The 144179-nt window shown below is 33.9% G+C and overlaps 7 protein-coding genes and 1 long non-coding RNA gene across 21 annotated transcripts in view; 3 read left to right on the top strand and 5 right to left on the bottom strand.

Annotated features, from left to right (window-relative positions):
- LOC148937977 (uncharacterized) overlaps positions 1–2759 on the bottom strand; it is a 4518-nt gene extending 1759 nt beyond the window's left edge. The window contains exon 1 of the long non-coding RNA XR_016139142.1: positions 1–2759. This exon is cut by the window's left edge and continues 785 nt beyond it. This is a non-coding gene — a long non-coding RNA (uncharacterized LOC148937977).
- Positions 2760–64047: 61288 nt separating this feature from the next.
- Positions 64048–86904, bottom strand: kl-3 (dynein heavy chain 8, axonemal kl-3). The gene is given in 66 exon segments (XM_089081012.1): positions 64048–64963; positions 65082–65243; positions 65322–65440; positions 65526–65715; positions 65789–65930; positions 66064–66231; positions 66318–66557; positions 66640–66901; positions 66991–67177; positions 67242–67518; positions 67782–68210; positions 68334–68587; positions 68721–68872; positions 68970–69105; positions 69248–69403; positions 69463–69618; positions 69706–70002; positions 70070–70207; positions 70423–70638; positions 70746–70913; positions 70996–71172; positions 71272–71491; positions 71567–71793; positions 71883–72201; positions 72410–72655; positions 72723–72932; positions 72934–73270; positions 73347–73683; positions 73778–73896; positions 74044–74238; positions 74326–74475; positions 74766–74955; positions 75042–75389; positions 75487–75627; positions 75981–76164; positions 76291–76511; positions 76649–76787; positions 77065–77664; positions 77780–77985; positions 78088–78318; positions 78476–78614; positions 78694–78839; positions 78916–79087; positions 79171–79370; positions 79512–79752; positions 79834–80088; positions 80295–80458; positions 80570–80907; positions 81088–81268; positions 81495–81619; positions 81850–82053; positions 82166–82354; positions 82434–82755; positions 82973–83245; positions 83299–83309; positions 83557–83900; positions 83964–84238; positions 84328–84474; positions 84557–84658; positions 84840–85073; positions 85149–85325; positions 85387–85550; positions 85629–85827; positions 86009–86160; positions 86283–86505; positions 86776–86904. Coding segments are annotated over 66 exon segments (13878 nt in total). The 3' UTR covers positions 64048–64837.
- A 1393-nt stretch (positions 86905–88297) lies between these two features.
- On the top strand, positions 88298–105206 carry Vps13B (vacuolar protein sorting 13B). Of its 5 annotated transcripts, none has more exons than XM_089083383.1 (39): positions 88298–88586; positions 89146–89437; positions 89867–90044; positions 90140–90218; positions 90390–90565; positions 90670–90773; positions 90875–91121; positions 91197–91378; positions 91455–91664; positions 91737–91875; positions 91967–92084; positions 92155–92297; positions 92396–92568; positions 92634–92810; positions 92884–93172; positions 93259–93418; positions 93485–93869; positions 94011–94137; positions 94279–94446; positions 94568–94785; positions 94861–95071; positions 95130–95334; positions 95455–95632; positions 95777–96103; positions 96182–96385; positions 96516–96631; positions 96700–97051; positions 97132–97254; positions 97327–97446; positions 97567–97830; positions 97898–98527; positions 98601–98696; positions 98825–102398; positions 102549–102953; positions 103037–103213; positions 103297–103467; positions 103543–103736; positions 103816–104157; positions 104238–105206. In XM_089083383.1, exons 2-39 carry the CDS (start codon positions 89351–89353, stop codon positions 104466–104468), a joined length of 11280 nt encoding a protein of 3759 aa, XP_088939509.1. In that variant the 5' UTR covers positions 88298–88586; positions 89146–89350; the 3' UTR covers positions 104469–105206. The 5 variants fall into 5 exon arrangements, with proteins under 5 accessions (XP_088939509.1, XP_088939513.1, XP_088939522.1 ...); XM_089083387.1 differs by having other exon boundaries at positions 88298–88712; XM_089083392.1 differs by having other exon boundaries at positions 88313–88392.
- On the bottom strand, positions 104916–107206 carry LOC105432426 (RING finger protein 37). 2 transcript variants are annotated; one of them, XM_011647226.3, is made up of 3 exons: positions 107049–107206; positions 106314–106964; positions 104916–106102 (listed from the first exon to the last, which is right to left on the bottom strand). In XM_011647226.3, exons 2-3 carry the CDS (start codon positions 106931–106933, stop codon positions 105238–105240), a joined length of 1485 nt encoding a protein of 494 aa, XP_011645528.2. In that variant the 5' UTR covers positions 106934–106964; positions 107049–107206; the 3' UTR covers positions 104916–105237. The 2 variants fall into 2 exon arrangements, with proteins under 2 accessions (XP_011645528.2, XP_088939574.1); XM_089083448.1 differs by having other exon boundaries at positions 106314–107202.
- Positions 107207–107728: 522 nt separating this feature from the next.
- On the top strand, positions 107729–110704 carry NHP2 (NHP2 ribonucleoprotein). The gene is made up of 4 exons (XM_011647224.3): positions 107729–107889; positions 108128–108309; positions 108466–108538; positions 108689–110704. Exons 2-4 carry the CDS (start codon positions 108165–108167, stop codon positions 108918–108920), a joined length of 450 nt encoding a protein of 149 aa, XP_011645526.2. The 5' UTR covers positions 107729–107889; positions 108128–108164; the 3' UTR covers positions 108921–110704.
- Positions 110705–111684: 980 nt separating this feature from the next.
- On the bottom strand, positions 111685–133147 carry RhoBTB (Rho-related BTB domain containing). Of its 8 annotated transcripts, none has more exons than XM_011647231.3 (15): positions 133006–133147; positions 122323–122691; positions 121840–121943; positions 121580–121777; positions 120489–120696; positions 120051–120293; positions 119886–119971; positions 119340–119466; positions 119119–119253; positions 118632–118655; positions 117765–117918; positions 117539–117669; positions 117078–117320; positions 116815–116963; positions 111685–116292 (listed from the first exon to the last, which is right to left on the bottom strand). In XM_011647231.3, exons 2-15 carry the CDS (start codon positions 122500–122502, stop codon positions 116052–116054), a joined length of 2223 nt encoding a protein of 740 aa, XP_011645533.1. In that variant the 5' UTR covers positions 122503–122691; positions 133006–133147; the 3' UTR covers positions 111685–116051. The 8 variants fall into 8 exon arrangements, with proteins under 8 accessions (XP_011645533.1, XP_011645531.1, XP_011645534.1 ...); XM_011647229.3 differs by having other exon boundaries at positions 132913–133052; XM_011647232.2 differs by lacking the exon at positions 133006–133147 and adding an exon at positions 130319–130464.
- A 22-nt stretch (positions 133148–133169) lies between these two features.
- On the top strand, positions 133170–143665 carry LOC112552989 (uncharacterized). Of its 2 annotated transcripts, none has more exons than XM_025219694.2 (3): positions 133170–134805; positions 142462–142588; positions 142680–143665. In XM_025219694.2, the coding sequence occupies exons 1-3, from the start codon at positions 134781–134783 to the stop codon at positions 143086–143088; spliced, it is 561 nt and encodes a 186-aa protein (XP_025075479.2). In that variant the 5' UTR covers positions 133170–134780; the 3' UTR covers positions 143089–143665. The 2 variants fall into 2 exon arrangements, with proteins under 2 accessions (XP_025075479.2, XP_088939599.1); XM_089083473.1 differs by having other exon boundaries at positions 142462–142583; positions 142680–142810.
- Positions 136465–141144, bottom strand: LOC105432523 (alpha-tocopherol transfer protein-like). Its single transcript, XM_025219695.2, has 7 exons — positions 140911–141144; positions 138955–139198; positions 138421–138580; positions 138108–138288; positions 137358–137543; positions 137172–137277; positions 136465–136940 (listed from the first exon to the last, which is right to left on the bottom strand). Exons 2-7 carry the CDS (start codon positions 139091–139093, stop codon positions 136777–136779), a joined length of 936 nt encoding a protein of 311 aa, XP_025075480.2. The 5' UTR covers positions 139094–139198; positions 140911–141144; the 3' UTR covers positions 136465–136776.
- Positions 143666–144179: the final 514 nt, after the last annotated feature.

Below are 144179 nucleotides of genomic sequence, written 5' to 3'. Positions count from 1 at the left end.
GTCTCATAGTTTTCGCCACGAAAAGCCTCCACGTGTGAAACACTCATAGTTAAATAGCACTTTGACGTAATTGCTTATTGCGAAAGTGTTGTAAGCAGGTAGGTTAACCTGATCGTTATCGTACTTGAGTAAGCCGACTATGTCGATGAGGCTTACTGCCTTCAAAGACATAAAGGTAAAAGCTGATTACGTCGGTTAATTGGTTTAACTCGGTAAATCGACACGTGCTCGCTTATCTCGACCTTTAAACCGCAAATAGTACGATAGACTTTCCATGACGAAAACTGTATTGCAGTCAAACTTTCTGTTTAAACTACGACTAGGTCTTCTCTCGAGGTAATAAAAATAAAAATTATAATTATATGTTTCGTGCACGAACAAAATGGATAATAAAATTTTAATAATTAAAGAATATATCAATACTTTTATTAATCCTAAATTTTTTGCGAAAGAAAATTAAAATTATTTCAATTCTGAAACGATTACTGAAACGATATACAATCAAACATATACTTGAAACATATGTAATTGAAACATAAACATAAATTTAGCTTTTGCGCGACATTTCCCTCATCTCGTTACTTCAATATTCGCATTGCCACATTTAGTGCCAATTGCAGCTGCTTAAATATGAGTTTTACTATTTGTCGAATACATATACGGGGGGTTGACGAAAATCAGACTGTCACGCTTAGCGCTAAATGTTGAATGCGAATAAGCGTCTGAACTTGGGCAAATCGCACAAGAGGCACTGAGAATTGCCACACAGGCACGATCCCCGAGTGTTAAGCTCAGGTACGTGGAAGTATATAACGCACGGTACGTGAAGAAAATTCCCATTGGTCCCGGCAAATCGATTCGGAGTACAATTTGGCAAGGAAATCGGATTTCCAATAACGATGCGACGCTGATTATCATGCGATTGCCACCTTGCCGATCGACGCCGAGACGGAACGAAGGAGGCGGATACCGGTGAGAACGCTCGAGAGTATTTCTAGTCGATCGAAATTGCTGCCGTTGCTCGCGATTCTTCGCGGAAACTCGTAAAATATTTTTAAGAAGCTTTCCTCCCGATTGCTGTCGTCTCCATAATCAGTCGAATGAATTATCACCTCGCGGTATCAAATATGAGATGAGTTTCGCAAACGCACGACCGATTACGAATTACTTCGACGTTTATCCCTATTTCTTGCCGTCCACGTGTTGATCCTATAACTATATTAGTATTAGGAAACACCGTTACTATCACGTTTCCCATGGAATACCGCAAAACATAAATTTATCGTCGATTTAATGCTCGATTTAAACGTATTCTCGTGATTATTGTAATAATTATTATTATGATCAGCAAATATCTAGCATCTTTCTCGGATTTAAAGTCTTCGATATTATTCGTTTCTATACCGAGTTGCTTACTTCCGGTGGATGACTGTCATCCGAATTAAGAACGTGTATCACCGAACGGATGGAGCGATCGCGCGAGGAAAGATTGTTCAAAGGGTTGCAGGAAGCTTCGATCGATGCGCTCGGATAGGTAAAAATACACGTCAAAGTCTACGCGCGGAAGGAACTGATCGAGAACGTCTGGGACGAGGGATCGATTTTTAAGGACGGCATACGGAAATATTGGTTCGGGTAACGACTTCCATTCCCCATGTTTACGCCTCGGTAGTCAAGGGTTAAGGCGCCTCGAGAGACAGGTTTCTTCCGTAGATACGCATGAGAAGGAAGAAATATAAAACGAAGAAAGCGGCGAAGGCGGAAGAGAGCAAGGGATGTTGGTACCGAACGTACGCGAATGCGCGAAAAAAATATTTTTTTTTCTGTTCTCTCTCTTTTTTTCTGGCCCCACGGCTGAGTAATATTTCACTCGTAACATATGTACAGGATGTTGCAAAAACCATTTGATTTCATTGTTCTCTTCGCTATCATGGCCCATCGTAATCTATGCTGAAAAAAGCGCTCGAAACAAAAGCCCCTTTTCTTAATTCCAGAATTTTACTTGTAGATTGATTAAAATATATAATCTCGTAAAGATTATTAAACAAATTGTAGAGGAGAGTTGCGCTTGAGCGACAGGTGATCAATTCAAATTTTTAAAAAAGAACTGCGGTCGAGATTTAATGCGCGAATTCTGGGTCATCCTGCATGGAAATGCAGACTGAAAACCACGAAGTATTCCCTAATTGATTCGGTACGGTGCAATGATTCCCATGACTGTTCCAATAGCATTCCTCTGTGGAAATCTCTCTTCGAGATACGCCGCGCGATAATAACGACGAAACTTCGTTTCCTCTACTCCTCATTAACATCGAACAGTGAAACTGTTAAACCAAAAAGTTATCCCATTTTTCGTGAATTTAACACGTCCTTCTTTCTCTATTCATGATCAAACTAATACTCAAATATTCCCTTTCCGTTAACATTATTATATTACACAATTTTCAGCACGTACCTCGGGATTTAACTTGTAAATCACAGATAATCACAATGCGCAAACATTAGTTCCGAGAGTATAATAATTAACTAGAGTAGGTCAGCGCGCTTATTATCTATTTGCAAAATGTAAATTGTAAATATAATTAGATGGGAACTACGATGACTACCGTGACTCGGTTAACTCAAAGTAACTCCTTCCGATAGTGGATCAGAAACCAATTAATTTCATTGGATATGATTCGAATTCATATCGACATATCGGATATGAGAAAATATCTTTCTATTAATATGATTAATCGACCGGTAAGAGTCGCTCCATTACTGTAATATATTTAGACGTGATTAGTTTCCGGATCAGCAAACTATTTAAACCGATATAAGGTTCTTTTAATTGACATCCGTTTAATCGACTACTTAGTCAACTATTTGATATATTCGTGAAGAAATTTATAGATTCCACTAGTGATCATTGCGCACTCACATAACGCATCGAGAGTAATAATGGTGCGACTTTACGGGTTGCTTACGACACGGAGAAATCACATGCCCACCGCAATAAATAGATTTTACATGCCGGGTGGCAACAAAACTGGCTTCGGCGGGATAAGCCATTACACTCTTTTCGATACTTCCTATACATGCGCCGCTGCATTCTACAACTTTACTGCGCCGCGCAGCACCGTGACGTGGCCATAAATAACGCCGAAATAGCGTGTCCAACGTCCGACCAATAAATCTACATATAACCCCGGGAGGATAAAATAAAGTTATGGGCCCGCTTCATGCACTGATACAGACCGATAGTTTATCCTGCTTTGACTGTTGCAAGTAGTCACTTCGTCCCCTCCGGCATCCTCTTTAGTTCTGCCTTTCGGCGTTACCGGAAACTCGGCACCCCTTTCATGCTCTTTTCACTCGTCGCACCTCCCCTCCGATCCCTCCCCTCCTGTTTCTCCCTGTCGCATGGATTCACGCATGCATCCCCTCGGTTTGTTACTCCCCGAGCCAGCCCTTCTCGCGGCGCGTCATGCATCCGCTATACGAAAATGCATTATTACGTTGACACGTACACAAACTCGATTCCGCGAAAGCCCAGACACGTAACTTCGTGATACATGATCCGCGAAGCTCGAGGTAGGTGTGCACGTGTAACGCATATACAGGTTACACCAAGAAACGTATCTAACAGGAGAGCAAGACTTCATTCTCGTGAGAATTTCAGAATCTATTTAGGAAACATTTAATCCCAGAATTCTGTCTTTGAGAAATTTCTAATTTTCAACATTAAGTATCTTAATTCGTAAATCAAGATATTTGAAATTTATAATCGCGAAATAATTCTCTCAGCGTACAAATAATTGATAATTTTGCTTTTAACGATAACGTTCCAACGAGGGATTTATGTAAAATTGAAAAAAAAAAAAATAATAAAATACGATCTTCCGATAAAATATCGTGCGTTACGAAAATATTAGAGAGGAATACAAAATATAGAGTTAAAAAATTTATAAACATTTATATGTCATATTTATATGTCAATTTATGAAATTAAATCAATTGTTTTCGGCAAAAGATATATGTACTTTTAGCATTTCTATCATTAGTAAAAATTCTTTCCAATTTTCTTTTTTAAAAATTACCATACTTAACAGAGAGTGGATGTTTCATTTTTCATGTTTAAACCGCAAAAATAATTTTATTTCTCCAAGAAAAATATGTACGCTTGGAAAGAATAAGAACGACACTACCAGCGACAACGTTTCAGTTTCCTACCCGATGCTCAAGCTCGCCGGCGTTCTCCCGACGGTCGCGAGCACTAAACAAGGTCGCCGTAATTAAATTTTTGTCCACCTCGTTTTTTTCCTCCCTTTATTTGTACTGGCGAGCGCTAGGCGGTGCAATTAGTGTCGTTATAAAGCTACGGGGCGTCCCTATTCCCGAGAACTGGTGCCGCTACTTACACGAGCCGTTGAAATAAATGTGTTCCTTGCAAATTTAACGTTGATTTCCATAGCGCATTCCAAAAATCTCCCAACTTCGAGATCATGTTCCCAGAGAAATATGTTTCTACCGAGCGAGAGATGAAGAGAGACGCGCAAGAAACGAATAAATAATAAAAGTGAAGGATGCGCCTAGCAAAGAGCTGAATAAATTGTTGAATAAAGTGCGAAACGCGTCTCCCACTTTTCAATGATTCAAATAAAACCGAAGCGTCGGAATAATACGAATTACAGAAAAGCGCTAATTTAAATAGTAAAATTTTTATCATAAAAATTTATATTGTTTTCCATCCAAAAAAAGCTGAAATATTAAGACGAAATATTATTTTCACGCATTCTTGACAAGTTTATAGTAAATTTAACATTAATATTTCTTTTTCTGTGTTAATGCATTTTAAAAGCATTGTATATTGAGACGTATCTGAGCACAAAATAAAAATGAAAGATATGACTAAAATAAAAATATGAAGCAAACGTAACGTAATCCATTCTAAAAAAAGCATGTTAAGTCGATAATCAAATGTATCGAAGTTTACTATTGCCTCTTTTTCGCAATGCTGGTTGGGCTTTTCGTTGCGCTTATTTTATGAGCGACTTTCATCGTGGAAATAACACATTTTAACAATTTGTATTTTATATATCTGTCATATATGCTGTAAATTATCGTTGTGAATAAGAAAGTCACAAGTTATGTGTAAATATATATTTTATTTTGTATTTTCTTTGAAATATTTTATGATCGATTAAATATTGAAGATGTATGATTATGTAAATAATTGTTTTCCTGTCACACGACAGTTGCTTATAATTTGAAGTAATCATGTACATTATATAAATAATTGCAATTTAAATTAATAGTATTTATTTTAATTTTATATTTAATTGAAAAATATATTGTGCTAAAAAATAAATAGAGCGAATACAGTGCGCGTCTGTAGTATATATAAATAAGGAACAAAATATACTGTAGCATTATAAAAATAGTTTCGTTTTTCTTTATTTTCTTGTTTGTTGACGGAATGATAATAGCATTTATCTGCATATTAATGTGAGTGCAATAAATACGTTATTTCTAAAAAACAGAATTTACGTGAAAAAATAAAAGAATGTTTTCATTTCGAGAAGTTAATATCAGATAGATAATAAAAAATTTCTTATATCTATATAGATCTATATACATCTTATTTAAATAAACATGTTTTTCCTTTTCTAAATTTTAAATTGATTTTTTTCTCTTCACGGAAGAATCTTTTATTCTCACGAGTTACCTTTGAACGTAAATACTCAAGAAGAAAATGAATAATAGATATGAGCATCGTGAAAAAAATTGTCGTTACGTAATAAACTGTAGCTTTTTATTAGTATATAAAAGAAGATATCCAGCGAGTGACGGTTTTTTTCTCTTCATCGCAAAATAATAACAATATTAATAAAACATATATAGCATTTATATAGTATGCTACTGTTGATGTTTATTATTACATATGCCGAGTATTTAAAAATTTCTGACCTAATTTTCATATCAGATATTTTTAACAATTTGATATCAAACATAAAGATATAAATATAGTTTGTAAATAAAATGCAATGGTTTATAAAATTTCTATTTATTTTCCTCAGTGTTTTCAAAAGATATAGTTACATTTGTATGCAAAACTGCCAAAAAAAATTCTGTCATTGTTTATTGAATTTATTTACGACTAGAGTAGATGACTAAAGTGCACGTTTTCACATTTTTATTGTAGTACCGGATATATAAAGTTTATCTAAAAAACGCCCGCTGCCTACGTACGTTGTCTGAATAAACGTGTTTCTTATAAATTTAATACTGACTTCTCCCTTCGTAACATAGTCCAAAAACTTCCCAGCTCCAGGCTACGCTTCTGAGTCGCCTCTGGATACGCGATAAAAGAGGCAAAGTTGCGCAGGAAGCGCGTGCGAATAAATAATAAACGTGAATAATTACTGGAATAAATTGCGCCAATGTAAAACGCGATCGATGAACCCTTCTTCGGCTCTTATCAGGAAGCAACATTTCGTTTACCGAAACATCTACATGTTATCGATTACGAGGTACATTGACAGCAAGGCACGAACGCGTCGTTACAATAGCGACGTGTTATACTTTCGCGTTTACCTCGAAGACAAAAGGTGCCTGGAGCTTCCATCGTCGTCGAGAAAACGGAATTTCTCCTTAGATTCTCGTCGGCGCCTACAACGTTATTGTTCGAGGTGCGGCTTCGCCGAGCGAATGCGCGTGTTACGTTATCGGTTATTGATGAAAGTTTTCGCGACTGTGACGCGTAACGTTATTAGCGCGATTTGTGTATGCCGCGTATAAGTTCGTACTCCGCGACGGCGGCACTGTGTGAAACGCATATCGATCGCCGTTGCATCTAGAGGCAATCGCCGATCTTCCACGAATGGAGCACACGAATTCGGTCACAATCGCTAAAGTCAAACGATAAACGATAAAGCATCGGGACCAATCGCAGACAATCTGCGAATAATTATGCACGCCCGCCGGCAGAGCCGAGATATTCCGTTACCGGTCGTAATTAACCCAACAGATCCCTTGTATTTCGATTCAGGTTTTACGCTAAATAAATACGTTATTGCGTATAAGCGCAACAGAGGAAACTGGCTTTTGCGAGAGACAGCGAGACAACCGAATCAAACGTGTAATTGAAAAACTGTTAATAAATAGCGCAATTGCGCACATTTCATATATACGTTATTACATGTGTGAAAAACAGCGAAACCTTTTAGAATAAATCGCATTAAAAACATTCAATTTCCTCCCGAGCTACTTTTTTCTATTTCCATCCCAAAAATACATATCTCGCTCCACTTTCATAACCTACCCTGCACCCGAATAATATAACACGCATTTTTCTCTCGGTTTATTGCTGCATAACCTCGGAATGAAGTAAATAAATGAATGCTGAAATGATAAATAATACAGAAAATCGGAATGGCCTATAGTTTAAAAACTTCCTCCGTTGAAGAGAGAGAATAAAATTATCATTACTGAATCTGTCAAACGTACATTTATAATGAGATTTCAGATACTCTTAACGAGCTGCAAGACTGTGAGAAAAAAAATAACTTTCTTGTAATAAAGGGATAAAAGCAGATTATTTATTTATAACTGCCTGCGTTTCTTGAAAATCAACTCTCGCTTATTATAATACAATTATGTTGAACGCGAACAATCAAAGGCTAATGCTGCGATCTCTCGCATCGTTAAGTTTCAATATGCCGTAGTTTCAGAATAATTTTAGTAACTGCTTTTTAAAGAGAAATTTAATCTTTATTCCTCTGAAATATATCTAAAGATCTCATAAAAATATATGAATATACGCATATAACATTATTACTACATTTTCATTACCAAACGTTAATTTGAGAGATTTGTATTGTAATCACATATCATGTTTTATTTAATGAAACTTGTTTAAAAAATTCTCATCTCATTAACCATTCAAATGGAAATATATCAATAACATAACAATGCAAAAACGGCAGTTAATCGATTTTACTATGACTTCCTTTACCAGTCCACGTAAATCCAACACGTTACAGTTAATAATAAAGTCCCTGGCACAACGCCAAATCTGATATTCCATGCACCGTCGACATAATTATCGTGAATCCAGCAAATGGATTATTAAATCCAACTGCACAATTTATATTACGTAAAATTCATATTACATGACGTGACATTTCCAATACCTACGGAATAACATCGAAGGAGGGAATGAATAAAAGTATAACATTTTCTGAAAATTTTGAATATTCAGGAGATAAAGTTATTAATTTACAATTAAAAAAATATAACTATGCTTTAGGAAAACGTTTTGCTCGCATATTTCTATAAATTCACATGAAGAGAATGAAGTGTTAGATAAATTATTAGACCACAAACTTAATAAGAATCAAATTTCATGTCACATTATGATTCACAGTTAGTGGCAAATTATAAATTTATCGACGCATTCTCATCAATTGTCAAATCAGTCTCATTAATTGTCAGTTTCTATTTCACACTCAAGGAAAATAGAAAAAAAGGCATTTATCCACACTTATTATTAATTTATATATACAGAATCGAAATGAAAAAAATATCACCATTACAAATACAATGTCTTTAAATTCTTTTATCAACAATTAAGTTTTGCCACCAGTAACGCGGATATTGCAAAATTAATTTAAGAAATTAATTTAAATTCCGAAACGAGGATGCTCCTCATTATTCTCGATATTGCTGGTTATAATAGCGACGATTCGCAAAATTTCGTTAGATATTCGAAAAGCGTTGCATCGACAAATTTGCTCGCCACACTGAGCAAGCCGCCGTTTCTCGTACGATTTTCACGGCTCTTTTCCGCTCGCGCCAGGTAATTAACACCATCTTCGTTGCAGCAAGCTGCTGAAACGCTTGAATGGTCCCGATGCGCTTTTGAAATTGAAGCAGCTGCGCGATGGCAAACGTTCTCGTTTACCGCTTAAGATGTGTATTAAAGCGACGTGTGTGCCATCTTTCAACTCTTTCCTTCCCTTCTTTGCCCTCCTTATATATTCGCTTCTTTTTTCTCTAACATTTAAATACCGATGCAGCCGCATGTGCAAATAACATAATGCGCCATGACGAGCAGCAATATTGCAAGTATTGCAATACGAAATTTTCGCGTACAAATAAAAAAATAGAAAAATAATAATTAATTAAATATTTTTCGGATATTATTAATAATGTTTTCCGACAATATTTTTCTGCTTTTTACATTAAACTCTCTCTGTAATTATCGGATGAGAAGTCGGTTGAGATTTTGTGAATATCTTACTGACGAGGATTTTTATATAGCACAGATTTTAATAAGCACGCGATATACACAACGGAAGCATTCATCCGATAAGCATTGTTTGAATAATAAAGCGCTACGTGTTGAACTACGCCAAATATTTACCGTAAAATTCATGCATTTTTAACAACAAGTTGTTTTATTAATCGTGACTCTCCACTTTAAATATCTATCTCGAATTAATCATTGAAGGAAATCGCGTGCCATAAATTCGCCAAAATCACGGTTAATGCTTGATAAAATTCATAAATGCTTTGTTACAGAATTATAGACGTTGGAATTCACATAATGCTTTCAAATATGTAATGCGTTTCGTACAACCAATAATGTTCAATATAGTGTATCCGAGATATTTTTGCACTTCTCGATGACAAGTACATTGGCAAAATTGAAATTAATTTTTATTCATTGAAATTTGAGATAATAACAATCAATCCCCTAGAGCTTGCTTAATGTTCATTCTCACTTATTCAATTCTCTAATATCATAAATATCACCAAATCAGTCATTTTCAATGCATAATTTATTTGAAATTAATTGGATTTTATTACGTATTTATCTCACTGAAATTAAATTTCCAAATTTCATTATTTGCCAAACACGTGCAGTTTAAAAAAATATTCAACTCTATTACATCCCTTGTATCATATTCCGAGCGGCGCGCTAAATCGCACGCTTCAAAGGTCCCCGAAGCCGATAAGCGACTGTTTCGGATGTAACAGCGAGCGAATATGTGTAACAAAGCGCGCATGCACGTTAAACGCGTAGTACGATGCGCGTACAATCTATTCGGGTTTCGCCTTTCAACTAGCGTCGATATGAAGGAGAGATTATCCTGTATCCTCAACAGCAACGCAGCAAAGAGAGAGAAAGAGAGAGAGAGAGAGAGAGAGAGAGAGAGAGAGAGAGAGAGGAGGGGGAGGACAGGAAGGGTGGTGAAAGAGGAGAGCTAGGCCTTTATACACGTAGGAATAGAAAACAGAACGGTAGCTCATTAGCGGTAACTGGCAGACGAGGAAGAGAGGAAGCTCGTTATCCGTAGGTACACACAGCCTAGTACATATCTACCTCGTAATCCGTACTTGTACAGCTCGAACTCGTTGGGCCGCCCCCGCTGCCGTTGCTCCACCAACGCGTTTCGTCAGTCTCCCGTCGGTGTTCGCCATCAGCCAACCGCGTCTCTCTTTCTCTTTCGAAAACGTATAGAAAGCCGTGCACCCGGCGTGTACAAGTATATACATATATAGCTAAATATACCTATTAAACGGTAACGCATCCGCATCCGGATGAAACTGCCTGCAGTTGCATCGCGCGGCCTTGGGTGCGTCGGCCCGAGTGGAATTACGTGTGTACGAAGAATAAACGATAATGGGTGATGTCTACTTGTTTAACGGCGTCCTCGCGCGCTTTTCACGGCGTATATACGCCCGCGTGTACGGCTGCGAGCTCGCAATCCTATTACGTCGCGTGGTTACTGGCAGAGGTGCAAATGCAATCGCGGTATAATTTAAGCGGATCAAGAACTTGGATTAGCACGGACATAATGGACGATTCAATGACCAGGAAGCTATTAAGTCTCTGCTATCTCCCACGGTGTACTGTCAATGATTGATCAAGATTTGGTCAAGACTTGTTTCAAATTAAAGTTCAAAGTTTGACGATGTCTCGTTAATAATTGTAATGATCTCATCAATTTTATGTGACAATTTCTATTTCTTTTTTTATATAGATATTTCGTTTTCGTTTTTATTATAATTATTGGCATACCTTCGAATGCTACGCACACACGTAATATGCATAAATATTATCTTTAATAATTATTCACGCGGTTCTTATTAACAACGGTTTGACAACGTGCGCGCGATTTGATAAAACACCAATATCAATATTGGTGTTTTTTTTTCCTCGTGGAAGCGCGATAACGAGATAGATTGCTTACACCTCATTTACCGAAGTTAATACCGACGTACGAAATGAAGTTGCCGATGGGAAAGAGACGTCTCCGCAAACTATGTATTAACTATGTATTAACAAGGGAAATTATCGGGTTTCGGGAAGAGGGAAAGGGGCGGATGGACTACCGCTACCATGACGTGGTGCGAGGCAACGTATCCGGAATGCTCGTTCCCAGTAATGCAATAACTGTGGCATCATAAGGGCAGGATACCACGAACGGCTAGCATTCAGATTGGTTGGTCCAGCGAAATCGACGGTGCACGCGCGACAGTACGTAGAATCGCTACAGTGCGGAAAAAAAAACGTATATAAAATTCTTCAATTAATATGCAATAACATACACGGAGACTTTTCCGGTGCAATATAGCTAAAAGAGAAAAATCCATATAGCGAAACGCAATATTTTCACCGTAATAGAACAATTTTCTCTCTTTTTTTTTTTTCAAATATAAGTCCATTTAGATTTTTTTTAGATTTGTTCAATTTTTGGACAACTACGTCTGCACTTCCGTAATGTAAAGCATTTAGAAATTTGAATTCGCCGAATATTGCCCTATTACACTATAAACCCGCGTTTCGACATTTTCATTTAGATATAACATATACGGGAACATTTTACAGCTCAAATCAAAATGTTAAAAAAGATTGTATATAAGAATATTTTTTTCTATCAAATTTGTGAGAAAGAGCTTTTTAATTTTCTATCAATTCTGGAAGCAAATTTTTAGCTTAATTTTCAAAATAGGAGTAAATAGCTGCTACTGTAGATAGAGCTTATTTGCTATTCTTACAATGTTCCTGCTATGTTAGAATGAATTAGTATTGGTGTTAATCTGGTATTAGTAGGGATGTGCCTGTTTTTTATGAAACATTATACTAAAACGGAGAAGAGATACATTCACGTAATCACGAAATCTCTCGGCCGTGCTCATGGCAATATCGTGTTTTCTTGCTCTAGAGAATTTCACCAAACGTTATCTCTGCTAAAAAAATTTGTCGAATGAAACGAACCTGAAGTAATTTCGCCAGACTCTCGCAGATTTTATTGCAATGCTCTTGTTTACGGGGAATTCTCGCGGACATACGTTGCTTTAGATACTATTGGCGGTGAGATATGCGCTTGGTTGGTTGCGCTTTAAGAAATGCCAGACGTAAGACGGCATAAACCGTTCATCTAGCTTTTATCGCACCATTCTTATCCGATAAACTTGAATGGCGTTTAGCAAAAACTTGAACTCTCCGAACTCCCTTCGCATAATTATTCTCCATAAAAATAAGTACGTCGATTGGTCGGTCCAGTCGATCGATATTAAACACGAGAAAGTTCTCTCATATTTTCCGGCAGTTTCTTTTTCTCATAAAAAAGTTTTTATAAAAATTATATTTATTTATCATGTGGAAAACACACTGAATGGAATATGCATTGAAAGATAATCATCTTGAAAAACATTTTTACCTCATCACATTGACGCAATTAAAATGTCATCGATTTTAAAATGATATTGTTTAAAAGGAATCACGTGCGATTGTACAGTTGGCTGTAATTTCAAAAAATAAATGAAATAGAGCGACTAGTGGCAAACGGATGTCTTAAGTTTATGTACCCTTTTATATATTGTCTGCAGGCGGAATTTAACTTGTCCGAAATACAATGCGAAGGGCGTCAGCTCGAGCGTGCAATGATCGCTGATGCAAAGTCTCTCCGGCTCACAGGATATTTTATTTCAATGTTCAAATGGAAAAAGGAGATAAGAATACAAAGTGTGTATTCGCTGGAGAAGTAGCCGTTGAGTATATACATTGAACTAAATTGGATTTCAAATCGGTGATCCATTTTTCAAAAAATAGCAACCAACAAAATAACGCAGACGGCTTATTATAATATTATTGTCAGGAAATGTAAAACAGTTTATTATATTCTATTTATATTAACATAATATAACGCAGAATATGGAATCGCATCTTTTCTTAAATTTTCGATTTAGACAATGACTAATTCAGAGAAAAGCACTCGGACGTGCTCGTAACGCTTTAAACTAATGAGATACATTTAATAGGTATCGAGAAATCGATTTTACAAAGTGCACTGAAAACTAAGCTATGATAAATCTCCTTTGTAAGAGTAAAGATTAATTTGTTATCAGACCAATTAGGGAATGGTAGTCCTAAAGGGCACAATTTGGGAATTGTTGAAATACGATTATTATCCACATAATCGTACTGTCGAATAGCACAATGGTACTAGACCACTTTGATTAACCGCATGTCAATACGTGCACGATGGAAGGTTAGCAAGCGACGTTAAGTGGTATTCTCATGTACAGCAAGTGTGCCCAATTGAATCTGTCGAGTAAGCTCGATCTAATACCTTGAGACGTGTTACTGTCCCAAGTTTCCTACAAGACCGGTTTGATGAGAACTTAACATTTGCATATTGTTGACAATGCATACGCTTAATGCACATTTAGGATCAATATTATGACATTTGGAAATTGTACATCAATTATCTCGAAAGTTATAAATACATTTTAGAAACGTGTCTATAAACTATTTCTTAAAAAAAATTAATCGACATAATTTGACTGAAAATTATTTCTGCAAAATTAAAGATCACATATTTATAAAATCTAAGAGTAATTGCAAATTTTTTTTAAATTGGAAGGAAGAAGAAAATAATAAAGTATTTATAGTATTAGATTACAAAAATCACACTAATTATGTTTAATTATGTTTATTCTTATAGCATAATGAATACTATTTATTCTTTATGAAATTTCGCTTTAGTTAAATTTTTTTAATTTTATTGTGAAAAATACTAGTATTCAAATAAAGAGAGATATTTTATACTCTAAAATAATTATTACTATATTATATATAACTATTATTACATATCTATATACTTTATTTTCAATGTTAAATATAAATGATCAATGATATTAAATTTGTTCAATATTATCGCTAAACGGCACTCTTACACTAAAAGCTTGCCTATATTTTGTATCTTGTAAAAAAAAAGTTAAATTACATAACCGAGCTGTTTTTCCAAACGCGTGGATAGCCTTCGTTCACACACCGTCGTACGTGTGTGAATATTATATGGATGCGAGTGTCTTTTACGTGTTCACAGTGATATATTGCCGTGTACGTATTTCCCTGTAACTTCCAGAAAGAATTTCCAGCGTATTCGTATTTTTACACGAAGTTATTGAAGCACGGGTGTGTACGTACCGTGCGTGGTTTCCGGCCGAAGGCAGAGATGTTATGCGTTTGACCTGTAAAGATTAACGTGCCGGCGCATTGTGGACTTTCATACGCTCGATCGCATATAGCCGGTTGAATGCACACTGATGTTTTCTACCAGAAAGAGCATTTCTATCGGGAATCATCCCAAAGTTTTATTCTTTTTTGCGCGATCAACTGATTAAATCGATTTTATAATTACGCTCCTGAATAATTTTAATATAATATTTGAACATCAATGCTAATATAAAAGCTGAGAAAAATAAAAATCATATCAACAGAATTTTTTTTAACAAAACAGTTAATCAACAATTTTCCATAATTACTTTCCATAATTTTTCCATAATTAAAGTGAAATTTCTTACTCTATTCTAGGGATATCTTAAAAATAATAAGGAAATGGAATTTACTGCTTCATTTTAATTTATTATCGCGTGCCGCGAGACGTTTCTATCGACGTCGCATTGTCAACTCGGTAGAAATAATTTAGCAAAAACAATTCACCTACGTACGTCAAACTGTGGACTATTCCAAAACATTTTCCACCGATATTCTCAAGACTTCGAGTAACCACGACACTGTGTATGTGATACGACGCGTGTGCGTACTCTCGCGAATGGCCGAGCACAAGCAAGCGAAGTGGAACAACGTCAGTTACAGTTTCTCGAAACTGGTATGTTCAACATCACTCTAGGAAACATTCTCTCTGCAAATGTAGGATACCAAACGTGCATGCAAGATTTTTCAAACCAGGATACTCCGTCGTGAATGTAAAAAACAAAGTGTTTAACTTTTCGTCTCGTGCAACAGAATGCGTTAATGTTTGTTAGAATTAGACCACGCATTTATTTTCCAAACGGTATCTTTTTCATCAAAACTAGAATATTCCGCAGCATGCAAATTGCAGAAAAACCATTATATGAAAAATAGAAAAATAAAACTATTCGTTTGCAAACACGCAAATAAATAAAACTATCCTCTTTCAACTAAAATTTTAATGATAAATTTTTATTTTTATTATTGTCAACACGTACCGCTTCTTTGTTAATTATACGCGTATATATTTTAAAGATTAATGGAATAGTGTACTCCTTATTTTAACTTTATTTTTATTTAAAAATTAAAGTAATTACATTTTTAATTCTTTTTAAGAAGAAGATATTAAATAAAACATTCCTCTCTTTCTCTCTCTCTCTCTCTCTCTCTCTCTCTCTCTCTGTTTTTAGCACAGATGTTCTATTAAATATTTTTATTTTGTATCAAATTTTTATTGTTTTTTAAGTTTGTTAATTCTTTTTAAATTTATGATCTTCTGTCTTACTTTATAATTTTAATGGAGAGAGATTTAATCGACGACAGAGAGAGACAGAGAGAGAGAGAGAGAGAGAGAGAGAGAGAGAGAGAGAGAGAGAGAGAGAGAGAGAGAGAGAGAGAGAGGAAGGAAGGAGGGAAGGAGTGTGCAGAGGCGACTGTACCATATACACTCTACTTAGATACGCGTCTGCAGGAAACGTGCTTGCGCATTCATGGGATTTATCGTAAAATGTAGGATCCAGTAGGAAGGTTTTATACCTTGACGAGTTTGGAGTCGATTTTTTTCTTAGAAAATATGATTGAGAATCATTATTCATCAGACCTCTTGAAAACTTAACATTAAGTATCTTTGAAATCAAATTTAAAATTAAATTATTATTTTATCTCATTATAATAATTATTAATCAAAAACTAAAAGCTCATTTTATTTCTTAAATCTGATCTTATCGAAGATACTTAAGATGTTAAATAATCTCTATGTTCAATGTTACATTATTCATCAAAAGAATATTAATCTTTTAAACTTCTGCCAAACAATACTTTTTTTATTATCAATTTCTACATTTGATACCATACCATACGTACCATATATCATGGACAGGAAAATCGTAGAACACTTGATATCGATAATCTCACAACTCGAGAGTAAGCAATCCATAAAACTGAGCGCGGCGGGATTTGCCGGCGAAAAGTATCTCAATGATTTTGCAGATAGAATTGCACACGTTTCGTGAGATCTATAAATCTCGTGACGACTTGGAGAGAAAGAGATTCCGAAAATTATTCTTTCTCACAACGCGTGACAATCGAGAACAAGCGAGAAGTCGCGAGTGCCATTCCGCATTTGTTTATCCGAGGGAGGTGTCGCGAGACTTGTTGGTCCGTTGGGTCACTGCCAAACTTAGTATTGCTTCATAAATCCTTAGCAAGGAACCGCTGCATCATCTCGCGCTGCGTCGCAAATAGCAGTGGCCCTGCCTCCAATAATCGGATGTGTCCAAACCAGATTTATAACCGGAGCTGTCCCTTTCAAAACCAGCGCGGATCGCGCGAATTAAAGTTCGACGGAGCGGCCTGTAAGGGTCGTAGGTTTCGGCGCGGTGAAAATTGTCTGCGGTCTAGCTGAAGGGAAATGGAATAAATCTGCGAATTTGCGCCATCGACTATCGTGGTTACGACGAACGATCTCGCGGTATTATCATCAAAGCGTTCCATCACATTCGATTTAATGCAAATATGATTGCGCTGCCCTCAGAGCTGATGTTTTTGTACAATACGCAGTTATTGATTTTGCAATATGTATAAAATGTATAATATTGATGCTACGCATGGAATAAATAACACGAAATGAAAATTTAGAATCGCCGTGTTTGTTAGAAATTTCCATGTTGAACAAAGAACGTTGTAACGCTAATCTGACCGGTCGATAATAGAAATTTTTCTAGATTTTCAATCTCCAGTTGTAATCTCGAACAAAGAGACTAACGTCACGCGCCTTTCGTTGGCAGATATGGACAGTGGTAGGATTTGATCTTGAACGTGGGATTTTTCAATCCGGTATTCTTTATATGTATTTTTGCTTTTCAAACTAAATTATATAGGACGTATCGCAATATGTGTGACCCTATTTCAAGAATCAGGAATCTCTAATATTGGAATATTCTGTATAGATGTAGCTTTACAATTTTGAACTTTATTCGTAGCATATGTATGGGGAATGTTTAGACAAAATTACAAGATAAATATCGCTTTCCTTATATTAAAAATATAAAAATTAGATTAACCAAAAAAGAATAATAGACATCTTTTTATTTTTGTATTATTTTCTATTCTAAGTTATTTTGATTAACATGTGTGATTACGTAGATTTACACATTACCGTAAAAATTGAGATAAACCAAGTTATAAACTCGTTATCGCGAGTATTGGAGTAACGTCCGGCTGCGTATGATTACGACGCAAGAGAGGCAAGAGGAAGATCGTATGCGATTTTCGAGAATCACCTAGGAAGATGAGTATGGAAATGAGACTCGCGAACGTGGAAGGACGGGCCAAACAGGCGATTCAGCCCCAAAACGCGGGCTCAGATTAGCCAGCGGGTTGGAGTGGCGGCTGCAGATAAAGTGATTACTTTCAGCACCCGTGGTCTCATTCAGATCCTTTCTTTTAATTTAGTCCGGTCCTTTTAGAGACGGCGGCCCTTCTCCTAGCAGGGAACCTCCGTGACGGCGATAAAATTAAACTTCCACTGCGCTAAAGATTTATTTTCTAAAAGGAACTTCCTCGCTCGGCTGCATCACACGCACCGCGCCAAATTCAATGCAAAACCATCACCCTTCCCTTTCTCCTCTCCTTTCTATGTAAAGACTTTAACGGAGAAATAGTGTTTCGCTTCCAACAAAACAGTCAAAACACACAAAATACAGACGTGCCGAAGTGGATTAAAAGTTGTATTATCAGCAATTATAAAAGCAAAAATTTCGTAAATGTTGCTTGTTTTAATTAGTTAATTAAAATTATAGCGTAATATTTACTAGGAGTTATTAAACTTTAATATTGTTATTTTCAATTAAAATGGCCGGTATAAACACTTGGAAATTATTGAGACATACAGAATTATTGATCCCAAATTTATGCCTCGCAGCTACATTATTTATAAAATATATTAGTAATAAGGGAGCAATTATATTTCTTTGCAGCTCATAAATATCATAAATGAGAAATAACGCACATAATGGAGGTACTTGAAAATCATGAAACTAATTATATCATAATGCGTATCAATATGTATTCTATGAAGGAATTGTTTTGCATATGCATGGTCAAACATGATAATTGCTTCCAAAGCGAACATAATAATGCTCACAGCGCTGAACTTGCATCAAGGAAAAACTCAAACACACATCTAATACGTAAACCCTCTTAAAAATGTAATAGACTACGCCGCATAATGTAAGATGCAAAATTATAAAAAAAAAAGAAAATTACTTAAGGTTTTCTCGTAAAAATGCATTATACAGCGATAGTGAATTTCATTGTTCGAGCGATCGTTAAGGCGAGCAGGAACGTTGCCGCAATATACTCGAGAAGGTGAATGAAATTTCTCCCAAGGTACACGACATTATCATCGCGTGGCTTTTCTTTCCCGTTGTTTATCTATTTTATGCACAATAAAATGTTTCTGGGAGTGTGTAATTTCTCTCGGCTAGAAACGTAGACAATCCAAATAAAAGGAATAAAGTTTTAGTATTCAGGTTTCAGCGCTTTATAACTGTACAATGTAGGAAACTAAATAATTTTGCCAAGTAAGGTTTAAATATTTATACAAATAACGAGCTGCTTCTTGTGATAAACTTAAGAAATTTAGAAGAAATTTAGTTTAATATTTTAATTACTGAATTATCTAAAATTCAGATCGGGAGACAAATGATTGTCTCTCTATCTGCACTAACAAAAATTGATTTTATATTCGTGAAATATGCTTATAGACGAAAACAAGTCACGTATCTTTCCTAGAATACAATGTGTACGGAACGTTGTAATTTAAGTCAACATTGAATATAAAAGAAAAACGTGCATTAAAAATTTGCCAATAAGTACAGTTTGCACTCGTTCTCTTGGATCGTTCTCATTTTATTTCAAGAAGTCTGTGTAGCTAAATAAAATCGTATAGCAAGAAATTCTACATGCTGCATATTATTTTGCTTAATTAACTGCAGACTATTTATTCCTATTTTTATTATAAATTAAATTTATAATTCACTTTAAATTTACGATCAAGATGCAAAGATTTTTCTCGTTAAAATGCATCTGTTATAATACATTCTTTGTAAATTAATTAATAGAATAATAATAGAAATAATATAATAGAAATAACAGCAAGGAAAAATTTTAGTAACTTATTTAAGTTAATATTTTATGTATAAACATAGATCTCTTTATTTATGTTTTCTTTATAAATAAAAAGAAAAATTAAATTAAAAGAAGAATGAAATTTACAATACATTTTATTAAATTTATAAACTGTTATATTCAAAAATTTATAAAATTATAAAAAATTATAAATTTATAATATAGAAAAATATTTAACAATCGAAATTCACAAATTCCTCACTAATTCTAGATCTAAATTAGGTCACATGTTCCATAATACGATTTCTAAGGATTCTCCTTGTTACTGTATGGATGTCTATACGGATCTTAATAACGGATAATTGTTCTAGTTGAATACTAATCGCAGTGCTGAGAGTATATCGACCATCAATTATATTCGTAAAACAATTCACCATGTATACGCACTGGTTTCAAGTGTGTTTGGTCGTGCGTTTGACAACGTGACGGACAACGTTGCCGGACACGAATTAATAACTCGTAACCCGGCAATTTTCTTTTCTGCGGTTTGCAGTTTATGATCGAAAATTAAAATATTGGTACCACACGATACGTTCAGGTGTATAGAATACAAATCTAGTGAATATTCAAGCTTGTATGGAATATTTTTGCAAAATGCAAATTATTTCCCGGCTTATAGAAATGCAATTCCATCGTCCGACTCAGCATCGACATTCTTTTCAAGAAGAGCACCGACTTTTAAATTAATGAGAGTAGCAAGCAAAGAATTTCCAAACTTCCTCGAGATATCTTTTTACAAAGTAGAAGTCAATATTTGTTAAAAACAGATTTTATCGAGCGCTATTTTTCTTATGACTTTAATATTTTTCCGTTCACGCATTACCAGTTATCGGAATGCTCTCGAGAAATTATTAACTGTTTTGCACCATTTCCCGTTTCCCGGGAATATTTATCGCGTCAGGAAATGCAACGTTGCTGATCGATATTTAATTATTTCTATTAAAATTGAACGCCGTTCGCCGAGATATATCACTATAAAAATATTCGCGATAACGCATACTTTAAGCCGACGCGTGATATTACATAAATCTCCTGATATTAAAGGGAGGCGTGTGCAGACGCCGAAATAAAATCCATAAATCTATAGATCCTACTTCGGTACCTACGGTGTATCAATAGCACGCACGCGCGCGCGACTCGATATTAATCAATTAACTGCGCGTCAAGTGCCGGTATTGCGTATTGAACGAAACGTGGCGCCCTGTTTAAGGATCACTTAGCCATTTACCTAACGGGCTCGTGCCTGAAATACGTCAGCCAAGAAACAATAATTGCTATAATCGAGCGCGCACGTTCGCGTCATCGCTAAATCGACATCCGGGTAATTATAACGTCGTTTGTCAGTTATGACGGCCATGAATGTGCGAAAATCGACATCTGCCCGCGGCAGCGGTGTTTTTCTAACTCGAAAAGAAGAAGGGGGGAAAAACAAAGAAAAATCCCTTTGAATAATAACATCGCGGAAACTGGACAAAGAGACAGGGAAAAGAGGAAAGAATTAATCTCAGCACAATTTTCGAATGGCGGGAGGGGGGAGGGAGAGGGGGAAGGGAGGACGTCACGAGGACCTGAATAAAGAGGGTTGAGGTAGAGGATAGCTCGACGTCGTTTATGAAGGTCGATGTCAGAGGCGAGCCGCATTGTAGGACCAAGCGGCTTCCATAGAAAAGCTCGACGAGCGAGCGAGCGAGCGAGCGAGCGAGCGAGCGAGCTGTTGACATGTCGGCGTATTATGGGCAGGCAGCTTTTATCCGACAAAAGAGGACATTTAAAGGAGGGGGCGAAATTGTAAATTCAATTTCCTAGAAGGAGCCACAGCTTCAGCATCCATTCACCATTTTCCAACATTTTTTCACCAGCAACTGCGGGAGTTTCGCGAACCGACATTGTATTTTCACATGAGAGTCGCTACCCTAGTTGTCATGCACCTGCTGCCTGGTTAACGATAAACCTGCGTAGAAAAGCCACGTAAATCGGCATACGGATAGCCTCATTGTCAATGTCGATATAGCCGTTGAAAAATAATAATCGTCATTGCTATAAAATTAAGACAGTAAAAAGCTATCTTAGATAGAAATGACAAATTAATATTTGAATTGTGTGTACTCTACTAAAATAACTTTTAAATTCAAAATTTTATGGAAATTCAAATCAAAGTTAAAATATTTTTTTAATAATTAAGCGCATAAGGTATTCAAATAGATAAAAATGTTGGTTGTGTAATATTAACCAATTAATTGAACAAAAATGGTAAAGTAAACACCAGAATGTCAGCTGGAATATATCAATTATCATGATAATGTTGAAAATTTTATATTTAAAAAATAAAGTGCAATCACAAATCTTTACTTAAGCAAAAGTTTATTTTCAAAATTGTCAAGAAAAATATAATCGCGATACACTTTTCTCAACTTGCTAATTTTGTCTATATTATATTTAGAAGAAAATTTAAAAACTTCATTAACAATTGATTCATTGATTTATCGCACGAACAATGCACAGATGAAGAAAATCCATTTTGCAACATAACATGCATAAACGTTTTCCATCTTACGAGAAAATGATTATAAGATTACGATCATACATTTTCGATGATGGCCAATGTAAATTATTTGCTGTAAGAGGAAATCAAACCCTTCTAAAGAGTTCAACCCTCCACGTTCGGCCGATCGGAACCCTCACCCTCATGGCAGCGAACGACGACCCTCCAGAAATTCGTGCCTCTTGAATATATTCATGATTTTCCGCGGGAATCATACCAGACTACCGCTATATCGCACAACCGAGCGCCGATCGGCGAACCGACAGTAGCGCTTTAAAATCGCGTCGTGGAGCGACGAAGTGACGAGGCGGAGAAACGCGCTTGCAGAAATGGCTGCCTTCGAATTTATATAGTCGACTGGCTCTGTCGTTGATGGTAAACCGCAATGATTCTCACAGGCTCGTCTCTCCGCTACCCGAACGTTCATTCGCACGCAGATTTTTGGAGTAATTTAAAGCCGATTTTTTTCTTGGCGCGCATTCGACGAACGACCGTCGTTTCCCGCAGCTGTTAGTCAGCCTCGGTGTTAAACATGTATCTCCGTGAATAATCCAACTTCGATTTAGAATAGAATCTACTTTAAGTTGGTAGAAGAAAGATTTTATTTAGCACATTTATATAAAAGAATATCCATATATTAAAATAATTTTTGGAATCTGATTATACGCAGGCGTTTTGAAATATTGAAAAGCTCAAAAGTTTATCTGATCTTTTCCATTAATTTATAACGTGGGTTATAAATATGCGATATGAAATTTCAATAGAATGTTAAATAATGCAATGTAATTTTGCTTTTATAATTTCTACCATTTCGAATGTAATTGCACGCGCGAAAGAATCCGCCTGACTTGCAACGCGTATTTCGCGAAAGTTGCAACTCTCTCTCTCTCTCTCTCTCTCTCTCTCTCTCTCTCTCTCTCTCTCTCTCTCTCTCTCTCTCTTCTATTTCGCAAGGATGTAAGATCAGATTTTAACTAAGTTTATGCAGCAACAGCAATGGGACCTGGTGGTAACTTATGTCAATGCGCTGTAAAGTTGCTGCCACTTATAACTAATAGGACGAACAGGATGGAGGTATGTTGGAACTCGCTTCCTGGCCTATTTCGATAGTAAGCAATGTTACTCCGCTGCCGATTCTCTCAACCGATAACCGAGTCTGCAGCCCATAAATGCGCGAGAATATAAATTAAGCAGTTAGATCGGCTTGGAACCTCGCCCGATGTCGCAGTGTGACTACATCGTGTTTGTTGTTTGAGCTGAATTTCGTGAAAAATCGATGATGCGTCACTGAATACGAGCATAAATGTGGAGCAAATGCCATTTTAGGAACAAATCGATTATCAAATTTTGATCTGAAATATTACCGCGTTTAAAGTTCAAACATTTGCTTCATTTCGATTCATGCAGATAACATAAAAAAAAAATTCTTAAATTACTCTCTAACAATTTGTTAAATATTTCATAAAGGTAGAATGAAATTTTATTAAAACATTCGTTTTTGTTTATTTTATTAAAACTCTTACAATTCTGCAACGTTACTCATCCGAATTAATATTCTGTAAAGATCATTAATGATCGGTGAGATGTTTTAATCGTAGCATTACTGAAATCATTCACAGCCTTGCGACGTCGTCAACATTCTCTCCCCCCTTTTCTCAATCCCATCTTCGTACATAACGGAACCACGAGACGTTCTCCTAATGGTATAAAAACGGAGGATGGCGTTTCTCGCTTGAACGGAGGCAAACATCAATTCGCGCTGACGCTGGCGAGGCGAGTCGTAGTCGAAATCGGGAATAGAATTGTCCGCATGGTTAGAAACTTACATCATCCTTTGCGCTCTTCTCCCTCTCCCTTCCTGTCCTCTATCTCTTCATCTACAAGGCGTTTCACCTCTATTGCATTATTTTTTTATGACAAATTCTTCAATCGATTTGGAACCGGTTTTTCCCCAACAAAAATATTGAGATAAGAAACAATTTCTGAAACCACAAAAGAAAAGAATTTAGAGAATCGACATTTTCATTTTAAAACAACATTTCTCAGTTTTTTTAAATAAAATTTATTTAAATAAAATTTTAATGGTTTTATATGATGTGGTAGAAATTAAAAAGTTGTGATAATAATAGTCCTTGATTTTTTTCAAAATGAAAAGAAATAAATTTTATATTGACAAATTGGTCGTTAAAGATAATACGATATGAATGAAACACCCTATATTTCCTTCATCTCTCCGCTACAATTCGCTAAGCCTCGCCCTTCTTTTTCTTTGGCCCGATCCCAACCCCTCAACCGACTTTGCGTCAATTTCGTTCTTTCTTCCTTTGCTACAAAGTAATGAAACCAATGTATTATCTCAATTAAAAATTTATTGGGAAATGTAGCGTGATATTTTGTAATAGAATTTCGAGATTCTTTCATTCGAACAGAAAGTGTAAGATGTAGAAAATATGATCGCTTGTGGCAAAGAATAAAGAAAGAGAAAAGGTATATGTTTAAAAAGAACAACTTCTTGTTTGTATTACAATATAATTATGAAAGAAAGTGTCATTTTCGTAAATCTTGAATTGAGTTTAAAGCTTATCAAGATAATAATCGCATAATTTTGTATTTTAATTTTTATATTAACTATAAATGTTAAAAATGCTAAATTGAATAATCAATCTCCTTATACATAAATAATAAACACTAATTAAAATTAACAATTGTCTCTAAAAATTATATGCTAATTATTGTTGCGAAATAATTGCAACATATCACAGATGTTAATTAGAAATCGACATATCACAGATATTAATTAAAAATTTGATCTTTGAGCTGAATGCCTCATTTAGCTCTAGACAGATACGCTACATTATGCGAAACTCATTAAGCTAAAGGCATTCAGAATTGTGAACGTTTGCCAAAGAGAGTTATGCTCTACTCTACCAATCAATCTCTAGAATCAAGTCATATATCCCGCATATCTCGGTACATCGGCCCTACCGTGGCAGTTAATTCTGCAATTTCGTGACCCCCTCCTGCTTTTCTTATCGGATCATAAACGCCCTACTTGAGGGTGAAACGCGGCAGCAAATTAGTTGTCTGAATTCACTGATGCTCCGAACAAGCTGTCATTATCTCCAACTACAAAACACAGTCATTTTTCAGACTAAAATATAATCCGCCGGCATTGCCCGCGCCGATCTACGTTGCAATATTTTTTTCCACATTTCACATGTGTATACATATTTTTTAGAGCAATTGTGTATGTCTGACGCATTCTTGTAAATGGATGATTCAGTTTGAGCAGCGAATCTGAATCAGCGTTTTCGGAGTTTGCCATTTCAAAATTTCACGCTTGTTAAAGTGCAGCCTCTCCCATGGAATTATCGCCGCTTAATGGGTCACGATTGCTGATGCATTTATGTATGCGTAATCACGCGATTCCACCCATTATTAGATCAACGAGGGAGCGAAGTTTGCGAAAGAAATAAATAATTGAAACGCGATTAAAACGAGCTTGATCAGTATTGACCTAACGGTTTGTGTCACGCGTAAAAAGATCTGAGAAGCGGACGCAATTTATCGTATACACGTTCATCGATTTGCTCGCAGCTTTCAAATTTCACGTTCACACAATGATTCTATCCCTCCTCGCACGCTCGCGTGTGTCTTTGTTCCATCCACGTAGTACACCGAAATCGATATCTCACCCCGTATCCTCCGTCTTTCTTCCATCTGCTTTTTGTTTATGGAAAAGTAAGTTCCAACAGAATTCGCAATGAGGCTCACGATTTAGCATTTAGTTACGCGACTAAATACTTACTTAAGAAAACACTTTCGACCGTTCGATGGAATCCTTAGAATCCAACGGATTGCGATGGCGCAAGCTGTATGGGTGGATTAATCGTGCTAAACGCGCTCGATAAATCGCGACCGGAAAAACTCCCACGTCCCACCAGACCTACACACGTAAACAAAGCTTTTACACATTAAATATTAATCTGAAATTACGTTCCTATGGCAAATGGCTTGAATTACTGCAAGCAATTAACTCAGACGCAGCAAAATTTGCCCGGATCCATTATTACACAACGCCAAGCGCGAGATTACGTAATCTAATGATATACGATATGGCGCGCTAACTGTTCGCGGAATTTTGCGCAGCCACAATTGTTGTTTTATTATGTGATTCTGCGTGTTCTTGTTGTTGCACTTTATTTTCCACTACAAACGCTTTCTAATTTTGGAGAATAAAATTAATTGCAGAAATGCGACTTACACGCCGCTAACAGTAAACACGTTTAAAGTAAAACAGAAGGAGAATAGAAAATTTTACGAGAATCTTTGCAGGACCTTAATATGTTTGTAGAAATATTCTGTAGCTAGTTTGTCTTACAAATTCTACAATAGCATGCCCTCAAAAATTGAAAAAAATTAACTTAATTGCGTAACTGCGTTATTTAACGTACGCAGAAGTCAAATGATTGCTAGTAATTTATATTTATATCAATTATCTATCAGATCTATCGTTGTAAGAAGGAAAAATAATGCTCGGGATGTTGAAAGAACGCAGAAACATTGCCAATGTATTGCTTTGCAACGTAGCAACGCGCATATTTTCGCGCGTGTGTGCGTGAGACCCAAGAAATCTACGTGTTCAATTTCGCAGAGTGGTCTCGTTGACAATCGTAAATTATGAAGAACGAAAAACAAATGCGGGTCGATGGCGACCTTCGAGATATCCGAGAAATTGATAACCGACTAGACTGAGCCCGACCGCCGAGAGAAGTTGGCACTTGAGAGAAATTAAAAATGCAAATGCTGCGCCATCCCATTGTCCGCTGGATATGAAATCACAATTTGCATCTCTTTGTCCGGCCACGGGGCGCAACTTCGTCCGGTATTATTCGCGTGCACTTGATAACTGGGTTTTACGTTCGTGCGCTGGAAACGAAAGAATAAAGTAGCGCCAGGAACGTTGAAAATTATTAATAACCATTCTGTGTTTGGTACATGAAATGAATTAATCTTTAACGCGCACGAAATTCGTACTTATTAATTAGGTACTTATTAATTTAATCACACGCAATTAGACGAAGTTTCAAAATCAGCATTAACAAAAGTTACATTTAATGCTTACACGGTTTGTGAAAGATTTTATATGTGTGTTATTTGTATCGTTTATTTTGTAATTATGTAAATAATGCGTATAAAACATATATAGAGACTACATGAATGAATTACGTTTAATTAAAAATAAAACGGTTAATAATTTAAAAAACATTTGTACTTGAATTTACAACCATCAAGATTAAACCAACGTTTGCAACAAAATTTATTAAAATTATATTAATACATTGGCATATATAAAATATATGTGTTATATTATTTGAACAATGATAATAAAGATTGTTTGCGTTTATTTAATTAAATAAATGTATTAGATTAACGTAAAATGTATTTAGTTTACGTAACTTTTAATAAAAGCATATGAAAGTAATAAAAGAAGATAAAGTAAAATGACTGTTCTTTACGATGACAGCGGGTGACGTGCATCGTACAAATGGCATGTTTCTAAACTACACGACGGAATACCAAGTATCTTCCACGGTTAAATAAGACACCCGATTTCCTCGCGAAAACAGAGGAGAACTAATGTCACGTTTAAATAAATTATCTCGCCGTCACAGCTGTAAATTAAGCGTGATCGATTTCGAAAATTTTCAAATTCAGATTCCATTTGAAATGGCAGCGGTTTAATATTCAGACATCACGTATAATTCGGTCTGCTTTTCCTGTATCCAATCCAGCATGTCGCGCACTGCCGATTTAAGTGGAGTGACGGACACGCAGATTTTCCTGATGAGTTCAGACGCCGTCGGTGAAATTAATTTCGCTTCATTTCGCCCGGGTTTCATTTCAGCCCGGTTTGGAAATTTATTGGAAAAACAAACGTCGTGATAAACGGGAAAGGAAAAAGAAAGCGGGAAAGTGAAGAAGAAAGGGACAGGGCGGGATAGAGCCGACGGTGATGACAGAACGAATCACGCACCGTGCCAGCTGCAAATCAATCAACGATCCTTTTTTCTCGCGTCACATTTCGCAGATATTTATGTAGGTATTTCGTTTACATTAATACATGTGCGTGTATATGATAAATTGACGGTCCGATCGGTTCTATTTCATCGGTTCTATTTCATCGGAATTTCGATATTCTTTGTAAACAAGTATATCCTCTTTAATCGTTAAGTCTCGCGTTTTGCCAGTTCCATTTGAGAGGAATCGCCTAATAATACTAATGTAAAATTTAGAAAAGAGCCATATATATATATATATATATATATTGACACTGATTGTTCTTAATGAACGCATAAAAATCGTGTATTTCTCGCGCGATTGTCAATTATATCTAACAAAGAGGGTATGTTATAAAAATGCAGCGCGCGTATTTTTTGCGTTACATGAATATTATGCGCACCACATATGCGCTCAACTAATAAACTTTACCATATGCGTTGTTCTCGCAGTTTTTTATCAGCTCTCTAGACTAATTAATACGTCGTGAAGTACGTAATTCTCGCAGCTTTTTAATAGACGACCCACATTCGATAGTCCATACAGTCGAACCGCCTGCAGAACAATGTCATAAAACCGCACGAGTGAGATTTCACATTCCTCAGTTAAATATCTATGCATACCATTCGCGATATATAATCCGCGCAAATGACGATTTCATTTTATAAATTAAGGTTAAATCGGAAATTTTTAATGAATAAACGAGGCTTTTTTTTCCAGAAGAAGAATCCTTTTGTGATATTTTCAATATTTTATTCAGAGCGAAAATATATGAAAATACATGCGTTCCAACGGCGAATAGGAGAGCTCGTTTCCCGAACATTTACCATAAACGAAGTGTTCGTGACTGCAGCATGTTATGTGTTGGTTACCAGTTAGAAATTTATTATCCGAACAAGATAGCGACATACGCGTGTCAAACCTGTTTGCGGGGGCTCTGCGTTGTCGAGATAAAAAAAAAGCAGCACTTTGTGTGGGCAATTTAAAAAATATAAGTGTCCTGTCAGCCGCAGCATACGTCACGAAATTGAAACGCTTCTCGAGCGTTACGTTATATGGTTACATAGAATTCTGAAAAATTCAGTTAGTTAATGAAAATATTTCTCGTCCGTCAACCATACACCCGACGCGTCATGCCGTTTTAAGCATTTCATCAATTCCCAGTGACAGACCGGGACAATAATTCGTACAGTTCTCGCGCTGCTTTGAAAGTCACGACTCTCGGTGCAAACTGATTCTTTTATATGCATATATAAAAAATATATATATATATATTCTTTTATATGTATATATATATATATATATATATATATTCTATGATCGAATTACTTGCGATATCTGGTATCATCGGATACAAAAGGAAGAAGCATACATCGCGCGCGATGTGGACGCGACGCGACGCGCGGTTTTGTGCTCCGATATTTAGTCCAACGTCACTCGACGAGAAAGAAAAGGAAGGCGTTACACATTCTATTGAGTGTTCTATACACGAATGGATCAATAATGTAGGTTACAGAAGCGGCGGAGACGGCTGAAAGTTACGAGCGGACGCGCACCTGGCGTGTTACGAATAGCCGCCCCAAATCCGACGCCGCCTTCGTAAATCCGACTGATGAAGACTGGATGCGAGAAGCGAAAAGAATTCGGCCCTCCGATATACCGTGGAGTGCCCCCGCGGAGTGCCGAGTGTTCGCCGCGGCAGGGAAAGATCGCAGCGCGGCTAATTCGAACGTAAAATTAGACTTTCGAGTCGACTTCTCGGGTACTCACCGTAAAGCGTTACAAGCCTCGCCGCGACTGCAGTCGGGTCGAGATTAAAACTTTCTCGAGTTTCCATGCCGACCACCCCCCCATTCCGCGCCCGCACCCCCGCGCGCGCGCCTCGCACGAAACCCGCTGCTGTCCGCGCTCGTTAAAAGTTTTCCCTGGAAAAGCTACGGTGTCTTAACGCATATAAATGGATCCACGTCTCGCGAATGAGGCATCTTAATAACGAGCTGGTCATTTGTATCAGTCAGACCTTTTTTTTCTCGCCTTTCAAGTTGTTTAGAACGACATCACCAACGGTTCTTAGTATTCTGGTCGCGAAATCCCTCGTCGATACGTATCGAGATTAAAGCGCAGAAGTTTCTCCGACGAAGAGCGCCCTGCTGTTTCGAATAGACGAACTAGACTCTAAATGGACTCGGAAATTTTCTCGCGGAAACCTGAGCTTAAATAATTATAATTAACTCATTAATCATAAGTTAATAGCGAAGAGAGTCCGCGATGAATGGTCGTGAACTATCGTGGAGTATGGAATTTCCATTGATAAATCGAAAATTATTTAACGCGCGCTGCGCATCGCAGCCGCTTACGTGAGCTCATATTGCAAGCTCATTCTGCACGACTACAAAGTTTATTTATGCTCTCGTGCGAAGTGAGCAGACCCCCGAACGGGTAGCGTGCTCGTGATAAAGCAGTCGGAGCGCATTTAATCAACGCTTTGCTCCGATACCGCAGATTCAGCTTCAACAGCGCGAGTTGTCCGCGAGATATTGATAATCGGCGCAGTCGCGAATCTGATGAAAATTCGTGCTGCAAAAGGAAAATGCGTCAAAAGGAACCTTAAATCTGCGCGAGAGAGCAATTATCGCTTTCCGATTTCGATGAATATGAAAATGTTGTTGAAGAAACAAATGCACAACTGAAGCTTTTGTTCCTATTACTTTTTTATACTTTTCAAACTGTTAATCCTTTTACTACTTTTAACAAGAAGAACAATAAAATTTATTTAGTCTCATTTCTCTACTATTTTAATGCCCTGGATAATTACTCGCTTAATATTAAAAACGAATAATAAAAGAACTTAATAAACAGCACGAAAAATAAAATTAAAATTTCTAAACAAACATTTACACTTTGTATATTAAAAGTATACTTATAATATTACACAATACATCAATATCATATAATGTATGAGAGAAAACAATTTTTACTGTTATAATAAAAAAAAGAAATCGAATTATTAAAAGTGAATTCAGATGGAATAAATGACCATCAGTTTAATAAGAAGCATATGGACGTGTGGGCGTATAAGTGTACGTGTGTTTGCGAGTGAGTGTACGATAGCAGGTAATTACTTAAAGTATTACGCTTTGCCAACAATGCGACAGCGCCGACGAAATCTTGGAAAGAGAAATGGTTATTGGGGAAACGTTAGCTCTGGGGTTGTGTAATACACTCGGTGCTCTGCGAGAAGAGATGTTTACCAAACGGCAGTGAAATATTGCAACTTGCGGGGGAAGGTGTGCGCGGAGAGTCAACCCCAGAGTGGGCTGGTGGACCTAAGCCGTCGCTTCCTTGGTTTCGACAATATTGGTTTTCGGACTTTCTCGAATCCGGACTTGCCGAGCAAACAAATCTCCGCCGATCGCGACCGCGCGCTATTTTTTTAAGCGAAGTGTCGATGCTTACTAACAGGCGCATGGCATTTCAGATTTTTGGAAAGACATTCGGAACGTACGCTAAATACAAGAAGAAAAAACATTTGTAATATGTGGATATCAAATTGTTTTAAAACAAGTTTGTTTTTTCACAAAGAATTTTCGCATGTATATTATAACTATATTTGAATTATTAATTCAATATGCTGTATTAATCATAGTATATGGTATTGATAATTCAAACATGTAATAAACACGAATTGTTAAATGTACAAGTACCATGCTAAATATTATACATTGCAATATTATTAAATCATCAATTTTAATTTTTAATTTCACAATATTTTACTTGAAAATTTGATGAAATGTTTACGTATCTTTCTCGAAATTGCCTTCCTGTATAATTTGTTTCAATCGAGAAAGAAACCAGTTATGTAACCGAAAAGAGATATTGCACCATTCATGACAGGATTTTAAGGTCCATGTAAGAACTCACTTCGAAATCTATGTCCAATCTTTATCCCGGCCGTTACCATCAAAATGTCGCGGTCAACAATGAAGAGGATGAGTCAATAAAGTGGGAGAACAAAGAGATGATAACAAAGGACTTTCTTGAAAGACAAATAACTTTAGTAATAAAATAGCGACTCTCGTAACGTCAAGGGCCATCTCTGCAAAGAATTCGCGTGTACTTAAACGAAAGAAGATGACAAGAGGGCAGAAGTATCTCGAGACATCAAACATAGTTGAGAGTGAAGAACACATAGAAGTAAACATCGTCATTTTTAAAATATACCACGTTTCATACGACAATTCTCATTAATTGGATTTTACACATGTAGGAACACGTACGCACGCATGCAATATACGACGATAATTAGCAAAATGATATTAATGTTTCATGATGGAGTTTCTACTTCGATTATTTAATTATTTCTCTTATAGAAGATGCTTCTTATATCCGCAAACCGTATAAAATAAATAGTAGAATACCGCGCTATTGAAAATTTTAAACCTGCTTTTGCACGAGATTGTCACGAGTCCATAGCTCGATTAAAATAAATTGAATCGATTGAATCAACGAGTGGGCGGACAATTTGCGTAGACAATGCAATTGGTAGGACAAAAGCGCGTTCAGAAAGAAACGAAATCGCGATGCAGGCATGTTATTAAAAGTGAAACGATATGATATTTCTGAATTTCCATTGAATCAAACGCGTGTAATTTTTATTCTTTTTACGCAATCCACTAGCCGAGTGTCCACATTGTCGTTCGTTGAAACAAAACGAGGACGGAAATTATTCTATCAATATGCTCTTCTTTCGCCTCCCTACGAATTCTTCCTCTTTTACAATACCTCGATTTCCATATTTTCCTCGTCAAGCTCGATCCACGTCCGATTGTAACAATACGAATAATAAATTTCAAACTCCTTGCTCCAAACTTGGTCCATATTAATCAGTTAGTTGATTGTCAATTTCTTTTTTTCCAATAAATTATAAAAATATTTAGATACAAACTCATACAGTACATTCATTCATCTTTCCTTAATAAAAATAATTGTTGTAAAAATTCAACGTAAAAATATCAAAATACCAAATTTTCAATAACTACATTATAAATAAATTTATCAAATATAAAATACATTTTATTCGTAGTAGAGGGAGTGTATTAACTGAGTGTATTAAATTTCTCATAGAATTCAATAAAGAAGAAAGAAAGCGATAAAGTAAGGCAATGCATTTGATATAATATAGTTGATGATGTGTAGATGATAGTCCTGCGATATTGGCATGGAATAGTAGTTTCCAGTCGTGACAACTACCGCCGTTATCGCGACATAAACGTCGGGTTTACAGTCGAAGTGCGAGAACAATACCATATTCGCAATTTAATGGGACGCATATATCATCGTGCGGCTCATTAGAGCGAACATGCGCTTCAAATTGCTGATAAATATTTTCAACAATCGCTCAAATTGCCCAGACGACGATTACTCGTCGAAAAATTTCAATTAACGAAAAGCAATCTGGTAGGGAAAACAAACGGGAAGGAAGAATCATGGGTAATGGAATGCAATCGATGACCACTCTCTATTATTGCGCTTACGTTCTATCACGAGTAGCCTGTGCTGCAAACGCCGACATCGAAAGCCTCTTAGGCCGCCTTATTCCAAAGTTAAACTACTACTCCTTCCGCCATTATGAGTAAAGCTGTTTACAGCGTTTAGCAGCAGATGCTACGCTAGTAACAGCTTGCAAATGAAGACGATTTTGTTCCGCCACGGCCTACTCTTACGTCGTGAAAATGCCCTTTAATGAATCGTGCATAATCCCTATTATTTACCATAGGCGCCCTTCGCAACAATTATCTCGCTTCTCACATGCTCTCTGCCTCTTTCTTTTCCGTTTCATCGCTGTATTCTCTTCATCTCATTAGCCTCTCTTGCTCTATCTCTTTTTTACGCGTGTACAAATTTAAACCTTCGCTGATTAACTCTGCGTGAAAGGCCACTGAAGTCATTATCGTGTCGTGCTCTCCGCCGGGAAATTGTTTCACGATCGTCGTGCTAAAACGATACGGAGCACGATGAGATAAGAACTCAATTAAGCGAAATCACTCGAAATCAACGAGTGTTCATCAATTATATCGTTAAAATATGTTATTATATATTTAGAAACATTGATGTAATTAGTGATTCTCTTGATATAATTATAAATTCAAAGAGCATATATATTACTTCTGTTTAAGTGCGTTCAATTTCTTGAGAAAATTTCCACGACAATTGCGCAATTAACACTACGAAAGTGTACGTTTATTCTGCTATGAAATGATAACGACTAAATTACATTTTATTATATGTGTGCGTTGTATATTTTATTTTATTAAGTTTTTGATGTTAGCACGTTAATTAATTTATTTTTTTTAAATAATTTTCTTAATGCGAAGCATATGGTACTCTTAAGATGTGCGGAACTAATGTAAGATAATGTGGTAGACGCGTGTTAAAAGCGTGCTGTAATAAGCAGTAAAATATGCGGCATTATAACTAGCTTTATCGATCGCGGGACGAAATTTATCGTAAGTTTATCCGTTAATTTATTACAGCTCGATTTTATACCCGCGCGTACCACACTTAAAAACATCGATGCTATTTTATCGCGAGAGTAGAATATTTCATTTGGAATATAATTAGATGCGTATCAGAGGCTGTGCCGGTTCGTGTTTTATGCAAATGCGCAAATAAATCGACAATTTGTTTCCGTATTTTCGTGAAAGCACCGCGAAACACGACGTAATTCGTATTGTAATTGCATGGCGTGTGCGTTTCGCGGACGGTTCCGCCAGCTTTCTCGCAGACAGCCAACGAAAAACCGATGTTTTTATGCACAATCGCGTTTTTATTTCGTCCCGCTCGGAAACTGGGAGAATGGGCCGCCAAGGCTACAAGCTAAATAATGAAGAAGTGCAAAACACATTTAAATCTTCTTAAACCGAGTTTAACTAGTTAGACTAACTAGTTAGACTAACTTCCGCGGAATAAACTCTTAAAGGCGGCTCCTGTTTTTTTAACCCCCCCAACCCCAAGTAGGTGTATATCTCATGGAACGCAGCATATTCCCGACGATAATATTTTACGGGGAATTCCTAAAATACACCAAAGCGGCTCGCAAGGCAATCGCAAAATGTCGACTGGTACCTCGCGGTATGGAACAAAAAAGTAATAAAAACTTCGAGGAATGTTTAATGACGCCTAGCACCCTGGTATTCGTTTAATTTGTTCGAAACTTCCGTTAAGTGTTTAATTAGCTAACTTTACATACTGTGCAGGCAGGTACGCAAACACTTAGTAGGTAAATTACAGGTCAAGCCCATTCCATAACTTTCCAGCATCCCTGAGAGTAGGTATATATTGTATCTTCATATACGGTAGTTAATAATATGCCGAGGCTTCGAGACTAAATGAGTCCTCCTTTAAACTTTTTATCTTTTTTTTTTTTCTCTGGCTGGCTCATCACCGAAGCTTATCTTCTAGCGAACTAAAGCAAGGTTCTTGATGACAACAATTATTCTGCGAATATTATTACGAGAAATAATCGTTAATATTATTAATGATCGAAATTCAGGCGATATGTATAAACTTAAAAAAATTGAGGCTTTAAAATAAAATAATCACAAATTTCAATCATAAGTCAGTATAATTTAATTTTTGTTTTTGTGTTAATACAGAATGAATTTTACACACACAAGTAACAGTTAATTAATTTATTAATTACACATATAATTTTATTCATACATTCTCATTTGATTTAAAAAAAATTGTATATATCGCTATGATAAAACTTTGTTATGCTACAGCTTTTACATGAACTGAAATTTTACATTGTATGATTATTATTATAATTATAATTAAACATTTAAAAACTTAAGGAAATAAACAAGCAGAATGTACGATTGTTATATAAAATCAATATTTTTACTTAAACGAAATACAATTATCTTGATATTTAATGTAATAATTGTAAAATAAATTATGCGTTTAATAATAAGTATATATATATATATATATATTTACAATAACCGGCAATTTAAAACTGTTCGATTTGTGGAAACTGAATTTCTTACTTATATCTTACAACATTCGACTATATCACCGTAGCTCTAACTTTTCACAATCCCTAGACGCATTTTATCCAGTCACGTTCCGCATTCGTACCGTCGAGTATTGTCAGTCCTAAATGTCAACCCTATTGTCTCAAAACTCATTTATCTTGAAAAGCCATCGCAGATGACAATGCCTGCTCGAGAACGAGACGGGTAATAGAAAAGTGAGGAGGAGGTCACGGTATTATGGAGATCCGTTATCTGGCCTCAATAAAACAGATCCGGACGCGTCCGTCAATACAGCATTCTCAACATCGGTCGGTTTGTAAGCTACGTGCAGACCTAGTCTTACAAACTTGACAATATAAGATATATACGTCTGTTTTTCTTGTCGTCTAGCTTCGCGATTCTTTGCTTACGCAGTAAATCGAAATATGTTCTACATTTCCAAGACTCACGAAAATCACATTGTCAAGCAAAGAAATCTTTTAAATCACATGTACTTTGTGAAAAATACATTCTAATTTATGATTATCAAACTACACACAATACTCGAGTATCCAATATTAAAATTTCATAAAATGTAATAGCTTATATTTGGATATTATATTTTTGGATATTATAATAAGAATATGGATATTTTAATAAGAAAAAATCTCAAGCCTTCTTTTCTACTTTACCAATTTTTACGTTTCGATATAATTTATAAAAAAAATTTCTTAAATTTCTATTTGTAAAGTAAAAAGTCTATTTGTATGTCTGGAGACTTTTATATTTTTTTGATATTTAAATGTATAAAAACGTATTAAAAAGTTAATAAATATTTTTTTGTATAAAATTTAATCAAAATTTATATCAGATACGTATATTGTTGCATTAATATGTATAATAGAATTTGCGTCTACTGATTCACGCCGATTTATCATGTATTCAGGATCATTCTATCTGTGTATATATATCAGTGACAGTAGTAGATCTCAAGCACGGCCGCACCTCGAGGGGAGCTGAGGAAGTCAAGAACATCACAAATTGCCAACGTGCAACTCTTGGAAACTGGATTCGCTCTCCCTCGAGGTGCAACGCATCCGCAGCTAAAATAACAAGCAGGGAGTTAATACGTTAAATAACTTCCGCGATTCCCCGCTGTGACAGTGGCACGGTATCATCCAATTTTGTGATGGAATCGGGTGCTGCGTTGCTACCTCGTCTGGATTAGATCGTGTCACATCCGCTCCACGAACTTGCTATAACATCTGCCGTTACTCGTTTGGCTCTTCGATCGACGAGCAGTATTAGATGATAGAAATATCATTTTTACACGATGCAGCAGTACTTCAATTTCTTCTTAGCTCACAATAAAAATTTATAATTACAGCTATAAACTTTTTAAAACAAATGGACAAATGAACGATTAATTTGTACTTAATTTTTAAACACCAATTAGACACCAATTTTTAAACACTGTAATTATATTATTGATATTGTAATTTCAAAATTATTGTGATATCTTCATATTATATATATTTTTGTTTATAATCTGCATTCAATGAAAAATACTAATTTCAACAATTTTATATAAAAAGATATTACTTTTATTAATAGTACAGATAGTACATGGATCTAAAGATATAATATAAATATCTTTATAAAAATCAAAAAGACTTTTATTATTTTTCCGTAAATATACATGTACATTATTATAGATATAATACATAAGAAAACGAATATGATTATTAAATTTTATTTTAGTTTTATTATAATTTTATTACAATATTATTTTAATTTAAAAATTGATATTTGTATGTTTGTAATTGCTGTGCTATTGAGAATTCATAACCAAGTCTTAATTAAATTTAGATATTCTTACATAAAGGAAGAAGGAGAGAGATAATGTTTCTCTTGATCACAGTACGATATACTATTCTGGAAATCCTTTGAAATAGAACTGCTACCTCTACTCGAACGGAAGATTTGATTATTTGGAGTTTGCGTAACTCGCTTTCCCGCTCATCCTACTTTAATTACAAGTGATAATCAAATTCTTTCTTCAGCTTTATTCTACGATAAAAAAAAAGTATTTATCGAAGAGACAAGAATCGAGTCCAAGAATTACAATCAGACACAACAACTAAAGCCAGACAGAAACGTTCATGATTTAATTCCCAATGAATGTAGATCGATCAAAATTCCTTAGAACGCTCGTTGAACAACTAATGTAAAAGATCGCGGTCGATTATCTACATTTGTGTAGGAACTGTAGAAGATTCTCGTCCGGTGAGGAAGCTCGCTACCAAATAGGATAGCATTAATCAACTAGTACTTCCGCGAGGAAGTTACCGTCTCCACATACAATAAACACCTACACTAAATTTGCATATTGCATACCATCTCCTAATTGATAGTACTAACCGTATCGTCTGTACAAGTTCGTGAACATGATTTGCTGGAGAAATTATCTTAACAACCAAAGTAATTTAATACAGATATATTAATAAATAATACACAGAGAGAATTGTAATTTATATTATTAAAATGATAAATTAAAACGATAGCTAAATTCATTTTTTTTTTATGCCTACCTATACTGATTATACACAAGCACTTTTAATTAGAATCTTTTTTTATACAAAACTAAAACGTTTATCTCTTGCATTTAAATGAATTGAACAATTGTACGAGAATAAGATTAATTATATGATAAATGTTTTATAATATATGTATGTGTTATACTTTACATTTAAAATCAACTTATTTTCGAGCCGTTGTTAACTCTAAATCGATCAAGACTAAATCTACGTATATGAATTTAAGAACAATATAGAATAAGTAATGTCTCCTTTTATATTTTTTATGTATCAACGTTGCAATCGATAATTAGCATTGACAATGATTAATTATCTCAACCGATATCGATGCAACTGCATGTGATCAATGACAAGATCGGCATTATTCAACATCGTTTACATCGTTAGATCAGGATATGCACCTAAGCCACGCCATCTAAGCCGTTGACAGCTATTAATTACGCAAATGCAATGTTAATTAAAACGGAAATTAGTACCAACCGTGATACTCGTTTCGTTCGGCTTAGCTTCCGCGCGCAAGCATGCGTGCTAACAGTCGCCTGATAATGATCAGTCCCCTATTTTTTGATACTCAAATGCGAAATGTTTACTACCAATTCACACGCGAGTGACAAATGCGGCGGATTCGAGCAAAAAGAGTTAAAAAACGCGCTCCAACTGTAAATACAAGAGGATGAAAGCTACAGTTGAAAATCGACACGATCCCGTTCCGATTCAAAATTTTGTAGAAATGCTTTGCAGGTGTCTCTGAAAATGTACTGATACGTTATGCCATACACGTTGTATGCAATCAGTAAATAAAACGTAAATGTACTGTTGAAACTTGTCTGATTTATCCATATATATATATGATAAAAAATTAATTTAATGAAAAACACATTAAAATATTATATACTATATATGATATTACATAATTAATTATAAATAATAATGAATTGTTTAATTACTTAATTTTTCCAATTAACTGTTAACAAATGTACTTTTCATCTCATAATATTATTTTTTCCGTATCCATATATATATATATATATATATAAATTACATATTAATTTATTTCAAATATTTCGGGAATTGGAATAGTATAAGGGAATAATAAATAATTTACATATAAATTTATACATATTTATATTTCATGAGTCCCAATAGACACGCTAAATTTATATATTGCATGTACCAATTATTTCCTAAGTTATAGAAATTATCCTAATTAGTTTCTGATAATTTTATTATATGATTTTTTTATATGATTTTTTTATATGATCAATAACTGTATATTTTATTTCAATACTGACAATGAGAAAATTATAAAAAAAAGAATTATTGTAAAACGAAAAATTTTAAAAACAACTCATATTTGCTAATATAATATTTGTGAACTTGAAAGATATGTGATTGAGTCGCACGAAATTTTCGAGATGTGTTTTTGTTGCCGTGCATATACCTTACGCTATTAAATTATTTCTTCTTAAGACGCCGGCGACCATTTGATACCATGTAAAATGTTTAACGTGATAGTTCCCGATGTACGCATTATATGACAGTTACTACATCATCGAGAGATATTTCCTGACCGTCTGCATTCAAGCCGGCTGTTAGAAGCGAGTCGCAGAATGCGACGTCGTATTAACCGACCGTTAAAAGTTAACGGCATCCTTCCTGCATGGGAATGAAATAAGACTGAATACGGAAACGCGCGCGCTGTGACGGTCTCTGACGGCGCGCAAACCCGCGCGATCGATCGTCATAAAATGTGGAAACGTCGCGTCGGTTCCAGACACGAAGCGTGATTCACATTCCTACGAAAATCCGTGGCTCTCGCAAAACCAGTCTGTTATTTTTTTAAAAATATCAGACAAAAATATCCTATGTGCGAGAATTAAATTCGTGAATTCGCGAGAATGCGGTTTATTTCCGCTTGATCTCATAATTGGGAACGCGCTTTGAAACGAGTTTTACGTGGAAACAGATTTCAAAAATAGCAAACGGATAAATTGCGATCGTTACGCGCAAATTTTACGGCTCACTAGTAAAGGAACTGAACTTATTAAATTCAAATGCGCGTAGATCGCTTTTTTTTTTTTTTTTTTAATATTTGATCCAATTCTTTCTGTATTTTAACGAGATATACGAATGTAAATCAAAAACAATGAAAAAGAGAGATTCGCATATTCTTGCGTATCTGCATTTGAAATCATTCTGATCTTGCGATGTGACGCAATCTGCCGGAAATATAATCTTTCACACTTCATCGAGATGGAATTCACCCAAATTCGACCTTTCATGCTACGAGATGACGTTACTTGTGATTCAGTGTTTTATGCGGTTCTACAAGCAAAAAATATAACTATGTGAATCTCGCGTTACACAAAATTAATTAAACTTGAGAAATTGACTGTCATTTCATATTCTTTCGCAATACATCATTCTAAAAATAACTTCAGATAGAACAACTTACTAATTTTATCAAGCTTATATTAGAATATATTTATATCAAACAAAATTACGATTTGTAAATCTTACTTAATAAAAAAATTTTCAAAAAGTTTAAAATTTGTATATAACATAAAAACATATCTTTTTTATGTTCTATGTATTATAATTTTTCACCATATTACTTTAAGTATACATTTAAGTATACATTTTTAGTTCATATAAATCATCATATGGAAGTAATCAACATAATTTATAATAAATTAACTCTTTAACAAAGTAATAAATTCTTAATGATGCTACAGAAATTTTTCGCTAAAATTTCGCACATCGCTGGTAAAGAGCCATGTGATATTTAATTCGCACGTGTTATCTCGTTAAAAACGCGTAATTACATTTGCGAGATCCGGCCCCGACGATCAGCGAGAGTTATGTTGTTTAATGGCAAACGAGAGCTCTCTTACTGCGCTTTACGATTTTCGAAATACGACCCCGTGGCACTAAAGACTTTAAGCACTGCGAAAATAAAAGGATTCTGCTGGTTTTTATTGACGCGGACCAGTCGATTGATGGCTTCCCAACCGTCTCATGTGTTTCGCCATTGCAAGCACAACAGCGTCCAACGAGAGCGCACAAATCGTAACGCTCGACACTGAATCTCCGATATGCGGCTTTCAAGGTGCAAAAAATATATGTGATTCAATATAAAAGTGATGTCACTATTGCGCGATAGTCTTGCGACACGAAAAGCATCCACGAATGACAAAGGTATTAAATTGATGTAGTGTAATAAACTGCAAAAATAATAGTCTAAAGCCAGTTTTTACCTGCGTGGCATAATCAAAGTGGAAGAAGTAGGAAAGGAAAGAACTCTAGGATTAAAAATTTTTATGCAGATACGACTATAAATTGTTATAATTATATAATAATAATTAGTATAAGTGTATAATTAGTATAAAAATAATCAGAATAAAAAATTATATCAATCTTTTTAATATAAAATAACAATAACATTACGCTTTAATAATCACAAAATATTATAAGATGCTAAATAAAAACAGAATTCGGTACTTAATTAGATTTAATGATTGAAACACGATTATTTTGATAATATCACTTTTATTTTAAATAAATGCAATGTAATACAAAAATTTAATTAATGCTCTACAAATATTGTACGTTATGCCGTTAATTATAAACAGAATTATAATATATTTGTTAATGTTATTTAAGTAAATACCTATGATGTATATTGCATTCATGTTAGCACGTAAAGAAATAATATGAAACTTTTATAAAACTCTTATAAAACTCTTATACGTTAACGGTTTTAAAACGATTAAACCAAGAAGAATCCGAAAGAATGCGTTATATTGTAGCGAGCACCTCTCTATAATCGCAAAATGAAATCCGAAGTTTGCCCATGATATTCGACGATCGAGCCTCTCTGCCGTTTAAAGAGTCGCTTTGACTTTTATAGAATGTTTATGCTAATCGCTCTGGTTTAATCTCGCGAGAAGTATACAGACTAGATCTGGGGCAATAGCGCCGAGAAGTCGCGGGCGAATCGCTCGAGCGATGAATAAAAGACCGTATGCAATTGAGGTGCAAATTTCTCTCGAATATGGCCGAAGGGATGAAGTGGTCGCGCTTGACCCACCGTTAAAATGATTAAACCGAGTGAGATATCCGAACTACGCTATACCAACCATTTTAAGTATTGAAAGCAATTTACGTACTTTAGACAGCTGTTAATCGCATTTTCCAAATTGATTGATTTCGCTAAATTCATTACACGTATAATCGTTTACTGGTCGATCTGTTTTACACGTGAAGCTGTCAAGTAATGAATAGATATATTTTTTAATGTTTGCAAAACTGCAAGCGTTAACGCTTTGTGCCGCATAGGTTAACGGTGATCTTTCCACTCAGGCCGATTAAATACTGATTTGATAGCCATAAAAAAAAACAGAGTCATAAAATATTTGTTAATATTATTTAATACATATTTATGATGTATATTGCAATATTGGTACTGGGTAATTTTTTCTTTATAACAATAATTTTTGTAATTAATTCATTATTATGGAATATAATTTAAGAAATATAATAAATATACTGTATGATCAATGACTTACACGGTGTGGATAACAAATCATATAAAATTTATGCGGCATGATACATGTTAATGAGAACACAATCTATATAAATATTAATTTTACAAACACACAATCTGTGTGTCGAATTCGCAGTCTGATGAATATTAATTTAAAAAAATCAATATTCTCTTTATTTGTCATGTAACGACGTATTAAAATACAAAAAACACAAATATACATAAATAATAAATGTCGTAAATCTTTCAATCTTGTAACTTGCATGTATAAAACAAGATGAAGTGGACTTTGATAAAACCATCACGAATGAAGTGAAAAGAAAATTACTCTTAGAACTTAATGATGAAAAGTGTTTGTAACGAGAATTATTATAAGAGAGTTATCCAAGTAAGTAAAGTAAAGTAAGACAATAATGGCAAAAGTTAGACGCATATAATAAGACGTTCAGGAAAACAAATGGTAACAGTAAAAGGGAAGAATCTAAATAACTTCTATAACTGAAAAGAAATATATTTTAATAAATTCCGAGAAAACGAGATTTATAGCATCTTATTTAAGATTTAATCTATTGTTGTATATACAAATTATTTCAATAAAATATAGTAAAATATTTTGACTTTTTACCAGTACAGTTACTAAATTCCTTTCGAAAATACTCAATCGCGATTATATTTTCACAATGATTCTTGATTCTTGACCCCCATTAGAGAAATCTACTTAAATATTATTTGATATAAGAGTGTGCGCGTGTTTTCGTTTGATAAATTCCCGCAAGTTTAGTTCACGTCAGCTTTGAAAACTGGAATTAACGACGAACAAAAAAGGCAAGCATAATTACAGTACGAGTTGCTCTCTGTTTCTCACCGTTTCGCGCTTTTTCACGGCATCTCGAAGTTCCGCATGGCTTGCAATTTTCTCTATTTTCCCAATATCTACACCTCGTAAGCATTTACGCCGCTGAACGTTCGGAATGTCGCAATCGCGTTTTGTGCTGACAATTATCACCGAGTGTGAAATGAATTCTGTGTTACGGAAAATAGCCACAATTTACGTTATTTCAACATATAATGGAATATTCTAATAAAAATGTATTTTGTACATTTTTTCTGACAACTGTTATTTTAAACTTAACTTTGGCAAGTATAAAATCTGAAGCTTTTTTAAAATAATAAAAATTTAGAGAAATATTCAAAATAACAAATATAAAATAATATAAAGTAAAAAATATATCTAATCTCGCTATATTTTAAAGACAATTAGAATACTATTAAAACGTACTTTGCGCACGTTATTTATTCTTTTACGGGATTTTTAATAACGTAATTATAAAACTTACTAAAACATAACATTATCATAAAACTAACTACAGAATTTTATATGTTATTAAAACATTCTTATTTAAGATTATCTCAAATATAGATTTAAAAAATCACGAACCAATCACAAAATCATATTAGCACCTTAAGACTTAAAATTACCTTGAAATAAAAACACATTAAAAATATTGGTCATAGATTCATTAAGCCTTGTTTATTTTTTTATTAATAAAAAATATAATAAGATCATTTGGTAAAATTTATCTGAAATAATTTCAGATAAATCTTACATTTCAGTATAAGGAGAAAAGAGGAATCTTTTTCTAAATAGAAATAAGTATTAAAATGCTTGTAATTAATATTATTATTATTATATCGATAATCTCCTCGTATGTATATTTCAAATATCTTTTAAAGATTTTTCAAACATTTGTCAAACATTTGTCAAACATTTCTCGGACTTTTCATACATATTTCAGACATTTTGCGAGCATTTTACGGATAACGATAGAAAACGAGGGTGAGAAAGAAAAATAAAAGATTTCAAAGTTAGCACGATCATTCATTCAATGTAAAGTTAAAGAAAAGGAGAATTTTATTGAGAAGAAAAATATTTTATTTCTAATTTTTGCGTTTTGTTTAGATACACACAGACAAACAGATAATATATTATACATGAAAGATATTAAAACGTTTAATCGCATTCTCTGGTTCCAGATCGTATATTTCATGAATCGTATAGCGCAGTTAAAAAGCACTTTCTCATTCCACAATAAAAAACTTTCTATATTTAATATTTTGAACTTAAAATCATAAATCTAGAGTATAGGATTAAAACTTGTCAGTGATAAAAAGAGACTTGATCAATGATAAAAAGACAGAAAAATTAAGTTAAATATAGTGAATGATTTGGATAATGAATTGAGTTATCCAATTTTCGAAAAGATAACCAAACGGAACTCTTCTGAATACAAAAAATGATGTAGCAATTACTATGCAACTTGTATATATCGAGGTCGAAGAGATCGCCAACAGAATGCGAAAGAGCAGACAATCAAGACGCGCTGTTTACTTGAGGAACCGCCAATGTTTCTTTCTTTTTCTTTTTTCTTTCTTATTCACTTTCTCTCTCTCTCTCTCTCTCTCTCTCTCTCTCTCTCTCTCTCTCTTCCTTTCTCCTTCTCGCATCACTCGAGTAAAATCTGCGATGTGCATCGAGCATTGCATTGTCGGCGAGTCACGTAAATCCGAGCGACGATTCTTCCAGCCAGAAAGGCTACTATTTGCTCCGGAAAAATAGGGACGCATTAAAGACCAATTGGACCGCACGGTTTACTTATTACGGATAAAGCATGAGAAACCGGCGATTGCGCCAAATAGTTGAGAAAGATTATGTGATATTTACTTGTCTAATGTCATTATTTCGAGTTCTGGTACGAAGATGATCCTATGGGAGCAAAATACTCATAAAGCTTATTACAAAATGAAAGACAAAGGCGTATTATATACAGGCAAACAAAAGGAGAGAGAGAGAGAGAGAGAGAGAGAGAGAAATGCGTAGGACTGAAAACATAAAGAGAGCGTGAGAAATACAGGAGGTGAATTGTCAAGCCAAGGAGGCGGTGGGCTTTGGGCGAAATAGGAAAGCCGAGTGGTATGCCGACGTGAAGCCGAGAGGCTGAAGGAGCATTAAGTTGACACACAAAGAGGGACGGACTTAACATCTGATAAGCTGACGAGCAAACATGTTTTTTGTCCGTGTTGATACAAAGGCAGGTATAATATGCTAATGTGCCATGAAATATGTCGCGCGAGATGAGCGTACGTTGTGTGGCCTGGCATGTGTTATGTCGTGCACCGTCAAGACGCACGCGTGCCGAAAGCCGAGCGGGGGGACCGTCATTCATAGGGGTGAAAATTAAAAATGGAATTCGTCGGCCATGGTTTTACTCGACGGTTTGGGATACTGGTTGGATCAAACTGGCGCAATCTCGTAATAGAATTCCGCCGCGGCTTTGGTTCTGGAAAGCCCTAACGCTTTCGAGTTTCAAGCGAGCTCAGCGCGGATATTTCTTGCTCGAAAATGATTTTATGGCTTGGATTAGTCCTGTCTCTAGAGCTAGAAATATAACTACAAGAGTAAAGTGAAGAACTTTGAATTAATATAATTAATATTTAACATATTTCGTAAAATTTATTTATACTTTATACTTATACTTTAGTATTAAGAAGTTTCAAAACTATTCGCGATTAGTGATAGATTCAAAAAATGAATAAGCAAGTGCTTCCGATTTGGTCGCGAGTACGCGATTACTATGACAATAATTATGGATATCTGACCGCGGAAATTTAATAAGAAACGAGCATCAGGGGATACATTAATCCGTTTAGAAAATCCAAACCGCGTGCCAACGATTTCCGCGACGACGCACGCTAATGCGTTCAAGTGTGCCATTCGCAATTTCAGGTTTCCATGTATTGCACGCTAATTGGCATGATAGTCTCGCGTCTTACGCCAAGACTGGCTAAGAGGATTTTACGGCATGATAAACGCGCTCGCACCAATTTTCAGGCTGGTTTCTTGTCAAAATTGTCTAAGAGCGATTTAATTACAATGAATATCATGAGGTTGGAGTTAAGAAATTAAGATTAATTTCAAAATTACATTATGTCGAAGAAATTTTAAATGCAATCCTAAAGGATATAATTTAGTTTCTATAACAATTAATAACATAAAATATAATAATATATGTAATTAATTTATAAATGCAACTTTCTAGATATTCAATATTTAATTGACATATTACCATGCTTTTATTTATTAATCATGCTTTTATTTATATATATATATATATATATATATATATATTATATATATATATATATATTATATATATATACATTATTTTATAATATAGTTATTTATTTTCATTTTTTCCACGATATAAATCTTAAAAAGGATTTAAACAATTTCAATACAATTTGCTATGAAGTCATTTAGTTCCTATTTCATGCGTACAAAAAAGATATAAAATTCTTCCAATTACTAAAAGCATTTAAATTTCCTTTATATCGAAAATAAATCATAAGGGAAATTGTAATTCGCATTCCCATCTTCGCGTCCGTGACGACGTTATTGCATCAGGATGGATACGTCAATGCTCGGTCGTTGTAAAAAAACTTAACCGCGATTCTCCCATTGTCCACGAATGTTGTACTCGATCGAACAGTCTCCGTCAACAATTTTATTACTTGGGTTTTACGTTTAAACGAATCACCGGAGCGTGCATTCATCTCTGTACCCGATGAGAATATACGTGTATCGCATGGGCCGCCCCGCGGCATATTACTCGGACAGGATGATAAATACGCGACGCAAGGAAGGAGGAATGTTTATGGGTTATTGTAGCAAAAGACACCTAATTCACTGTCATCCGCACAAATTCCGGGTAAAGGCGCATTTCTCAAGAGTCATAACCTGCGCTCCTATCCTTTCAACTTCGCTCAGTTAAGCGAACAATAAAACTAATTGCCAAGCATATCATATTATTCGGTCTGTACCTTACATTATTTCTTGTAATATGAAATAGTCGTTTTGCAGATTATATCAGTTACGAGTATGTAATATTTGCATAAAAATATCAGATACTAAACTTAACGCACAAATTAAAGACTTGTAATGAGATTTAAAATGGAATAAATAAAATTATCTATAAAAATTCTATAGAGATATCTATTAATAATGTTAAGGTATTATTATTTTTATATCAAATTTTCTTTCGGAAATATTTACTAACTACAAACCATGAATTTAAGAAAGACATAAAGAAAAAGAATATATCTCCTATATATTTATTCTCAATATCTTTTATCTATATTATTTTTTTTCTACTATTGTAACAAATTGCCATAATTATTTATACAATTTATATAATCTATATGCGATTTATACTATTGATCATTGAATGAGGAATAAGGACAGGCGTTGTGAATAACGATGTCACTAAGAAATATAGTGGCGGTTGATATGTTCCTTGGAATAGCTAATTCGAAAGTGGAACTGACCATCTCAGATTGCCGCGCCTTAAAGGCCTCATAAATTCACAATGTGGCCGCAGGAAAGAGTTGGCCATTTGATACGGAAATCGGGAACTCGGCCCGGAAGCCTCACGCCAAGCGGCTTCCAGGTTGCGTTACCATAACGATAAATTCCAAGAGGAAGATAGCGCACGCGACCTCGGATTTGCGATGCTGATATTTTCGATTTCACGAATTGCATCGCACTGCCGTGGGATATCGCAGATGGCGAACAACCGGTTTGAATCTTGCAAAAGCGAATGCTAATAACTTACCTCCCGGCACAAATGAAAATATAACTTTCAAGGCATAGTGAGCTTCTCGGTGACTTTGATATACCCAGAAAAAAGTTGCATTGCACAAATTTATTAACTACAGCTTTTATCGCCCTGTCATATGCTCGCTTTGATAAAGCAAATAAAATTCGTTCGGATATTTATTCACAGTATCTTCGTCCAATTCTTTATGCATTCCAAATGTTTCTGTGTTGCAAGCAGAAATAATGTTATTTTAATCGACAAATGCAATTTACATAGTCATATCAGCGAAATTCTCGTTTATCTCTTTTCAAAATTCGAAATTGTTATTAACAAATAAGTTTAACTGGTTGTAAGTTTACTCTTGATTCTACAACTTGAGGTTTCGTACTGTTCTGTAATACTCATAGCCGCAATCCCGAAAGTTAAAATCTCCAAGGTGCAGGAACTCAAAAGGCATTATCTTCAAACCACAAATCTCAAGAGGGGGTTAGGGTTTCAGAATTCACAATGTTGATAGGAAATTCATGGTGCTACACAGCAGTGCTATATATCAAGTACGTTGCTGTCACAAAAACTTCATCGAGCAATATCTTTTCTTAACGCTTACTTGAAGCATCCTCCCGAACAAAAATTAATTCTAATTGATTTTTTTCTGCACGGTAAATTTATAGAGCACTTTCAATATTATCGAAAGTTAAAATCTACGATACTCATTACAGCTGAATCAGAGATCTCAATTTTTCTGCCTTAATATTTCCGGAGAATCTCAAGTTAAAATAACAAAAATGTTACAACGTTTCTATACAGATAATATCAGTGTCTCACATATTATTCCAGACATATCGAAATGTCAGCATCATCTCTCTTATGAGAGGATCGCAGCAATTTTTCTGCTAGTATGTCGACTTCCGTTTCAATAGCTATGTATATATAAGAAATTATTCCGTTCACCAATAACGTAGAAACAAAGTGATGATAAAGTTGCGATTCGCGTACAACTCGAATGCATACCCATTCTGTCGCGATCTAAAAGAAAGAAAAAATATCCATCTGTCGAAGCGATTTCAATTCTCATTCCGCGAGCGGCGCCGCTTCGTCGTTACCGTTACCGAAGAAACGGACTGCGCATCGCCCGGTTCCTCTCTCGATATCCTTTCATTTCCGTCCAGACTGACGTAACAAGCGCCGTAACGCCGCGTTATGTTATCGCCGAGGCCGTCATGGAAATTGCACGTTTTGTCACAACAACCACAGGCACGAAGGACAGTTTACAGGACGCGCGTGCGACGATCAACGATCATTTCCAGCGGCTCTTCGTCGGTGACGAATGTTATCCGCAAACGCGCTTGATGCACGGACCAAGTAAGGGAGAGAGAGAGAGAGAGAGAGAGAGAGAGAGAGAGAGAGAGAGAGAGAGAGAGAGAGAGAGAGAGAGAGAGAGAGAGAGAGAGAGAGAGAGAGAGAGAGAGAGAGAGAGAGAGAGAGAGAGAGAGAGAGAGAGAGAGAGAGAGAGAGAGAGAGAGAGAGAGAGAGAGAGAGAGAGAGAGAGAGAGAGAGAGAGCGAAAGAGTAAAGGGAGGAAGCGAGGGTGGAAGGAAAGCGTAACCTGCACGCGTGACGTTATATAGTGTCCCCCGCGCCGAGCAAAATTCCAAAACAAACTCCTTTATTCCGCGAGTATAGGCGGCGGTGCGCATCGCGCGAAACCACAATCCCCGCACATGTATCAAGCTGTCCGCGACCCGCGCTCTAATTTGCATTTCAACGCTTGCCTCTCGTCCATTATTACCAGCGGAACAGCTTGGTTGAATTTCACAGACGCATACCGCGCCCTTGCCTCGTGCCGTCCCTCGTCCTCTCGTACGACACCGCCGTCTCGGCTTTATGCCCTTATACTATTATACCCTCCTCTCTGTCTCTCACTCTCTCTCTCTCTCTCTCTCTTGCTCTCTTTCTCCCTTGTTCCCAGGTTATTTGTCTCTCGCTCGTGCCTGTAGACTGCGTTTTGTCCCGCCAGCTCGAAGTCCTGTTCAAAAAATCACGGACGGATATATGCGGACAGTGAATTTAATTGCATTATGTATACAAAGGATATATACTGTATACACTCTCCGAGAGTTGCATTCTCTAAATAGAGTAGACCGTACAATGATTGGCACCAGACAATTGACAAGTCCATTTGATTTTAACTTCAAATGAAAACTTTTCATTAGAGTGATTTTTATATTTCTTCTTCCTGCTAACTACATAATATATTTATTAATATTTTTTATAAAAATAATATAACAAGTTCTTAAAAGAAGTTAATGATCGTACATTATTTCACTTTATTGATTTGTTTTACATATTATTATATAGAAGGAACATTTTTGCTGGTAAATTTAAAAATTTGATTAGATACGATCTGAAAATAATTTTGTTGGGTCTTCAAAATTATCATGGACGACATTCAAATTGATTGCTAAAAGATAAATCATTTTTGCAGTATTAGCATATTTAATTTATATATAATAATCTTGATGATTCAATAAAATTATTTTCAGATCTATATCTGGTCAATTTTTACCAGTAAAACTATTCTTCCCGTGTATGTTGCCTATTACTATATTACTAGCATGCTAGTTATCATCTACTTCGAAAACACGTCTACTTCGAAATTTTAGTCATTTATATCACTGAAGAATGAATATAATATGATATTTTGAAACTTGTCATAAGTACCTTTATCAAATGCGAGCGCTTCCCTAAATTTAAAGTGTCGCGGTGATATCACACACCGAAATTTAATTCTTGTCGTCTACGTTCTCATCTTTTGGGCTCGACGCGAGTCTCGCGTCTTTCACGCGCTGTTATCGTAATATCCTCTATTAAATTTCTTTCGATCCCGAGATGTCGGCTTTGTCATCGTGCTGAGGCAATTTAATGGAGGCTAACAACGTAGCGAAGGGCTAACGATATTTTGCCGCGTTAAAGCGGTACTATTATCGCAATCTTCCTCGAGTGATTTGCGAGACCACGGTGGCATGCTGTAAAAGCTCTTAAACCGTCTGCCATCACTGTTTTTCTCGGTGATGTCCTGTCGCGTTATATCATTAAACCGGCAGAAACGTACTCGTACATTTTGATACGGCTAAATAACTGTGACTGTGAAAAAGAAAGCATCACCCATAAAAAACTTATCAGATCTACTTGTCCCACAATACAGATGCGATTAATATTTTATCAATCAACTTAACATTATTATCATGGAATTTTAACAAATATTCATAATAAGCATCTTTTTGGTCACCGCAAATGTCAGTCGTAAGCATTGCAATTGATGCTATATATATTATCATAAAATCTTAAATAAATTAATTAAAGTTGTAACATTGCGCAAATTAATGTCAAACTGTTCGCTAATGAAAAAAAATGTATAACGTATTCGCAGAGATAGGTTTCTTCCCTTCAGCCCTTATGACAATTCTTTTTATCCCGAAGAAACTTTGCTTTGTTTCTCTTCGTTCCCCAGAGGGTTTCGAGAAATTATTGTCTTGTCTGATTTCAGGGGTGCAATTTTAGTCCTACTCTTACTGATCTCGCGGCAACGAACACTTGGTCGATCGAAATAAATCGAATAAAAATAGCCACGGTGCCTAAAGATGGTAGGATGATTTTAGAAAAAGAGATATCGCGTCAAATGTACAACGAATGTGATAAAATGTAAGAAGCGTTGCATGTATTTGCATTCAATAAAACGCAGATAAATTCCACAAGTAAATCACGTTGCGAGATTTGCGCCGCAACATCCGTGCAACAAACGGCCAAAATTATTCGAACGGCAAAACTGACCGTCGGTATGCAACAAAAAGCGGCTCGGCCGATCGAGCGCAAAAATGTTCCGATAAAGCGTGCGTCCTCGTAAAAAATATCTCCGTTTGTAATCCCCCCGTTTTAAATTTCATGAAAACGGCCGTTCGTGTGAGCATCACGCCGCGTCGCAGGATTTATGACTGATTCGTCGCTGCTCGTAATCCGCGCTCGTAATTTCGAACGCCGCGAAGCGTTTTATTGATTAATCAAGAACGAGTGCCGCCGCCGTTGCCGCCGTCGCCGGCGGCGACGGCAGATTATTTACTCGCACGATACAACTCGTGCGAGCTCACGAACTTCATCGAAAGGTAGCACTTTTACCACGTGTATCCGTCTCGGCATCTGTTTCCATTACGATTATTAAACCGAGAGCTATGGTAAAGTAAAACGAAAGTTCGCGCGCGGCAGCCGAATGTCACGGCGCCCATCGCGTCGCGTCGCGTCGCGTTGCGTCGCGTTGCGTCACGTTGCGTCGCGTCGCGTTGCGTCGTGTCGCGGCGCGGCGAACAATAGCGAAATGCACTGCATCCGTCGCGTGTAACGCTAACGCTCGCTACTTCCGATCGATGCGAAACCGAAATTCCGACGAAAATGCCGATGCGCCGCATATCGGGGTGCGTATGTATTGTGCGGCCACATGCACAAAGGGATCGCGTCCCCGTACCTGTTCGCAGATCAAAGGGAGACCTGACTTCGTGCCCGGGATATGTCGATGTCACGTAAAGTGTGTGCGCTTATAAATTAATTGGCCACCTGTGGATGTAGGTGTCATGGCGTACCTGCCGTTTTCATTATCCATCGTCCAAATCGGATATTAATCAGATTAGTTAGCGTCCGCGCGGACGGCAGAAGAGTGTACGAGATGGTAGCGGCAATGAGTTCTGACGCAATTTTCGCGCCTATCTTTCCAAATATCGGTCGATAAAATAATAGAATTCGAAGCACAGTCGATTCGTATTATGCTCGGAAATCACGGTTTATGGTGGAAGAGACGGCGCCAATCGCAATGTAACCGAAGAGATTGACATCACGCTAAAAAGCAGAAATCTATTTCATCTATTCGAAACTAACGTGGAACTATCATAATCGACTTTCGTATTCGAGTCTGATATAAAAATGATCAAGGAGAATGACTTTCAAGCGAAATAAAATTTCTTGTATGAATTATCGTATCAACAAGTCAATAATTGATTCAGCAGGGGCAGATATTTCAAAAAATGTAACTGCCACAGCCTGCTAACTTCACCGAATATCTCGTAAAAGGTTTTCCGATTTGCGACGAATCATCACTTGAAGTACTAATTGCGTAGAGCGACTTTAAAATATACCTGCATTAACGTTCGCAATAATAGGTGTGAGGTAGTATTCTGCAAAAACGTTTACTACTCACGTATTCTATTATATAGTAGACTGTCATCTGCTGTATACGTATACGAGGCGTGGCGAATATATTCTGCTAATGGCGCACGTCACAGACAATTTACGTTTCGTCGCGTACCTTTTCACGTCGGAGACGCGTTTGCTTTTCCCCTATTCGCGAGTTTTTCTTGTGATGTGAACCTTAGCGACAACGACAAAGTCAGCCGCGAACGCGCCATTGATGCTGCTCGTCCTTTCAACGTTGTCCTGCAGCTTGCAAAAATAACTCGACGGTGGTGCGCCCATTAATTTTTTGAGAGCAAGCGAAAAAATATGGATTTTATGCAGGAACCGTCATTTGCACGCACAGCGAGAAGTAACAATATTCCAAAGGAACGAGATTACTATTAAAAAACACCAAACTATGTAGGAAAATAGAACTAACTTTTATGAAAAAGTCTATTTAACTAAAAAAGAAGGAAATTGCTAACCAACGTGATTAAGGTATAAAAAAAGCAATTTTCAAAATGCACGCTTACAACACAGCCGAGGCAACACATCTTTCGTGGAACCTATCTAATCTATTTAAAAGGTTACGTATTCATAGAAATATATTTATAATACAGATTTATAATACACACAGAATTTTTTTTTTATTTTTAATTCTAATTTGTTATCTAAATTTTTAATGGAAATCTCGTTTCAAATATATATTGTTTCTTAAGAAACGATTTTCCAATACTGTGGCATAATCTTTCTTCGGAGAAGAAGAAGAAAGATTCCGTTGAATCGCGATATAAATATCTCGCCAACAAAAATGTCGGAAATATTTTTCGGTACTCCAACGCTGCGCGCTGTCGGAACTTCGACGAGCTGGGTTCTTCTCTTCGCAACGCAACAAGGAAAAATTTCGATAAGCCGCGCATTGTCGATGCGGTGTTATCGAGAAAGAATTTTGGGTCGGACGATTTTCCGCAGGGCGATAGCGCGCACCTCGCGTGCCTCTCTGTCTCTCTCTCTCTCTCTCTCCCTTTCTCGCGCGGATGAATCGATAGCGGAAATTTGTTTGTTTCGTCGAACGCGCGAATCGGGTGAATTCGCGTCGAAAACGCCATCGAGATAAATTGGATCGTACTGATATCCGGAAAGTGGAAATACTACATCTAAATCGCGGTGCCGACTAATTTTAGCGCTTCGTATGCGCTCGACGAATACGCCCCTTCTCCACGCACCACTGCCCAATTAGAGTTGTCTGCAGGGGGGAAAAAAAAGGAAGTTACAACCGCATCCTTTACCCGTGAGGTCCTTCTTGCAAATTTTCGCAGTCCAGCCAGCCATTCAGCGGGCGCGCTGCGGTGGGATAAAGGTGCGCGGGCTAACATTCGTTAGCATAATAATTGCTGCGGAAACTCCACGCTACGTAAAGCCAGCGAGTAAACGGCCTCGGTTAAGAAATACGACGATATCGAAAAGTACTCGAATTCGTTCGAGGAATTATCATATCTCTCTTTTCCTCTCGAATTTTCCTTTGATTGCTACATTATAAGGACTCTCTCGATTTTCATTCGAGTTAAAAAAATTATTTCGATGCGATGAGCAAATCAGTGACAACAATTTGTCACTATGTCATGTTTTTTCCTCGCTTTTTCGCTCTTACCTTTTTAATTCCGTTTCGTTAGAATGGTCGATCAACTCGTTTAGATTTATATTTCACGAAATCATGACGTCGCAATGTTGAATGTCCATCAACAGCGTCGCTAGCAGGAAGTGAGCTACGCGATGAAAAGAACCGCATACCGAAGTCAGAAAATGTCAGAAAATGTCGCCATATATGAGAGAGGCAGACACGATGTCCTGCCGGTATATAGACTAGCATATCCCAGAATACGATGCAAATAGTGGCGAGCATACAACCATGAGAGAGTGTAAGCATAGAGAGAAAAAGAGAAATGAAAGAATGAGAGAGAGAGAGAGAGAGAGAGAGAGAGAGAGAGAGAAAATAGAGCAAGACACGTGACGATTTCTATGCAAAGGACGCGCATGTCGGCTGGACGTTGTCATGCGGTGCATATATGCACAATGTTTGCGCATCCTCGACGGTACGATTATTGTCCCGAGCATACCGGCGGGACCGCTGTGAGACGCGTTCACCGTTCCTGAGACATGCACATATGCGGCTAACGTGTTTGGTAACCGCACATACCACGAAAACTGGAAGCCCGTTTCTCCCTCGATCTGTCCCCTCTCTCTCTCTCTCTCTCTCTCTCTCTCTCTCTCTCTCTCTCTCTCTCTCTCTCTCTGTCTTTTCCTTTCTCTCTCTGAAACACAACAGAGTCTCGAGTTGGTCCAGAGACCAAGCTAGAGATGGTGGTCACCGTCAGAATGGAGAGCCAGCCTCAAGGGTGACGCGGCGGACTCGAAACAAGGGGGGTTGTTGCACGACCGGACTCGTCCCGCATACGTAACACCGCTCGACCACCTCTCTCGCACCGAGATTTATGGCACGCGCGGCTAGACCGACCGCAAAGAAGATAAGATTCGCCCGCGATCGGGATAACGAGCGCTCCGAGGACTCTCCCTTTCCAGACAAAGAGTCGTCGGCACGATCTATCCCGGCGATCTATTGTGGCCGAGCGCGATGCAATTAGAGCGCAATTGATACGACGCGATTGGTACCAATGGGATATGCGCGATGTTACGCCAAACACATCTAGATAGAGGAATGAACATACCCTATAATTTATTTATTTTCGAGAAATACATAGTTAATCCAACTTCAAAATCATTCTTTCAAACAAAGATTTATCGAATTAGTTTTATCGATAGAACTTTAGCTTTTTCTCAGCGAGAAACTGAAACTTTGTGACGCTGCTAATTTTCATTATTTCTCCCAAAAATGATGTAATTGTGGAAGGAATTGGATTACATAAAAATTTGATGTAATATTTTACATTATTTTTAATACAATATATATTACAAACATTTTTTATATTAAATATATTACTTTACAATATCGATATCGTCAAATACCGATATCGTAAAATACAATTCACTTCAGATTAAACGGATAAATATTTCAATCTTACAATAAATATGAGATAAATCGTAATGTTTTTAAAATATAGTAAATATTTTTCAATATCTCAGTTTTATTATTTGGCAATATGCTGCCGAGAGATTCGAGAGCATCCTTGAAGAATCTTATCGAACGTCATGCGAAACATTTTTCGAAGGAGCTTTCGAGTGAGCAACCGTGACGGTTACGAGACGGGGCGCGAGACATCATCTCAGTAAACTGGTCTAATCCGAGAGCAGGTCTCGGAACCGCTGCGGCTTCTTCATCTTCGCGGCGCCAACTTTCGCGAGAACATTCTCTCGACGGCCTTCAGACCAGTCATTTAGTTATATTAAGGAAAAGTTGCTGCGATCTTCGCTGGAAGTAAATGCGACGAGTTGGGCGGCGGAGAAAAGAAACTTCCGAGCCGACCGACGATTAAGAGGAGTAGAAAACTTCTCCCAGACGCTCATGTGTCCTGCGCGAGATAACAAATGTCATCTCGGCTATACTACGCTTCGCGTCGACAGAATTATGGCCACCGCCATGTTCGCAACGTCGCCATGGATCTCCGTGCGGCGATACCTTTGCGTAAAAATACGAGGCGCGATACTAAATATTAGTATCATGAAAATTCTCACATTATGCACGTTATGCATTATGTTAAAGTTAACACCAAACGTTACGTTAAATTTTAATTAATTCTTTTAAAACTATGATAATTTTTGGAACATTAATTTATAATTTTTATAATTTTTTATAATTTTTACTAGAATTTTTAATGTAAATCTGGCTTATTACACATTGAAATGTTTAAAAAACGATATAATGTTAAACTGAATAATCGACACAAAGAAAAGTTAGAGTATAAATCAAACAAATGATTTTTAAATGTATCAAAAATAATTATATCAAAGGAGGAATAAATTGATGACTTATTTGACGGTAATAAATGTTAACGCGTCTATGTTCAGAAACAAAATTAGATTTCTTGCTTAATGACTGGAGCGGTCTTGTGGGAACGTAATTTAGAGATCCTTACATTGGCGAGTATTTCGTACATTATCCTTAATGGTGCGGGAAACAAAAAATCCCTTGGGTGTTGCCACCTTCATGCGCTATTAGGTACGATTATGCGATCGTCTCTATCGATTTCAACGGATTTATTGATGAGTAAAAAGGACAAACGTCAGAAGATTTCTATGGCATAAAGAAATTATAAAAAATAAATTTGACATTTTCAGAATATTTGATTTAAGAATCAAGTTGCGATAATTTTGAAAGGAGAACATATGCTTCTTAAAATACATAGACAATTATAAAAATTTTCAGAATACAAATCTAATTTTTATACTTAAAATTTATTTATACTAAAACTTTGCATAAATGAATAAAAACAATAAATATATATATATATATATATATATATATAAATTTTTAATCATTATAATATTTTCTAATATTTGTCATATTTGATTTGTATTTTACTGAAAATAGATAAACTAAATTTTAGCTGTAATAAATTTCACATTTTTATTTAAGAGTATTGCATTCTATGCATTTAATGTACTTCGTACATTATATTAATACTTGATTATAAGGAGGAAATATAATGTAACATCAATAATCATCAATAAATTATCCAAATGATAAAGATTTAAATGATAACTACAACTATTCGATATAACAAATCATTTAAAAACTTAAATTAGAGGAATTGACAGCGATCCGTGCCGCGAAATTTAATTCATGCTATGAATAATATTTCATAATGCGAAATTTAAATTCTGGGTTGGTTTCCCGACTTTTAAATCCATTTCAATTCTTTCTTGCAAGACAGAATTCATTTTAATCCTCCTATTGGAATAATCCAGTCTTAAAAAAATTAATTTTTTTACAAAATAAAATGTGTTAAATTTTTTCCGTTTTCTACATTTGAAATTCAGACCATTGCAGTTAACTTTATATTAATAATTAGAATTAAATAATTATTTATCAGATCCATAAAGAAATGCAAAGTAGCATTAATGCTACAAACAAAAAGGAATGTCGAATAATTAATTTCTTAATTTAAAAAATTATAATTGAACTTTACGAAATATGTAAATGAAATTAAAAATTTGAATTAACAATGAATTAACAGATGCGTCCAAATATTTAAGAATTTTAATGTTAAAGATAGAATTCAAATATTTAAGATTTTTAGTGTTAAAGATAGAATGTCTAAAAGTTTTTTTATATATTTATTATGAAATTTGAATATTTTAAAATATATATATATATATATATTTTAAAATATTAAATAGAATGTTAAGATTCATGACATCGAGAAAATGAAATTTTCACGTACTTGAATACACTGCAACTGCTACCGCGAGAGGTCAAAGTGTGCTACTTTCGTCTAGAACAAGTAGACAAAGATGACCATTGGTTGAAGTCATGGACGACAATTACCACGAGGGTGATTCGGTACTATCGAAAATTAACTGCACTGACTCGGACCAATGTGATCCCCTGGCAATAGTACATTATTGTACTAGGCTCTAGCATGTAGTTAGTACATCGAGCCAACATCGTAGATCTTCATTACCATAACGATCCTGAATTAGTGGATTAAATCAATACGCGTAATTTTTAAAATTTTATTACAATTTTATCAGCAGTAAATGTAGAATTTAAATCCCTATAATGACAGCTATGTCGCTCATTTAATATTTACAAATCTACAAATTTTTGTAAAATGGAAATATAGAAATATTTCGAACGTGACAGCGCGAAAGGTATGCACTGAAATTATATCGTAAAAATCTGTCGCAAGCTATTTATCCTGCGTGAAATATTTTCTGCTCTTGTGTTTTAACATTATCGCACATTACATTAAAATAAAATAAAAAAATTTTTTTAAACCAAATGCTTTTGTTACGCGTGTAATATTACTTACTGCAATTACACATGTCTGATGAATTAATATAATATGTCTGAAGTGTATTAGTGAATAAAATAGAAAAGTGAGTGTATTCCATCGAAGAAATATGATGTTATTCGAAATACATCGATGTTTGTTGCGCTTCGCAATTCGCGCAACACTACGCGTTTTGCATATTTCAAGCAGAGTGTCAATTTCGTGAATCAATACAGGCATTGCCGCATACCAAGATATTCCAGGTAACAAAAGCAATTTGGACTATTCCCCGTGGCAAATGAGGCGCCTCTGATTAACACACATTGGCTCAATTACACGGGTTAGCCGAGGGAACACGAAATTGCCTGCTATTAACGGTGGCGCAAGGGTGGATAGACATACGAGATATATCAGCTGGATAACACGACGATACGTTGAAAGCCATAGAACGTAATGGGATATTGCGGAACAAAATGTTTCACTATTTTCTTCCTTTGCGCTAATTTAGGCCCACTGATGCGCTTGCGCGCGCATTCCATGATTCGCCGAGACAAACCGCTGAGTTAATGACAAAAGTCCCCCTAACTGACTCAACAAGATACTTCAAGTTATAAATGTCTATTGTAAAAAAGAAGAGCTAACATAATAATAAATAATCTCTAAAAAGAATCTTTCGGCGAAGTTATGATAAAATAACTCGCCCGTTAGAACTTAAGTAGTTACTCATATCATAAACGAGATACTTTTGGAATATCAAAAATAGTAGTCTTAAATTTTTTATACGTCATGCGTTTTAAAAAAAAGAAAAAATATAAAAAGTGAATTGTTTTATGACAAAAACACATTATGCTTTAATCACAGAGATAGCATGATTAGAACAATACTAAAAATTTGAAAATTTATAAAGATTAATATGTAAATTACCCCCTTTTTTAATACAGTTAATCTTATTTTCCTTTTTATTCTATTTCTCTTAATTTCTCTTTCTATTCACTGAAACAATAATTTTTTATTTTAAAAATATAAAGAATTAACAGTTTTATATTCGTATATTATTTATATCATGTTTTTGCTAAAAAATGATTCAATTGAAAAACTCAAATAAAGTTCTTAGACATAACTTGAATTTTGTTTTTTGCAATTTAATAATTATTATTTAAAAATTATATAATTATATTATTATTTAATTTAATTATTTAATTTAATTATTATTTAAAAAAGAATTATATGTAAATATTTGTTCATAGTTTTTTAATTTTATAATATTTTTTCTTGGGACAAGAAAAAAGTATGACTTCTGTTATTCTCTTGTATTCCCTACAGATAATCTTGACGATAAAAATTTTTATGTATTGTATGTTGATTTAATAACAATGTATTTATTTTAAATTAATTTTTCCAAAATTTGATGAAGGGAAACATACCAACGATATGTCATGATAAATTTAATATTTAATTGAAATAAAGTTTATTTTTAATCACAAAAACGTTTATGAAAATTACTTTATTGTTGTTTTCTTCCGTTTTATTACAAGCAATATGTTTGCAATAATTTAATATATCTTTTATTTATTAAAATTATTTTAAATAATTTTAATAATCTTTTTCAAATTTTCAAAGCAATCATCCAAATTACTAAAAGAAAGAATTATATAAATAATCTGCGTAGCACAATTAAAATTTGCTTTTAGTAATATATTCATATGCTACCATTAACCAGATTGAAGGAAAATCTCTCATGAATTAAGACTCAACTAATAATATTTTTACTTTAAAAAGTTTAATCCTAATTAAATTAATTAAAATTTATTTTAAACAACGCTACTAAATCTACAAAGCGCAAGAACATGGCAGTTTATTTATCAAAATTAACAGCTATTGAAATTAATTTCAAATACATGGAATAGAATGTTCAACATTGCAGCATATGCCTCGAAATGTGGACAAGTACCAGAATATATTCAACGTTATCATATCTGATAATTAACGGTAAATGAGTACTAGCTCACGCGATTAAAGATTCATCAGAACGTTATTGAAGCGACGATTACTTTTGAAGCATTTACTCGGAGTAGGAATCGAAATCATAAAGAACGTGAATTATAAATCGTAATTTCACGATAGAGAGAATTATATGTAATAATTATCTTTTTAATGACATTTGTTAAATATTTCTTGTAAATTCTTTATTTAAACGTTTATCCTACCATGTTTTGAACTTTAAATTCTTAAAATAATTTGTTTATTATTTTGAGATTGATAACGCAAAACGATATATGGATCATTTGATTCGAATTATTTAAATAACAAAAAGCCTATACTATATTAATTGTGCATCGATAATTAATTTAACGTACAAAAGATAAAATGTTCTATTTCCAGTTACTTCGTACATATTAAATATTTTATGGTAAATTAGGGCAAAATTTATGGTCTTAATATTATTATGGTCTTAATATTATTATATGGTCTTAATATTATTATTAGTACTATTCACTTTAATGTTAGTTATTCGCGTGCTATCATGTCGCAAAGCCGCCTGCATCGTACTGTCATTTGCATAACGAGATTCGGATTTCGATAGAAAGTATTATAAACTACATTATATATTACTAGATTATTTTAGTTATCTTTTCATTTTTATTACTATCCTTTGCAAGCAATGCAGCATTAGTTATTATCAGCTCGTTTTTAATCAATTTTTGCAATTGTAAATATCGACTTTATTTTATCAAAATATTTCGCACAGTGATGAAAGGAATTATTACAAATTATTACATTTTTATTGCAAACACAATAATAATTTTTTTATTCTAATATATTTTGTATTTTATTTTGAATATTTTTTGATTTAAGCGCAATTTATTTTACACTCTTGGATTGATGAAGTAATATGCGAATCACAAAATCGAGTAATTAAAGTAATGGAAAACCATAATTATATCGATCGTTAATTGTTATTAATAATACATGTATTTCGCCCAATTTTTGAGTTTGAAATATATTGCCTGTGTAATATTAGATTATAATTTTATATTTTCAAAAGATTAATCATTAACTTAATTTTGTTAATAATATTATATTAGAATACCAATGTTATTTTTTTGATCATAAATGAAATGCATATATGAAACGTGAGTTGAATGACGCTAATACGTCATTTAATTAATAAGCACAGCCGTATTTTAACATTTATCAATTATGTGGAATATAAATTACGAAGATTGTTCATGGTTTGATAAAATCTTTTGTTGTTCGAGATTTTGTTAGTTCTACTAATTTGTTTGATTCATTTATGTCGAGTGAATCATAATCCTTCATACTGCTTTCACATTAGTTTTCCATCCAATGCAATAGTACAGTGTGTGCACGTCGTGTATGATTAAGGTCAGAAATATCGTGTAGAGCATCATGCAATCGTAATTAACCATGTTTTCGCGAGTGTTGCATTGTGAGTGCAACGAACTGATCTCTAATAAGAAATGGAAGCCCTGGAAGGATGATGGAACAACCATAAAATGAAATATAACATAGAGATTTATTATTTTAAAATAGAGTCCTGGTAGGCTGGAGTCCTGGTAAAAAATTCTTTATATATAATAATATGTAAAATACATCCACATATCAAAATATATAATTATATGAAACGATTATATGATATATTATTATATATAAATAATATTATATATAAATACACTTAATAATATATAATTATATATAATTTTTATATGCATTCATGTATTCATATATGGAAAATTTGTTACGTTCTTAAACAATTTTTAACCACAATATAATTTATTTGTCACAAGTTAAACTTTATTCAGAGCATCTTATGAAATTCATTTAATAATTGTAAACATAAAACTTTTTTCTCTTGTTTAATTTGAAGTAAACAAAACGCTCGAAATGCACAAAAAATTTTAAAAGTATGACTTCTCTCTTAAAAAACACATTTTTATTCAAGTTTCTTGTAACAATATCTCTCGAGAAAACTCCGAAAGCGAAAAATGGCATAATAAGAAGTCAAGAGCGATCTGATACGACGAACAAGATGCGGTTGCGATATTTGTGGAACAATGTAATTAATTACTCACATCACGAATCAAGTGAACGATATCAATTATGCATTTTTGCATAATTAATTTGATACGCGATTACAAAATTACAAATGACGTGGATCTTATAAAACACTCATTACGCGCTATGTACAATTCAATTATCAATTTGAATTTTACACTTCTGCATCACGGTTCGTCTATATGAAACAGAGTGCACCACTTTCTGTTTGTAATTTCCTCGTCGTCGGTAACTCAAATTCATCGATAGACAAATTACCGACTATAAATGCAACTATGAAATTGAAATTTATATATTAATTTATTGTTAGTCTCTGTCAATAGCTTACATTTATCCCTTTTAGTTTAAAATCCTATTTAATTCTCCGTTACAAAAAAAGTAGAGATTTACCCAGTAAATTTATTTCTGGAGCTTGCAATTACATAATACCTTCATCATTTTATTTGTAATGAATTATTTATTGTCACATAAAAGAGCGACCCCACGCAATATCCAGTAATCGGAACTTTTTATAGTTTGCAACCAGAGTGGTGTTATTAGTAGCGTATAAGTCCTCTGAGGTTTTTTATATACGGGACACTGTGGGAAAGAGAGCATTGAATTATGTAACACGCTATATCTATTATATTATTATGTAACACGCTATATTTATTATACTTTATTTATAACTAAACTGAAATATATTGGCCATATTTACTTGATACAATTTCGGGCTTTTGTCTGATGTATTATGTAAGACGAAAATATGTATGACCGGCATTAATACGTAGAGCACTTTATTTGCCGATTCACACAGGCGACTATTTTTTCGATCCCAACCAGCACCTTCCAGAAATAGACCGTAAACGTAGACCCCTTCCTATTTCGCGAAAATTGAAAAATCTTTAATTATTGAATTAACTATTTTATATGTGCTTTATGTAATTATGTTATATACAGGCGGTGGTGATTTGATTTCTTCTGCCATATTACGTAAGACTTCATTATGAAGCGTGACGTTATCCAAAGCCCATTTATGAGCCCGCGTGATTTCTTGCTTCATCGCCGTCAAAAATCCTGTAAATATATTTTTTCAAATTAACTAAATTAAATGTCCATATTGCCAAGTTAATCTGTTTAATATGGGAATGATACTGATTACCTTGTGGATTGAAGAATCCAGTCATCCAAAACTTTATCGGTCTTCCACTTTGCAGCCAAGTCGAAAACTGTTGATTCCTCTCCAACAATTCCGTAAACCAGAATCCCAAAGTAGCAGACTCCCATGATCGAGCTTTCCAGATCTTCGGTATCTTGGCATCGTATATATTATCGAAAGTATCTCGCAGCTCCTTAAAACATATTTATATTTAATTATTTTGCGGAATACTCTACATAACTGTCGCATAATTAGAAGAAAATTACCTCGCTCATTATAATGACACCTTCTAGAGCCAGCAGAAGATCCTTAAGTATAAGACGTACTAATTTTATAACCACTTGTATTCTATCAATTTCTTGTCTTAAAAAAATGTTCATTGGGGCGGTATGATCCATTGCGTGTAATCTGCGATAACGTCAACAAATTCTTATCCATATCTTTTCTTATTAAGTTTAAAAAGATGTTTTTAATCTATCATTATCGTATTAATTGTTATAAAAAATAATTAATAGTTAAAATACAAAGACAGTTGATAGACCTCTCTTTAACTTCAAACATGTCATACAGCGGCGGAACTTTTTCTAGCATTTCTTTCGCCTGTCTTATAACAACTACTTCTCGGGATTCCGCACCAACAGCACCAGCTTCTTTCGGCTGCACGGACATTATTACATCCAACACAGTCTGCGTTGTGTTGCTCTGATATCTGCAGTACGACAAGCGCGTGCGATTTCGATTACTTTGCGTAACTATTCTTACATCCGCACGTAGTTTTTCACGTCAATATCTTACGTAATGTCCGCGTTTGGATGCAAGCCGTATACTTGTGGTGGATCTATAGGACTCATGGCATCTATAGCCTTCAGATAATCGCTCACTTGTTTAAATATCAAAAGCGGATAGCCTTTGTAAAAAACAAAACCTTCTGCGAAGAGTGCGTCATTAAACCATATTTTCGCGAAGGTATTTAATAGTCGTTTGTCGTAATCGTCTGTGACGCGTCCGCCGTATTGCACCTCGCCTATCATATAACTGAAAATGGAAATATGTCGAGAGAGTTCTAATCTAAAAAGAAAAAAAAATAGAAAAATAAAATTTAAATTTCCTCATTTACCGCACGCTCTGCCAATTTATACCACGCTTCGGGTCGTAGTCGTTCAAATGATTATTCATAAACATGCAAGACGCCAGCCAGTCCGCCGAATTAAATTCGTATGGTATGTTCCATCCCAGAGGACCGAACTTCCGTCTTTCCTGAACAATAGTGTGCAGGAATGACACGGTGTATATTAGCGGTATGTATTGCGTAGCGTCACATTGGTCCAATATTTCCTGATTCATGCCGCTGTATGTCGCCAATAAACCAGCGCGTACTCCTAAAGCGAAAATCACATCATGATTATGCTTTTCTTACACCTTCTTACATAGAAATGCATCTTTATTTAAAGAAAATGCAAATAGATGCCTTGTGGTGGTTCGTATGTATATTTCGTAGACATTTGCAGTAATGAAACCGGGAAATCTTTGTGCGGTTCCGTTGTAATCCACACGCGAAAATTCGGATGTGGCGCTTCCATTTCTAAAAGAAAGTTTGCCAATTCCGCCATATACTCCAAGCCTAAATGACAATTCTGGCATAAAGCCCAGAAACCCTGCAAGTTGTTTAAATTAATAATGCAACGTCGAAGGAGAGGCGCGTTTCTTTCTATAATGTACTTCAGTTTTCGCGCTATTCAGCAGTCGACGAGCATGAACTTCTTGACCCTGTCCCATCGATACGCTTTTACAAACGATCTCCATTTTCTTCGCAAGCTGCTCGATATTAGGTGTGGGATCCGATCCCATACTTAAGAAACAGATCATTGGTGTATTTGGTCTTGACTCGCTATGCATTGCATCCAGAAGCGTGATCACGGGCTCTGCGTATTTCACTCCTAAAGAAGATGCTATATATTTCCTCGATTGCGATAATGTTCTGTCCATACACCAAGCTCTGCGAACATATTATTTTACAAGTCCTCAAATATACGTAAAAAATGTCACATAAATTTCTTGAAATTTCATATTTTATATATTGTATCAAATTTTTCAAAAACATATATTTTGTATATATTTTTTGTACTAAAAATGCTTAAATTTAACAGAAAATATTTTTGGGAAGTCACATTTTGTATTCTACTTGTATATACAAAATACGATTTCTACGATATTACACGTCTGAATTTTTAACAATGCGGAGGTGTACCGGCAGATTACCTTATCAAGAGCAATCGACGGAATGTATCCAAAGTGTTATAACCATCTGGTATAACTTCCTCCTCCGGTGCATCTTTGTCAAACCAATGTTTCCAAATTTTCTCGGAAGCGGGCACTTGAGATATGATATATTGAAACTGCCGTAATGACGACAACGCAACTAGATTAAGCCATGTTACATCCGTGATCCATTTGCAAGGCTTCGGCTCGACTGCTTTCAAGTCCAGCGCCGCGCCGCCTTTAATAAGATATTGAAATTCCTCGTGCATGATGTTGCCACGTTGAAGATCGATTTTTAGTGTCATCAACAAAATAAACATATATTTATGTATCTCGTACAGTCCGCGCGCCTTATACTTGAATACATCGTAAGTCAGATATTCGATTATGTAGTTTATTCTTCTCTGATTGACTGGGCTCTTTTCTGACCTGATCAAGAATTACAATTTGATATACGTTACTCGATAGAATTATAGCACTTGTATTTACAATGTTAGAAACATCCAGCATCAATGCAAGTTATTACATGGAAATGGAAATATTTGTATTTACCTGGCCATTGAGATATCAAATCGTTCTAAGAATTGAACGAGGGACGTTTGGTACATGCAATTGACATGCGGCATGTCACATATTAGAAAATATAAAACGCTACCGCGTGTCGCAACCGGTCGGAATTCTTCACGTGCTTCATCGATTTTTAACTCTGTTTCTTTTGCGATACTTAGTTTTCGACTTATATCAGCTGCTGTCTGTTTCGTAATATTTAATACCGACATTAGTTCAACATCTTCTATTAAAGGGCCCTTTAAAAACATAAAGTAAATATTACAGAGATGTCTTTATTATTAGCTTTATTTATTAAAAAATTATTTTATTAGCACTGGAGAGAGAGAGAGAGAGAGAGAGAGAGAGAGAGAGAAAGAGAGAGATATATACGTGTACAGTTCCCAATTTATGTAAAAGATTTGCTTCTAATTCTTTGATCTTTCGATGATTTGCAGCTACATCAGCAATCAATTGCATTTTTTCTGCTTCCAATTCTTTTTTTTCTGTTAAAATGACTCTTCCTAACAGTTGATCTTCTAGACCTGTAAAATAAAAGGCATAATTCAGATTTAAGAAAATTATTAAAATTTAAAAAATAGATTTATAAAATACTATATAAAAAATAGAATTTGTTTTTACCTTTCATTGTAACAGTAAAATCGATTATAGCTGTGTGGGCAAATATTTCTGGAATGTAGAAAGGATTTGGTAACTTTGTTGTAATATAAAGCCTGAAATCTTTACTAATATCCACTTCCTTGTCACCTAATTTGACCTATAATAAAAATAATCTATGTAAATATAAAACTTTACAAATTATACAACATAAATTTAAGCAGTATGAATGCATTTTAAACTATGTATATAAAATTCAAATTTAAAATTATAAAAAAATGATTAGAGTAAAGTATCTTTACTTTGAAAGAGGTTCCTATTTTTATAAAATTTTTTTCCAACAAATTGTCTAATATAGGATCTATTTCTTCTCCTACATCTTGAATCAATAATGGTCGTCCTATCGATATAGAATCTTCTAAATGATTTCTAAAGTATTTGTGCGTAAACCATGTTACCTGACAAAATATATCGAAACATATTAATGCTTTCTAAATTTTACTCTATTGCTTTATACCTGTAAATCAAATTCTTTTTCTTTATTTTTAATCCATGTTTTGCCTTGCAATTGCGGATCAATTAAAAGAGGATATCTTGATGCTTTTGTTACAATTATCCCATTTTGAATTGATAATTCATCGGTTGGCAGACCTTGCAAGTGCCACTCACCAATCTATACAAATTAAATAATTATTTGTTTGTTACAAGTTTTAATTATATTTTTTATGATATATATTATTTTATTATATAAAAAAATTACCGTAGCAGTATCTGTCAACAAATTAACAATATTTATAGTAACAGAAATTGGAATTTTTCTGTCTTGTATAAATTCAAACCAGTTTCTTTGCAACAGAACTCGGAATTCTTGATTAAATGGCCCACAATAAGAAAGGAAGCCAGTTAACACTAATACATCTCCAACGAGACGTTCTATTTCTGATTTAAATGCAATCACTTGTTCTGTCCATCTTATTTTTTCTCCAGATAATCCTTCAATCATATCGGTTGCAGTATCCATTTTTGCTTGACAAACTGCTGCTTGATCAATAAGTTTCTAATAAAAAATATTAAATATGCTTGTTAAACTATCGTCCAATGTTTCATTAATATTGTCATCTTACTTGTCGTTCCTGCATCACGGCATCAAATTCATTTTGCACCACCTTTAAGGCATTATCTTTTTCTGTCAATAATTCTTCCGCCTCAAGCAAATTTTTATTGGCTTTCTCATAATTATTTTCTTGTACAGCGAGATTTGCCTACAAAGTGCTTTTTTTTATTACAATTATCTTTTTCAAAGCCACATATTTTCACATGTCAAAGCTGGAAAACAACCGATGTTATTTTGTAGCGTGTAAAAATTGGAAGAAAATGAATGCATTAAGTATAAAGTATTTTTTTACTTTTTAATTACACGCCAAATAATAACATCGGCTGCACTCATTTCACAGTAATGTTTATTAATAGAAAATACCTTTAAAGGCAGCACATCTTTATTTATTTCATAAAAAGCAACCATGGAGATTGTCCACTGTATGAGACCCGCAACGTTTCCACAGGCTTGTTTTGCAGCTTCGTAAGTGTACATGTGATAATTTAAGTACGGTATCATTAAGTCAACAGTTTCAGCATTAATGTTATCCTTTGGAAAATATTGCAAATTATGTAAAAATCTAGTATCCGCCAGGACCTACGAAAAATATCATATAAACGTCTTGTATTTAATTAAAAAAAAAAGATCTTCTTTTCAATATTATTTATTAATACAGATATCATTATATAATAAATAAGGCTTACTTTTAACGATTCTGACCACGAAGGTATTAGAAATTGATGTTCGTAATCCGGTTTGACTGGTTCCAACTTCCGTCCAAAGAGAATCAAAACGCAGTCCATTATGAGCATAATTAAATATGGTGGTTTAGCCAATTTACGAACGGTAGCGATATCTACTGCTTTTATGGTCTGAAATATGTATATTGCTATCAATAAACGTTTGCGTTAATGAACATTTGACATTAATAATATCAATTATTGGTCATAATACCAGTAATGCAGCTTCAGCTTCCAATAAAGCAGGTTCTGCAGCTTTCAACTTTTGTTCTGCCACTGCCTTATCTTTTGCTATCACTTTTAGAATTGCTTCCGCTTTATCTTTGGTCGCTTGCACTTTTGCTTTCACATCTTCAGCTTCTTTCTTTTTCTCATTCACAGTCACAAGGATCTAAATGCACATTCCATTATTACGTACAATAAAACATTATTGAAATGAAATCTCTGACAAAATGAATATTTTACAAAAATATATTGCAATGCTTACCGCATCCACTTGAACATTTTTTGCTACAATCTCCGCTTGATTTCTCTCCAATTCTTGCCGTAACATATCAACCTGAGCTGCAGCGTCGATTAACTTGTTCAAACCACTACTCATGCGAGAGGCAAGCATATTAATATCATCTAAATGTTGCTTATAAAATACTTTATAGCTGTCGAGAAATGTCAAAAATGATTTCGGAGTGACATATACTTGACGTCGAAATCTGCATTTATTAAAATTAAATTAGTTTGATTATTTTCACACGACGAAATGCTAATTAAAAAATAGGAAAGCCAACCTTTCGAAGTAGTCTGTACAGACATTGCTTACATTATCTTGAATATCACCGACAACTTGCATTAATTGTTGTTTCACTTCTGGAGTGCATATAACATTATATGTGTCTAGAAAGTGTTCCCCAACGGCGTATAGCGCGTCCCTTGGCCATCTCCAAAACCAATTTATCGTGCAGCCAGATATAAGGGCAGGAAATTTTAATGCCCGAGATCTGAATTTTCCACCGACCTACGTAAATAATTAATGATAATTCATATAATAGAAAAATAAAAAGAATAGATGCAGATCTTTTTAATACCGACAGTAATAAAGCTTACTGGTGAAAAACATAAGACTACATGCAGATTATTTCTCGCTCGTGATATAAAATAATCATAAAGATTATCTTGCGTGGGAGGTCGTCGAGGATCGTCCTTTTTCATTAACGGCGTGACAGTTGTCAAAATATCATCTAATTCATCTTTTGGAAAAAGATTGGCTATTTCGCCAACGCTTAGTATATTGTTTATATACTCTAAAAATGCTTCATCTTTTACTTCATTGTCGGTGAAAATGAAAGTGAGACCTTTGCTGCCAGTGCCAGCGGTATGATACAATTTCCGCAAGTCATCCATCAAACTAGCTACATTATAAATTCTGAAAATATAATAATACACATTTTATTTCTTTGTACATTTTCAATCAACTCGCATGATATTTTACATAACTGCATATAAAAGAAGATTTCAATATATAACAAAAAAAAATTAAAAATTAAATTATAATTTATTCTCTCAGTATTCTATAATTTTCGATTACGTTATTAGTAGGATATTTATATGTTTAACAAAATTTCAATACTTGCCTAGACAATGTTATTTGAAAGAAACTAAATCCCGCAATGAAGGATGCCAGTCGCGTCAGACTCTGCTTGCCAGACCCTCCTATACCTACCAACAATGCATTGCCTCTGGGAACTCCAAGTATTCTTGATATTCGTATCAAGTGCACCAGAGCATCGTGGAAGAAGACCAGATCAAGAGACATACCCCGTATGTATTCATTAAATTGCTCCATATTTTGTCGAATTTTTTCGATGACAAAATCATAGCTACGAGTGACGTAAAAATATTTAACTTTGCTTATCTGTCATATCGAAGAAGTTCGGCTCGACATACCTCGGTATTTCTTCGTAAATCTTTGGTGCCTCTATTACAAAATCTTCCGGCTCGTCACCTGTTGGTTCTGGCGGTTCGCGCAAAAAGTCAACAAAATACGTCTCAACTGAAGAATAATATTGAAAATCGGGACCTAACATCTTCTCTGCGGTTCGCCGTAATGTATTTTGAAACCATTCTGTATCGGCGGCAATGATGAAGCTATGAGAAATTTATTGTCATTATAAAAGTAAGCAGAAATGCTTCTGTTTCTTGATAATAAAAATAATAAACGAACCGATCCGCTATCACGCGCATACATTCGTGCTCCCATAATTTTAGCAATGTCGTGATAGATTCACACTCGGCCCTTTCTATTCTGAGTATTCCCTCCCAAATACGAGAGAGATCTCGCAAATTGAAAATATAATGAAACTTGGCTGGAGTCGGTAACATTTTTGCTTTAGTTTGTTGCCATAATACTCGAGTTAGCGGTATGAGCTTCGGCAAAAAATTAACAATAATTTCGGAAAATCTCGTATTACAAAAGTAGCCTTGACCAATGGAACCTATGATTTTTATAAATTTAATAGAAGTTGTGCTGATCATATTCCTTATTTGCTAGTGAACAATTATTGTCCCTACTGAAAATTGTATCCATAGATTTATTAGACGGTAATGTGCAATTGAAGATATTGAACTGTCGTTTCAATCGTGATGGAATGTCATTGCGTCCTCCTCCTGGATGATGCATCGCCGCAAGTAACATAATATCTTGCATAGTACAAAAATCGCCCGGTTTATCCAAAGAGTAAAATCCTTTGTATTCCATTAACTGGCGTACGATTTCGTTCGTAATTTGATCGCCCCACTCGTTTATGGCTGGCATATTTATATCGTCGATGAAGATAGTCATTTTTCGTCCACCAGGCGGACCATAAGTAGTACCTACTCGCTTTTCAACATAACTCTCAAATACACGCTAAAAAACGATATTTTGTCCGTAATAGTTCGTAACGTATCATTAAGTTAAAAATTTCAGTTGGAGATTAGAGATTTATGTTTGAAATTATTACCTGAACCATATTGGGCGTAGATGCTGAAGAAAAATTAAAAAATTTATTTAAATGATATTCTGGGTCGTGTTTAGACATGTAGCTTTTCATCATTACGCTTTTTGCAGTACCAGCTTCTCCTATTATAATATTATTAATTAATTGATATTATGTAATTAATATCAAAACAATGTCATCAATCTAACCAAACATTGTTTATTAAATAAATGCTAACAATGTTTATTAAATAAAGCTAATTACTAAAGTTATGCTGTGAGTTTGCCTACCTATTAATAATACTGCTTTTCCCTGCCTCGCTATAATATCAATTAAAAATAATGTTCTGGTATTATCAATATTAGGAACAAGAATGGTATGATATTCCAAAACATAATCAGAGGGGTATTCAAATTCCGGCACCATTTTACTCCAATGTATCCATCGTCCATCGTCTGATACTAGATATTCAAAAATTGTTTCATCTTCCTATAAATGAAATATGCATAAGACAAAAATATTAATAATAATTCACATTGCTTTAGCGAATTAAATATAACATAAAATTATACGAACTGTATACTTCGGCCAGTTACAATTTGATTCATGATTTACAAGATATTCCTGCAATGCAAATCGCCCATCTAGTTCTAACATTGCACCCAAACTCCACATGAGAGAAAACAGAAAAATCTTCTCGACATGATGCTCAGGCAATATTTCTAGAAATTACAATTTTATTGACATATTTAACAAGTATTGTTTAGAATAAAAATCTATAAAGTAAAATTATTTAATTCATAGATATTATTATACGAAAATTATTAAAAGTTTGTGAATTCAAACTAATACTACATTAGAAAGTACAAAAGATAAAATTACAAAATTATAAGAAATATTAAATATAAAAGAAATATTAAATATAAAATTTTTTTTGTTTATGATGTTAATATTGCATTGTCATTTTGAATATACAAATATTCAAATATAAAAGTGAAAATTTTATATTTACTAGTCGGGTCAGAATTTCCGACGTTCAAACCTTCCAATAAGTCAATACATTGTCGTATATAAAGTGCTTCTAAAAGCGTCATTTTAGCTTGAAGTTTTGTTTGAACAAATGTGTGAGCGTCTCCATATATTTTATGAAATAACGTTCGTAACATCCTAGCCTCGTTGTTGGAATATTTTTTAAGCCAACCCTATTTTAAAAATATTACAACACGTCAAATTAGATTTTCGCACATAAAATATATCTCATTACTGCAAAACCCCAGAACCATATTACCTCTAAAATTGAATTCCATTTTAATACAGAAGCACTGACGAAAACCATTCCCATACGCGATATAGTTGCTGGGGATGCATTATCCACATTGTCAGGTTCGAACACCAATTTAGTATTTGGTGCCATTACAATACGATCGCCGTTTGCCAATGTTAACGTTTTATTGTCATCCAGAACAGAATTTAAATTTTCAATCCATACTGCATCAACAGGACCGTCTAGTACCATCCATAAATTTTCTGTCTTTTTTGTTTGCGTGGATCTTCGCCATATAATAGAGAATATACCATCCGTCCAATCATTTGTTGCAACATCAAGTCTTCCAAACATTTGAGATGCAGTTATCGCCTGTCCATACATTTTCAATAAGTCAGAAGCAGAACATTATATTATTTTATATTATACTGATATCTCTGATATCTATAATATAAAAGTTTTAACTAACTTTTGGATTCATTCTAATTTCTTTATGCGGTATACCCATCTCCGTTAGAGCTCTCATTAGTGCCCATATACATTGTGTTTTACCAGATCCTGTTGGCCCGAGAACCATTAAACCATGACGAACTAGCGACGTCTCGTATAACTATGAATTAACATTATCATTATTGTTGTCTTACTAATATAATTTATATTAATTATACGTATATATTTAAATTCTTAAAAAATTTTAAAAGAAGGTTCTTTAAACAGACTTAGGCAAAATAATTATATTTGAAGAAATATATAAAATTGCCTAAAAATTTTTTTAATAAAATAATAAAATGAAATAAAATATTTAAATAACACTTTTGAATAAAATTAGAAGTAAATAAAAAGTATGACAAATACACACACACACACACACACACACACACACACACACACACACACACACACACACACACACACACACACACACACATAAAAATAAAGGAATAGAGAAACTATTAAAATTACCTGTACTGTTTTCAAATTCCATTCGCTGTGATTCATTATACCAAGCGCAACAGTAGCATTATCTATTGCTTTTTGTAATTCTTTATATATCTGCTTTGTTAATTTTATACCCGGAAACATATCCTCAATAAGCGACATGAAAAGAGGCTCATCTTCATCTACTAATTTCGATAAATTCATATCACTAAAGAAAATTAACGTAAAGTTAGATAACGTAACGTAGGTAACGTAAGGTTTAGATTTTTTTCTGTTTACATTTATATAAGTTTCTGGAAAAAAATATATAACACAATTGATAGCATGCATTTACCGTAGCACTCTCATAATTGTGGTTTCTTCAGAATCCATGGGATGCGCGCGTTTCTGAGCGCCAAGTGTGCGTAGACATGATAAAATATTTCTCAATCCGAAATCATAATGTACCTGTTTGCTGAGTTGCTCCTCGCATAAATTGTACAATATGAAAAATTTCCGCGCTAATACTACGTTTTCCTTGAATCCACATGCCGCGAGTTTTACTCGCATTATGATCTAAGCAAATAGAATTAAACTCATGTGATGTTGTCGTTAAATTAAATTTTATACCGAGAGAAGTTAAATCCGATTTTTTACAGATACGTGCAATTTTCACGTTATAAAAAAGAGAGGATAATAATATTTCAACATACTTGTCTGTCAGGAATCATCATTGCCACACTTCTAAACTGTATTTTTAAATTTTCCGGCAATTCTTGTCGACCTGCATATCCAGGATTCATTGTAATAAATATTCCAAATTCGTAGTTAAGTTTATATGTTTCACCATCACTGCAAATAAAACATGTCAGTTTGTTAAAAGTAATATAATCTCTATTCTACGAATAAAAGCTATTTAGCATATAAATATTTGTTGAAGATTATACAAAATATATAATTTTTAAGAAATGCTATTTAGTAAATAAACATTTCTTAAAAATTATATACTTAGCATTATAAAGGAAAAAAAATGAAAACATTATTTTGTAAAGATATAAATTTCTACTGTTCAAAACAAAGAATTAAATTTTATATAACAAATAATGATATATTTTTTTCTCTTTTGTACCTGAATAGAAAAGTAGTCTTTCGTTCTTTTCGTGCATTGAGCACGATTGCTATTTGCTGTGCAGCAACTGATAATACTGGTAGATCAATTCGATTAAATTCATCAAAGCAACCCCAGCTACCGGATTGCGCCAACCCTTTAAATATTCTGCCTAAACCTCGAAAATCCATTTGATCGGAACAATTAAAGACTACAACATATTTTCCCAATGTTTTTCCCATATCTTTCGTCGTTTCTGTTTTACCCGTACCAGCGGGGCCTGCGGGAGCTCCACCAAAATTCATTCCTAATAAAATATTTGTAAAGAATAATAAGTAACATAAAGTAAATAATAATATAAATGGTGTTTCATAGAGTTCCTCTGATACAAATATCATACCCACAGCTTGCGCTAGTGTTATATAACATCTATCCGTAAGCGGCGTAATTGCAAGTCGATCTGTACAGCCCAAAAATTCATTTTGATAAATGAATTCCACATCGGTTATCCGGATTAAAATTTCTTCTGACTCTTCGTTATAATAAAATCGACTTTGTTTTAGCCATTCAAAATCATGTATACTACGAATTCTGAGACGACATAACTCATCAAATATATCTCTGAAAAATTTATAAACATAATTTTACTTTCTAATCTTTTTATAAGATTGTTATTAATAATTATTAGAAGAAAATTAGACATTAGACATTAGAAAAAAATATTCAGAATCATTACCTCTGATGCACGTGTATCGTTATTAAACATTCGTATTTTATTCTGGCATATTTTATAAGATCCTTAACAGTTACTTCTATAAGACTATTTAATAAGTCCAGAAACCATTGATTGGTCCTTTTCATTATCGTTCTATCACGTTTGGCTGTTGTGATTGCTATTTCGGAATAACGCGTCCATAAGACTTGTAATGCTAATAGGCCCACCTAAGGAAATAGATATTTTCAGAATATATAATTTTTATTTATTTTTATTTATTTTTATTTATTTTATTTATTGAATTTTATATTTACATTAGATTAACTTACTTGCAAAATAGAATTTTCTATTAATACCAAGATGTCAAATTCAGGTATATGAAACGATTGTAGTCCTAGCGAAATTACTGCACCAACGGACTGCTGGTGAACTAGTAATAAAACATTTAACCAGTTCTCTACACCTCCTATACATGCAACTTCCCTTTCCAATTCTACTTGTTCATTTTCCCGTGAAAACATTGCTACAATCTTGTCATATTCTTTTTCAGAAAACTTCAGCTACGTATAAAAAATGCTATAATAAGCTTGTAATAAGCTTTTTTTTTATTTTTGTTAAAGCATAGACTATAAATTAATTTATTACAGAAACAAAACTTATTTTTGTAATATAAAATAAGACTGTTATTTTTTACAATTTATCTTATTGTCCTATTACCTTTGCTATATTATCGAAAAATCCATCAAGATACTTCTGTATTGTGTGACAATCTGCTGCTTGTCCAAGTATCTCCAATAAAGTAGGATCTGATACAAAGCAGAATCTTGGGAAAATAACTCGTTTAGTTTCCAAATAACTGTATTAATAGAAAATGTTTGATAATTAAGTTTAACAATCTCAATATAATTATTTTATTTTGCTGATAGTATGAATACCCGCTAAGAGATTTCTGGCATGATTCTAGTTGTTCCAGTAAATGAGGTAAAAATTGGCTCATTGTTTCATCCCCGGTACACGTTTCCACCGCATTTAATTTCTCACGAGCACGAAACATAAGCTTGACCCAAGCCTTATCAATAGTCTAAAATGTAATAATAAACATTTATATATTTCATATTATTTCATTGACAATGTCAACACGATCTTTCGGTGAATACATTAAAGCGTTTCGCTTCAACAGGCAGTTGCTTTGATATATCGCCGCCAATAAACACCGCTTCCAGATAAGCCCACAGATTCTGTACAGTTAACCATTTTGCCAATATTTCCGACGTATTGCTAAGCTTAGTCTGCCATAATTGTATCTCTTTCTTAAACGGCGCATTATAGCTGTATAATATCAAACGTAAATGTGGCATGTGTGTATGTCATAAATTCCAATAATTTTAGGTTTAAACATATATCTGATGTACCGATTTGCCAGTAAAGAACTCATAATCATTAAACTATCCTCCAATAGCGCTATTATTTCAGCCGTTTCTATGCCTTTCAACAGCAGTTCACCTCTTTGCTTGAAGGGAGCAAATTGCAAATTTATAACCGACCAATCCGCAATTACTTGTCTCAATTTAATCTCGATATCTTGTTCCTTTACTGCACTTATACATATGTCCTAAACGTATAATATGTGTAAATATAATTTCTGTATAATATTTTATTATAATTTATTATATACTTCAAAAAAGATCACTAAAAAAGATCAAACAATAAGAAATATTAATAGAAAATGAAAATTTTGCTTATTCAAGTATACCTCTACATCATCTTTGTATTTCAATAAAGGTGCCTGCATGACATTTGCTAAAGTAAACATTACAGATTCTACATCAAAGAAATATTGACAGAGTTTAGATAGTTTTTCCCAATGCCTGCTTTTCATTGCTTTATTAGCCATCAGCTCTAATAATGGACACATTTCGTTAAAATCATCGATTTTTTTCTTTAAATCAATATACGCTGGCCATTCTCTCATAGCTTTAGGTAACCTTCGACATCTAAAATAATATTGATATTAAATTGTATAAGTTGTATAATTAAATTTTATTACATATATTATGTAATTTGGATTAGTTTACTTGTTTTGAAACTCCGTCAGTTCAGATATAATTGACTCAATATCAATTTCAGACCACGGAATATCATAATAACTATCAATAGTACGTATAACTTGTAAGTACAAAGTGTATAATTTTTGCAATAAATTAATTTCTTTTTTTCTCTGTTGTAAAGCTGGATATTCCGTTATTTCTATACCAAATAAATGTTCGCCACTGCTGTAAGTTTCATATCTTTCCCACAGTTCTTCAAAACGTGCTTGGAATAGGATAAGTCTTAAAACAACAGACAACATTAAAAATAACATTATCATTAATATAAATTGATTATATAAATTAAAAATTATTTTTACTAAATTAAATGTTAAATTCTAAAATTTTAATAATAATAAGTAAATAATATTCAATTATAAAAGTCAATATTTTAAATTAAAATACATGCAGCTTCACAGAAAATATGAGATATTGATAAAATATTATACCGTTCGCTGGCTTCTTTTGCAGGTATTCCTTCAACCATTGGGCCATTGAATTCAAAATCAATGTCAAACTGAGCTACCTTCTTTTTAAGAATTGCAACTCCTTCAATGAGTTCCGTTTTCAATGGCTCTTGCATCTCACATATAACTGCTTGTACTTGCTTCGCCTATAAAAATATAGCTATTACTTATCGTGTAGCAAAATGAAGAAAATTATCTTAAAAGATAATAATTATTAAAGTATATTAAAAATTAAATAAAAAAGAAGATAATAATACCATATTAAGCATGTTGCTAAAATTATATCTTAATCCATCTACTATGTCTTGGTCCTCTTTTAATATATCAATGTTAAATTTTCCCATTAATGTATAAGTTTCTTCAATCAAGATTAATTCCATATCTAATGGCACAAAATCATCTCGTATTTCTGCCAAGCATTTCATTGCAACTCTAACATCCTCTAAATCTTTAACATGGCGTGAGAGAATTTTAGTCTTTTCAAAAATGTAGTCTAGTATTTTTTGTAATTTTTCCTTGTATTTATTTGATAAAAAAATGCCCAACGATTTTTTCCACGCATTTACTTCAACGAGGAACGCTAATTTTAATTTATCTATAATATAAATTATAAAATAACTTTAGAACAATTTCTTGCATTTAAATTAAATAATAATATTTATTAATTTATAATAAAAAAAAATAAAAATTATATATATATAAAATATAGATAAATATAAATATAAAAAAATATTTTTATTGATGCGGTAATTATGAAAATATTATTTTTGCTTACCTGTATTAATTTGAAGGGGTCCAAGTATGTGTCGATCTGGTAAATTTCGGATTTCTATCATTAAATTTTCATATTCTATAAATTTTTCTTTAATTTCTTGTAGAAGAGGTTTAGAATCAACAAACCCTTTTATAATTTCGTCTCTATTCTCTGCCCATATGTAGGAATATCGTAAATATGACTAATATAAAAAGAAATAATTATAGATTACCTTAATATAGATTATAATTATATTATAAATATTATATTATACCTATAGATATTACTACATTAATTACTACATACAATATTGCTACACAAATAAATAAATTAATTAAATAAATTAAAATAAATAAATTAATTAAATTATACAAATAAAAAAATTAATTAAATAAATTAAATTAAACATAACAAATTTTTATACATACATTGCCAACTTTGGAAATATCGTCTTTCAACATTAATATTAAACCCTGTAAACTCAATGAACTGCGGATTATATCTCTGTGGTCAGATACACTTTGGAAATAAGTATCGAGCAAATCATTTTTATCTAGTTGAGCAATGAATATCAAATAAATGTAAATATGATTAAAAATATATAAATTTATTATTTTCTATTAACATATAATATTTATATAATATTATAATTAAACTCTAAAAGATTGCTGATTATAGTACAGAAATAATATATCTAAAGAAATCTATCAATCTAGTAACTATATATTTTTATCATTATTATTATTGTTTCCAGTATTTTATAAAATAATGGTTTATTATTACCATGTCGTTTAGCTTTTGTATTTGTAGAATATCGTTGTCCCCACATAAATACTTTCTTGTGTGTTTCTATTATATTTGCTATAACTTTGCCGAAATGATTTTGTAATTCTTCTATTGATGGAATAATTATAATGTTTGGTATTTGTAAAATAAAATATGTCATCATAATTGGAATTTCTTGCTCATCTATTAGAACACCTTCAACTAATACACTAAAATAAAATCAATAATTTATAAATATTAAATTATATCCTTATATTATATACTTAAAATAATATATATTTATAAATAATGAAAAAAAATATAATACAAATACAATATATATAAACATGCATATTAAAATACCTCATAACAGTTGCTTTCTTCTTTAATAAATCCAAGGAATTTTTTGTACACTTTACTAAAGCTTCTATTAATTTATTATTATAACACGCAAAGAGTTCCATGCAATCATTATGTACTTGACTTATTTTAACTTTATGTGTTCTTTGGATATGCCCAAAGCCTATATTTTATAAACAACTTATTAATTGTAACTCAAAATAATGTAAAATTATAATTATAATCTTTGAAGGAAACAATACCCGGCTCGAATGGTGCTTCTATTAATCTGCTTTCGGATCCGAATTGCCTGAATATTTTTTCAGGATCCATCCAATTATATTTAATATCTTGCACAGTAGGATCAGTTATAAGATCCATAAAGTTATTAATAATCATGACAATAGTTTTTTCTGCTACCGCAGATTTTATTTCCAAATCAATTGCTATTTTATCTGTGTAAGCTACATTATCGGATAAAAGTTGTTCTGGACTTTTTGGGTACTCTTCTAATTTCACTAACATCGTTTCTGCAATAGACTCAAATATTTCGTCCACTCTTGCTTCTTTCATGTCTGTCACTTCCTTAATGAATATTTGTGCAATTTGAATTTCTCTTTCTATATTAGCGCATGCTTTAGAAATTTTTAATGAGGACCACGTAATTACTGATAAACAAGGTTGAAAAGCAATCTCAAGATCGACAAGTGCTATCTTCATTAAATTCAAAAATAAGATTGGAATAGATCGTCTATACATATAAAATGAAATAAGCGCATAAATATATACGCAATATATGTACGCAAAAATTGAAATTTATAATTATTACATATATAACATTTACATACCTAAGAGTATCGTTTTTCTTAAGCAACTTTTTAACTCTTTCATAGAATAAAATTATCTGTTCTTTGCAAAAAATTAGAGTTTGTATAAAATCTGGCACATCCAATTCAAACTTAGACATATATTCTGATTCTCGTATTACTTCGTAAATATAAGGATCAAAATTTAGACAGTATTTATTTGTCTTTGGATGACGCACAAGCATAGGAGATGATAATGCTAAACGAACCTAATAATTAAAATTATTTTATAATTTATATGTTTAGAATAATAATAATTTACATGTTCAATTTCTACAACATTTTTAAAACCCTTAGAAATTTATGTAAAAATTAAAAAATTAACTTAAATAAAATGTTTTTATTTTTTAAGTTTATAATTATTTTGAGTTCTATGAAACAAAGTAGTTTGAAAAATATTACATCTATTTTATGTCAAAAGAAAATAAAGAAATATATTTATTTAATTTCAAAAATAATTTAAAGCAAGGATATTTGAGAAATATCCATATAGCAATTAAATTAAATAATAATGTCAAACTCACAATATTAGCCGAATCATACCAAGCTTTATAATATATTAACTCGTAATGAATGAACACACTGACAAGCGCGTTGTACATTTTAATACATTTCTGCATGGAATTATGAGTAATCACTCTCTGATATGATCTAAATATATTCATAGGAGTTTCAATGCGTTGATATAATTGTCGAATCCACAGAATTCTACCGGCAATGGGTGGAGTATTTCTTGGTATAGGTGGATCGGATCTAGTTTCATTATACTTATCGCGAATATCTTCGACTTCTCGTTCGTACATTGAGATGAGTTCTAAGCACTTTCTATCAATTCTCAGTTGTTTAAGATGCAATTTTTGAAACCTGATGAAACCTAATATATATCAATATCTTTCTACATAATTAAAAAAAAGTACATTCAAATACCTAGCTATTAAATCTAAACTCTGCGTTATGTTCGGCACAAGAGAAACGCAGTTATAAAAAAACGTTCTAAGCTCCACGTCGGTTTCCGCTATATTCTTTTTGAATTCATCGTAATCAGCATCGAAATACGGTTTTCTATGATCTAAGGGATCATACTCCTGCGAAGAAATCTTTTCAAAATGATCTGTATACTTTTGTGCGTATGTATTAATTCCTTCTATAGTTGAACTATGCAAAATGGAGTACATGAGTGCTGCTTCAAGAATATCCACGATCTATATTATATATTACGAAATAATAATATAATTTCTTCGGTAGAATAATCGTGACTTATTTTTGTATTAATATCTTATTACTTACTTACTTTTATTATTCTTGTCTTAAAACTGCTAAACTTCCCAAAAACATACATTTCAGACACTTCGAAAGGCTTCTCGTCTGGAGATTCTTCGACCTTCTTACACATATCAGCATAACAGTTATGATATGTCTCGCAAAGCTTAATGCAATCCTATGAAATAATCACTGATATTATGGTTTAATTTATCATTGACAAAAAAATATCAATTTCATATGTTTTATCTTATCTTTACCTTTATTTTAGATATCATAGTACATTTTGATTCATTCCAAATGCTTAATTTTCCATTCTCTGTTAAATATGCTTTACATGCCAGTATCATTTGATTTGTTATCTAAGTCAAAATTATAAATTAATAAAGACAATAATTTATTTATTAAAACATAATTATATATTTTTATATATTACAATTTTTAAAAATAATTTATCGAAAGAATAAAATTAATTGACTTTTAATTATTTTAATCCAGGTAATTAAAAACAATGATTCAAGTTCTGATTGATTAACAGCTTCAAAAAAGAAATACCTTTACGTATACAGCGGTAACCATTTTTCTCGTATTGAAAAATCGAGACGTAGCATAAATCATTCTTATGGCATACATGAGCGCAGGTAAGTAATCTCCAATTTTTGTTGGATCCAATCTGTACAACGGTTGTGTGAATTTTTCTAAACCATACAGATATTTCACATTATCTTGCGACAGAATGTGTATCATCGTAACATGATCTTCTAACATCTTCCATTTCTGTGTATGTAAAACGCGGCGATATGTATGAAACATAGCGATACATATTACAATTTACAATTTATAATTTTGTACTTTGATTAGTTTAGATTTCGCTTCTGTTAATAATTGTATAAATGCTTGGGTATAAGGAGATTTTATATGACTCATTATTGATGAAAATCGGCCAAGTAATCGCCTCCAATATGCAAGTTCTACAGATGGTCCTACAGTTTCAGTTTCTCTGCGTAATTGTTGACTTTCGACAACGACCTAGAAAATTGCTCTATAAAATCGCAAAACTTCATTAAAAGATACATGATGAAAGTAATACCCGTTCCATCAACTTCTTCCATATTCGGACATCAGCTTCTGCTGCTTTAATAACGTCCGGCTTATGAATGCTCTCTTTAATATTTTCGGGCAATATCAAATACTTCTGGTAAAAATCGAAATTAATTTGAAAACATACAATGTTTTCCAAATCTATTTTAGTCACTGTAGAAAGAGAAAAGAAAGTCTTACAAAAAAAAAAGATATACACGGTATTTAGAATAAGAATTGTAAGTTATTTACTACTAAGAAACTCGCAAAAATCTTTAAAATCGCCTATAAAATCATCTTTTATCTTTTCTCCAGCTTCGTTCTTCGACAATTCTCCCCAGCGCGTATTAGCAGTTAATGTTCGGGTATGCAAACGTGAAATTAAATCAGATATTCCTGCCAACGTATTCCGAGATTTAGGATCTACTTCTGCGTATGCATAATATGTTTCCTAGATATAAAATAAGAGCAATAAACAAAATATCGAGAAAAAAGGAAATAAAAAGCAAGAAATATGTAAAACTAGATATAAATATATAAAATTTATATATAAATATATAAAATAAATTTCAAAAATGCTATATAAAATCAAGATAATTCATGACAATGTTTTATATTAATTTTTTGCTTACATCATATAATTGTTTGACTCCAAATTCCATGTTTGACTTTAATCGATAAACTATAACACACCTGCCTGAGAATTCTTCAGTAGTACCATCTGTTATGCAACAACGTATAATTTGCTGTTCTTTGCCGAGTTGCGGCGTCCATCGCCCAGATTCTGAGATTATGTAAATTTTATGTATAGTATCGTGATGTAGGATAAAAATTATTGACGTAATAGCTCTCGATAGTGGGTTAAAATTGAGCGCAAAAGAAATAGAAAAATATCCATTATTATACCAAATGGCGGAGGAATCATGGGCTGAAGATATACAATAATCGCTCGTCTTCCATCTTCAGCAAAGAAACTGCTAAATACGTTCACATATTCATCTTTATCGAGAATTCCTTCTTCTAGAAATTCAGGATCAGTATTTAAAATATATGCAATGGTCTCCAAAACATGTCGATGTGTAATTCTCAATAACCCTTGCCTAGCATTACGATTTTCTTTGACTTTTGCCTAAAATAAAAAGATCTATATGTAAAGAGATCTATATATGTTGAACAAATTTTTCTACCAACGTAACACTAGCGTAAAAAAATTACAGATCAGTTTCACATTTAAATATTATCTTATATTCTTTTTGTTTTTCTGCTTAATGAATTTTAAATAGCAAAAACCACTTCTAAAAGATTTCAATTATATTAGAATGCTACTAAAACATAATATTTCAAAATATATTACATATACATACAATCTGAAATATTATAAATCTATAAAGATATTTACAAGACGCTCTTTTGTACTCTCAGTAGGTAAATCTTCCCTTGCACCAATCCTCCTTTTCACTAACTCTGCAATTCGTTGATCAATAGCTGGTTTCGTGTAATCTCGCGAAACGGAATATGTATTTGCCATTATTAGGAAGAAGAAATCACGAATGTTAATGAATAGAAAAACTTAAAAAAAGAAATATAACTACGATTATGGATATGTTCAATTCTGACAATTCCTCTACAGTCAGAAATTATGCGTATAAGGATAACGTGATAGATAAATAAATGAATATCATAGAATATTTTTCAAATAAATTTATTAAATTTATTAGAACACCAACGCGTGCTTTATATGCACTACATATTCTCTAAATCCTTTTTTTATTTTTGATTTTTTATTTTTGCTCATTTTTATTTGTGTGAGTGTAACACATAGATTTATAAAATATTATTTAAATATTTTTATTATAACCTTTCATTAAAAAATTATAATAAAAATATTTTGTAAAACAATTATCTGAAACAGTTTTGAAAAGAAAAAGAGAAATTTGCTGTTTGTTGATGATAAAACAAAAGAAGCAGAAAAAACATAATTAATATTTTCTAATATTCTCTAATTTTTTGTTTATAATTTTTTCGCTGGACAAAAAATTATTATTCATGAACAAAAGTGGGCGAATTATGGATAATAAAATGCAATAATAATTTTATAAACTCCATGTACATATTGATAAATATATGTACTACTATGTTAAAGTTAATCAGTATTTTACTCTACAACAAAAATTGTTATACGGAGATATACAATTAATTATAAGCATATTGTTCTTTAACATATTGCGCTTAAGCATATTGTTCTATGAATTGTGAATGCAGCATGAATATGCATCAAAATGCGATTTTATTGGCAGTTTTGGGAAATGGATATATCTACGTAATTCCAAATTTAAAAATGGATTTACTAGTGATAATAGACAACAAGTTTTGATCTACGAAAAAGGCCGGGATAATCTCTTCCAGATTTCTCTCAGGTGTGACACAATATTGTTTTTACATATTGTTTCTAGAGGGCAATCATCTTATTTGAGATATTATCTAATGGTTTCAATCATATTTCTCTTATGTTCATGGATGTGGGTTTTTCCCAGAATTCTCTTATATTTCTCCAGCATCCCTTAAATTTTTCTTTTTTACTTTTATTTTTAACGTGAAATTTTACTCTTGCCCACCCTCATCTTTATACGCACTTTAATTATAAAAGAATTTCGTAATTTTGCATAAGCCCCCTATCCAACTCCCTATCCAAAGATTAACTAAACCAAAGACTAACTTCCAAGAAATGTTGGAAATTGCTTAGATCTCTCGATCGTCTCAAAATAGATCTTGGAGCATTACAATTTTAAGCGCCTCACTTATTACAAATTCCATTTCATATCTACATACGTCGGCGTAAGCATGACAATTGTGCTATAGCGACGCACGCATGATGATTATGATGCTTATGATGATTATGATAAATATTTAGATACCGTGCGCGCATGCCCAGAGGACGCTCGCGATTGATGCGATTCGCATCAATGCCGTGGCGGCCTAGACCTAGACGCGAGCGGTACCATATTTGTAAAGAAAGGTTAGCAGAAGAGAGTCGTACGCGTGTATGGATCGCTCTAAGGCAGGACCCACAAGCGAGGCTGAAATTTTAAATTGAAAGTTACACTCGGCGAAAAGAATCGATGCTGTCGTTGCGTTTGCTGCGCTCGCGACGAGAAACGAGAAATTCGTGCAACAGTTTCGTGACGTGTCGCGTGGCTTGTCATCTGACAGGTGCGAATCAGCTGTGTGATTCGGGAGTACACCGTTCTACCACGTTGATCTCTTGTATTTATATCGTTCTGCATCTTGGCATTCTAACGAGATATGAATGGTCATTCCATTTGGAGAGACTCGATTGTGAATAAATTTGTTTTCTTTCAAGCTTCAACAAGATAATTCCATTTAACCCATTTCCTCCGCGCGCGCGAATTACTGAACGAATAAACGATAACGTCAATGATAAAATACACAATTTTACGTCAGTTTTACATTGATTTTTCAACAAATTCAATCCTGTTCTCACGTGCGATTGACGGTTCTTGTAAATTATGTTTTTCACCTATCCATGTTGGAAGAGGAGTAAATCTTTGTTTTTAATGGCACAACACATACCTATAATTAATATCTGCTTATTATTCCTTAAGCACAACTCATGTAAATGTATATAGCACTATCCTCTTTGAATTTTATTTTGTATATAATAATATGAACAATATCAAGTTAATTTCTATCTAATCTAATCCAATCTTATATCATGAATTTTAAACCAAGTCTATCTTGCAATTTTCAGACAAATCTACATGCCTATATCAAAATATATAATATTTACTCCAAATCATTTCCTGCTTCCTTATTGCATAAAAATATATAAATGATGATATAAATTATATCACATATTATTATTATGAGAAAGCATTTTTGGTAAGGCAATGGTGATTTTTTTCAATTGAGAAATTCAACGAAACTATGCTAGATGTTTTACTTCACCGAACACAATGTTTAAATTGGAATCCTACATAACACCAGTAATTCTCAGCTATGTAGAAAAATATGTAAAAAATTTTAAGCCAGAACAGTCACAGGTATGTACACGTGAGAAGGACTTTGCTTTGTTAATTTTGTTGTAAATTATGTTTTTTAAAAACATATATTTCCTTTTTAATAATATTGATATTTGAAGCAAAAAAATGAAATATAAAAATTAAAAAATGTAAAATATTTGCTTTTGTTTTCAAACTATAAAACAATACTTAGTCTTGTTTTAAAGTATTCAATGAGTTTGTAATATATGAAATAAGCTATATTTAATGACGTTTCTTAAAACAAGAGATCTGTTCTTCTTTCTTTGTCACAATATTGGACTGTATTAAAACTTTCCATCTCTCCTTTCACTAAATTTCAAATATATTTATCTGATTTTAAATACACAAATGTACACTGGTTTAGCTACGAAGAACAAACTTAAGATAATTATTTAAGATATTTTTTAGAGAAAAAAACATTTCTTTTAGGTATCTTTGTGGGGTGGAGATGCATCATTTCAGAATTTGGATCTACGATTAGAAGTATTGGAGGAACAACTTAATCTTCCATTTGTCTTTGTTAGTGGTCATATTCATGAATTATTGATACACGTTCCTTGGGTAAAAATTACATCTGAGCCAATAGTTGTTACTATTAATACTATAGGTAAATATTAATATTATAATATAATCTAATATATTAAAAATATTATATTTCTTGAAAATGTTTTAATATGTTATTCTTCAATATGTTTTTTTCAGAGTGCATTTTAAAATTGAAAGATGAAAATTCCACAGAAACTAATACAGCGACGATACAAAAGAAGAAAGAGATGGTACAGTAAGTATCAATTTTTATGATCTACAATTGTAATAAAATTTTATCCTTATTTATTCTTATTTCTGTACGTTTTTATTAATATTTACTTGGTTGAATTCCTTTATTTAATAGTTATTAATATTTATTTAGTTGTTTATATTGTATAATATATATAATATTTTAATTTGGCAGAGAGGAAGCTCCACCTGGATATATCAAAAGTATAGTTACAAAAGTCATTAATAATATTACCATTCATTGCAACAATCTTATCTTGAAATATGTGGAGGAAGATATTGTGCTTAGTATAAATGTCAGATTTTTAAGTATGCAAACAGTTGACAATAAATGGGAGCCAGCATTTGCCGGTAAATATTTTATCATATAAGCATATACAATTAAAAATTGCTTTTTAACATGAAATTATATTTGCAATTAAAGTGTTTTGATATATTTTAATTAAAATATATAGAAGTCAACACTCAAGAGGTAATGCTTAGGAAAGTTATTACTATCCAAGACTTGACATTGTGTTTAGATAAAATGGACGCATCAGGAAAGATAGAAATATATCAGGTATTTTACATTTTTCCTGAAAAAATCTTGAATAAAATAGATAAGAATATTCATAATTGAAATAATATAGATAATATAGATTGAAATATTAATTCATATAGGATCCCGTTTTGTATCGATGCTCAATGACAATCCGCATGATCATAAATTATCACAACACTTTAAAAAGAGCATCCATCACAAGACTCGATCTTCATTGCGAGAAAATGGAATTTAGTATGACCGAACAACAAGTACCGATGCTCCTCAGACTGATAGCTCTAATAATGGCGTTACAAACAAAACAATTTCCACCAATCAAAGAAAAATCTTCCATTACTGTGGATGAGAGAGAAGATGTTGCACAAGGTTCAACAATATTATTTGAATGCCTTATCAAATAGTTTGAGAATATGTTTGAGAATATGTTTATCAAAATTTCAGATGATACAAATCAGCTAACAGGAACTTCTACAGATGCGGTTGGATGGGGTGGTTGGGCTTGGGATATAGTATCATCTGTTCTACCCGTTGATAATAATTGGTCTGCTGAACAACAAATGGCATATTCTGGTCATACCATACATTTAGGTCTTTATATAGATGATGCTACTTTAACATTTAAGGTACAAACATAATAGAGTGTTATTTAAATAATTTGAAAATAAAAAAGTTGAACTTATAACTTATGTATTTTTACAGACTGTTGAAAGTGTCAAAGAACAGTTATTTTATAAATCTCGAAAACTTAGGTACAAATCTTTTTTATCACTTCGATTAAATGGAGTTGTGATAGATACTTTAATTCAAGGAATTGCAATGACGACCTTCCAAATTGGAATAGCGTACGTACAGCTTTATCCACGAGGTACATGCAGCTGTGGGTATCTAGAAGTTGCTGATGGTGTTCAGGTAAAGTGATAAAATTTTTATTGTTAGATATGAAATTAAATGGAATATTTGAGAAATAAATTGTTATTATAGCCGCCTCTTTACGTAACAGCTGGGAATTTGAATATTGATTATTTAAAAGATTCATTATTTGATAAAGAGGCCGCAGAAAATAAGGGAAAGAAAAGAAATTACAAGCCAGGAATAGATCATTACTTATCAACAACTTCAAGTATGATATCATTGATTAAAAAATGTATAATATACAAGAAAATATATATCTTATATATAGAAAATACTAAACTCTTAATAATCGTTTTTAGTCGAAAAATTATTAGAAAGATGCCCAGCGTTTGTAATGGATTATATTTATTATGTGGAATTACCCGATGACATAACTCCTGAAAAATTGCTCGAATTTGGATCAAATTTTGAATACAGGTGTTTGAAAAATTTCGAAATAATCATATACGAAAGAAAAGAATTGTTATAAACGACTTACCTTTTACAGCAATTTTCAGGAACGCAGAGTAGTAAGATATGTAACTGGAGATTTAACAATCAGATTATGTTCTGGTATTTTTCATCGTATTGATACTATTAAACAAGCTGCAGCAAAGTATGATTATAATCCCTATCTTATAATAAAACCAGGTAAAATATATGTGTTAATGTACATATTTTAATTATCATTTTATACTAAATAAAAATTATAAATAAAATTATAAATTACATTTAAATTTCAATTTTAGATCCTCTTATCGATGAATTGCCTCCAGTCACATTGGAAGAATATGAGGCGCTCAGAGAAAATGTATCAATGACAGAAACAAAATTTGTATTGAAAAGAGCATCGTTACAAATACAATTGGCAGATCATTGCATCGTAGGAGTGCCACGGCAACGTAAAATTATCGAAACTCGAGTATGATATTTTATTATATTTTTTGCTGATTATTTGAAATATACATGAATAATATGTCTTTCCAGACTACGCCATTATCTCCAGCTCTTACGGATGATCCTTTTGTAAGCATTGAATGTGATGAAGCAATTGCCACTATAATACAACCAATGTATCCATTTAGACTTGTGGCTTGTGCATCAAAATTAACAGAGCTATCACCAGAAATGTTTACTCAATGCCATGCGAATACCGATATACAAGTGAGTAAATTATGTGATATGTAATGTTATTATGAATGTCTTTAATAAGATTGATATTAAAATACTTACATAGGTGACTGGAGCAAAAAGTCAACTTCACTTAACAAAAACTTGCGATACTTCAATAGTAATACCTTACTCGGTCGAAGCTTCTTCAAAAATATTATTGTATCCTCAGTATTGGCGAGATATAGACATGATTCAAAAGTCATATTCTTTTCAATCGGATAGTGTTACCATCACGGGGACTAAGGCAAAATTAATGGCTGCAGTATCGATTGTAACTTCTGCTTTTTATTCTACAGATACAACGAATCTACTTACGTGTTCTACACTTTTTAACGATGCCTGTCAAGAAAAATGTACGCTTATATTAAATTCTTTATTTTATGAATTTTTTTAGTATTTGTTTTTTAAATATAATATAACATTTTTTTATACATTACAGGTCCAGTGTACTTAGAATTATGCTTAGAAAATATAAGTTGTAAGAATGTATCATCTTCAGTTACGATATCGAATGAAGCAAATATAAACTCTATAAAAATATTTGCTTTTAATGATTCTCAACAAGCCTTTATTTTTTCGGGTCCAGAAAATCGTGACAGGTGTGCACATATAATCTAGGAAAATTAATTTCAAAAATTTTCACTAATTGAATCTTTATATTTTAGCGACACAGGAAATGTACCACTTTTGTCTGCTGTAATACAATTTCCTAAAAACATTGAAATGCAAACGCACCCACCTCTCATTTCGTTTAAAATTGCCGAAATCAGAGCTTCCTTAGATCCACTTTTCTTGGAATGGTTGGAATATCGTATCACTTATCACAAATCAGGAAACATATATATACGTTCGGATAGTCAACAATTCATTACCGAAGGTACATCATCTGATACAGGAACAAGGAAGAAAACATTTCCAAGTCTACACGAAAGCGTACATAGCTCGTCAGACAAAGAGAAAAAAAGATCAGCTATGACAGAAAAATCAAAAACACTACGAAATGATGAAACGCAAAAGAAAAGTGAATTTAAGCTGGAAGGAGAACAACAGGTATTAAAATATTTATAAATATATTATTTATATATGTATTGTTATATACGATCATATTAATCGATTATTGTTTATTGATACGCCAAAACGATTTCTTTTACATAATATGGTAATTTACGTATATTAAAATGAAACTTACAGAAACCGGGAATATTGATGAGATTAGCAGAGACATATTCGTGGTGGTGCAATCTTGTGCTAAATGGTTATATAGGACATATTATCATTTATATACCCTCTGATACAATGAGTGGTATTGGAGCTGATGGTAAATATTCTAATTATATATAAGAGAAAAAAATAAAAATTGAGTTATTTTTAGATTCATTTTTGTTATTAATGAATTTTGGTTGTTTAATAAATATTAATGCACTTTAGCATAAAAATAATTAATAAAATATATTACAAGGTATAGAACAAGCGAAAGATAGAGCTTTAATGGAAAATCAAGATTTACAAATAATGATAATAAAGCTACCAAGTCTTCTTATACACTCATCTAATCTGAATGCTGAGATGCTGAATCCATATCTACAGAATCTTCCTGCTAAATTACCGGAATCGATGTGGACATGTCGTAAGTCTCTATATAAAAAAAACACGCACAAAATTATATAAAATTTATATTAAATTATTTATAATAAAATATGTCACGATAAAACATAACTTCTTATATATTATTGTTATTACTATTTTAGGAATGCAAAGTTTTCCATGGACATTAAGTCTTATTGATTTTCATTGTTATACGTTACAACAGCAAATACAAAAAAATTTTATAAAAAAAGTTACATTAAATGCTACAATAGCTCTTACAACTAAGACTGCTACAACTCAGTTAAATATACTTACTGCTTTAAGTGTTTGTGTACACATTGATAATTCGCCTATTATTATTTCATTCTCAGAGGATCAGGTAATAAAAATGTATTTATTCTTTTATTTATTATTAAGTGCACAAAAACATGTTAAATACATTTTTGTTTCTTAGGTTAATTTTATGAGCAATATAATTTCAAATATTATAAAAATATTACAAAGTTTATGTACTTCTCGAAACGATAATGCAATTATACCACAAATGAGCAATGAAATGCAAATTGTTCTTCCTGCTATACCTCAAACTCCATCCACTCCGACTCAAATGATGTATCAAGAAGATACTACCAATTCAACTATGTCTACATCAAAAGATGACTTGGGTAAGCTAAATATATTTCTGTTATATTTAATTTTATTGTTAATATACAAATTTTACAGAAAAAGACGATTTAGTTGTAACAGCATGGATTCAGTGGACCATAACAAAAGTAGCAATAAAATTATACATTATGGGACAAGAAGATACACCGTCTTTAAAATTAATGTTGGAATTGGAAGATATTATAACATCTTTAGATTTGCAATCAGTTTATATGCAATTAAAAAATAAAATAACAACAGCTACAATATTTCACTATATTAGGTAACAGATTTCTATAAAATGTTGCTGCATTTATAAATTCTTAGCAAAAAGAATTAATAAAAATTTTTTTATTATTCTATATAATTATTTAATTCGTATATTTATATTGGAATTTAATAGAAGTCCACATACATTAAACTGGGACATTGGTGAATATGCTGGACTAATACTCTGTGGAAGGGAAGATAATTTAGAAAAAAGTGATGATTCTGGTTTTGTGAGTTTTACACTTACACGTGCAAAATCCGGAAATGTGTACACACGTTGGGGTACTCACAAGTGTCATAAGCCTCAAAAGGTAGTATAATTATTCAAGCATTATTAATTATTATTATTAAATAATCCAACAATATTTAAATTTTAATATAGAAGAATATTGATTATCTATTTACTTGTGAAATTAATAAAATTAATAAAATCTTCCTGATGTTTGAATATCTAGAAAGAACTGCTAATTGATTCGACGCTATCTACAAATGGCTATATTTCTGAAATACTTATCAAAATGCAAATGGTTGATATAATCCTACCAATTAGTGTAATTAGTAAATATGTTCAATTGGTGAAACCTTTTACATATCTCGGTTCATCTATCGAGAAAAGCACAGAAACTATCCACAGTAAAAACATGACAACACCATTACTTGGTATAACCAATTTAAATAATGAATCATTGCCATTAATACATTTAGAATTCAAAGGTTTTCGTCTCATGATGCCAGCTTGCACTGACACAAATAAATTACAACATGATTTACTGATGCTTCAGGTTATAATACATTTTGCATACCTTATTAGCGATACAATATTTAAAATTATTTATATATGAATATTATATATTATATAGTTGGATGGTATTCGTATTACACCGGATGCGGAAAATCCAATTTGCAGAACTCCATTGCGCATCGACATTTATCAATTGGCCGCTCAGGCAAATATATTAAATGTACCAGGCTCCGCTGTAGAAGATCGTCAATATCAGATTAACGTTAAAGGAGTATGTGCATATTCCACTACGTGGAAGAATTATCAGCTAAGCATTAATAAGGTTTGTTATCAAAACTATATTGTTTCCGAAATTTTTAGAGATACTGTAAACATTATCCAAAACTTCAAAATATTTCTCGATAGATTTGTTAATGTAAATTTGATAATTATATCATGTATATCATTTTCAGAGAATGTCTCAATCATACTTGTATACAATGAACGAGAATCCAGCATTAGAATGGAATAAGCTCGGGAATGGTAGTAGTCTAGATCCATATTTTTCAACATCTTCAGTGTTAACAAAGTAATGCAATTAACATGCATGTCCAAATTTTCTATTGTTCTTATTTTAATTTTAATATTTGATTCTAGATTTGATCTCTGTTTAATTATTGCACCAGCTGTCACATTTAAAGGAGACATAATAGTCTGTGGAAGCGCCATTGAAGTAAATTGTATTACAGATATAGAATTGACAATAAATTTAGATCAAATTAAATTAATATCGACGCTCAATAACGAATTTATAACATTATTATCTGAAAGTTTTGAGAAAGTTGATGACAAAAATAGTTCTAATACTGTAGTTCAAAGATTTTCTTCAGGACCTCAAAATATGAAACCAATTAATTGGTTGAAACAGACATCAGATGATTCAGATATTGATTTTACAAAAGACAGTGGTATTGATTTTGAAATGTCCAGCATGCATTCAACAGTAATTGTAAGTTATGGATATACCATTTTATGATTTAATTCAAATATTTATATTAGAGTATAATAACTATAATTTTCTTATATTAGGGAAGACCTACAGTTACTGAAACTATGATACTTTCACCATTTGAATTTTTAGTAAATTGTGGAAAAATAACACTTATTTTGTATGAAGTCCAGAATACATTCCTTGATTTAGAAGATAGTGTGGTGAGTTACGAGATTAATTTATCTAATTAATAATTTATCTAATTATTGTTAAAATATTCATATTATTTACAGGATATGCACAAAACTGACTGTGAAGATGACAATGACAGTGTAAAGCAACCATTACTTTATATAATGATCAATCAACCAAATATTTATTTCTCTCAGCAACATTTATCTAAAAAGATACAAGTATATATTATTTTTACAAATATTACTTACAAATATTAATATGTCATTTATGTTAAATTTGTTTAAATATTTTATCTCAAATATTTTTTATTTTTATTAATATTATTACACAATATATAGGTGTCTTGTTTCGATATAACAACAGCGCTTGGTGATACACAAAATCTAAACACGATACCGACCGAAAAAGATTTCAAAATTTATATGATAGAAACAAAACATGGAGATCCACATCCAGATACGGGTATCCCGCCTTCTTTTGTGACAATAAAATCTGAAATGATTCTAAGTAAGAACCGCCAGTTTTTCATCGAAATGGGACGACCGACAAAAGTACATCTCTCTTTGTCTCGACTCAATAAACTCTATGAAATACGAAATAAGGTACTCAATAAAGAATGTGTTATGTACTTGTATGCATTTCCAATTCTATCTTGCATTTATGTTCTAGGTATTATCATGTTTTATTGATGACGACCTTACGCAAGTACCTATAGAAAAGAAAGACATTTTTCATATGGATTCTCAAAATTTAACAGCGCCAACAAGAGCGAGGAAATTCTGTGTACCTGATTTGCATTTAAATACAAGACAGATCGTATTATCTTTGAAAACTGATACCGGAGCAGAAATTATTATCAGCTTAGCATCATTAAATGGAAATGTATCGACGCTTGTGAGACCAGACAGGATATATTCAAATTTGTCCATAGACTCTTTCATTATATCTGCTATTTTAAATGGAAATATTAAGGTGCTGCTAAATCCGTGGTGTTGCAATGTAATAACTTGTTTACTTTGGGAGTCTTCGTATAATAGCGAGACCATCCCGCAAATACAAATACAAGCAGATAGTGAAAGTCTTTATCTCGATTTCGGACCGGATCAGATAAAAATTATGAAAATGGTTATGCAAGATTGTCAGTTACTCTTAACTGAGTTTACTTCGTTGTCTACGAGTGAAAATAAAAATGAAAAACAAATCGTGCTATCGAATGAACAACACTACAAGGATGATCTGAAAGCAGGTGCATTCCAATTTGTCGATGGCACTGCGGATGAATTACCGTTTCCATATCAAGTGAGTTGAATAATTACATAAAAGCCTAATAAGATTAAAACAAAAAATTTAATAATTCTTTGTATCTTTACAGGTAGTATTCTTCGTTTATCCTCAGCAAGCGATGGCTTGGCGATACCCGCAACCACGCACTTTAACAAGAATACACATATCTCCCGTTCCATTTGAGGTAAATTAATACACTTAATCAGCTAAGCGTTCAATTCGGCAAATGTTTTATGTCTAAAGATGTAATAATATTCTCTATTTCTAAGCTGTGAAACAGTACTCTTATTCTCTTAATTCTTTTCTTTATAGGCAACGGATATCGATGGCAATTATATTGACAAAATTCCTTGCATTCTTGAGTATTGGAGCGATAGCCACATGTCGTATCAGCGTTATGCCGATTTTTATTTATCGGAAACTGATTCGTATCGATTAGATCTCCCGGAAAAGGCACCAGCGCGAGCAGTAGCTTGTGTATGGCGCGTGGTTATTTTATCCAACGGCAAGCGATCGCTCTCAAAAAATATAGTTTCTGCTCGTGCTCTCGCTGCTTGTCTACGCATCGATTCCTATTTCAATCCTTTGTTAATACCGAATATACAAATCGCCTTGAATATCGGCGTTCTTCATGTATCTCTGTACAATCATATTGATACAACTGTATACAACAACTTGCCACCACCACTGGATAAATATATCTTGAATGGAAAAATTCCCGAGATACAATGTTTCATGTCCGTGGAACAAAAGGGAGCTGTTCTGGTATTAAATAAATGGATAGATGATTCTATATTGCTCGACATTGGCGGCAGCCTGAGTATACACATATTGGATTACAGTCATTTAACTATGCAAGAAGTGCTGGACGCCCTAGAAGGAAGATTTCAATTGTCGTTGTCGGACAAAATAGACATATCATTAACATGCAACCCTTTCACATTGAAATTAGGCCCAACAATAACTCACACTCTTGCAGTTTCCACTCATTTGTGGTTGGCGTCTTTTAATGAAGAAGAAAAGAACGTAATTGTGCTAACACGTTACGTAATTGCCAACGATAGCAATATACCCATACGTTTTGGTCAAAGTGGTACTGGAGATAGTATACTTCTTGAGAGCAGACAATGTAACTTTTATTCTTGGCGACAAATTGGCAATCAAACAATACGAATATCGATTGAGGAGAATGCTTGGGTGTGGAGTCGGCCGTTTCCTGTTAACAAGGATGGAATTCAGGTGATAGAATTCAATAATTCGGTGACTAATACAGCAGTCTTCGTAAACGTTACATCACTCTCCGCCACGCAAAAGCTTGTAACATTTTCGGGACAACTTGTAATTTCCAATCAATTAATAGATAATTTTGAGATGAGATTGGTAAAATACGAAGAAGTTTGCTCAAAAGTGACAGTGTCCAAGGAGGTATATCCTATTCCGGGCAAGAGCTTTCCGTCATCTATCATGCTTGAAAACAACAAAAAGATGGCTATGCGGCTACGTTTTACTAACTTAACGCATTTGTCTTGGACTGGAGATATTCCATTGCAACCCAACATCAAATGGGGCCAGCCGTGGCTCGTCAAAGTACCTCTGCAAGAACGTGGTCAATTCTTGAGTATCTGGGTACGGATTGTGACGCAAATGATACAAGATAAAGTGAAAATCCTCGCAGTGCTAAGTCCCCTCTATATGATCCGATCGCATTTACCTGTACCGGTTAAAGTACAAATGGAAACGCCGTCACTGAAGATGTCATCGAGCACGATGGTGAACGGTCGAGGCGAGTGTCAGCAGTTATACTGTCCTGGTACGTTCGAGCACTTTCACCAGCTGACGTTTCAACTGGAATCCGGAGTTTCTGCGTCGAATCCTTACGTGCCACTTTCGTACAGTTCCGTGGATCAACGAAAATTTTTTCGAAGACCCGAGGTCGAGGACATCGATAAGATTCTGCAAGATCTTAAGGATAGAAAGGACGAGGTGAACTGGCCTTTTCAAGGAGATGATATCGAGGAATGGATATCTGCGGAACAGCCGCAGACACATGTACAAGTGAAGTACCAAGACGCAGGACTGGTCTCTAGCACTTTGCTGCTGGAACTCCAGCCTTGGTGCTTCGTAATGAACTCGCTAGGCTGCCACATCTCGTTAGTATCGGAGGATACGGAACTTTGCCAGATCCCTCACTACGGCATAGTCACGCCGCCCAAGTTGGAAAGCACTTTTCACGTGGGTGTCGGTATCGGCGACACTTACTACACGTCCCCAACATTACAATTGGCACGACCCGATTGGAGCCAGAGCTTCTACATGCCTCGAATCTGCGGTCTCGTGCCAGTGGAAGGAAACATCAAAACATCCGTGGATTGCGGCACGAGCGTGTCCATCCTGAACATCGGTTCGTCCATGCACGAAGACATGCGTTTGGTACGGATTACGAGCAGCCATGTGATCGCAAATCTGACGTCTCAGGAATTGTGCGTGGCCACGCTTGCGGTGCACGAGGAAGCACGGGATCTGCCGTTACCCCATGACCTCACTCCTTGTAGTCTAAATATCTCGCCATCCGAGGACCAAAGACAAGGCACACCGATCGTGCAGTGGTACACATTGTACACGGAGAGCAATGTCGAACCGCTTGTGTTATACATATCTCTTAGCCTCGGCCACAGGTGGTCCTGCCCGATCAGAGTGGACCAAACTATAAGTCGCAAATCCGTCGTGATTCCGAACGGTTCGTCCACCGTCCCAGTCATCGTGACGACGCAGGAGGATAAAGGCAGTACGTTCATCGTGATACACGACGACGATCATCCGCAATTGTTAATCGAGAACGCTTGCGGCTTTAAGATCCTGCTGGGTCAAGCGGATGAAAGAGGAAACGAGATATTGCCGGACAGCGTTCATTTTACATGGATATGCGAAGTCGACAGCGGAGCAACGTCCCATTATTCTCTTCCCTGTGTCAGTAACAGACTACCTGACACTACAGTCCCGAGCGCGTCGAACGTGTTATTATTTTCCACCGTGCAAAACGATCAGATAGCAGGGAAGGCGAATCTAAAGTGGTCGAGAGGTGTTAATCTATCTGCGTTGTCATCTACGCCGATAGATCAATATCTACGACTACCTTCCTATGGTGACGTAAAACTCATAATGTATAATCGCTGTTACACCACTCACATAAGCGTCGTGCCTATCTCCCAAATTGAAATATCCGCCCAAGACATTAGAAGCAGATTATTGCGAAAGAAAAATGCGGCGAAAGATCATGACACCACGTACAATAATTCTCCACCGTTGAGAAGATCAGAAGAGGACAAGTTATTACCATATGTACAAAATTCGAGTAGTTCAACATCGTTAACGAGCTTTTTCTCGGCTCAAGAAGATATCTTGATGATGGAACAGATACCTGCCTCGTCCAGTTCAAAACAGATAATTCCAAAGATGGCAGATACAAAAGCTTGCGTTGACGAAAATCGTTTGAGGTCTACCGATGACGCTAATTCAATTAATTCAAAGGAAGGCTCTGTAATAGCTTATCTGCGTGCATGTACTATCGTTATCCTCCATGATATCAATGAAAATGCACAAAGGATCGAAGTCGCAAATTTATCTATGACGGATTTGGTCGTCACCGTGAATTCAAAGGCCAGATTTATTAATCTCTATTGCTACATAGGTGATTTACAATTAGATAATCAATTGTTCGATCAAGGAGGTTTTGATTTTCCTGTAGTACTGATAAATCAGAATCCTTTACCGAACAAAGAAATGGCATTTTTTAGTAATAATTGTTTAATGACGAACATGGAAAAAATTAAACAAGATTCTTTGATCGCCATCGAGTACGTCTGGGAAAGAAACGGAAGTACGATAGGTATATATCTTATATTTATTATGAAATATATATATATATCTCATATTTATTTATATCTATTAAAAAGGAGAAATATTTAGATAAGGAATATTGTTTTTCTAAACAGTTAAATCATTTATTTCGTGAATAATATATTTATCTCTGTTGCAGCATCAAAGGAATATCGTATGAAAATTGCACCTATTAGTGCGTACATTGAGGATACATATATAACGCAATTATTAGATTATGCGACTTCGATGATACCACCACGTTTGGTACTGAGTGACGGTGTTAAAAAGATACAACCAGTAATTACGTCGAACGCAATGTATATACCGGAGTACATTATGATCGATTCAAAAATATTAAGCAAGCCACTGAGATTACAAAACTTTGTGATAGAACCGTTATCGATTTTATTAAGCGTTCATACTTCTATGCGGCTCTACATTGCTTTGGATCATTCTCCGTTATACTTTGGTACCTTTGAAAGAAAGAACTTACTGACTACCCCTTACAGGCTTGGCAATGCACTTACCATGCATTATTTATCTGGTGCCATATTCGGAGCAGGTCGACATATATTATATTTATATAATATATTATTTTATTATAATAATAAGATAAATAACAAAATTCATTTCTTGCTTTACCAGGCTGGGTAGTTGGATCATTAGAGATACTTGGATCTCCGGGAGGTCTGGCACAAGCGCTTGGATCCGGTCTCAGAGACTTTGTTTCGTTGCCATTCCAAGGATTATTACAAGGTCCATGGGGTTTTATCGTTGGAATTACACATGGATCAGCTAGTCTAATGAAACATGTCACAGCAGGTATAGAAATTATTTAATATTTATTACATTATTTTAAATATATACAGAGAGTAGATAATTAATATCTCAGTATGTGTATATAGGTACCGTGAATTCTGTAACGAAACTGGCATCTAGTGTCGCACGAAATTTGGATCGTTTAACATTGGACGAAGAACATCTTCAACGACAAGAAGAATCGCGCAGAATGCGTCCTCAAGGGATGGCGCAAGGACTTTATCAAGGTTTAACTGGTCTCGGAATGAGTTTGCTTGGTAATTAATTTTTTTAATATTTTTTTTCAAATATCTAAAATGCAGTAGCTAATTATATTATTAACTGTTAATCAGCGGCCGTGGCGGGCTTGGCGCATCATCCTTTACAGCAAGTATGGTCAGGTGAGGCGACAACCAAAAGTTTAGTAACCGGAGTTGGACTTGGTTTAGTTGGTGTCGTTACTAAGCCACTGAGCGGTGCTGCTGAATTAGTTGCTCTCACAGGTCAAGGATTGTTACAAGGAGCTGGGTGGAATTCGTTGCCTGCGGTAAATTCAAACAATAGATATCTTCTAATTTTTAATTTCACATTTCTCTTCCGCATCTGATTTTGATGCATTTTTACAGCCACGTCAGAGACCAGTCGTACAGTATACTACTGGCAATAACAGCACGTCTGTTCGGTATACCTGGCGTTTGTCACCCTTACTCGATCACAGCCACGACAGCATCCTTCATGTAACCAGCGCAGATTACGTGATTCATCAGGGTAGTAATCGCGCAGTGACGCTTGTCCTCACGCGACAAGCTTTATTACTCGTTAATATGGCAGAGGACAGCGTAGAACGAATATTTTCCTTGAAAGAACTAACAAGTGTCGATCATATCACGGAGTCGACAATGTTGTGTTTGTATTGTCCACCGACCGCAATACAATTGAGTAGACCTTTATCACCGGCTGAACACGAGGTAAAATATTAAGTTCATGAAAGTCAGAAATTATTTAAATCTCATATAAATATATATTTCATTTTTTTTTTTTCTTTAAGATGAATCAAGAAATGAGAGCGCGAGTAGAGGAATACGTGCGAACAAGCAGTACTGGTTTGGCTAGTGTATCAACTAATAGCGACAGACAGTCTGATACCTTCGAGAGAGCATCCCCACATCCGGAACATACACTTACATTTTACGTTTGCCCCGATACTCGTAATTATTTATTATCACTATTCAACCAAGCCAAGCGACAAAATCAAGGTTCCGGTTTTGCCGTTTTATAATAAAATATAATTTCAAAAAAGAACAAATTGCAAAATAATTCAATGATTGAAAAAATATTTTATATATAGTTCTTTATATCAATTCAAATCCAAATTTGATATTCTTTTCATCTTTTGAATATTGAAGCACATATTTCCAGGAATAATTCAAACTTAAAGTTATAGGCAAATAGTATTATAATTTAAAAAATGAATTAAAGAAAGTGATTCTCAAATCTTTAAGTAAACATAATCAAGTGTCATGTACTTGAATGATTATTCTTATTTTTATTAAAATATATTGCGCAATTATTGCTTTTGTTTTATATAGGGGACATATGTTACGAATTTATAATATATAAATTTATTATAAATCCAGCGTATAAGCTAAACAAAGTATACAAATTCTATAAAAATATTTATAACAACGTTGTTTATTTAAAAAGGATTCATGCAAAAACGTACAAATTAAAAAAATAATATAAGCTTTATTTATAAGTCATGTAGGAAAGTAAAAAATAAATTTTTATAAACATTATTTACACATGTGACTGTATATGTATACGTAAATACACATATACGCAATTATAATAAATTTTACGTGATATAAATTGTGTTGTATGTGCCAAAATATGAGCAATTTTGTTATCACTAAAATTGTGAATTATTGTGTGTAATATTGATCTACAATTCATGTATTACAATATATTTTGCATATTGTGGGCAAAATTCGGCCTGTAATAAATGCTAAAAAATGGAGTTGTATCAATTTATATTTTATATCTTCTTATTAGCTATTTAAAATATCGTGAATTCGTTCCACCTCATTTGATTTATAAGAAAGTCCACAAGATTTACACTGACTATTTTCAATAGATAATAATATTTTTCTACATACTACATGTTTGCATGGAAGTTTATAAAGAATACTATTATCACAACATTCACAAATATTAGATATGTTATGAACTTCTCTTTTTTCTGGTGTATTGAAACGTTTCATGTTCGATAATAGACTCTTTACATTGTTATCTAAAAGGTTGTCATCAGCTAATGATGTGTCTGATTCATTTTGTTGATAATTAAAAGAATCATTGTTAGCTACTTCGGAAGAAGTTAAAATCTTTGTGAGCTGTTTCGGTTTTACTGTAATATTGGCAGTGGATCGTTTGGAAATGATTGCTGGCAGTTTATGGCAATGTTTCTTTATACGCTGTGAATTATTATCTGTTATTTGCTTGCATATATCTGATTTGGTATCTTCAGCAGCTCTTTTTAATGGATTCTTATTTAACACACACTTTGGTATTTCAATTAATCTTCTTCTATCTCCTGCTAAAATTGAAACTGAACTACGGCCCAAGACTCTTGGTATCTTTTTTATTTCACTCTGATTGCTATTATCCAACAGGAACTTGTCAATTCTTGATTTCAGTGCAGTTGCCAAGATCGGTCTACGATCCTCACTAAATGAAATGCCAGTAAATGGATCTGATAATGATCTACCCCAAATTGCTTCCTTTTCTCCAAATTTCTCTAATGTAGTCTGATCTATTATCTTGCCACTAGGCAGTATAACTGGCTGAGTCATTAATTCCCATGTAATGGGATCTAAGAAGCTTTCAGGAACTTCAAGAGCTATATCACTCTTCTGTCTACATATATATGAAAAATATTTATATTATTTAACAATTAATATTATGCAAAAAAAATATATATATAAAACTGTTTTATAATTATTTATTAAATATATATATATATATATATATATATATATATACACACACATACACACATATTATATATATATATACACACACACACACACACACACACATATATATATATATATATAATTATACGTACTTGTTGTCTCTAACATTTACAGTAGTATCAATTTTATGTTCGATTACAGGTGATGCCAATGCAGCTTCATGTTTAGTCCATAAAGCATGCACACTGGCAGTAACATCTTTTCCACAGCGTGGTGATACCGTTCCCCATACTTCCACTTTTCCCAACGCAGGTACTGAGTTTTCTGTTTTACATATTGTTATACGTAAAACATGAGCGCTTTTAGTTAAGTATCCCATGGAGATTTTAATATAACGTCTTAAAAAATTTTCTGGCACGGATATCCTCTCGAGATCGATCTCGCATGGATAGAACAATAATCCAGCATCGTTAGGACTCAGAAATCCACTGGATAGCAAGGAATATGGAGTGTTATTGTCGTCGGTGTTTCTAGAATAAAGCTGAAAACCTGACGACTTCTGCGACCCAACGGATGGCCAGATCAGAATATGATTGATCCTCACATTGCAGAGAAACGTAATGTCTATGTGTATCGGTGGTTTGATGCAGGCGTATGCCAAATATCCTTTAGAAGAACCGCTTATTAAATTAGTCACTTCGTACCCTTCTGTACTGATTGCGCTGCATTGGATTTCTGGACGTAAACGTGGATCGCAAAAATTCAGAAGCATTTTGTATTCATTCGTAAATTGCTAATGACATCTGCAATAAGACTCACGTTCGCGCGCAATCAATTGTCATAAAAAATTATTGCGTATATCCATAAATTAATTAACTGCTACATACGTGTCGATAAATTTTTTGAAAATGCGATTGAATACACCATCGGCCTACGATATTACCGAACAGAGTATCGAATCAAACTGACTTGAGAGATGTAGAAAAAATGTAGCGAACAAGATAATATATGGAGCAACGACTCATGTAAACCAGGCAAACTGATATATCTGTTTTCAACTTATTTTGTGTAATAAACAAGTGGAATAATTAATAATTATTAATAATACAATATATAATTTCAATTTTACGATATTTATATTCAGCATTACATATTTAAAAATTTTATCACATTATGTTTATATAACATAAGAATGTTTAAAAATGTTCAAAAAAATTGATTGTTGTTATGATTTGTCATTATGATCGTCGATTGATTTGTTGTTAAATTTGTAGACAAATTGCGATTGGTTAATTCCAATGGAACAACTAGCCGATTAACTTAATCAGAGGGTGATGAAAGTCCTCAGCAGAAAAAGCAACTTTGCAACTATATAAAATTCTTTAATATGATTGATTTATTTAGATCCGTGAGGAACGAAATAAAAAACAAAAATCAATTATATCAAAGATTTTTACACAGTTGCAAAGCTGCTTTTTCTATTGAACGCAGCTATTGGTTCTTGCCTAGTTCTTCGCTAGATATAATTCTAGAAACCAATCATAATAAAGAATCATTGAATGCTCACGGAACTTTTGTCTACTGAATGCAGCCATTATTCGTAGTAGTTTATAAAATGCGGGAGTAATCCACATTTGTCCAAATTATAAAGCAAAATTCGGAAAAGGAATCGTCTCGCAAAATTCTCGGAAAATTGAAAATTAGGATACGATATTAGCTAACTTTCTGGTAATCTAATAAATATAAGAAGATATTAATACCAATGATTGATAGATAAAAGTTTTTTGCATGTACACGTGTAAAGTGTGTTAGGTTATAAACGTTGCATATGTGTGCAAAAAAATTACACACACACACACCACACTATATATATATATATATATATATATATATATATATAGTAAGTTTAATGATATTTACAGATAAAAGATTTCGTTAACTCTAAATACTTTTTCTTTTTGTTTAGCGCCATCGAGTACAGTCCTTTAAATAAATACATTAAAATGGAGGTTGATATGACTATAGTAAAGGAGGAGAACATCTGTCCTGAAGTTTCTTATGAAAATAAACTTCGTTTCGTAAGTGCTATTGCAAAGCCAATGGCACCAAAGAAATTAGTAAAAAGAATTTATAAATGTATAAGAAAAGGTGAGCTATTCACATTACTATTACTATTATTTAATAATATTTTGTATGAAATAATATTTCATAATTTTTTTATATAAAGTTATGTGTATAAAGTTACATATATTTGTTAAGAAATGTTGCATTGAATTGTATGCAAATTAATTTTCTATTTTGTAGCGTCTAAGCATAAAACATATACAAGAAATGGACTAAAAGATGTTCAAAAGCATTTGCGTAAAGGAGAAATAGGGTAGGTTCTTTCAATAGAATATTAGATTATAAGATATTAGGTTTGGATTTAGTTGAATTTTTTATATTGCAGAGAAAAAAAATAAAAAGAAATTAAGAAGAATAAGCTTTTAATATAAATGTTTTTTATTTTGTCTTTTTCTCATTTTAGCTTGGTCATCTTTGCTGGAGATGTATATCCTGTAGATATCATGTGCCATTTACCAATTGTGTGTGAAGATAAAAATATTCCTTATTGTTTTACGCCATCCAGAATGGATCTCGGTGCGGCAATGGGCATGAAGCGTGGAAGTCTCATGGTACTTATAAAGGAACATCCTGAATATAAAGAATTGTATGATGAAGTTAAAATTGCAATATCAAACCTTTCGTCGCCTTTGTAATTTTCACATTTAGACATTAAACTTGATATATTGTTTTTCATTTTTATAATTTAGGTCAAATTTTATATATTGAAATTATACAATATATAAAATGTCTTTCTGTAAATAAATTTTTTATTTTAAATATATCGATACTTTGTAGCATTTAAAAAAGAAAAAAACACCCGTGACATTTAATAATTATATCTCTTAAGACAGTTCAACAATTAACTTTAAATTAATAATCTTTTACTATTAATTTAAAATTAAATCCGTCATAATAATAGTAATCAATAAATGTTATCCTTCCTTTGTTAGTCTTAGTATAGTCAAAATGATATAATATTGTTCTTCAATATCTCTGGGCCCGCTTAGCAGTCACGCTAACTCCTGTAAGACCAACTGTCTTTAATAATACCTCGTCGGTGGTAATATATTTAGAATTTCTTAGTAATATAAAAATATTGTAAAATAAAAAATTTTTGAAAAGTGTAGAAAATGTTTACATTCAAAAATAACAGATATATTCTGTAATTGTTTAATAAAAGAGTATATTTAAAAAAGAAAATAAAATTTTACAATTAAGATGTAATTAAAACCATGTAAAAGTATGTCTGGTAAAATATTCTTAACGGCATATTGTAAATAAATTTATTTATTCATGAATGATGCGGAAGAACATCCCGTGCCTTGAATGAGATTATTCGTACAAATAATATAGTCGTATCTGCTAAATATTTATCACGTCCATACGCAAAATAGTGCGTGATATTGTATGTGTGTGGATATATGTGTGTACGTGATGTATACTGTATATATATATATATATATGTATGTATGTATATACATACATACATACATGTGTATGTGTATATGTGTATATAATGTATGTATATGCAATATGTGTACACACACCACACACACACACATACACACACACACACACACACACACATACATATTACATATTATGAAAAGCTATTATCACTCCTCAAGGTAGATGAGCGTAGAACGACGATTCGCATTCACGAGTACAGATTGAACCGAAACGCAGAAATTATCGTGATCGGTTCGATCGATTAGAGAAGTGCGAAATTAATCAATGTGGATTGTCGGCCGATCCTTTTTGAACTACGTCTCTCGTGTTCTTGTACATCTTAGGACATCGCTGAACTAAATTACGATTACAGGATAAGTCATATTTAATAGCTAATATTACTTGTCCTTGTTACATCGACAGCTATAAAAACCTATGTTCTTTCTTTGGACCTGCATGTACTATTTGATTGCGAATGCAAAATCATATACATAATTATAGAACACATTGCGATCTAAATTACAAGTAAATTACAAGTTAACTATAATTGATGCAATAAGAAAAACGAGTGTATAAAATATACGGAAAAAAGAATTCGGAATCAAAGTATAAATATGTTAGAAATATTTTATGTATTTTATGTTTATGAAACCGCTAAAATTTTAAGCAATTCTTTCAGAAATAGTTTTGAGCGAGAAATGAATAAACACTTTGATATTCGTACATATATATACAATATTCGTACATTTGTAAATTATATTTTCACGTTTGATAATATTAAAATAGATTAATCATGTTTAATTTTATATTTTAAGTTCATTTGTTTGGACAACCAAATATTTTCCATATAAAATTTTTCTTATTAAAGGCTTTATACTTTATAAGAAGAGAAAGCTATAAAATGTTATAAGAAAAAAAATTATATATGCATTATACAAATCATGAAAAGAAGAAATAAGAAAGAAAATATACCATTTTTAGCTATGCATATTTATGGTTGTTATTTAGAACAGTCTCTTAATAGCATACAGAGGATTCGTCTGTCATGAGATCAAGAAGCCAGTGTTTCTAATTAAATTGGAATGAATCTTGCCAGTGTTTCTAATTAAATTGGAATGAATCGCATTCTTTTTAATGATGCAAAAGCGAAATATCACAGATAAATAATATTTTCTATATGATCAGCAATCATTGAAAGCAAATGATGCAAATTTATGGAAATGAAACATTTGATAACAGATATTAAATATTATAGTATGATAAAGCTTCATTTATCGCTATTAGAAAAATATATCGCTTATTATGACGATAAGAAAGTGCACGATAATTTTAAATTGTTGGTTTATACAAATCTAAAATTAAAATTTAAAAATATTATAAACATTGCTCGACATAAAGACGAATGCAAAGACAATGAATTAAAAAGCAGACGTGAATTAACATGTAACTAAAAATGAGTGAACAAATTTAACAAAAATATGTCTGTAAGATGCTGCTTAAAAGAGATTCAGATTCGATTTTTCTCTGTTGAAAATTCATTTCAACGAAGTAACATTGTTTTTATAGCCGCAATTCTAATGAATAATACTCTAACAGATTTAAAAATTCGCGTTGTTGACCTTTTTCCCGATATAACGTAATTTCCAACAGGTCTTTTATTTTAAAATTAATTTCACAGGTCTTTTATTTTAAAATTAATTTCACATCACAAAAAAATAAATAACTCAGACACAATATAAGTTGAGATTCCTGTTTGAACAATTTGAAAGATTTGAATGATTTGAAAAACGTGTCAGTCCTTAAAAAATGGAATAATCGAATGTGTAAATAAATAAATTGCATGATACTTTTTACATTATTCAACTCATTCGTTCGACATACAACAATGTCTAGATATTATTCTCATAATTTTCATGTCCATGACGTCATTGAAGCGATGTTGGAGGGGAAAGAACAAACAAAAAAAAATAATTAGTAAAGCATTATGTATTAAATGTGACTTATTATATTAGTCTGTCTCGTCTCTCATATTGCTTCGATAACGTCGAGGAAATAATTGTTCCACTGTCACTCTCTCGCTCGCGAGAAAATCGCACGCGAATTCTTTGGTTTTTTTTTCGACTCGTTTATTAATATGACCGCTCTTAATTCTACTCGCCTCCTGTTTTATCCAGTTTCAGTATAAAATATACACACTTATGGCTAGATATATTATATATACATGAGCGACGAAGAGGACAACATTGACATCGAAATTGACGTAGCGTACAAGTGGGACGTTATTCTCATCCTCGCTGGGACAGACATGCACCGCGTCTCGTATCCGATTACGCTGGAAGTGCTTTCTCTTTTCCACGTCTCTCCTCGCTTAAATGTAATTCCGTTATTCAGGAGTTATCAGGCAGTAGCGTAACTTGTTGCGAATGCGTGTATCAGCGACAAAACGCTTTCGGAAAATTATCATGAATCGAAATGAATTGGAAAGAAAAATATTCGCTTTTTTCCACATTTTTCAGAAAAGAATCATTTTCATTTCTAATTCATTTGTGTGCATAATAGCCCTAAGCCTCTTTCCCTCTTCGTTTGTTCATCGTCCCATCTCTTGTTTCACCTACTTTCTTTTGCAAATTTGACCTAATTTTTTATAATTTACCATGTTTCACGATAGCGAGTCGTTTGAAAAGTACGAGGATGATTATGCAAAATAATCAGAGCTAACGAGTATCAAATTATTAATGTTAATACCTTAACACCAATTACCTTAACAATTACATGTTACGACTAAATGTTACGACTTAATGTTACGACTAATTGTTAATATTGTTTATTGTTAATATTATGCTAATATCCGATCGTTACAGCCGGGCAATATTACATTTCTTTCGAATGTGCGCAAGAATCAGTTTTATAAGTTACTCCCTGAAAAGTATGCAAAGAAATCCAAATTTCTCTTTCTCTTTCGATTTATCATTTCATTATTTAATATATCGCTTGCACAATGAAATTAAATCAGAATCAAACTTTACTTGAGATAGATGTTTATACATTTATACATTTATACATTATCTCAATTTGATATTTCGTGCTTCAATAATGTCGTAATAAAATTGTAAAAAAAAGAAAAAATAAGATAAATATAAAATAAATCTCAGATAAAACATTCCCGGCCGAAACGTGTTTTTCGTGGACGAGAAAATAGGAAGCTTTGCCTTATCTAAATTTCTAAAAAATTAGATACATTTCGTCTTTTATAAATATAATTATTTCTCTCTCTTCTCTCCCTTCTCTCTGTCTCTCTCTCTCTCTCTCTCTCTCTCTCTCTCTCTCTCTCTCTCTCTCTCTCTCTTTCTCTCTCTCTCTCTTTTTCTCTCTTTCGTTATCTATATGATAAATCTCATCACTGCCGCGATGACAATGATAATAGCGTCATCGCAACAGAAACTCATTATCATAATCGATATGTTAATACAGCTGTCGCGATATTTGGCGTTGATCAGTTCCCTCTCTTCGCGAAAATAAATGGATCACAACAATCTAATACAATTGTAAATCGCTATTGCAAAGAGAAAAAGTTTTATTTAAATTCACTCAAGTTACTCAGATAAATTCTATGAAAGGAAAGAACATAGCGATTTTTATCGCAGACTTTTACGGCTGGAATGAAGGAGAGGCAGAACTTATCGTCGTATGTTCTTCGTAAAGAGTACAAATTTGCACAAACTTACACGGTACGGCATCTCGTGTCGCGTATCTCTTAACTACATACCAGTCTTGGGCGTCTTCGAGTAAACAATGATGATGTAATCACGGCGCAGAATATCTAAACTATCACTTTACGTGTAACTAAGCTATCGCTCAGACAACACGAATGTCCGAGAGACGAATGTTCGAAAGGCGTCTAAATAACGTCACGGTAAATTAAGACGTCTTCTAGACAACTTTGCAATGACTTTCAGACTACATTTAGGTATAAGAAATAATCCATGTCTTTCATTCTCTTTATATTAATTCAATTGCTCTACCTATAAGGTGACAGTTTAAGTATTCTATATGTGGAGAGAGTGTAAGTCCTTACGCTTACTGGCCATCGTGGTTATTGACCGTTTGTATTCGTGAGTCTCTATTTAGAGAAAGTTTTTATTCACTTCCGACTCAGCGATATATTTATTCCTAAATAAAGTGTAACATTTTCTCGTGCAACAGATTTTTAAAAATGGCCAATTTATATTTTTCTATTTCCTTTTAAAGCTCAATTTTATTAATTTACAAGTTTGCTACTTGTGTTTTATATTGCTCGAACGAAAGCTATTGTAAACAGAATGGTAACGCACAATTAGAGATTATTATTACTGATAAGTCTTCTTACTGAAAACTTTAGTTGTGTAACCACAAAAGAATATTCCTCAAACGGCCAATGCACCTCAAAATGTATTGTTTTATCTAAGTATATCCGTAAATGCCCAACACTGTTGTACCATAAAATAGCGGAAAATCGATCAATCTTTCCAAAGTCTATCACGTCCTCTCCGTTTTATGACACGAGACAGCAGTTTGGCTAATTGCCACTGATTGTCGTGAGGCGCCGATTGTCCGACTGTTCTCTGTCCTATTAACAGTATTAACAGACAGCGATAACAGATCGAAATGTGAAAAGTGATCGACTTTGGCTGATCCGCTGTATTTCACGATACCGCTTATTAGCTGCGCTACTGACTAAAGCTATTGCTCATTTCTTCAGTCTAACACATCGACGATAGGATGACTATGTTACGCATGCCATGCGTCCCGTTCCTTTTAAACGCACGTTGCGTTTCTCCATGTGAAACCCATAATAATTCAATACTTTCCCTCTACGTTTCGCTCTTGAAATACATGTACGCATAATAATCACTACAATCGATCGTAGATCGCGAACGATTGTCACGATAATCACCGATTTGTGAAGAGAATTATGCCGAAACGGGACAATCATACGCGATCGATGCTAGATACGTAATCCTCCAACAATAAAACCGCGAAAATTGCGAATTGCATCGGCGAAGGCGGCGATATTCGCATGATGCAAGATGTTATGACATTTACAAAAATCACTGTTGACAACATACAATCAGGGACAACGATGAGTGGATGGTCAGACCTATCATTGATCTTCCCGTTTAACCAACGACCCCGTTTTGCAGAAGTGGAAAAACGTCAAACATCGGCAAACGTACGCACATATACAGATTTATCATATACAACGTGATTTCATTAATTCTAAGCAATCCTATGTAGCTACTTTAACTAGACTCTCTTCATATCCATTATTCATATCCTTCATCTAGCATCTTGATATGATTTTATATTTTTCATATGGAAGTATGCTTAAAATTCTATGACTAAAGTAGAATAGGAATAGTCGACGATTTTAATCGTTACATGTGTGTGTGTGTGTGTGTGTGTGTGTGTGTGTGTGTGTGTGTGTGTGTGTGTGTGTGTGTGTGTGTGTGTGTATTTCTTTTTCAATATGACCAAAAATAATACGTTGTCTACTCAGTTTCGCTTTCCTATTTCTTATAGATTGCCATTTCTTTAAGACGTTTGTGATATACGTGAAACGATTGTTTATGGATATGTAATTCGCACCAATCGTTATTTTAATAAGAAAAAATACGAAGTAAACGAAAGTGATTTGATCTTTATTTGCATCAGCATCCACACAATCTTGTCTCTGAATGTATACACTCTGGGAATATCAACGCGCGTAGAGAAAGTATAAAGTCTCTCCTCGAAACATACAGTTCTCGTTTTACTTGCGCAAGGTAAAAGTATGTGAGTTGCGTCGCAAAGATCTGCGAGTTTGCGTACGAAAAATTCGCGGACGCTCGCGATAACCCGGTGATTGGCGGGCTCTCAAAAATGCACGACGTGGAGAACGGCTCCAGTTAGAAAAAAGGGAAATCACATACGAGATAGGGAATAGGACTCAAGACTCGACCACGACGAGCTAAAATCGATTGCATCTTCTAGCTAATTCTAAGTCGGCTTTCGTCGCGTGATCATCGGTATCTGCGTGTTTTGCGTATGTATGTGTGTCTGTGTATGTATGTATGTATGTATACATGTGTGTCTCGCATTTGCTCATATGCATATATATGTATATGTGTTTGTTTATTATATATATTTACGTGTGTGTATTTACGTGCATTTACGCGTGATCTCTTTGGTGTCTTGCGGTCCGCTTAAGTATAAATCTGTAGCAGTATCAAAATGGTAAAAATAGTGCATATGAAGACCATGAGCACGGGTAGGACCAGGATGAATCTGACGGAGCGGCTGAGGCCGCTTGACTCCTGTCATACGGCTTGCTCGCCGGACTCGGTGGAGGCGTCGAAGAGCGGCCGATCTGCAGGAGTTTCGCTCGACGTCGTCGACTTTGTGCCACCACCGTTCCCGGTGTTACCCTCCCGCCTGGTTTTATTCGAGCCCGAAAAACACAGACAGCCGGACTGGTTGCGATTCCGCTTCAATGTCGGCTTATTCTCACGGGCCTGTTCCGCTAAACACTTTTGATAGTAATCATAGTCTTTCAGATACCTGTTAAAAACAAATCGCAATTGTCAAAATTGGAGATTAAACGAGAGCGATCTTGAATACTAGAAGTGCCAAGTGGCTATTTTTGACCGTCTTTATTTTTATTAATATTTTAATATTTTTTTAATTATTAATATTTTTAATATTTTTTAATATTTTTTTCTAGTATTTAAATATGATTTAAAAATGCTTTTATTTTAATATCCCAGCAGGATAAAGAGAGCAATTTATGACAAATTAGAAAACATTCAAATATTCGAAAATTCTTTTTTAAAAATATAGTTTTCAACAGAAAGATATTAATTTAGAAAATAGAAATGACTTGATTGGAAACAACTTTTTGATATTTCTTGTGTTAAATTTTTATCGATAATCGTTATTGAAGTAGACAAAGATCATTTATTTACATAAAAATAATGAAGTTAATAGGGCGAATAACATGTATTGTAAAAAAATTTACATGAGAACAACTCTTTAGGTTTCTTTAAAATCAAAGAATAAGAAGAATTATGTCTTCGTACGTACCAGACCGGCGGCCATCGGTGCTCATTTAAATACTCCTGGTTCTCCGGATGTAACAGTCGCACGCTGCGAGGCGACATTTTGCACAGCTTATTGTAGTTAACACAAAGATGATTCATGCACCAATCGGCCAGCTGATCGGCATTGTGTAGCTGGAAATCGTAAGTAAGCGTTAAACGGGCACCGTTACCGCCGTATTATCGCGTCTTAATTGCTCGATATAAACGCGTCTTAATTGATTGATATAAATGCGTGAACGAACCAACCTTGCACGGCTCCAACAGCCTCAGGCAGTTTTCGACGGCGTCGTTCCCCTCGTTTTGCGAAAGCCGCTCAAGATCCTCGATCACTCTGCTCTCGACTAGGTTCACCAATCGTTGAAGACAGAGTCTGTTGGCTAGTTCCAATAGGTTCAGGCATCTGGCCGAGGAGATCGCCGGCACTTCGTCCGTGTAAAGATAGCAGAGCAACTTGTGGAATGTGTACTCCCGTACCCCAGGAAAGACTATCTGTCGTTGCAATCGCGAAATGCAATTTTATTAATTAATTACTTTATTAATTTTTTTATTAATTAATTATTTTTATTAATTACTTCTGATCGATCGCATTATACTTAATTTGTTCAAGGCACTTCTAGGCTAATTTTATAATATAAATATTCACGTTGAATCAATTATAACATTAACGATCAATTAAAGTTGTTTAATATTTTATAGAGTGTACTTACGACTTTTGCGCTGCTTTCGCGAAAATCGCCAGAGAACATGGCTTTCATCACGTCGCATCGGGCAGTGAGAATCGCTTTGTGGGCCGGTACGCTGCCGTCGTCCAACTCGAACATTACATCGGCAAAGAGACCTAGAGCATTATAATATATTAAATATATTATATTTTTTAGTCGGAAGCTCGTTCAACATCATGATAATTTTTCACTTGTTTTGAACAGCACCCACCTTGCTCCAGGCAGATATCCTCCAATCGTTGTCTAACTACCTGCTTGTATCGGTTATTGAGATCGCTATTGACAAACTGCTCCCGCGTCTGTATGCTACCGAGCACCATGAGTAATTGCGGTAGCTCGAGGAATTCGGCCGCCTGTCTGATCTCCTGCGGGCAAGAGTAACCGCGACATCATGCCGATGCACCATCGCGACTTTCATCGACGTAGAATGAAATCGATTAAAAAAAGAAAGAAAGACACGAGATCTGAGATCGGTTCCGGGTCGCTAAAGGACCTCCTACTAGGCAATGAATCTAGAATGTCGGTGAGAACAATTGGAAGCGTATCCATGCACGATTCCCTCCCCCCCCCTCCTCCCATAATCGATCGAGGTCGTCCTCGAGGATCTTCCCGCTCGATGATGTCGATGGTCGCACGATACTACGGTAGCGATGATTCGTTTACTATAAGCTTAATGAGCATGACCTAAATGCCGAAGATTGATGTAGTTAGCCGTTAAATTGCACGACATTAAATAGATCTCTGCAGAAGACTGTTAATACGCGTCTACGTAAACAATTCTGGCAGACTTCAACAGCCTCTTAGCTTTCTGATATTAATGTGTGTTAACAAATAATTACTCTTTTAGCATTTGGTTAATTTTTTTAGCATTTTAATTCTCGGAAATATGTCGAGTTTGAAAACTCGTAGTTAGAAAGACGCATGCTCGTATGATGATATGATCACGCTATTAAATCTTTGAAGTCGAAACAGATCAGCTAGATGAGGCTACTATGTGCGTGCGTGCGTGCGCATGTAACGTGTACGTATGTATTAATGCGACTGCCAAATTTCCAAACGCATTTCGCTTTGTACTAACCAGTAGAAGCCCGATAGGAGCTGTCTGAAAGAATAGAGCCGCGTTAGTTACTGTATATTCTGCAACAGTTACGATTTTAGCTCACGCTCTTAAGAGATTATACAAGTACACAACGTGTCTCTTATCAAACGCGAAACGTCGAAAATACAGCCGACTGGTCGGCTGGTATTTCTCAAATTACATAACTGACGTAACGTAAATATATCGCTGCATAATTATTTTAGAAACAACACAGCTTGCGCGACCGCAAGGGCAATCAAGCTGAAAATCGATATTTATTCGATCGAGTCTTTATCTTATCTTATCTGTCGTAAGCCTGCGGGCTAGATCGCTCCTCATTGTTCAGTTCACCCGGGATTATACCTGCTTCTTCCGTTCGCTTTTATTTTACGCGCGTTTTACTTCTCACGGGAGATAAACAAGGATGTCTTCTTACATTCTCGAATGTACCTTTTCTCTTATGATAATTTCTACCGACCCAACGTACTTGTAGATCGTGATACCGTTTGTCCAAGCTGCCCGTGTAAATGAATTGCAAGCACTGCTGCATCGCCTGCGGCGTGATCAGCTTCGACAGCGTGATCACGGTCATAGGTTGCTGCACTCCGTTCGCATTCTCAGTCTGTAAAGTGTGTTCGAGATTAACGACAGGACGATTCCTCGTGCGAAATCTCACGTGATGCGGGAGCAACGATCAATATCTCTCACCATACATATACGAATATTTTGGAAGGCAGGATGATTCAGCTCCCTCGTCGCGCCGTTGCTCTTCCTCTGATTATCCATCGTCGGCAGTACTTGAAAACTCGATCGTCGCTTAAGTTGTTCCCAGACTCTGCAACGTACGTGACCGGTTTGTACGAGACTCATCTTCGCTGAACGAGATGAAGTATACAAACTTTTTTTTTTTTTTTATTAAAGAAATATTGCAAACTCTGTTCCGTCGCTACGTAAGTCGAATGTGCCGATATTTAAAGACCGTGCAAATGCTAAGGGGGGCTGCATCTAACTCTTTATTTGGCAATAGTATTTTCAAGCGATGTCACTATGTTAGAGTTATGCATGATCGAAGCGTTTCAATCGCCTGCCCTTCTGTTAGTCATCAAGCTCAAGCGACATTTAATGCGCACGTTAGCATGTTAGTTAGCAACGCCTGCCGCAAGATTAAACATGTTTTGTCACGTGTTGATTGCGGCTTGCCAAATAAAGGGTTAATTGACGCAAGAATAAACATACGAGGAAGCATTAACTCACTTTGCGGGTTTGCTTTGATCGATACGAATTAGGCACTCGGTATCGTCGTTGAAGTCACCGACGGTGGCCTCGCCGAAAGTGCTCACCTTGACGAGACAATAAGGGAAACATGTGTTATTGTGTTATCCTGTTACTACCTCCGAACCTGATAGAGCTGGCATATACCATGCTGGACTCGCTAGAGCTGCGTGGGGTCAGTTCCTGGGCGAGTTCCATCGAGAACAGCCGGTGGAACGCCGGCGAGGCAGCGGCGAGCAAGCACCGATGAGCCAGGAACGTGCAATTACTCGTTACCAGAGTGACATCCGTGTGAACTGGCTTCGTCCATAGACTTTTCATATTCTCCTCATAGGTACTCGCAGCCAGGCATACCTTCGGTGGTACTGGTTTCGGTGGGCAGAATGGCGCCTGTCAAGTAAAATCATAGTCTATTATCATTTGCATAGAAAATAATACAAATGATGTTCTCGATTAAACATCTGTGAATTCTTTTCAAATAATTCTTTATCAAATCTTAATTTTATATCTTATTCCGAAATAATAAGTAAAACATCTCTTCATCTCTGTACTGGAAGCTAAATTTATCGCAACATTTTTTGTTACCTGTAACAAAGGTCTTTGCACCCTTTTCAAATTCGTCATCCAGAAACGCTGCTGACGGCGTGCAATCAAGGCGGCACGTATCGAATTCTCGAACACCTCGTTTACACCGTAATAAGTGAAAACGCTTGTCTCGTAATAACACACACCAAGTTCTCGCGCTACCGCCCGTGCCTGATCCGGCATCACCAAATCGCTCTTTCTCGTAGCCCTGTAAATAATCACAACTGAAGTAAATTATATTTAAGATGTAATCGTTATCGTCAAGATATTACTAATAAAAAAGATGAAATTGAAAAACAATAAAGTCCTCCCGACCATAGCTGTGTAAAGAGGAGGATTTATTAAAAGTTACAAAAAACTTTCTGGCTTCCTCTTGAGGGAATAATGTGTGTCAAGGTTCAATTAATTTTGACTCGACTCGATTACTCAAGGAATTTTAAGCTTTGCAATCGATTAACCAGCGCCGTTATGAAATTTGCTGCGGTATAAACTGATCGTGATGAATATTTTTTGTCGGTAAAAGAAGCTCGAAGAAGCTCACGGGAACTAAAAGAATCAATACTACGATACACTTCAGTAAATTGATTACCGTTGAAGAAGCACCGATGCGAGTGAATGAGTTTCACACGAAATAGCTAAAAAAAAATTGGATATAGCTATACATGAATTTCATTCGTGACTAAAAAAAGTCGTGATCAATGAAAATAACTAAATATGTGTGGTTTTTTGAAAAAATCTTTTTTTATGTATTTTAGAACACTCGACTTTATTAATATCTATTTTATAAGATTAAAGATTAGTCAAATATGAAAATTAGTCAAGATAAAAATTAAATACATCGTTGCATTACATTTTTCACAATTCCATATTATATTTAGAAAAAAAAACAAAAAAAAATTTAAAAACACAAAACTATAAAATTAAAAAATTTTTTAAATTTAAAAATCAAAGATTTTGAAGTTTTGAAATTTTGAAGAAATTGACATTTTCTAAGTTTTTTGAATTGAATTTTACAAAAAGAATATCCATTAAATTTTTTCAATTTTTTAAATACTTTTTTCTTAATTAATTTTTTAAAGAAAATAATTTACCTTACAAAAGGACTGCGATCGCGGAAGTAACTGAGATAAGTTTCGTCCCGGTACATGTATCGTAGATCGTTTTTGCATCCGACCAATAGGACCGGTGTCTGCGGGCAGAACCTCCTTATCTCGGGGTACCACATTACCTTGCAGTTTCGCAAGGAAACGGGGTTGGTTATGGAGAAACATAGTAACACAACGTCAGACCTAGTACAACCCTTCCAATTAATATCGATTCGCGTAAAAATTCCGCTTAGTGACAGTCTTACCTGCCGTACGCGAAACGTCGATCTTTCTCGTGATCGCCAAATGTGTCCCAGAGACGTAAAGACACGTTCACATTATCTACTACCTCCCAAGATCGCTCCAATACCTGATACATATCATATTCTATATTATTTATTATAACTATAATAACTATAATATACAAATAATTTGATAAAAATATAAATATGCTTTTATCTCAAATCCGAATAGAAAGAATTACCTTGTAACACTTTGAAATTTTCATCGATTTTCATTAAACTATTTCGCGTACTAACTATAATATATAAAATCGCGTATATATAATAATAATAATTATAATATATAAATTCGCGTCTAATTATATTATATAAAATCTTAAATTTATACTATCACTGATTACACATAACTTCGATTTAAATTCGAGCAATAATTGCATCAAACGTGTCCTTAAGTGAGATTGAGAAGGAGCACGGGAAGGGACCATAATCCGTCATATGCGGACTCACATCCTTGTAGATCCGATACTGGTCGATCGCCCAGACCGTGGGCACGTGAGTGGTCAGGAGTTGTGACAGTGACACGTGCTTGTTGCAGGCCCTGGCACAGATCAGTCTGGTCTTTCCGACTGCCGTATCACCCACGACCACACACTTGACCAGTTCCTGGTGCGGTTGCTCATTGTCCATCACCGGCAGTCTCCCCTGCTCATGCAATATGCCCTCTCACCTGCCAGATCGCTCGAGTTCTCCGCTGTCTCCGACACAGATGATACTACCGCTGACGTCTCCGTAGCCGCCAAGTGCGTGCACCACATCCGACAACCGGATCCGAACACGACGTCCTCGACCTCGCCGTCGATAGGATATGTGCTAAAACTAAAAACACGGAAGCGATGCGTCAGTGTGCGGCAGACGCGATGTTTGCTCACTCGATAGTCTTTTCCACTTGCAATAGTCCCGATAATATCTCAATCTTCCATAATGTAACATGTATATCGAGAAGGACGCTCGTTCTTCGAAAGCAAAGTCACGACAATAAAGCTCTTAAGTGGACACTTAGCCTCCGAACGAGGACATGTAAATGTTACGTCGTGCTTTTCATAGTTGTTTGTTGCACAATGTCGTGATTGTAAGTATATACATACTTTTGGTATATACGTACATATATACTCTATATCTACTCTATATACTTCACGTTAAATACTCTCTTTTGCGTTTGCTATATGAAGTATTCAAAGATTTATATCCACCCCCTCTGGAATAAATAAGTTTACTTAACTTTTTGCATTGGCATAGCAAATCGTAATTACTATGAGCAGATTATAACTTAGATTAATAATTATATTTTAACATTCTTTCCTTCTCAAATCTCCTTGACCTCTTCAATCATATTTTAGGACAATCGAAAACAAGAAAAGTGGAGAAGAAAATTATATTCGTGCCGAAAATAATTTACGACTGGATGGATGCCGTCATTCATCATAGCAAAATAAAACGATAATTTTGACAAATTATGAAGATTGCATGATTGCAATGTATTCAGAAAAAGGATAGTTGTACGTATTGGCAAACGTATTTTAAGCACAGCAGGATAAAAATCTGAAACATTAGGTCGTTTCTAAATACGTATTAGGGTAGCTACTATGTGTATATATATTTGAATGTGATTTAATTTTAGAAAAGGGTTTTCATCTATATTTAGAATCGAAGCTTCGCGATCTTAATCTCAATTTCCATATTGCCTTAATCCTGTATGCACAGATATAGCATTCCTCTGCCTAATTCATTCTCAAAATCCTCGCCGCTCGGTGAACTTCATTCTCGGTACCTGCACGCTATATTTAAACCCCCTTTTATGAATTTCCATTCAACATCTCGTCGGCTTTTACTTCGTAACTCTAATTTCTGTACAAAAGAAGTTGTCTGTTCATCGTTACATTCAATTTTATAGATTCATATGAATGTTATATCGATGTTATATGGATGAACCATCGGAATATGCTGCAGCATATTTAAAGATGCTTGGAAGCAACAAGACTCCCACAGACAGTTATATACGCATATATTATTTAAATATTCATCAACGTTAGATAAAGTCATATTTAATTATTAAACATCGTTCGATTTTCCCGATATTAAAGAATTGAGTTCTATTATTGATAAACTCAATTTTTATTTTCTATTAAAATCCAAATGTTTTCTCTATATAAAAATTTATATTAAATTTCGCAATTAGATGTTATATACACTTTTATTGTTAAAATTTAAACAACATAGCTGTAATATAAATTTAAATCTTTTCGAGATGTTTTTCTCCCGAAACGATTTTCCTCCACAAAAATTTGCAACAATTTACAACACGCCATTTTCTAAACTACAAATATCCTTGAAAATAAAGTTGAATAGCGAATATAACGTTTTATTATAAGTAATCAAAGTTAAACTTTATTTCATTTGTCGCCACCGACAATCTATAGTCTGTTCGCAATCAACACAACTCCAGATTTAATCTTGTCGTGCGAAATAGGTAAAGGCGCATAGTAAGAAAACTTGAATTAGTTTCCCCGCGACTTTCATGTCAAACGCATCCCAAGGTAACGCTCGCTGCATACAACAGAGTATAATGTTATAATATCCGCTTGTTACGATACTGTGCGTCTAGAGGAAATATGTCGATAATACTAGATGACAACTACTCGAGATATGCAAAACGTAATATTCACTGAGTCACGATGCGAAACTCGAAAGGCTCGTCGCTCAATAGTCCGCCTGTTTCGCTGACGCTTTCCGGGAAGTGTCTTTGGACGAGACCTACTTTCACGAAATGGAATTTGTGGCAAGTGTCCGCTCTCCATTCATTCAACGAATCGGCTACATCATACATCTCGATTAAAAATGAATTGGAAATGGAATATGTATATCCGCCCGTTCCGTGTCCGACCGATCGCATCGATAAAGAGCTTCATATGTAAAATTATTGATCGCTAAGGGTGGTAGATAATTAGTACAATCTGGCTCTTCGCGTGTCAATCTGACCTCGTATTTTTAGATATCATATAATCTGCAAATATAATCGTTTCTCTTATCGCGTCCTATTGAACGTTAACGACGCTGAATCGGTAAATAGATGACGACCGCGTAATCCGCCGCAATGGAACAACATTTTAAAATCCCGTCGAATGATGTTTTCTTCTCAACTGGATCGTTATTGCTGTAATTTTGTGTGATCCGCTGCGCGATACGCGAGAGTTGTATCTCGGTTCAAATTGGTGACGAGGCTAAGATATTATGCAGCAATCATCGCGCATATGCTATAGATGCTATAGATAGCTCAGTTCTTTTGATCTATTATGAGTCGTAAATAGCCAATCTTCCAAGCTAAAACTGGCTTTAATTTTTTAAAATTACCAAACGTCATACCAAGAAGAGTTTCTGTATTGCAAGAGTAAATGTATTCTAAGAAATGACACGTGCTGATTCCCTAAGGAAATGTTTAAATGCAATACCTTTCGTCATTGTGTCCCGCAGCTTTTTGACACGCTTGCAAACGCGATATAATTTATGTGAACAAATTAGTACAATCGTGTTCCAAGCAATATGTAATAAATCAAGCGTGTAATACAGTTATTACGTGTACGACAAAGCAAGCTAATATACAGATAGTTTACGTCAGTACAGAAGCAGCAAAAGTCGTCATCAACTTTTAGCAGGACTCCATCGATCTTTAGCAATATGACGTTAAGTTGTTTTCGTATTTTCTGCTATGCTACGCACCATAAAATTGCGACAGGCAATAATTGAAATGAACGCTTTGTCTAAAACAAAAGCGTTTGGCTCAAAGAGGAAATAAAACGATTTGTTCAAAACAAAAGCAAATTAAAGCAAATTAAATTTGAACGTGATAGAAAGTAAAAATTACATTTATTAACAAATTAAGAATTAAAAAACGACAAATGCTACAATTTTTTTTAAACTAATTATAAATTGTATGTCTTTCCTTAGTGTTTTCAACAATATAAATTATAATAAATTTTGCTTTTTTCGATCAAATATCGCAACCGTTGTTATTAAAAAAACAATAATATATTATAGTATATATTTGATAATAGCTAAAAATATTTAATTCTCAATTGATGTCCTAAAATACCATCTCAATTTAGAAAATTAATTAACATATAACACTTATTATCAATTATACGATATTTGAACAAGCATCCTGTTGTCGCATCTTTCTAATTTCAGAATTAATTTCAGAATTTAAAACATCTAAATTTCATAAATTTTTTCATCAATTTAATAATAATTTTGTTGTTATTGTACTTTATTAATTGAAAGAAACTCATTTATTTTTCATGCAAAGATTACTATTGTGATAAGCAATGAAATAGTCAGTAGTCAATAGTCTATAGTCTATAGCAATGAAATTGCTATTATTAATAACCAATGAAATAATTAATGTAATTACGTCAATTATGCAGTAATAAATCTAAACTAAATGACATCTAAATTTTTCACAAATTTTTTAAGAATAAGCGGAGGCACTCCAAATAACCTAAAGTAGCGTTACAATTTTAAAAAAGTATTTTGTAATATTTATTAATATTTTCTTTTTTCCGCTTTTTTCTTTAAAATATGCTAGCAGAATTACACAAAGTAATTTGAAATAAAGCTACAATTTTATAAAAAAACATTTTACGAGATTTATTTGCTGTCTTTTGTTGTAAAACACAAAGAAATTAATGTATAATCAATGTAACATATATAGCTAATTAGCCCTTAATGTGATTATGTATTTTTGTGTATTCTGAAACTTTAATCAATGACACGTCAGACGAGCTATTTCCAAGGTTTTAAATTGATTTTAGTTTCTATTTCACTATCCTATATATGTGCATTTACAAGAGCGTATTTAGTTAGAGAAATATCGTCCTGACGTCATCGATATACATAGCAGAAACGACTATTAGTCCGCTTTAAATAGTCAAATCCTAATAACATTGCTGTGTATTTTCGTAGATTCGCAACGAATAGCAAATTTAACGGGTTCGTGAAATCCCTTTTCAAATATCCCTTTGTGTTAATAATTTGTGTTAATAATTGTGTAAATAATAATAATAATAATTTCTTGCGCGCAATAGAGAATTTTACCATTTAAATAATATTAAATATCAAACATATCAATGTTATATCATAATATCTGTTAAAGCTCGTAGTGTGTACAATTTTAACAGTTGTTAATTATTTCCCTTTTATCTCCCACCTTTTTACGATTACTTATTGTGATATTTCTACGTACGTTCCTTCCGGAAGTATCTCTGTATAATGGAAAACGCGATTCAGCGCGAACGTAGAGGTATATATGACGCCTGATGTGCCCGCATTTTAGTCGACTAGTCGCGAGAGGAGAGGAGAACGGATGTAGAACGTGCGGGAACGGACTGTAGATACCGCGCCAGCGGCGGCGGCGTTGCTAGAAGCCGTTGCTGACGCATTGCAGAAACGGGTCGCAGGGAGGTCAACCGCGAGCGAGTAGAAGAGAGGACCGGGCCGCCGCCGTCGGCAAGTGTAATGGGAAAAAATCGAGTAGGCGGGTAGCTGCGGGTCGGCGCACTACCCTCCGCTTTCTTCCATTCTCCTTGTTCATTTTATCTCGTTACCTCGCTTGCCTTCTTCGCTATCGAGCTGTCGCGTCGTCGCGCCGCGCCGCGCCGCGCCGTTTCGCCGAGCGGCGTGTAAATCAATCCGGCCGAAGGACGGTCCAAGTCCAAGAATTGCACGCGGGGTCAACGAGCCGGCCGCGTCCGTCCGTCGGCCGCATTAATTAGGTAAACGGTGTTCTTATTGCCGACCTCTTTCAGCGGCTGAATCTGCGACGGTGTACGCGGTGTTCCTTCTGCCAGCCCTCCGTCGCGATGCCTGTCACCGAAACTCACATCGGAGTCACGTTCCGCCGGAAATCCGTAGCGTGTCGCGTATCACGTGTACCTGTCGATCGTAGATACGTAGATTCTGTCACGCGTTTCCGACGCCCTTATCTCTGGTCCCGTCACTTCGACATCATTTCGACGGAGGAGCTGCGAGACCGTTCGAGCTCGTCTCGAGACGCGAGCGATAGGATCGCAAACGGCATTGGCACGCGCCGCTTAAATCGCGATACACGTAACAATCGGCGCGGTCGTTAGGGCAAATGATCATGACGTACCGCAACGCGCCGAGCGACACGGCGCGTCTCGTACAATGTTCGATGCGAGAGGGCATAAATCAATTTTTAACTATGCCGCGCGGCTGTGGGTCGATGGTCGAGTTCCGATCTTCATTGGTACTTTGCGCGTCCTCGCGAATGGTTACTCGGAGCATAATCGTTTCCATGTATCATCGGCGTGACCAATTGCGGGGAGGTACACGGAATTGCGTCGCTTGAGGAAAAATGATCGTGGCGACGAGGAAAAACAGGTACAATAGAGCTATTGCGGTAATAACAAGATTATTACGATGAGAACGAGAAATACATTGGCCGCACTCGCGATTGGAGCGAGTGGAGGTAGTAACTCGCCTGATCGAATGATGTGTACAATCGAGTGATGTATATGCACATGACATATGATAACGATGACATATGTGTATACTCTGCCCGTAACACGTGCGGATACGTGTAACGTCTATGTTGAATCGATTTTCACGCCGCGACCTTAAGAATCCTAAACATTTTTAGCAACATTAACATCGCAAGGCCAGGGTACCGCGAGTTCGAGGCTCGTCTCTGCATCGCGGCGGGGACGTTCGCACTCGCATTGCAGACAGTGCTCTCTTATATAAGTTAAAAGCGAGATGGACAGATAGAGCTGAAGAGAGAAAGAGAGAAGTTAGAGATAAATAGGTGGAATAATAGTCAACGACCACGCGACGATAAAGCATACCGAACGCAGCGATGCTCAATCGAACATCTAAATTTTATTGTGGATGTTTCTTTTTTCCTAATATCTACGTCTCGTTGAAAATACTCGGGAATATCACGGGAGGGTCGTCATCGAGAGAACGACCGTCTCTCCGACTCGTGAATATGACTGGAATGGAAACAACGCCGTCGACGTTGACTTACAACTTTGTCATTCAGCCAAAGCACGGATCTGAACTTTGCGCGAGATCAGTTTACATTAAACATCTTTTTTCTTGCTGACGTCTTTCTCACGACGTACACACTCACAATGGTCCCCCGCGAAATGATGTTAGAAAATTGCGAAAATCGTACAACGCGAAGTAGTCCAAGACCCGAGATCTTTTCCTCTTCTTCCTATCTTTCTCTTTCTCTCTCTTTTTTCGATGACAGATGTATGCTGGCCGTTCACTCTGATTGATGGATGTTACACGCGACGAGTTTAACGAGGCACGTTCCTTCGCGCGAGCAAAGAGCATAGAATGTGTATATATATATATATATATATATATATATATATATATATATATATATATATCTACGTATATCTATGTAGACTGACTGCGTAGCCGAGAAGAGGGACAGCGATAAAAGGAGAAAGATGAAAAGAGAAGATCGAATTCAGTCGCACTCAAGAAATTATTACCCGCGTGCACTCTCGCGCCTGTTGACGGTGGGGTGTACTCGAACGGATGTCTCCTTTATCAGGACAGAAGGGCAGAAGGCCACCCTTTCCTCCGTGTAGGGTGGACAAAGGTAGATTGCACCACGTCGCGAATCGCGGTGTAACAATGATGGGTAAAAGTCTAACGATCGCCGCTCCTCCGTTCCTCCCGTCTGCAGCCGCTGTCGTCTGTCGGAGCGCGGCGACGGACTAGAAGCTGCAGCGGCGGCACATCGCGCAACCAGGACATTCCACGCAAGTTCCAGCTGACGTCCTGGCAGGGCGGGCGTTCGAGGAGGGGCATTCCACCGAGACGAGGAAGGAAAGAACACACTCTCTTCAAACCGAAACCGCGCTCCACGTTGGACCTTCGCTCCGATCTGCCCCTGAATTAACGCTCGATCGTATCCCGATCGGCGGAAAAATTTGCCGATTTCTCAACGATACCGTTCCGTCACGGGATAGTTCTTTCTTCCCCCCGCGCCCGCGTTCTCCAACGTTCTCCGCGATAAGAGCTTCCGAGAGGACGGTCGCGCGATCGGAAATCCCCGTTTGCTGAATCGGACGTCCCTTTACTCGTGTCTCGCGCATCCACCCTTCTATGATCCTCCTTCTCCCTCTCTCTCTCTCGCTCTCTCTCTCTCTCTCTCTCTCTCTCTCTCTCTCTCTCTCTCTCTCTCTCTCTCTTCCGCTCGGTCAATTTGTTTCTCTGTCCCCCCTACCCTCGGATGGCTAACTCACAAGGGCGCCGATTAGCGCTCGTGGATCGACGCGCACGTATCTCTCCCCGCGGAGAGAGCACGTACGCATCGGAGAAACGCACGTTCGAGCGTGAACCGAGTAGAACTGCGCACCACCTGTCAACGACTGACCGCTCGAGCGAAATCGCTCCGCTTACGACCCACCTCCGCTTACGAGAACCGTCGGCCGATCGAAGCCGCCGCCGCCGCCGCCACCGCCGCTGAGGCTGAAGCTGACACTGCCGCCACCGCGCGTTGCCGCTGAGGCTCGGCCAGGTGGACGACGAGGATGGTCGAACGTCGCGCTGCCGTCATGTCGACACACGTGTGCCGTGCGCGGAGGTACACCACCGCGAGCAACCGCGAAACGTGGTGGAGGTGAAGCAAAGGGAAATCGCCGTCGTCGACGGACGTGCGCTCGGGGTTGCCTCAGTGGCAGGAGCGTCGGCGACGATGAGAAGGTATATACAACGGGTTGGGGTAGGATAAGGGTAGGGAGAACGCGCGTTTCCAACGCGCCGGCGGATGAAGCCCAGAGAGGGAACGAGAAGAAGGAGATAGAGAAAGAGAGATAGAAGCAGCAACGACGACTGACGAGACGGGTCAGACGGCACCCGGCCAACTGCACATCGCTGAATGAACCCACCGTGACCCCGACGCTCCCCCGCGTATCCGAACCACAACTATACCCCGTGATACCACCGTCCCTCTCGTTCGCTTTCTCCTCCCTGTCTCCTCCCTACCCGTGATCTTGATGTTATTTTCTACTCATAAACATGTTTCGCGACTCGCTGCTCTCGTTCCTTCGACTACATTCTTTTCTCGCGACATATCGATTTCGACTTTTATAAGTGAATCTATCTCTAAGAAAATATCATCTTCAAACAGATTCTCATTTAAAATCATCTGGCGACAACGTACTCCAAATTTTTTAAAGATGCGCGATAATTAATTCCATTTTGCTGTATGCTAATGGTAGACTAATATCTTCTTAATAAAGAAAAAATATATTTATGACCGCGATTATACACTCATATTGAGGTATTATTTGTTCTACTATTTGTTTCACGTATGTCAGACCTTACCCTCCCTTCTCTGGTATAACCATTGTATAACTATTACTTATCGATGTCAATAGCTGTTAGCAACACTTAAAGGGTTTGATCATCATCAATGGAATTTGCTGAATGAAACTCCGAACAACCTCATCGAGTCCGAATAGAGCAATAAGCTAGCTTATTGTCGATTATAATCACTCCTGCTTCTCCAATTTCGATGTTAACCTTAATAAATTGAAATAAAATTTAATTGTTTAATTGTCAATTAACATTAATATGATTTGCACAATATCAGATAATAATTACAATTTGACGCTAATTGACATAAATTAGTTACGTAATATTTCTTTACAATGATTATAACAAAAGTGTAAAAAATACGTGTTTAAAATTTAATTTTATTTATGTATCTACATATACACATTAATTCATGTATTAAATAAAAATAAAAATTATCCTATTTATTTTTTAAGTGATAAAATCCAATAGTATTATTGTAATAATAATTGTTATATTGTATTATAACACTGGTGAAATTCTCTTTGGCAGTGAAAATAATTTGCTGCTTATAAGCGGTAAAATAGGTCATTATAAAATAACTAGTCATGAAGTAACAAACTTTATCTCTCATTTGGCAGGCAATGTGCGTCGGTACCGATATCGGCACCGTATTTAACCATCATGCGCATGCTGGATCCGTTGTGACGTCAGGGGGCGAAAAATCAATCCACTTTGCCGCCGCACTGTGCGACAGGGCTGTAACTGTGTGTACGACTCACCACCATTCACCGTCGCGTCACTGTTAATTGTTACAGTGTCACGTTCGCGTATGTAATAGCGAGACAATGAAAAGCTTTTATGGGGTTTCAGCAATTGAACAGAGATGCGCGTAAAAGCGCCACGTTAAACTTCGCAACCTCCGCAAACTCCAATTGATTGCGAGGAAACCAATGTTTATCGACCTGGATGAGATCAACTGCAATTGTGATCACGTGCATCGCTCCGTTGACACACGTACGATCGCGCTCGAATAAAGGCGAATTGCATTGATCATCGAGCTGTCGACGTGGATCAACGGTTGCGCATCGTAAATTTATCATATCTTCAATTGCCGCAGTAAAAACCAGTTTCCTATTGCTGCCTATATTCTTATAAGCAGTGTTTGTTTGAAATTTAAAATTAATTTAAGCTTCTCTGATTCAAAAGCTATTTCTTCTAAGTTAATTAATAGCTTTCATAGATTTTAATCATGTTTTTTCCTTATTTTCAATATAAAGATATCTATTTTTAAATCATCAAGTATTATCTACTGTCTTTAAATAAAATGACAAATAAAAAAAAGCAAACATTGAAGCTGTAGATCAGTTGAAGACAGCTGATTTTTAAATCTTTGTCTTCTCTTTTCATTTTTAATTGGATGTATTTCTTTTTTACATAAATTATTCCATTTCAAGATTATCTCCGGAATTATCAAAATTCCAATTTTTTTAACAAACAAAGTTTTACTGTACTGAACGGATGTTTGATAGATATATGTTTTTTGTGAATGCAACTTGAGAACTTGAGGAGTTCGCCGGAGTTAGTGTGAAATTAATGGTTCTTCGATCCGTCGCGAATACACGCGGTGCACCGCGAGTGTATCTGGCCGATTAATTAATTGACTCAACTTTCGTTCATCAACGACGCGGCAACAATACTTACGTAACGCAGCGGGGTCTCACCGGCAGGAAATCTAATACGCGAAATTACTCAAACGTGCGTATAATGGCGATCGCGTGTCCTGCTTGCACGTACCAATAAGCAGCGACAAACACGCTTCGGAGCAATCAAATGCAGCAACGTGCGTCCTCCCACGTAGCACAGTCGCTCCTCTCGCCAAGTCGACCGAAGCGCGAAATTCCCTCTGACTTGACTGTTCGGCCGCAACTGAAATCGCAACACGGGAAACGGCGCCTTATACGCAATGCATTAACGCGTTGAGCGAGGAGAATAAATATGCGGTCCATTGATAAGTAATCCACGATCGTGCGACGCATGTCGGGTGCTATGTACATTATGATACCTGACGATAGCGATATATTCGCACGTTTACGGAACTGTTTTGCCACGCAGCTTACATCGCAAAGTTTACCTTGAAGTCAATGGAACGGAACCTTGAAAGATTGTCACAAGAGCTATTTTCGATCTCGGGAATCGGCAAATAATATCATCTACTTGACAAAGTGGCTGATAAAATTCTTTCTGGCATAGCATTGAGTTTTCAATGAATATATTAATGCACACTTTATGAATATATTAACATTTAAAATTTTTCATCTGTATACCACGAATTTTTTGTCTGTATATTGAGATGATATGCGCTATATCTTTCTTATCTTTTTTTTTAAAGATGCTGATGGAATTTTCTTATTGCACACAGTTAGCATTTAATGTTTTGCTAGCAACAGCAAATATGCGTATATATAATATCGATTGAGCACTTGGATGCTTATATAACTTGCAATGTAAACAATATGTGGATATTTATACATGCAGGCTAAACAATTTTCCGACCTGAGCGACAGCGATTTATGACTAGGCAGCGCGCCTCATTGATAACCGATAGCGATATGAGCGCTATTAATGCATGTAATTAGCAAAAAAGAACAGAAAGTGCGTCGTTCAGTATGGAAAAATCGACTTGTTTATCCATTGCGTTCTTCAGAATTGATGCGCTTGCATGAAGTAAGATCAGAATTGCATCGGCGCTTCGTGCACGTATATTTTATCTGGCGAAAGCAGCTTCCTCGCGCAATAAACGTTTGACTGTGTGTGTGTGTGTGTGTGTGTGTGTGTGTGTGTGTGTGTGTGTGTGTGTGTATGTGTGTATGCCTGGTCTTATTTATGTGCGAAGCAACTTAAACAGCCTTTTATTGCGCTAAGATTCTTTAGGTATGCAGAGCACGCTCAAAGCAAATCAAAACTCGGGCTGTACACGGAATAATTATTTATCATTGCGTTATCGGTCCCATTACGAACAATGAATGACGAATCATTCGTGACGTGATAACGCAACAGAATCAAACGATTAATAAAGCACAAATAAGACTTTCGCGAAATTGCCTTGAGAATTGTATCTGATAAAGCACTTAATGCGCACTTGCTCTGCGCTTCGCGATATGTCAAGATAAAGAGGAGACAGGAAGAGGATCGAAATAGGCGCCAAGTGGTTAAACAAAAGAACTAAATCAACAATGGAGCGCGGAAACAAAACACATGCGTGTATCTTCTTTAACTCGTGTTCTTTAATTATCCCCTGTGTGCTCAGAATTGGCATCGTATATTACATTCCTGAAGCACGAGCGAAATGAAGAAAACAACTATTCAAATAGCGGGCAGTGGAAAAAGTTTGATATAATCAGACGCCCCTCGCGATTTACGCTCCTTAATAGGTACGGCGACAAACAAACGTTTCTCGAATGTCATATTTGGCGCGAATCAAAATAGATACAACAGAGGCACTATTCGATGCATCAGGCCGCAGGCATCATTAGCTTATTAAGTTAGTTAAGCGAGGATGAAAGAAGACAATGTTATGCATCGCAGCGAACATATGTAAGTTCTTCAGATACTGTTTTAGTTAGCTGCGCTATTTTATTCTGCATTTTTGCACGGCGATTTCATTTTTTATCACTTGAAATGCTTTGCATTTCTCTTTGATATTGATCTTGAAAAACATTAATAATAGTTATCTCGCGAAGAATATATTTACGATACTTGAATATTCTGTTTTCAACGTTCTGTATGAAGTAGGCGTCACTTTAGTAGACACAAAGTCGATAACTGAAAGTATAAATAAGTCTAGAAGATTAATTAAGAAGCATTGGATATATGAATAAATAATATTTCCAAATGACGTTGATATTACTTTTCAATTTTATCTTCTGTCATTGTCAAGATGAAAAATAACTAAGTTGCATTTTTTATAAAATTGTATAATCAAATCGTTAAAATAAACTTAATAGCTAATTAATTTAATAAAATTAAGACAAAATTGTTGCAATTTACCATTACTTTATCTGTTTAATCTTTATTCGAAAAATATATTATTCAAACGCAGATAAAACGCACATTAAAAGATTACTTTTTAAAATTGTCCATTTATTATAATAAATTTTATAAATTAGAAATAAAATGACAGCAAAATGTAATAATTTATAAATTTAATAGTTTAATGATTAAATGGATTGGTATTAAATTTAAAAATATAACATATTAAAATATATATAATGATTTTTTCTTAATTGCAATTTAATTCATAATGGTAATTTGCAAATTATTACATTATCTCTTAACTGCAATTACAAAATTGATTAATATTTTATATATATATATATATATATTACACGTATTATATACACGTATATATAAGCTTTTTAAATATTAATAATTCATTTGTTTTCTATTAAACTTATTGTTCATGAACTTGAAATAAGTTTACTATATTGAGATATTGGCATCATTAATATCATTTAATGTTAAATACATACATGTTAACAATGTAATTCACAAATAATTTCGAAAAAATATAAAATTTGAAAACGCTACTTATTATTATAATCTTTACTACATTGTATAAAATAAATTAGCAAACCGAAATAAATTGATTTAGTCATCTACTACAGGCGATTAGACGCCCACTATTACATCGATAACCATATCTGGGTCATGCAAATTATGGCGCGCAACGTTTTTAGATATTTTATTCGATCTCGCAATAATTACAGCTTTACATATAATTGTATAATTTCTTTCTTTCCCGTTTCATATTGTATATTATTTTTTCTTATGAAAGAATGGGATAAACATTGAGTTATTTTCTCAGTTATCTATTAACATTATTATATTTCTTAATATCTTCTTTAACAATATAAAATGTATAAAATTTAATTTTTTATTATATTATCACATTATATATGCTACATATTTTTAAAAAAATATATATGTAAAAATATTTGTTCTATTATATTTCAAATTATTTTATAAAATTTGAATTGTATTAAAATTGATAAAAATAAAAGGAATTTGAATAATGAATAACATAATTTACTTGATATTTGATATAAAAACATTGTGTCTAACAGTGGTAAACATAAAAGTGGCGCTATCTTGAGACTAATATCATGAAATAACCAATGAAAATAAAAGCTTCGTTCATCAGATAATAAATTGACCCGAATCAATTAACTAAAAATATAAATTTAATAAACAAAATTAAAGTTTTATAATATTTACTTTATTTAAAAAACATACATTTATGTTCTTCAATAATAGATTAGCTTTTCTGTTTTATTACCCCAAAAAATATTTAATTCTATATGCGATGAGTATATATAAAATTTTCTTCTTAAAAGTAGAAAATTGCCATTACCGCTAACAACCCATTTATATGCAACATTACATTTTTTTTCGTTAATTTGTTAAAATTTACATGCTACTTGTAATTTATAATTTAAATAGATTAAAAAATTAAATTTAAATGTTTTTTTAATGTAATAATATAAAATTTTTATAATAAAGATATTATTAATCTATATTCAATTTTCGAAACGAACCCTGAATTCCTTCAAATTCCATTAAAAGACAGGATGTATTTGATTCCAATAAACGAAGCTTCTCATCTGTATGACTCAGTTTTTCATCTCGGAGAAACCAATCTCTGTTCTTTTCAATTTTTTGTTGCCATGTAGCTACGTGTGTATAAGAGAAAAAAATAACATTATAGATTAGAGCAATTTGTTGAAACCATGCTATCATAAATTCAATTTGTACTACTTATATATAAATTAATAAAAATTATTTATGTATATATAAGCATTTAATAATTATTTTTGTAACTATAAAAAAATTATGATAATATTATGATTCCTTAAAAAAAAAAGAAAAATTAAAATAAAAGAAAATATATAGGTTATATTTACCATTTAATTCTTGAAAAGTACCTGCTTTACCACCCCATTCATTAGGAAGAATTTCCTTGTTTATATAAGCATGTAATTCTTCCCCGCCACCGTTAGAAACATGAAACTACAAAAATAAAAAATATATTTATACATTCATTGCTAAATCTTGTTTTATGATTATTCTATTTAAATCTTTGTCTTTACCTTTTGAATCAACTTTTCTTTTAAAAATGGATAAAATATATTGATTATATTAGTTATAAATGACGGTGCATGAAGAAAGTGAACGCTAAATAATCGGAAAGGCATACTATCTTGCACTGCCAACATTGCTCGCCTCACGATAGATTGCGTCGGACTAAATTTTGCGAAATGTGCCATACTACATCTCTGAAAAAACAAATTTCTTTCTTAGATAAATTACATAAAACTCATATTAAATAATTTTAGATTATTACTGGTAAATAAATTAAAAATGTTTATCTCTAAAAATAAGAATTAAAAAGAGATATAAAAAAATTTCTTTAATAATGTAATAACTATTTTTATCAATTATAAATAATTTTTCCTTATTATATTTAATTAATAAAATAACACATAATCCTTGAATAACATTAGCACAATCAGATGACTTAACATACTTTAAATGTATCTTTCTGTATTTTATACTTTAATTCTGTAATCAATCCTTCAATCCTTTATAGATTTTCTCTTCGAAGTATTAATTTATAGATTTATTACATATTAATAAAAAAATGCAATTACTTTATTGTTTTGTACTTGCTTATGGAATTTAAACTTTAGAACTGAATAATACTAAAAAGTTCGCGGGTATACGTATATAATTACGTAACAATTATAATTTTAATATGAGAATATTAAAAATTTAATATGAAAGATAAAATATAAAGCGTAATAAGAACTTCAAATAAAGATAATAACGCAATGTAATACCTCGAGATCTATGATCATAATATTGGACAAGCAGAATTCCTCCATCAAACGAATATCAAGTACCATTAAAACTCGTCTAACCAATGCTTGAAAGGAGAACTTTTCCACGTCGGTCTCACGTAATCGAAAAATACTGACACGGTATCCTTCCTCGGTTAATGATGGCAGAACGAAGTAGTTTCTAATAAAAATATTGGTTTAGAAATACATACAACAAAGTTTTAATTAAAACTTCCAGCTTTGTCCTAAAATGTTAGCTATTTTAATTTTTCGATATCTATTTGAAATCATGAAAAATGTAAGATTTATTTACATTGCATTGTATGAGTCTTGAATGTCTTGAGATAGCGGGTCACGAGCAGCAAAAAATTCTGGTAAGGATGTTCGGACAGCATAGTATCTTTCTAAAATTAATTTACATCTCTCAATACTATTTTTACAATTGTAAAGGAATCTCTCCAGTTTGCCGTCATCTACAATAAGCGAAATATATATATATATATATATATATATATATATATAGAGAAATATATATATATATATATATATATATATATATATATATATATAGAGAGAGAGAGAGAGAGAGATCATAAAAATGTATATTTTTTAAATTAATATTGTTGTTAACATTGTTGTTAATTCTTTTATTCTCTTCATTTTTAAATAATATTTAAAAGATAAAAAATGTTAATATTTGTTAAAAAACTCTATTAAGAAAAAGATTTTTAATATTTTTTTAATATTTTACATATTATAATTCAAAACTTTAAAAAATTATAGTATTTTTATAACATTGAAATTGTATGTTGTTGTCTATAATTAAATTAAAATAATTTGAACAAACCTATGTGATTTGGCAAATGCGACTGTTTGGAGAGCCATTCACGAAGCATTTTGATATCTTGTTTTCTCATTTCCGGATCAGATGGAAGTTCCTTGTCTATACGTTTCTGTTGCGCCGGCGTTGGGGGTAACAACGTCATGATTTTCTGAGACAACCACCGAATCGATATTGTTGTCTAGCCACACGATGCGAGGATTGCAAGATTTGGTGCAAGAGAAGAATAATTCCAATAATATATTTGTTACTGCAATAGAATTTATATTGTTATTACATCGTTATATTAAAAAACTTTTACATTTTACTATACATTGATGTTTGAAGTTACTTTGTAAAAACTTTAACGGAATTTGCAGCAAATCTCTGTAAATCGAATCTGTCATTTACTTTCGCACTTTTCCTATCAGAACTGTTAAAAATAACGTTGGCTCATGCGTCTTGTCAGTTTAATTTTCTCATTTTAACGAACAAATATTTAGTTACGAATTCTGAATACTATCTGATGAACAGCGCTTATAGCACAGACTTCACAGAATTTTGAGATACTAATTTAAAAGATATTAATAAAGATACTAATTTTGAGTTGAATAAAATACAGAAAATGCATAATAACATAGATAATATGTTTGCGGCTTTTTTATGCACATTTATGTTTGTAATTCACATATTTCTATATGTCTTCTTAGTTCACTTGATTAGTCAAAAATATATTACATAAGTTAGTTAGGTGCATTCTTTATGTTGTATGTTTTGCGCGATTTATCATTCTTACAAAGATGGTTCCATCCGTTTTCAGAGCCAAGTAAACGATATTTATCTCTTTAAAATATTTGCTTAAAGAAGGTGAGGAAATAATCAGAATTAATACACACGGGCGAGTCAGTTAAACGTCAAGAAGAAGAATGCGTGACATGAATTCGATCTCAAGGTTGACCTCATTTCAAATTATTCCCAACTTTCGAAGGCGCATTTTTTTGAAAGCAGATCGACTCCTTGAATATTAATTCACAATCAACATTTTCTTTTACCGCAAAAGTGAATGATATTCACAAAAAGATGATAGCAATATCTTTATACAAATTTACTCACGCCTTCAATAAGTACAATTAAAAGTAAATAAAACTATTTTCTAAACAAATAAATGAAATTTAAGATTTTTAATATTATTCAAATATTTATTGCAAGGAATAGAACAATGATAGCTCAAATTTCTTATTTTTTATAATTAACAACTAATAAATTTTTATTGTTCTAAATATTTCATTTATGAAAGAAAAGCATAATATGTGTAGATGCATATGCGTATATATTGCAGATATTACTAAAGGAATTAATAAACAAATATAAATATAAATAAATATAAACATACTTATGTCATAGACATAAACAATAGACATAGACAAGAGATAATTACAAACTAATACTACGAGAATAAAACTAAAAATAGAATATCTGTTTATTTTCTCTTTATTGATTAATTTGAAATCAACTCATATAACAAAAATATCTAACATCATAGGGATATTTTAAAATTATCGCGACATCTTTAAAATATCCTATATATAATGCCGAACAATTCTACTGTGTGAAAAGCTTCCATGATTGAAAATTTTAAATTATACTTTTGATTTTAAATATCTTTAAACTAAAAATCTATTTAAAACTTTTTAGAAAATAATTTCCTAAATTAAATTTTTGAAACTGTTCAGCTCCTGTAAATTTAATTTGCTAAAAGTACTGCTTTTAGAAAAATTTACAAATCTATTTTCTTCATAAAGTCTTTCCTTAAAAAATTCCTTAAAGATTTCAATTTTATCGAATTCAATTTAATTTATAAGTAAAAAAGAATTTAAAAAACTTTTATCTTTTTTTAAATTTCTATTTGATATTCATTTTGATAATTATTTAAAATAAAAAAAATGCGATTGAAAGACAAATCTTGAGTGTTACTACACTTACTCGTTTCCTTGCAATACTTGACGAAAAATCACACAACCGTAAACGAATAATCGCGCGTGTTGCACTGCAAAGCCGAACTCGGTGAGTGAAGAACCTTCCGCGATTCCTGTCGCCTCAGAATTTCTATCTGCTCGAAGTAAAATGATTCTTTTTTTCCCTCATGCTAGTAGTATAAAACCAAACCCCACCATTCGAGTATCGTATACGTATGTAACACACCGCATAGGAAGAATATTCACGTACAGAAGTTCGTGACACCTAATACGTGCGTAAACTTAAGTAGAGAATACTGCCCGTCTCAGCATTTTCGTAACGAAACTTCGACGTGATTGGTTTACGAAGATGAGTATCGGTTTCAATTTTTGATCTTGCATGAAGGTAATAAATTTCGGAAAGCGCGCGGAAAGAAATCAAAAGTTCACTGGCACAATTGAACAATTTGTAAGAAAGAAATTCTTATTTTATTATTTTGTTTTTTAATAAAAAACCTTTGACTTTATTATAAGATGCATATAATTTAACATATCATACATAAATAATTTATTTAACAAAAAATTTATAATTCATAATATTATTATAATTTTGTCAAATAATATAATATCATTAAAAGATTTAATTCTTGAGATATAAATTTTATTTATGTAATTGGTCTTAATTTTAATAATAATATATAGTGTTTTACTTAGTTTAATTAATTTTATTTTATTCATTTGTAATTTATTTAATAAATGTATTAAAATTTAGCTTTTTAATATAATTAATTAATTAATTAAAAATCTATTATTGACTAACGAAGAATGCGTTTGAGAAATTGATTAAACGATTATTATAACTACTAACTTGACTCGCAAGATGGAATCACAGTCATTAATATACAATTGTTTACTTGTGTTGTGTTTCTACAGTTTCCAACTATACTATCTAGCTTGCGATTAAAGTAATTGATGCGCTGTGCATCCGGTTATGGAAATATTTATGCCAAATTACAAGTTTCCGCAAGAATATTTTAAAAGTCGTATATTACCTTAATTAACGTTATAAAATGAAATTACAATAATGAATGCATATCAATAATTGATTGCGCAACATTCGTTAAAACGCGTAAAACATAACAATTATTATACTCAAAGAGCATCTAACAACAGCTTTCCTTTTAAAACATTAAAAATTATTAACTTACATGCCGAATATTTCAAAGTTTAAAAAGTATACGAAATACAAGAACAAATAGGTTAAATGCATATATAAAACACAAAAATTTATCAGAGACATATAAAACGTGTAGTTGCGTAACGTGATAATCTCTAACATTTTAAATTTATTTGGAAAGCAATAATAATGTACGAGAAATTGACGAAAATTTTGAATTTATTTTTCTGATCGTGTTTTGGAGTTGCAATTGACAGCTGGGAACAGTGATTATTAATCGTTTTATACTTCATGTATCATCATTATGTTGTTATTGTATAGCAATTTGTAACGTTGATGCTTTTAATACTTAATTGGAAATTTTTATTATTGTATCTCAAAAAATAAAATTTTTCTGTTAAGGGTATGAATCTGTGAACATTGCTCTACGAATTGCAAAATGTGAAGTTTCTTGCGAAATGGTGGATTGTATTACCATATGCAACAGCGCCTGCATAGCATGCATCTGGTGTATCCTCTTTTCGGTATGGTACGAGTTCATAGATAGCAAAGAGACCGATAAAAATGCTGAAACACGTTTGTTCCGTGTTTATTAAATTAAGTTCTTCTTGTTTTTTTAGCTTCCCAAGTTTCTCGAAGAATCTTAGAAAAGTGGATTCGAGCGAGTGTTGTGTGCGCAAAAAGCCGATGCAGAAACATCGAAGAACACGTCCGCATGATCCTTCGAAATGCGTGAAAGCTGACTCAGTTCATACGCGACGAAGATTAAAGAAATCCTCTTGCTTTGAACGAAATCGTGAAAATCAACGAGAACATCGAACGTGCTGTTGCAGGGAGAAGATGTGCGCTCGAATAGAAGAACATAAAAACACGCATCAATGCGTGAATAAAAATAAGAAATCGAAAATATGTAGCCGGCAAGTTGAACATTCAGATAGTTATAAGTCGGACAATTCTTTAAACAAGAAAAATAGTATCGCAGTTTTAAAAGCAGATAAAAGCGAATATTGTGTTTGTAAAAGATTTTGAGATAAATTAATGTCATAAAGAATTAAAAATAAATATGAAATGTCAAAGTCACATAAAAATATCAAATGATATTGAAATGTTGGATAATTTGATTATTATAAAATTAACAGCAACAATTGATTAAGACAAAAATATTTATCTTTAAAATCTCCAATGTTTATTAAGAAATCATTTGAAGATATTGCAAACTTGTTAAAATATAATTAGATATTGTAATAATTTAAAAACATTCTATTATCATCATATTATAAAATCTTTTATCTTAAAACTTACAATACATAGCAAGTTTATATTGTTATTAATTTATTTATCTGCTAATTTAGATCAGTAGCGGTTATGTTAGCATCAAAATTCTGTTTGCCATTGTAATTGTGTTTCTTGTTTATCGTACCTCTTTAAATAGCAATTTTCTTGAAAGGAGATTGCGCCGAATTAATATTGAGATTGTTGTCAACAATTTGTACAATTTTTTGAATTGTTGAAAATTTCATTATAACTGTTGATCATTCATAAAGTTATTTGATCTTTTTGATTTTTTGTCAAATAAAGTATAGCTCTCTGATCTTTTTAAATCAAATTTTTGTATCATTCAACGAAATATTTCCAATGACGACCTACTTTGGTATTTTATTTAGATACTTTAAACTTACGTTGAAACTTGGAGAAAAAAATTAATCTAAAATTTTTGGGCCTAAAATAATTTTCAAACAATTCTCTATTGACAGTCAACTTAAAAACGATGTCTTATAAGTAGTTATCGAAACCAAGAAAAAAAAATTCAATTCAAGTAAAATAAACAGTGTTTGATAACAAAGGAACCTTGATTATCAACCGTTTATAAAAAAATCAATTATTATCTCAATTTGACTATAAAATTAAAACTGCAAATGAAAATTTAAAAGATTGAAATGATTTTTCATCTGCGATTACTTTCAAGACACAATCACTACAATTAACTTTTTACAAAATCTTTTTTACAAACGATAAAGACTAAACAATCAATTTACTTTTATTTTTAATTATTTATATTCTATGACAACTATTTATATTCGATTGTATTTAATATTTTTAATTATATTAACAACGTTCAG

Source organism: Pogonomyrmex barbatus, unplaced genomic scaffold, assembly GCF_055798465.1.
Source record: "Pogonomyrmex barbatus isolate J1 unplaced genomic scaffold, ASM5579846v1 scaffold1, whole genome shotgun sequence".
Taxonomy (NCBI): domain Eukaryota; kingdom Metazoa; phylum Arthropoda; class Insecta; order Hymenoptera; family Formicidae; genus Pogonomyrmex; species Pogonomyrmex barbatus.
The sequence above is the reverse complement of the archived record's forward strand: the minus strand, read 5'-3'. Positions and strand labels throughout refer to the sequence as shown.

What these genes read in the sequence shown, in the direction of transcription:
- Vps13B (XM_089083383.1), top strand. Translation starts at nt 89,351, where the DNA reads ATGTTTAAATTGGAATCCTACATAACACCAGTAATTCTCAGCTATGTA. An exon ending in TTTCATTCTCAGAGGATCAG is followed by an intron (nt 94,786 to 94,860) that starts GTAATAAAAATG and finishes TTTGTTTCTTAG; the next exon opens with GTTAATTTTATGAGCAATAT. An exon ending in AGTGTCATAAGCCTCAAAAG is followed by an intron (nt 95,633 to 95,776) that starts GTAGTATAATTA and finishes TTGAATATCTAG; the next exon opens with AAAGAACTGCTAATTGATTC.
- LOC105432426 (XM_011647226.3), bottom strand. Translation starts at nt 106,933, where the DNA reads ATGCTTCTGAATTTTTGCGATCCACGTTTACGTCCAGAAATCCAATGC. An exon ending in GTAAATGTTAGAGACAACAA is followed by an intron (nt 106,103 to 106,313) that starts GTACGTATAATT and finishes ATATATATGTAG; the next exon opens with ACAGAAGAGTGATATAGCTC.
- NHP2 (XM_011647224.3), top strand. Translation starts at nt 108,165, where the DNA reads ATGGAGGTTGATATGACTATAGTAAAGGAGGAGAACATCTGTCCTGAA. An exon ending in TTATAAATGTATAAGAAAAG is followed by an intron (nt 108,310 to 108,465) that starts GTGAGCTATTCA and finishes TCTATTTTGTAG; the next exon opens with CGTCTAAGCATAAAACATAT. An exon ending in TTGCGTAAAGGAGAAATAGG is followed by an intron (nt 108,539 to 108,688) that starts GTAGGTTCTTTC and finishes TTCTCATTTTAG; the next exon opens with CTTGGTCATCTTTGCTGGAG.
- RhoBTB (XM_011647231.3), bottom strand. Translation starts at nt 122,502, where the DNA reads ATGGACAATGAGCAACCGCACCAGGAACTGGTCAAGTGTGTGGTCGTG. An exon ending in GGCTGTTGGAGCCGTGCAAG is followed by an intron (nt 116,964 to 117,077) that starts GTTGGTTCGTTC and finishes TACGATTTCCAG; the next exon opens with CTACACAATGCCGATCAGCT. An exon ending in CACCGATGGCCGCCGGTCTG is followed by an intron (nt 116,293 to 116,814) that starts GTACGTACGAAG and finishes TGTTTTTAACAG; the next exon opens with GTATCTGAAAGACTATGATT.
- LOC112552989 (XM_025219694.2), top strand. Translation starts at nt 134,781, where the DNA reads ATGTTATGCATCGCAGCGAACATAT. An exon ending in ATGCATCGCAGCGAACATAT is followed by an intron (nt 134,806 to 142,461) that starts GTAAGTTCTTCA and finishes TTTTCTGTTAAG; the next exon opens with GGTATGAATCTGTGAACATT. An exon ending in TGTATCCTCTTTTCGGTATG is followed by an intron (nt 142,589 to 142,679) that starts GTACGAGTTCAT and finishes TTGTTTTTTTAG; the next exon opens with CTTCCCAAGTTTCTCGAAGA.
- LOC105432523 (XM_025219695.2), bottom strand. Translation starts at nt 139,093, where the DNA reads ATGACGTTGTTACCCCCAACGCCGGCGCAACAGAAACGTATAGACAAG. An exon ending in GCATTTGCCAAATCACATAG is followed by an intron (nt 138,581 to 138,954) that starts GTTTGTTCAAAT and finishes CGCTTATTGTAG; the next exon opens with ATGACGGCAAACTGGAGAGA. An exon ending in TACTTTTCAAGAATTAAATG is followed by an intron (nt 136,941 to 137,171) that starts GTAAATATAACC and finishes ATACACACGTAG; the next exon opens with CTACATGGCAACAAAAAATT.